General features: G+C 39.3%; 2 protein-coding genes across 5 annotated transcripts in view; one reads left to right on the top strand and one right to left on the bottom strand.

The window, feature by feature from the left end:
- The first annotated feature begins 39,700 nt into the window (after nucleotides 1-39,700).
- LOC104936394 (uncharacterized) lies at nucleotides 39,701-113,213 on the top strand. 3 transcript variants are annotated; one of them, XM_019261998.2, is made up of 7 exons: nucleotides 39,701-39,961; nucleotides 45,405-45,526; nucleotides 46,640-46,708; nucleotides 50,303-50,350; nucleotides 101,187-101,392; nucleotides 107,631-107,872; nucleotides 112,912-113,213. In XM_019261998.2, the coding sequence occupies exons 1-6, from the start codon at nucleotides 39,904-39,906 to the stop codon at nucleotides 107,851-107,853; spliced, it is 726 nt and encodes a 241-aa protein (XP_019117543.1). In that variant the 5' UTR covers nucleotides 39,701-39,903; the 3' UTR covers nucleotides 107,854-107,872; nucleotides 112,912-113,213. The 3 variants fall into 3 exon arrangements, with proteins under 3 accessions (XP_019117543.1, XP_019117542.1, XP_019117544.1); XM_019261997.2 differs by lacking the exon at nucleotides 112,912-113,213 and having other exon boundaries at nucleotides 107,631-111,428; XM_019261999.2 differs by lacking the exons at nucleotides 46,640-46,708; nucleotides 112,912-113,213 and having other exon boundaries at nucleotides 107,631-111,428.
- A 23,068-nt stretch (nucleotides 113,214-136,281) lies between these two features.
- Nucleotides 136,282-144,179, bottom strand: part of lmo4b (LIM domain only 4b) — a 10,493-nt gene continuing 2,595 nt past the window's right edge. For both annotated transcript variants that reach the window (XM_010746464.3, XM_010746465.3), the window contains exons 3-5: nucleotides 139,916-140,012; nucleotides 139,308-139,463; nucleotides 136,282-137,089 (exon numbers count right to left, since the gene is read on the bottom strand). In XM_010746464.3, coding sequence (XP_010744766.1) covers nucleotides 137,081-137,089; nucleotides 139,308-139,463; nucleotides 139,916-140,012 — 262 coding nt within the window. In that variant the 3' untranslated portion in view covers nucleotides 136,282-137,080. The remainder of the gene's footprint in view (nucleotides 137,090-139,307; nucleotides 139,464-139,915; nucleotides 140,013-144,179) is intronic.

Raw genomic sequence — 144,179 nt, 5'->3', positions numbered from 1 at the left:
TGTTGACCAACCAAGTTGGAAATCAAATGTAATCAATCAAATCTATGTCTGATGTCATCTGGACGCAGCCGACCAATCACAGTGTGAATGTTGGACTGTCGGTTTCTAAAAGTTACGGAAAAAGTTGACCACAGCCCCTGATCTGATTGGCAGGTTTCGTCCATTTAGAATATTTGCCCCTTTTAGGTGAAATGCCTCAAAGACAGAAGAAAACACATCCACACCGTTTTCATGGTGCCACACTGGAATGCTTTGCATCAGTACAAAAACACTGTGTTAGGCATACTTGATATGGTTATATGGGAATCTAGTTGACATTATCATTTGCAGTACATATCCAGTGTTGACTCTTCTTTGTTTTTACTTCACCTGTCCTTTTAAAGGAGGTGACTGAAAGTATTGTGTATATTTGCTGTCATGTCTGACATCAGAATTTGGGTTTGACTTTTTTTATCAAGTCAGTTTTGTGGTAAAACTGCAGCCATGCCTGCAAGCCAGCTCATCTTAGCACACAGCCCTTATCATGTAAGCTCCTGAATTGAAATATCCTCTGCTTAAAATATTGACTTTAATATCTCATTTGAAAAATTCATGTAACCTTTTGATGGTAAATCCATACTCAATTTGGCAGAATGTTATAGGAATATGCAGAAAGGGGATAGGACGCATTATTATGTTTTTTCCTGCAGAGAAATTACATTTTATGGTTGTAACACCAACCTCCCCTGTGTTCTTTTTAGTCCACAGGGGAAGAAAGACGTGGCCATTAAGGCAAAATGAAAAGAGCTATTGATTGGGCTCTTATGCCTTTTCTATTTGCCTCATTTCCTAAATGCATGATAATAAGGGCTCAGCCACTGAAACTAACAATACTCCTTAATGAAATGAACTCCAAAGAATTAACCTAAGTTTGCATAATGATTCACAGATGTTTCCATCAATGGATGATATGCATTTAGTTTGTTGTTTTGTGGTTTCATGTTCCATTTACCAAATACCTGCTCGTCTCCTTATAGAATTATGATGCAATCAAGACGTTATTTGATGATTTCTGTTTTGAGAAATAACGTGCTTGTTATCAGAGATGTGTGGAATGACATTTTTAAAAGCTATGATATTAGAATAATGTTCTGCCTGATGTATTGGAGCTAATAATAGTGGAATTAGGAACAGTCAGTTATAATAAGCACAAAAAAACATGCTTTTAGCTAATGGAGTTTGTCTGTAATAGAGATATTGGCATGAGATCATCCCAAAGACTGAGACTGACTGAGAGTGCCTAATATAGACATTTGCTAATTGTTTATCCCAGGTGGTGGGAAAAAAAATGGGTAGGACTCATGTTGTCATGTCATCAGCTCATGTCATGCAGACATTTGAAATGTTACTGCATTGCTTAATTGAAATTAGTGTAATGATCGATGTTATTCCATTCACTTTATTCATTGCTTGATTTCACAGTTGCACACAAAGTCCTGAGGAGAACACATTTTAAATAATACAAAGATATCCCTTTAGCCTTTGACCATAGTTGGTGTACTGTTTTCATTGTTTTCATCACAGTGCACACTATTTAGAATATTTTACTGTAATGTTGTGCATGACCCCATCAAAATTTCACACATTTGATTTGTTTGGTTTTCTTTTTAAGATATTTTTTGGTCTTTTTCAAGCTTTTTATTTTTGACAGAGACAGCTGAAGAGTGACAGGAATGTGGGGAGAGAGTGATGACATGACATGCAGCAAAGGGCTGCAGGTCGGACTTGAACCCTGGGCCGCTGCTGAGCCTTCGTACATGGGGCGGATTTTGCCATCATGTTTTTCTTTCATCTTACTCACAGTGCATAAGATAGGTGGATGGGTGAATCTTCTTCCCTACCTCCAGATGTACATCAATACAGCATGTCAGCACTGAACCAGCATGTTGTTCTGTAAACACTAAAGGATATTTATAAGCGACAGATTCAGTAATAGTTGTGGTTGTTTCTCTTCAAAGTACACATTACAGTACAGTTTTAGCACTAGCTGGATTTCGTTTGGGGTGAAATGTTTGTGACTTGATTTAACAAACCATCATTCATCATGCTGATGTCACACAGACAACCGCAGCTATATATGTTTGCACTTCATGCCTCTCCTCGCTGTCATGTGTCCACATTTCTGCTGACTGTAGAGGGCAGTAGTATGTATTAATAGTAACTATACAGGTTCTAAAACGTTCAGAAAGTGTGCAAATGTTTTGTTAGATATGAAATGCATTTTGCATGTTTGTAAGACCTTGAGGATACATGCAAACTGTTTGGTGAGCAATGCTCAATGCAAAGAAAAACAAATGTTTGTTCTCAATGAAACTCCACAGGCTAACTTTAATTATCTTCCATGAGTTAATCCTGGCCTAATTACTTCTGTTGTTTTCTTTAATGCATTCATCCAGCTACTCTAACCGATATTTGCACCTCTATATTCTTTAATATGATGAAGTGGCCTAGGTTTGTCCTAGTTTATATTGCTGATAAATGTTGATAAACCAAAGCACATCAAATTGCTTTAAGTCTCCTTATCGGTGACTCTGCTCATACACTGATGCTAGGTAAGTTATTTCCTTCTGGGCAGATAATATTATTATGTATCCAGCATATCTAAACATGAAAGCAAAGCGAGGTTATCTCACAGCCCTCACTCCTTTTGATTCCAAATACAGAACATTGTTAAGTAAGATGTTAATTGTAGTGTCTTCACTCCACAGAATTGTATCGTCTAATTTGCTTTGGCTGTTTGGGTGAGCATTACCTCAGGCTACTTATTTGCATAACGAGTGATTGTCGGGCCAAGTGCACTGGGGTGAGGCTGAGATGGTTTATTGAAATTGGTTTGGAAAATGTTTTTCAGGTGTTCTTTCAGTAACTGCATGACATTGATGACAAAATTGAACTCTGCGCAGCACTAAGAAACATGCAACGACTATTAACAGAATGTTACGTCAGAGACAATGTTTCAAAGTTAGAATGCAAATCAGCTAGCTATCATTTAGCTGATGCTTTTATCCAAAGCCACTTACAAAAAAGGAAAACAACAAATTACAGTGTGACAAGGATATGTTAGTGCAGCAATAAGTACTCACAGAGAATCAAGGTCCAGTTCTAGAGGGGGACAGACTTAGAATGTCCGGTTGTTGGTAATGTTGGAGAGGAGGTACTCTCTAAAGAGCTGGAGGTCTTCAGGAGATTTTTAAAGGTATGCCCCTGATCTGGTAGGAACTGATACCACCAACGGGGAGCAACAGACAAGAAAAGTTTTTTGAAGGAGAAATTTTGATTTCCCTGAGTAACGGTGGCACAGCCAGGTGTCGTTCATTGGAGGAGTGCAATGGTCAGGAGGTAACATATGTACAAGGACAAGGACAAGTAGTTCAAGTAGTACCACATAGTGAGCTTCCAGTCTGCCCTCAGTCTTCTGCCTCCAGAGGTGGGTGCTGATTAATCCCCGTTCTCCCTCCTTCTATGCTGTCCTACTCTGAACCCTTCAGCAACACTGGAGTTGTAAATCACCATGGTACTTCTGTTTCGTGTTTTGTTTTGTTTTGTCCTGGTCCAGCCGTGTTAACTGTAAGGCTGCTGAGCCCGGTTCCAATGCCCGTTTACCTAGCTACACATTAGAATTCTTTGCTGTGCTCCCCCTCACTTACTCTGGGCATAAAAACTTCTTTTTCTAGGCAGTCCAGAGCTACACCCAAACTGGGCGAGGTCAGCTTATACCCACTGCACTGCTAACTGAGCTAATCAGCTAACAGCGGCTACAGTTAGCAGTTACTCTGGTAATACTCCAATTGGTCAGTTCTTACATATTGCTCCTTTAAGACTTATTTTTGTATTTTTTCATTAAATTATGCTTCTTTGTGATGTAATCTTCTCAGCATGTCTAAGCCAGTGATACATCCATGGACACAATGTCACTCCTGGTGTGACTCCGGGTCCTATGGCACATGGTCACTTCTAAATGATATTTTATCACGGTAACACTCCAGAAACAACACTAGTGGGCCTATTAAAGGGCTTTGCCTGCTACAGCAGCTTCATAGCAGGACAGTTTACCCTGCTGCTCTCTTTCGCTGTCTCAGCTTAACTCCATCCTCTACCTGGGGACAGTCACCTGCAGAGGGGCAGATGGTCTCATTTCTCCCATTGGGACTGTCTCTCTCACATACAGCAGTGTCGCAGTGCTTTCTCCTGCAACATCTTTCACAGGAATATTCATAGTGGCTAACGCTTGTTATAGATTTGATTTTACAATTTTGATCTTTTTTGTTGTTTAGATCTTTGTGTCATCTATACTATCAAATACAACAGAAATCCAATATGTTTGACCAATAATGTGATGTTGGTCAGGTCAGCTAATGTTGTAGGTGTCCCATCTGTTACTGTACACCAACAGGGTGATGGGTTTCAAGTGGTACTTGTACACATGCGTGCTCAGATTGAACCCACCTACTGATCACAAGTGTTTCCCCAGCTACAAGAAAGTCAAAGATTGCAAAGTATGTTGGTAACCTGCATCATTGAGATAAATTAGTTAGGTACGTTGGATCAGTTAATCTTGCTAATGTTTCACAATAGAAATATTTTCAGCTGGGCACCAAATATCATCGTTTTAATCCAACATCTGCAGTGGAAGTTGTAACTTTAGGCAACTTGACCTCATCATGAATGAGATTGCGTGTTCCTAATTTGAGAAATGTATAGTAGACTAAGGTACTGATGCCTTTGTGTCGACTATTGCCAGTGATAACCAGAAGCTACTCTTCACACTCTACAGGACACATATTTGCAGTATTTCAATTGGTAAGAGTATTTATTTTTCTTTTTTAGAAAGTCAAAGGTTACTTTCTCTGCCTTAGTAAATATTATATATTTGTTACATTGGATAGTTCAGTCCTAATTATTGCTCAGGCCAGTTCTCAGATAAGATAAGTGCACTTCCCAGTCAGTCCCAGTTATTCCAGGTCCAGGTGCAAAATTTAGTCTGATAATATCTAACTCTGGGATCCAAAATAATAGTAAAATAAAAAAAAAAAGAAGCTTATTTTCAGTTGATAAACATCACACCTCTTATGGCCCTTTTCTCTTGTAATTACTTACCGCCCTCTTTCACAAATGCAAGTCCTCATGCTTGTGTAAGGTATTATTTTCCTGCATACACAGTGGCCGATTTGCCTTGCATGTCCCACATCTCAACACCTCATTAATATTGCATGATCTTGTTAGTGTCTTCTACCTCTTCTTTATCCCCCCTCTCCCAACCTCAACGGCTGCAGAAGCTGGAGGGTACATCTGAAAGTCAGCTTGCGTCTCCTGCTTTTACCAGACTTGCAGACATGGGATAGGCTCATATCCATCCAAGGATTATCCTCCACTGTCTCTCTTCCAAAAAATCATTATAGGGAAGTGTCAAAAGAAATGAGATTAGTTCTCTTTTCTATCCTTTCTGTGGTGGAAAATACATTTTATGTGTGATTTTTGAAATAAGCTGGGGGTACAGATGAGTAGGTTCTTGACAGTTACGAATGCGGACTGTACATGAAGGCAATGACAGAAGGAGGAGTTTCAAAAAGCATTTGAATGAATCATTATCAGCTGTGTTGTGGGCCCAAAACCCAGTCACTTGACCTCTCATAACCCCAGGAGCATTCCTATAAAAATGATTAAAACATTTTCAGCAGTTGTAAATCTATACTGAACTGGTGTCCATATGCAGAGCCTCTCCCTCATTACAGGAGGCAGTCAGGCCAGCAGCATCTATATGCTGTGGTAATGAAGACACCACAGAGGCCAGGGGAAAGGCTACAATGAAGTGGAAGGAGAGGAAAAGCAGGTGGAGTTCTTGGAAAAGAAGGTCAGGGCTGGAAGTGGAATAATGAAATGAAGTAATGTCTGGCTCATTATTTAAAAAAAAAAAATCATCTGCAGAACTGTTTCAAGGCACAAAGTCCCCATTACAGAAAGACAAGTTTAAAAAATATAGTTAAACAAAAAAAAGCTGTAATGATGCATGTTAGGTCTGTTGTAAATGCACTAAACGTTAGTATGCACATGAGTGTGTTGTGTGTGTGTATGTGTGTGGTGTCTAGGCCTGCTTCTGCACAGAGAAGTTTTCATGAGGAGAGAAGGCCTTCCTTGCTGTGCTTCTCGGTAAGCTTCATGACCACATCACATGGTCGATGAAGACATCCATTCTGGCCCTGGACTCTGACGGCATTTCAAATCAGCCCGGGTGCTAAACTGATCTGCCTGCAGTCCTGATTTGTCACCTATTGTAAATGTTTGGTGCATTATGAAACACAAAAATATGAACTGAACTGTTGAGCAGCTGAAATCCTTCAAGCAAAAATGGGAAAACATTCCACTTTGAGACACGCGCAGAGTTGTTAAAAAAAAAAATAACTGATGTACAGTTATATATGGGGGGTAACATGTCCATATACTGAACACAAGTATATCATTTCTGAATATATTAACAGATAACAAGGAGAATACATGTCATTGTACTTAGATGCACAGCTGTGTTGGGGATTCCAAATGATTAAAAGGGGAACCAAACTACGAAGGTGCGACCAATTAGCTTTGGCTATCAAGCTTATTAAAAATAAAGAATAAATAATGACTTGAATTAAATAATTGAAGTACCACGGGGCACCACCCGTAAAGAAGGGAAATGATAGCCAAATAATTGATCAGTTTCAGTCTCATAAAATACACTAAACTGATAATATGAAAAATAATTAAATGAACAATAAAATCAAAATGAGCACAACAACAGTTAGTGGGAGGATTGAAATTCAGCATAGAAGAGGTTGGCTTCATTCGCTCTGTATAACATTAAAGAGACCAGCATGTGTGTACACAAACATTTATTGAGATAATAATAAAAACATGGATAAACAATATGGCCTAATCTACATCAAAGAATAAAAGTGTGTGTGCGTGTGTGTGTGTGTCCCTCTTATCTACACATGCAGGTGCATAAAACACACGTCTGACCAGAGCACAGTGACTGTATTTTATCACACAGTAACACAGCAGGTGAACGGTGGTTCATCTACCATGGCACTGGACCTTTGACTGATAAAATACAGCTGTACCGATCTCATCAAATATGATGGTGGCACAGATCACAACATGAGCGGAGGAGAGTGGAAAGAGGGCGAGAACAATGGGCGACCTGGGTTAACGTAAAAGAAAGAGACCTGTGACTTATCATATTTTACAATAAAGGTCCATTCAAGTCACATGATGTACAAAACTCATATGTGAAGTTTTTGAAGCACAAAAAAAATAAATAAAATACAGCTGTGGCTCAGAGGTAAAGCGGGTTGTCCACTAATCAGATGATTGTTTAATCCCCGGCTCTTCCAGTCTGCATGTCGAAATGTCCTTTTGGGCATGATACTGAACCCCAAATTGCTCCTGAAGGCTGTGCCATCAGTGTGTGAATGTGTGTGAATGGGTGAATGAGATATGTAGTGTAAAAGATATGTGTAAAAGAGCTTTGAGTGGTCGGAATACTAGAAAGGTGTTATATAAGTACAGTCCATTTACCATATATCAGTCATTAAAAATATATTTGGGTTTCTCCATATAAATGTTTTTTATTTACATAAATTCCACAGATTCAGTTCCGGAGTTCTGCTCCTTTATATCAGTAAATTCAGTCCTACATGATCACCTACAGGACTCACTCAGACAAGTCAACATCAACCTTCACTGAGTACATTTGTGAGAAGAAGGCACAATGTTGAATGTAGCTGTTGACGTTTTGGCAGAAGAACAGTCGATCCCCATGGATAATAAGGTAAGATAGTGTTTGACAACACGTGGATTTGGACCATGAGCTCTTGAAAGCACAGACTTTTATATATAGTCTCTCTGAATGTATACAGTTTGAGATTTTTTTTTTTTTACAATCTCGTCCCTTAGTGTTTTGTTGATTTGTTTTTGATTGGTTAGGTTTGCCTTCTGTCAGGTTTTAGACGATGAACAGGGAGAGCCAAGGTGCAGTGACTTTGCGGACCCTCTGTTCACGTCAGAGACTTTCAGTGACTTGTTTTTGTTGTATCTGAAACGCCTAACAAGTAAGTCTGAGTCCAATTTTATCAAGCAAACCTGCTGCAGAAATGATATATACAGTATTTAGAATACATCGATTTTTATCTGATTTACTTTTACCCTATGAACCCTCACAGACCCTCAGGTCTTCTGGGAGTGGCCTTATAATAATACCAAAAAATTACCAAAAAAAACGAAAATCCACAGTGAGGCATCATTTTCTCACTGTGGTCCATATTTGTGGGACAACCTCCCTGAAGACCTGAGGGCATCAGGGATGTTTATTTTTTTAAGAGCAAACTTAAGTCTTATCTTTTGAATTTAGCTTTTACTTGAAGGATTTATTTATATACATTTTCTGTGTATTTGGCCAATAGAATCGGGCCATTACACGGTTCAGTGTTTTTTTATACCCATATTCCCAGTCATCGGGTTATAATGAGCCGCCTGGAAAACATTTTCACGACAGTGTCACGAGTCACTCTATATAACCTGTCCCTGCACAATGAAATGTGTGGATATGTTAATGCTGTGTCAGGGCGCACCATGTGACCATCAATTTTCATCACTTGGTCAAAGGCAAAGCGTATTAAAGAGGCAAAGAGTATCATCACGAGACTGTTCAAGTGAAAAATATTCCATGGAGTCAAACACGGGAACCTGCAGACCCTGTTGTGAAGGCACCACCAGCTCCCCCTCCCTGTCTGCAGGGCCAGCCCCCTGCTCGTAACTAAATGAAAACACACATGCACTTCAATTAACAACAAACAAACTTTGTTTTAGAACAATGTACCGGTATATTACAATATATATCAATTCAGTATTCAATATTTGAGAGGCTAAAACAATTGAAAGTATTCTAAATAATAAAAAATAACTAACTTGAGTATAACAAAGTAAAAAGAATGACAAATGAACACCAATAAACTAAAATATTTTGAAAAATAGCAATGATTAATAAGAGTAAAAAATATTCAAAATAATAAAGTCAACATATTTAAACTATAAAAGCAACTAACAAGGTCTATAAATCGTGCCAGAGGAGGATGTAGAAGGTTGTGGTGCCTCAGTTCTGTCCTCTGCAGCCACACTCTCATCAGAGGATGGAGTAGATGCCCCTGAAGTTTCTGATGATGTCCCTTCAGCAGCAGTCATGTCACTTGATGAGGTAGATGGACCTGGTGTAGCAGAGGTCTGTCCAAAGTATTTCAATAATGCCCCTGAAAAGATAATACATTAGATTATTATTATTTTTACATATAGACTGGAAGATATTACATAGGTATGTCATATGTATCTTCCATATGTATTTATTAACCACACAACAAATGCAATTTTCTCAGTGAAATATACAAATTAGCTGATTGTCCAAATATGTCCAAATAAGATGTATGTTTGTATGAGATACAAAAATACAATTTAACATGGAAAGCAAATGAATAGCCTGAAACTATTTGGGCCAATTTGGACATTTAATATGTTCTGTATTAAAATAATATATCAAAACACAGATTTAATGTTGCAATAAAACATTAGTAGCTAGTTATATCAAGTGTAGTGAGTGCTTCTGCATCCTAAAATAAATTGGATGGATTGACTATATAATATCACAAAGGATTTGTGCTTATTTGAAACATACTGTTTTTGAACTGCTGGCAAGTTTGTTCATAGTCCATTCTTCATTCAAAGCTGTTTTCCTGTCTACTTTTCACATTTCTCTGACATCTGACTCATGCTGTTTTTAGAATAACAGCAATGCTGCGCGGCAGATTATTTAATCTGATTGAAATGAAATGAATCAAACAGTCACATTATAACATACCTTTATCTTGTGATCTTCTTTCTGTCTTGATTTTTCTTTTTTTTTCGTCCTTCTGCACCACTCCTAAACTTTCTTTTAGGAGCCATTGTAGCAGTGGTTCTTAACCTGGGTTCGATCGAACCCTAGGGGTTCGGTGAGTCGGTCTCAGGGGTTCGGTGGAGCCTCCGCCCTGGAATTTTTTATACCATTTGTTACAACATATCTTTGTGAGCAATCGTTTTCGAGGATGCTGGACATAAAAACTAAGAAAAGGAACAGACTTTGCTGTGAAAATGACATGAGACTGGCACTTGCCAAGGTGAAGCCACGCATATCTGAACTGGTCTCTCAAAGGCAACAGCAGAAGTCACACTGAGGTAAGTTGTTGTGAGTTCATGCACTGTGTTGGTTTTGTTATTTGAACAAGGTGATGTTAATGCACGGTTCATTTTGTGCAGCAGTAAAAAAATCACATTTTATTTTTTACTAAAGAAGGGTTCGGTGAATGAGCATATGAAACTAGTGGGGTTCGGTACCTCCAACAAGGTTAAGAACCACTGCATTGTAGCGTTGTTAATTTCCCACACCAGTGAAATAACGATACCCACAATGCCGCGGTTGCCAACCGCTGCGGCTGCGTTGTCACGGAGGAGGGAGCAGTCACAAACTAACTTTACTGGTTTCTTTTTCACCCCTGTACTAATACCTCTGTTTAAATTTATATGTTACCGTCATTGTAGTATATGTTGAAATAAAGAGAGGGGCAAAAAAAAAAAAAAAAAACACGCTGTGGCCCCCTCTAGTGGTTGTGGCCATAAACAACCGCATAGAGTGTTTATGCCAGCGGCCGGCCCTGCCGCCGAGTACCCCAGGCAATCAAGTACAGCCCTCCTGATGTCGGCGTACTGGCCCTGAGAGGAGGCAGGAAGGCCTGCTGAGAGCCGCCTGGTCGAGATTCATTGCTGCGACCTCTGCTAGCATTTGGGCTAGCACTGTTAGTGGCTGGTGTGGTTCCATCATCTCATCTACTCTGATTCTGCTAAGTGCGGTTGGGTGCCAATGTGGCGTTGCCTGATGCCACTGTGGGTTCTTCAGCAAGTACACATGGGGATTTTTGCAGGAATCTTTGTTTATTTGTTGTGAAGAAAACCTTCACCTCCAGTGTCTGGGTTTAAAGTGTTTTCTCCAGAAATCCTTGTTTGTTTGTGTGCTTCTTTCTTTCTTTCTTTCTTTCTTTCTTTCTTTCTTTCTTTCTTTCTTTCTTTCTTTCTTGTGAAGAAAACCTTTACGTCCAGTGTCTGATTTTGAAGAGTTTTCTCCAAGAATGGTTGTTGAGTTTTTTCCAAGAATCAGAGGAGAGACCCCTAGGACGGACAGATGTGCAATAAGTGTCACGTGTACAGAACAAATCAACACAACACAGAAACCTCAGGCAGACCCAAGCTCATTGGTAGACGGTCATCCACCATGACCGGTTAAGTTAAGCATTAGCATTGTCACCTCACAGCAAGAAGGTTCCTGGTGGGGCCTTTCTGTGTGGAGTTTGCATGTTCTCCTCGTGTCTGTGTGGGTTTTCTCCGGGAGCTCTGGTTTCCTCCCACATTGTAAATAAACACAATTATAAAATCTAAATTCATTTGACACTTCATAAAATATCTGGGCTGCCCAAATTCAATAAAATGTGTTGCTACTATTACTACTGCCTTTTGTTTTCTTAATTATTAATAAATGAGGATGGTTTATCATCAAAGGTCCAGTGTGAGCATTTTAATATAAAAATATTAATATAGATTTAAATGTGACATGGATTAATGTTAATCAAAATTTCCAGACTTAATTTAGAGCACAGAAACATTGTCTAGTCTCCAATTTACCTAATCAAAGTACGAGGCTCTTTGAAAATTGCTCACCCTAACCCCGAAACCCTATCCGGCACACCTCTGTCATGTCGCGGCTGCAACGCTGTCTTGGTCCGTCCTGCACGTGACTTCAAACCCCACCGCAAGCGTTTCAGAAGCATTTAGCCTGCCAGACTTTGTTTACTTGCTCAGATTTGGTCATTTTCCTGGTTTATGTGCGTCTAAATATGCTTCTACATGTGTAAATATGCTATACAGTTAATTTGTTTTGCTTTTGTCTTTTTTATGACCGGAAGTTTGCACATGGTATTCAGATTCTGTATGCCAGGGGTAAATGGTAAATGGACTGTACTTATATATCGCCTTTCTAGTCTTCCGACCACTCAAAGTTCTTTACAGTACATATCTCATTCACCCATTCACGCATATTTATACACTGATGGCATTGGCTGCCATGCAAGGTGCCAACTGCTCATCAGTTTGAGGAGATAACCATTCACACACATTCACACACTGATGGCACAGCCTTCAGGAGCAATTTGGGGTTCAGTATCTTGCCCACGGACACTTCGACATGCAGACTGGAGGGGATTGAACCATCGATCCTCTGATTAGTGGATGACCGCTCTACCTCTGAGCCACAGCTGGTAGTCAATTATGATTTCAGGAGGTCCAGATAAAGAAAATCACCTCATGTTTAGGTCCGCAGCATCATCATGTTTAAGTTGTATTATAATAACATACATTGTAATTTGTTTTATTTATATGTTGAAGCTGCATTGTCATTGTATCTACATCTGCACTGTGTGAAGTCAATGACTCAAATCAAACAAAGAAAGCTATATATTTAACTAAATAATATAATACATACAATACATATAATACAATATTACAATTTGGGGGTAACTGTATGTGAGAGATCATTTCTGTTTGCACTGGAATTTGCATTTATTCAACGACTCCAAACAGGAAATATTAAGAAGAGAAGTGTGGGTCAGGAGTACCACTTTTCTACCAAATGAACTCTGGCTCTGTTCAGGATTCAACAGTCAACTATAATTAATCTTCTTAATAGGAATAAACCTGCATCCCGTGTAAACTGCCCATATCTGAACAGGCTGCTGGATTTTAGCATTTTACTGAGACAAATATTTTCTGACGTGGTATGTGGTATAAAAAGTTTGAGAAACACTTCCTCATTTCTGCAGTAGTACATGTACAATTAACTATGAACTATGCAGAGTTCATTGGCATCAGAAGGAGAGCTCAAAGTAAGACTAATCTGAAAGCTGTAATTTGAATGTAGTTGTCAGCAGTAGGTGCAGACTGACTACAGTTGGCAGGTGATGGTGTTGGGGCTATCGATTACTGTGTCTCGTATAATTCATTTGTTTTTGGCCTCTATCTTCGACCACTCTTGGGAAAGTATTCTTTTCTATAGTTGATGCGGCTTTTCAAGATAACTATTTGGCATCTAGACATGTTCAAATCTGTTAGCAAATTTGCTAAAGAAACATTTACATATTAAGACACGAAAAGCTACAACAAATTTTAAATTACATCAATTATGATTATTGATTAATCTTCTGATTATTTTATCTGAACAGTCCAATGTGTCAGATTTAGGGGGCTCTGTTTACAGACATCACTGTATTTTTATGTGTATAGCTGAAAATAAGACTCGTTATGTTTTTGTTACCTTAGAATAAGGCTCTGAAATGAAGGGCAGGATCTTATCAAAAAGAAAAACAAATATTTAAAGTTTTTAGGTGTGGTCCAAATGTCCAAAAAAGACAGACAGAATTCTTTCTCTGTTGATAGCAGGAGGATTTGTAAAAAATAATAGGAATAATTCATATCACAATGATGGTCTGATTCTGAAGGGCAATGAATACATAAATGGTAATTTTTATGCAGAAATCACTTAATTGTCATAATTCCATGAAAACACAATGTTCTGTGAATGATAAATGGACTGCCTCTACACTCCATATCTCATTCACCCATTAATTTTTGGGAAATAACCATTCATATACATTCACACACCAATGGCACGGCTTTGGGAGTAATTTGGGGTTCAGTATCTTACTCAAGGAAAACTCGGCATGCAGACTGGAGGAGCCGGAGATCGAACCGCCGATCATCTGATAAGTGAACGACCCACTCTACCAGTTAGTTCAGCTAGCTTTGGACAAAGCAGGAGCCTGGATGTGAAAATGTAAATTAGATTGAGAGGCAATGTATTTCTGTCTTGACATTCTGCATTCCATTCATTCATATTTTGTTCATGGGAGCTAGTCTCTCTTGTGACATTTGTTTGCTCAGCTCTCACCGAGTTTGAAGTGCATCAACAGTCGCACAAGCAGAAACCCATGACTAAATTTGTTGTCTTAAAGACAAACAGATTGTTTGGAAAATAAGTTGGATGAGGTCATGACCCAAAGACTTAGTTAGACTTAGTCAATAAACTAATTGGTTTAAGTTTAAGAAATAAGTGTTGGGTTAGTGGACAAATCTAGGGTTGTCATGTGGACACAGCCAACATACTGATGTGGAAGGAGCCAATCTACAGCTTCTTCTTATCTTTATATACATAAATATTTGTTACTATTTTAGCTATTTCACTTTTTTATGAAAGCACCTAGCTATATTGAAAACTTGGATTAATGCCTTCTCTAACTGGCAGAAAAAAAAGTCACCAGACAGTGTTTAAAAGAAACAAGCCTGCAGTGTACCTTGTTAAACATCTAAAATGATATAAATCTTTATGTTTCACTCAGACTAAGACTGTATGTTACAGACCCATGACTGCACCATTAGCAGCAGACATAATTTACTGTTCTTGTAAGATGAGTGCAGATTGAGACGGTATCTCCGGTGTCTCCGGACAGTGAGAGACCCAGACTGCACACGCAGGCCATCTGCATGCTGAGGTTTCAGTCTGGCATGAAGAGGAAAAAGAACCTTTTGTTTCAGACTGAAAAGAGCTTCAGAAATGCTGTTTTCATTGGAACAAGGTGTATAGTGTGAGACTGCCACATTAACTGCTGCTAATTGCAAATGTAGGTCTGTACAAACATCTCTTAAAAAAAATAGTGACTGATAACTCAGTTTAGCAATCATATCGTTTTTGAAATATGCTTTAAAGAAAGCACAATCATTCACCTTTAAAGCATTCAAATGATTTTGGTAAATTTAATGAGGGATGGCACACCAAGCAGGGTCTTACCTTTTCTACGGGAATGTGTTTAAATGTGGGGGGAGAATTCTGAGAACTCTTTGGAGATTACATTTTGTTAATTGCCATCATCCATCAAGCATAACATTCATAAATGGAATGGCCATTGGACATTTAAGATAATGCTCAACTATTATGATGGATCATGGTTTCAGTGCTCGTGTTCAATCTGGTTAATGTCTGAGATAATAATTTAGCTTTAATCAGACCAATTTTATATATTTGAAATCACCACTACCTCCTCAGGCACTCAAGGGGTCTTGTGGTCCACACCTGACAACACAACAGCTGAAAGATCGCATAATATAACTACTTCAGTACATTCTCTGGACATGACATTGACAGAGACTATTTTATCTACTTCCTTTACTGTAGTTTACTGTCTATACTTTACCCTAAAGACACCTCAGTCCAAGTACGTTTTAAGAAAGATGCTATGATTGGAACAATAAAAATATACAGTGCATCCTCATCCAGCATCTACAGTGAAACTGCTAGACGCATGATGTCTGTTCACTCTCAGGGCGTGGGTTTCCACATCACCTGTGTATTAGATGCATATTCAACCACGATTGGCTCCAAAATCAGGCAGAACCTTTACTTGTAGTAGAGCATTTTCATGGTGTTGTGTATACTGTGCTATTATATAAAGGATTTCAATATTTCTTCCAGTATCTGCTTTTTAGCTAAAACATAATGATAGGTCATTTATTAATAAAAATGAACAATCTGCAATATAAATGGACTGTTGTGGCTGTCATCATAGCTAAAACTCACAAAAAAACAGCCTTTATTCAAATGTTATGATTATTTCTTTGTGGAACTTGACCACATGGTGTATATATCCATGGCCTAAAGGTTACATCACTCATCCACCATCATTCCAGTTTAAATTTCAAGTTAAACTTAAAAGTGTCAGTGTCAATAAATGACAAGCAGGTGGAGCTGTGAGCAAAGTTAATCTCAGAAAAACTCCCAGTAACATTCTTCTTTCTTTCTTTTTTTTTTTTTTATTTCTGAGAGACGTGTTGATGCTTTATTGCAGAGAAGGTTTCTCCTCATAGATTATTATTACTGTGCAGCCTGCTTCCACACAGCTAAGTGTAAGTCAAGACCTTGCCTTTCTGCACTTACTTCATATCTGGCATAACTAGAGGCTAACACTCTCATTTTAATTGATGTTACTTCCACATCTCTGCTTCTTCCTGTGCATTCTGATGCTACTCCTGGTTGCTGATGTAAGTGACAGTGTGGAGAAGCGCTTCTAATCCGGAGGTGGCAAATAATCATAATAATTTGGGCGCTGTGTGTGTGTTTGTGTGGGGCGATGGCCTGTATGTACTGCTTGTCATTTTTTCAATTACTGGAGCTGTGGTTAAATGTTCATTTTCAGCAGTCAGCCTCGAGCAAAAACTACTGAGCCCCATTAGGTTTTACCCACAGCCTCACACTCATTAGTTTTCTCCGGTCAGACGAGAGTGAGGGAGAAGCTGGGCCGTCCACTCTAAAGAGGTCAGGGTGGAGTCTAGAGCTCTGTACAGCCACAGTAGAGATTGTTAAAGACTTCCAGCAAGTACCCTACAATAGTAAGAAGGCCTGGGTGACCTTTTTAAGGCAAATCAGCACACAGCTCTAATTGATCTCTATTCTTTTCTCCCACATGTGTAGGTAACTACTGACCTATGAGAGAAGCTGATAAACATGACAGCACAAAACTAGGGATTATGGTTATGCTTAAATCAAGATTCCAGGAAAACTATCGGAAATGTACGTTCTCTCCACTGCTAATAGGCACGGGGGCTTTTATCTTTCCTCTTGCATCTAGCGTGATGCTTTAAGAGGAGTACAGGCATCATTACCCGACGTCCTCTGTTTCCATTGACCTGAGGGATCCTGCCTTGATTTTGTGCTGCTACGGCTCTGCCACTAAATGGAGGTTACAGGGAGATTGCATCCATTATTGAGGTATTCAATTCAAATGTCACCCATTTCCACTTGGCACTGTTTTCTCTTCCCTAATGTTTGCTCTGGGCATGGAGGAGGGGTGAGGGACACCAGTTTTTGTGTCTTGTTGTCTCAGCACTGGGAGGGACTCTTTTTATTTTGTTTTAGCAGACATTAGCAGGGACAGATTCAAGGTGACATCGTTGTAAGTCTTGCCACTTCACCTTGCTCTCTGACACCTGGATGTCCTCTCGCACTCTCTCTGCATGGTTAGTATCCTCCTGAGCACAGGCCTCTAAAACAAGGCTGATTGTAACTATTCATCATCCAGCCTCCACTTAATTGGAGCAAAAGGAGATTGTAGGGTGGAACAAGTGTCTCAGGTGGGTGTGGACAGAATACAGTTCAGATAAGACACTGAAAATACTTCAGGTGCTCACATGGAATAAACTCACTTTGTCTTTAAGTGCGGGTTACCCATTTGGCCACTACAGACTCAGCTTTCATTACCCGGTTACCCTCCTGTCAGTGTAATTCAGTCCTATCATCCCTCAACCCAGCTGAAATTAACAGGTAATTTGTAAATGTCACTTTGGGTTAGACACCTCATTTTCTTCCTTTTCCAACAATCCAGCAGCCACAAGCTAATTTTTCTTGTCTTCTGAATAAGGTTTTCATTCACAAATAGAGTTATGGTCCACTAAATAAATGAGAGTAATTGATGAGGGGAAAAAAATGGGATTTACCATAACCTATTAGAGTCAATCAATGACATACTACCCAGGATTCCTTTAGTTACCGTAATGCTGCATGTCTGCTGTGATTCTGAAGACATCCATTTGAGAAGTGAAATGAGATGAGATGAGGCAGGAGATGGTGAAAGTACTGTATTTCATTTCTTTTCACAGACACACACAAACACATACTCTCACACATGCACACATTTTCTCACAGATCTTAAAGGCCAGATCGTTTATTAAGTCAGAGACAGTCAGAGTTTAACCTGAATGTAACACCAACCTGACTACATTCACCAAGACCTCTTAAAGTTTATTTGTGGAGCACACAAAGGCAAAGTGTTGTATATTCTATATTATATAGTGTTGTATAGTGTTAAATATTGTTATATATTGAATAGCATTGTATGATATTCCATAGTGTTGTATATTATATATTGTATGTTTCAAACATTAAAAAGGAAAATACTGTGAATTTTTATAGAACTTAAATTATATTAAGGTTTAAAGTTACACATAATTAACAGTATGGCTATATGTCTGCTTTGATTGACAGGTAGTTGTCATTACAGATGGTTCGTCTGAGCAGCCAGGCTTCATTCTCAGGTCTGCCGATGATCCACGTCTTTGCAGATATTCAGATTAGTCAGGAGGTGGAAGAGGCAGGATACCTGTGGGTGACATCACACATACTCTGTCCATTCTTTACACTGTCGTTAGTTCCAATATGGTGACTCATTCACTGCTGTGAAGCAATACGCAGTCGAGCTGGCTGACTTCCTGTCAGCTCCATGCACACATGAATGGCAAAATAATTCAACGATGCAGCTCCTTTAGACTTTTATAAAATTAAACCTTTATTGGGCCAAATGCATCAAATTCTGATCATACAAAGAATAATTTAAGGGTTATTCATTTTGAGATGTTTTTCACTTTTTTACAGACAGATTATGGGAATAAGTCTTTATTGCCATGACATGAAAGTGACCTCACAGCCTAGCGCTGTTCCTGTGTTCTTTAAAGGTCGAGATGGTTCACGAGGCTGAGAGGGTTCAAGACAAGATTTCAAATATTTTTTTCTACATCATTACCCCATTTGAATTATAACTGCAGTGAAATGTATTTTGTGTTTCTACTAAACGTCCTATTCAGTTTTTATAATTTACACTTCCCACGTACTCCCACTACAGCTGCTATTGCACCCCAAGTCGTCTGAGCAGAAGGGATCTCTCTTTCCTCATAAAAGCCCACAGCTTTACTGTTTTAGTTCAGGCATGCTTACATGCACACTCATTCTCGAATTATTCTGAATATTTAGAAGTTTTACATGGGTCATGTAAACAGCATATTCTATTTGGATTTTCTGAATTAGGTTTTCCAAATGTAGCATTTTACCATCACTTCTTGTGACATGTGGAATATACTGATAATATTCAGGTTTGGACATGTATACAGTGCATTTGGAATATGTGTCTAAATTTGGGGTTTTATCGCAGTTTGTGACACGTTACCTGTTTACAGCTTACATTACCATGGTGCCTTGTAAACTAACCAGCTAAGTTGCAAGGCTGAGGTAGAGATGAATGCGCAAAAATAAAAAGAAACATTTCTGAGACATACCTACTTTTATACATTATGAAAGACTAGATTAGATATACACAAATATCTATACATATATTACTTCATTACATTAAGCTGCAGGTAAAAAAGGAATATTAGCATCAGCATGAATGGCTGATAGCTAGAGAGAGAGAGAGAGAGAGATTGGCTGAGTTATCATAGACAGTGAAGGAGAGAGAGAAATAGAAAACTATTCTTTGTTTCATAGTGGTTTCGTTAGCACAAATTAACACACGACGACCCAACGATCATCCTGAGAAAGAAGAAAAGGAAAAGGAAGTTTCTCCTTTCTGTTATTTTTATCCATATTTCTCCATTCATTTTAGTCTTTTATTTTTTACAATTCATGAAGTTGTGTCCATATTTTTGATCAAATTGAAATATTTTCAGCTCCAGAAAATTAGTGTTATTGTCAGCCTATAAAATTTTAATTTAACATTAATATTGCTGATCTTTCTAAAGACTTAAGTTATCTAGTGTATTGACACATGACATATCGTCATTATCATTATTTTCAAGCTCATAAAGAATTGTTCTTTATTTTATATTCGTCAACTCACAAATTATAAATTATTATCTATAACCACAGAAAGGATACTCTAGTCGCTACTGTAGTGTTGTAGTGTTGTTTGTTTGTACTGAACTAACTCCCACAATATTACCACCTGATATCAGTAATGTGTTATTTTAGGGTTGGCTATTGGTGCTTTCATAAGATATGAAAGGTTTTAGAAATGATCATTAGGAGCGTGAATATGATGATGCATGTTTCATTTCTCAGCTAGAGAAGTCTAATAAAGAAAATTTTCCCATTAACTGTAATGCAGGCTTTAGGACCAGGGAAAGAAAACATTTAGGCTACATCACAATATTAGAACAGCTAAAATCCCAGATAATATCTACTCTCGTTTGATGATATTATATTATATTGATACATCGACCAGCTCCAGGTGGCATGGGCTGTCATACATAATATATTAGTTATCAAGGGTTGGAGGGAATTTGCATAAATAAGCATAGAAAGCAAGTTCAGATTCACTGTGAATGACTCGAATAACATTGTGACCTCTACAATTGAAACATATATTTATATAGCACGCACTTTAGGCTTTACGTCGTTTAATGCTTTTGTCCTATAGTGATCTCAGAACTGTTACATGGCCATCATTCAAAATAGCATTCAAGCTAATTCCCCAATCAGTCAGTGCATCGGCTAAGTGGAATTCAAGACTGATTTCACCATGTGATACCCGTTGCCTCCAGCCTAAAAGCCTCTCTGTGATTGATAAATACAAGAATTGAAGAGACATTTAGACTGGGAAAAGGCCTCTCTCATTAAAAATATGGTGTTCGTAATGAAGAGGAAATAGAATTAGCACTGAGAAGGATGAAGGGGAGCAAATTGCTGTAAATATTGTAAAGACTGTTCGGGAACCTCCTCCAGCCACAGCAGAAAGTCATTATGTGGGTTTTGGATATAGGTTCCCCATGACCGCATATTTATTATCTATCTAAATAGAATCACTTACCTCTGATGCTGGCTCTGATAGCCAGTCACCACAAATATCAGTTCCCCCTGGTGCCTCTGCCCCGCAATTTTACATAAGGCCAAGTGATTATGCGCACAACCAGACAGGATTGCATTTTGCTGTTAACTTGATTGGTGTTTTCCTATGAGAAATAAGAATTTGTGAGAGGGATTTTCTTTCTTTTTAAGAGTGTAAATTCAACACTGTTTGACAATCTCCATGGTGGAAAATGAGGTCAGTGGTAGAAAAGTCGGGGTACTATTTAAAAACATTGAAATAAAAGTGCCTCCTTGTGTTTGCATGACTGTGATGTGGCCATGAGCCTCCTCTATGATCCCATATCTTCATACACTGCACCTTATTTGTCAGTATGGTGCAATTTAACTGTATGTTTCCTGTGCAGCCATTGTTCAGGCATTAAGAGTATGGCAATAAATATATGTATTACAACTGGGGATGCAGCACAATGCCTATTCATGAAAGCAACATATGCAGTGCTCAAAAGCATGTATGCACATAGGTATTGGCCCATTTGTCAAGCTAGGGGAGCTAATTATCTCATACTGTGCGATATTGTTTTCAAGCCATGCATTTCATTTTGTAACATTAAAACATACGTGGTAGAGGCAGCAGAAATGGTTTCCATGAGCATGAATGCATTACAAAATTTTGGGAGGGGATGTTGTATTAGAACTCCACTGGGATATCAGCATGCTACACCTCTTTTGGTTTGTCATTCATCTTCCTCCGCGAGGGCGGAGAAAGAACCAGTGGGTAGTGACGCCTTCAGCCAACTTGGCAGGTTAATGAAGGTAATTTGATTTCATACATAATGGCTGCCCATGCCACGCGGGGCTTAATTGCGCTTGGTGTCTGGGCGTCATTTCGTGGTACCAGCCGAGGCCCTGTGTATTTCCTGAAGGTTGTGCAGAGGCAAACAAGTTCCTGATTCAAGTGAGATGGAACCAATAGCTCTGTTTCATCTGCTAATAGTTTATCTTATTTCCCAGGCAGCTGTGAGCTCTGCTGTCACAGTGTGACAGCGGCAGCTCGGCTTTAGTGAATCAAGCAAGTTCATTACTGCATGGCAAACAAACACCATAGTAGGCCTTACGGTCCTGGGTTGACTCTAAAGGAACATGCTGGTGTTAACCCGCTCCTATTTGTTACACCTCCATATGATATTTTCCATATTGAATCAGTTTTTGTGTGATTTCACTGTAGGTTGTTGGAAATTTCAATCAACTTAGGCTGCTTTTCGAAGATGTTTCACTTGTGACAACCGTGTACATTTATCTTTTAGGGTAAAACAGCTGTGTTTATGAATAATATACCATTTAGACTTTCCATCTATGTACCGTATGAGGTTAAAATGGTTTCCGTGGTAGGAGATGTACATGTCTAGACTGAGAGCTGTAAGAGAACGAACTGTAATTGTTATTTCTATAATTCATTCATTTACATTTTACTCTAATTGATATTTGGACGCTGACAACAAGGTAAAAGAACATAATAAGCATGAGGCCAGGCAGCCCTGTATCTGAAATAAATAAACAAGACATTATGAAATAAACAATAGATAACTATTTGAAAGAATGCAGTCAACTTTAAACTCAGCTAATTAATGTAAAATGTTATTTAATCATTCTTATTTCATTCCATCAGTTCCCTTTTTTTAGTCTTTTTCATTGACCTTTCTCTTTTCTTTTTCATCATAATTTCAGACCAGAGCAACAGTCGGTCACATAACTGACTCTACTCTGTTGATCTTGATTGACAGACAAAGGGTTCATGAAGAAAAGTGGTATAATGAAATAAGAAACACTAGAAGAAAGAGATATTGAAAGTAAAACATGTACACACACACACACACACACACACACACACACACACAGCTTTACATATTGTATTTTACCAATTGACTGCCTAGGAATACATTTCAGCAGTGCTGTGGAAAAAGACTTGACTTGATAAAAGTGATGTTTTTTAGTACTGGTATTTATTATTTTTTAGGTTGTGTTAATTGGAGCCTGAAATGCACCATCCTAAAGTTAATTGGGGAGTTTCTTTTTTTTTTTTTCTCACCCTATAATTGGATCCAAATCAGCACTGGGGTTCAAGATATTTTCCTAAGACCTCTTCATTTGATCATTATCTACAAAGCCGTTGTAGATATTATAGGCCATATTCCTTTACTCTGCCATACAATCTAAATTGATCTTGTTTCAAACCCTCAAGGACAGACTGTGATGAGCTCGACTAGATTGCACTTCTCTGCTTATCTTCATCTACAGAGATGTCTGGAAACATCATAATGCACAGATGAAAATAATGTTGTGTTGCAGGTTTACAAATAAAACTGTAGTTCCTTGTACCAAAGAATCTCTAAATATTATACAAGAATATTAATGTTGGTTCTCAAAACCATTGCATGAGACTTCCAATTATAGATATTACAGTTTGAAGTCTCATACCTGTAACTTCTCACATCTTGTTACTTCTTATTCATTATTTGAAGCCTATTTATTGGTATACAGTAGTCAAGAACTGCCTTATTAGTTGGGGGTTTTGACAGTGGCTGTCCATTCAGTGACATTCAATGCTGACAGGACAGTTGTGGGCTGATTGATGAAAAGTGCAGAGCAAACAACCAAAGTGATGGACAGTGGTGGAGCCAGATTGTGTGGAAGAGGGTGAAATGTCACTACTTAGCAGGACAACGAACAAAACTGAAAACTGTTCAGTCATTGAATTCTGCAGAAATATTCAAATGATATAGAATATTCAAATAATGTTAGAAATGTAGATGTATGGCTTTCTCTTTACATGGTAGAATTTTAACTTGCAGTGACACTCTGTTTATTGACAGCAGTTTTCTCAAGTGTTCCTGAGCCTATGTAACATCCTTTATACAGGCCTGTTGGTTTTTAATGCAGTGCAGCCTGAGGGGTGGAAGATAATGGCCACTGTGTTGGTTTTCATCCGTGCCCCTTACATGCAGAGCTTTCTCCAGATTCTCTGAATCTTTTAATGATATGACCGCTTGTAGATGGTTTGAGGATGCCCCTTTCAATTGAACCTCGTTTAACTGTGGAAGGTTCCAAACTGCTGTTTGTGAGCATTTCACATCTTTCAGAGTCTCCTCTGGCACCTGTTCCAAACTTCTTTGGAATGTATTGCAGGCATTAAATTCAAGTGTTTTCTACAAAAACTATAAAGTGTATCAATTTGAATATTAACTATCTTGGCTAAAACTTATGGGACATGAAAACCTTTAATATCAAAACAGTCAATAGTGGCATTTCTCTCCGTGAGAAACCATGTTTACCCAAACATACAGACACTGGCCTGCACACATGCTTGAAGTGATGGGACTTTTCATGTTTTAAAGAGAGCAAAGTCTTAAAAAATGAATCTGAAAAATAATATTCTCTAGATATGGAATGCTTTGTTAATAAATTATCTTAAATAAAAACACAGGCTTGAGCTAGGAATAAGGCTGTGGTTAGCTCTGTAATGAGAATAAAAGACCTGATGAATTTAGAAGTCAAATCAAATCACTGAAGTATTGATATTAAGCAGTACAGTACTGTTACTGTGGAGCTGTTTAATCAAAATGTGCAGTAGCTTTACACAGTAATGTTGAGAGAGATTTTCAAGGGTTGCTGTTGTGGTCTAATAATGTGGCGATGCTTGCTGGATCAGACAGTGTGTTGGCAGGGGCGGAGTTTGTACTGATGAAGATTTATGCCAGCATACAGTAGTTTAGAGCCAAAACAGACCATATGTATGGCTGCATGTTACCTCTGAACCTCATCAGCCAGACCCAATCACCAAAATATTGTTTGCATTGGCTGCTCTCGTTGTCCTCTTACTGTAGAACAATGTTCACTCAGTGCCAGGCATGAAACAGAAAGCCACTGGACTGGAGTGCAGAGTGGATAAGCACTCCTACAGATTCTCATAATATCCAGCTAAAAGCCTGCTTCTTCCTCACCTCACTGCCTACCTTTACTAGTAGCTCAACAATTAGCAGTAACAATCTCTCACGTGTGTGTGTGTGTTTCAACTCCAACATTAAGCCTTTGCCCTCCCTCCATAGTCCCAGTATTTGGATTTTGTCTTTGCTTTGCATTTGAAATGTTTACTTGTTAGACAGTCAGATAGAAAAAGCAAAGTAGTATGAAAAAGGAGTGGTCTGCACTATAGTGCTTTGACATTTCATTGTAGTCATGGTAGGATGACCATGTAAGAGAAAATGGAAAAGAGCTCGAAGAAACAAATGTGTGTGTATAAAGATAGACTATAGCCTTTTCTAATTCATGAGAATCTATTTCACACTACACATTAAAGCTGAGGCACAAGCATTTAGCCCAATTAACCTTTTCAGCATTGGCAGGTCTTAAAATGATGGTGAGTGACAGGCAGAAAATACTAAATGAATATGATCAAAAATAAAAGTGACAGAGGCTTTGTAATGGGCAGGAGCACATCTTTGACAACAGCATTAGCTAACATCGCCATACTGGTATTATTCTGTTTTCTGGAGCCAAGCCAAGCTGAAGATAGTATAACGGCACTGAGAGTGTTGAGTGCTTTGCTGGAATGAACAACATTCTTTGCTTTTAGTTGAATATCAACAACATGAATGCATGGCCTGATGGAAAGAGCTGTGCCCTTGACCGACACTTGGCATAATAATACTCGTCTGTTTGAACATATCCTCTCATTGTTTGTGTAAGAATCTGAAATGTCTCTCCCTGATTTTTCTTGAACTGTCTGAAGTTTGATGATCCACGCGTCAGCTTGGCTTTACCTACGGCCATGACAGCAGGCTGTTGGCCAGTCTTCACCTTCATCATGCAGGTTATCATGGGATATTTGTGTGTGCTCTGTTCAAATAGAGGTAATTGAGCCTGATGTTAGAGATGACGCAAACAGAGAGGAAAAAAAAAAAAAACTATTAAGCTCAGTGTACTGTGCACTGCTTATGAAACTGATGAAAAACCGAATTACACATTGGTTTGGTTATCACTGTGTTTATGTATGGAATATGTGGCCATGGATAGGATGTATGTTGTTTATATATTGCACTCTTTCTTTGTGAACTTGATTTTTTAATCCTTTGTAGTAGTACACAGTGACTGAGTAGTCACGTCAGGCCGACTTTTCTTCAAATCTACAAACTTTGCTTTTATAAGGTCAACATTCATGGTTGTTTGGCTCCATAATCTACCATAAAGCCAAAGCCAAAGTCCACTTCTGAAAATGGCTCATTAAGATTTTGATCAATCTTGTGCTCTCGGTGAGACAGACGTAGGAAATGCCATCAGAAAATTGCATTTCCCAATGACATTAGGCGCCCAGTTGACCATCCAATTCCATGTGTTTCAATTGAGATGTTAAGATCTGATATCATTTGGGTCAGAAAACCTGCTTTTTTCTCTAAGTGAGGCAATTAAATTTCCTTGATGGTCTCTGAGAGCACTTAGCTTAAGAGAATACACTTTTAAATCAAAAAGCTTTCAATCATCTCAAATCATATTTGAGAGAAATCTGCCCCCGAGTGTAGCGTCACATGCAATGCAATTGAGCATGTGACAGACTCGTGCTGAGATGGCCGATGTTGGGAAAGGTTATTGTGCATGTCTCCGTGGGCTGTGCCTTGGCTGTGACATGTTTGTCGATGTTACGATATAACTTCATATAAAAGACAGGACTGGATAAGAGTGGCCTCAGACTATCAAAGAATGTGAAGAAGAAGAAATATTTATTTATTACAATTTCTCTTTCACAGTGGGACACAGAGTGACTGGAACAAACTCATCATTAGCTTAAAAAAATGTTAACGCCACTATACCTGCTATGTTTGGAAGCATTACTGACATATTTATGAGCAACCGAATACATAATTGTGAAATTACTGAACTACAAACTCTGTCCAGTTTGGTCACATTGTGATACTACATTTCAACACTGATCAATTGATCAGATCTGAGGCCTCTTTGAAATGCCAGCTTGCTAGCTGAAGCTAGTTAGTTGTGTAGTAGAATATAATAAGGAAAATGTAAGGGTACAATTTCTATTATAGCAGAGTATTTAGAAGAATAATGAGAACAAACAAAATGCTATTTAGATTTAGCATAACCATATTCGGATACTTATGAAAGAAAAACATACTTTGTTTGTTACATGGCTCAGATCTAGATTGTGTTCAGTCAGTTGGGATAAGCCAACGTGCAAGAGCACACGATTTAAGGGCCACTGAGCAACTTTGAACTTCTTATTATACATCCATAGAGAAAGCAGCATTTGACCAATTAGGAGTCAGACAGAATTGTGAATGAGCTGTGAATGCGAGTACCCATTAAGCAATCACTGACCCACATTTTTTGTCCATGGAATATTAGCCTCCATAGAAATATGATTTAGATGCATATTGATGACATCATAGACACTTGAGGTATATTTATAGCTAACGATAAATATATTAAATATATAAATAATATTATAGTACACTTAAGTGTATGACTTGACTTTTTGACTTTAAAAATTTTTTAAATTTTTTTTACAGTTTAAAAAAAAAATTACTTCCATCAACGCTGATGCAGAACTGTGGAGAATTACAAACGAGTTCACCTTCACCCACACCTATTTCAACTCCATTGTTAAATTTAGGTTCAATTGCTTATCTTTAGTGTCCTGGGTGTTATTGTATTACACTTGGAGCTGTCACTGGGCAAGAGACGGGGTACACCCTGAACAAGTCATCAGTTTATTGCAGGGCACATAGAGACAAACAACCATTCACATTTACACCTACAGACAATTTAGAGTCACCAGTTAACCTGTTAAGGTTCATGTGTTTGGACTGTGGGAGGAAGCCAGAGTACCCGGAGAGAACCTACACAGACAAGGGGAGAACATGCAAACTCCACACAGAAAGGCCCCAGACGAGGTTCAAACCAGGAACCTTCTTGCTGTGAGGCGACAGTGCTAACCACTGCACCGCACTGCCGCCCAATATTAAATATTAATAGTAAATTAAGTCAGTTGCTTAATAGATTAAAAAATGGTTTACTTTCACTGCTGGCAGTATACAAAAAATAGATGATCTTTTTGTGACAGTGTCAAATGTAGGTAACATATGAAGGTAACATATGTAGGTAACATATGAAGAGATTTATGTAGTAAAGTTGGGAAATAAGCAACATGACTGTCTGGACGGTCTGAAATCAAATATTCCATTCCATCTAACTACCTGTTCACTGTGTTACCATCCTGCTCTATTTTACGACAGCTAATTAGGCAGGTTTTATAACCAGGTTTACTTAACTCTGTCATGCAAGGATAAATTACCATTTTTGCACTTCTCACTTAATCATTTTAATTACCACAGGCAATTTATCAGGCTGTCTTCAGGCTATGAATAATTAGAAAGATTATTAGATGAGAGGATATACCAGGGTACACAGTATATATGGACAAATATACAGGGTATTTTGAGGAATATGAGTTTTTTTAATATGCATTTCAACATATCATATTATAGCTGATAACCTCATGTGTGTATGCATGTCATGTGTGTTGGATGAAACCATTTTGCAGTTATTCACAGACTGTCCTCCCGTACAGAGATCATCATCAACAGACAGAAGGCTCACCGTTGTGCAGGTTTACACATTGCAATGCTTGTGTGCATTGGGAGTGTGTTTGGGAGGGGCTGGCCCTTTGCTGACTTTGTCCTGACATTCATTCCCACACTATATCAGCAGCGAGAAAGGGATGTATCACACAACCCCTCCACATAGATCAAAGTGGGGTGTGCCACGCTGCTGTGGGCTTATTTGAGAGACTACCAACATGAAAATATCAAATCCCAGTGCTCAGTGGGGGGCCAGTGTGTAATTGTGTCTTGTCAGACCTCCAAAGTCCCTCTCACAGCTTCGTACCTGACATTTTCCACCAATGAATTTATTTTTCATTCTTTGGTATTTTGGCAGTGGTGCCACTTGTGACCAAATTTAGCTTTTTTCTCCCACCATGTGTACTGTGAGCCAATGATAAAAGTGTGTGAAAATTGCACTTTGTATGAAAAGAGAAAAAGAAAAAGAGTTACCCCATCAAAAAAAGGTCACATCAAGCAACTGATGAATGGGCAAACACACCAATGTTGTATCAGTTTATGGTTTATTGTTTTCGACATGCCTCACTCTAAAACATTTTGTTGGGAATGGAAGACAAACACTTTATCTGTGATCCACCTACAGGATCAAACTTACCATGAAGCTATTTTATGTGATCAACCAAAACCAAGAATGATTTTACACTAAGAGTCATGACTGCGGAGACAGACATTGCTTCAAATATGACAAGGTTAGATAATGAAGGGCCTTTCCCACAGCAAAGAAGCTCAAACCACTATCGTGCATAATCAGTTTTTCAATGTTTCTGAGAGCAGAACATGTAGAAGGCTTGCTGTTTTTGGTTTTACTACATTTCGCCACGAAATATTTGATCAGGATTAGATTAGAGTACACAGATTTTCACCTGGAATTTAGAACCTGTAAGAAGGCGCTGTCATTGAATTGTGATTGTATTTCTTGGTCTAAAAAAGCCTCTGTATTCATATACATATGAACACACCACATGGCTGAATACTGAATGGATGTAATGTACAGAGATATGTGAATCCATATTGCCCAGTATGCCCACATAATCAATACTTTAAACTCAATATTTAATTACTAGTCAATGTCAGTTCACTGCTTTCCATCTCACATTAGTCCAGAGTTAGAACTAAACCTCAAATAATCATAGTCTTGTTTTAAAATAATGTTTTCACTGTAGTAAAGAGAGCTGCAGGATCACAAAAGCATCATGCTGGCCAGGAGGTGTGCAGAAAAACAGGTTGACTTTTATTTACTCATCAAACAAAGGAAGTCTTTTCTACTTAAAAACATTCTCAACATATATATACTCTGATAGTTCTCTCCAGTTCAAATCAGCTTTTAGAGTAGATTTGTGATTTCCTTGATTTGTTTGTCCCAACAAATACATATTAAATTCTGCAATATACACAGAACAATACAGTACATTCAGAATTAATCAATGAAATGCACAACATGAACAATCTAACTTAATTAGCTGAAATATTTCCACTCATTCCATCATCCAGTCAAAACCATACCCACCTCCTTCTAGTCTCCTATAAAAGGGTACCTATAGAGGTGTGCTCCATCTTTACACCCATGCCCAGATGCACAAAGGACTGGAAACAGGTGACAAACCACATTGCCTGTCTTGTACTATTCCTCATTTCACTGTTTTTAGTAATACATTTAACCAAGATGACCATGCTCTATCCCTCCCATCCATCCTAGCAAATCAGTTAAACAATTAAAATTGTAAAGTTGGCCCAGCAAACAGTGAGGGAGTTAGCACTTCCTCACAATCACCATCATGTCCATATAAATGTGTGTTCACACATGGCACGGTATTCTTTTCCAAGCCTGCAGTGCCTTTTATGTTATGTGCCTACTCCTTTGACCTTTGACCTTGTGTAATAACTAAAAGTTGTGCCATATAAGAAAGATATCAGTGTACGCAAATTGCCAAAGGCAGCGTGACTTGACTTATTCAGAGTGGAAAAATTTGTATTTCCAATGTTTTAATACACACATTTTAATGAACATGTAGAAAATAAAGGGTGGAGGGCTGGAGGAAAATAGGATAAAGAACCAGAGTTTCTGGTAACTTTTGCAATCAGTCACAGACTGTGGCTGAGCTGTCGGTGCGTAGGTTGGTTGCTGACTTACAGCTAGCGTCTGTACAGTTGGCACAATGGCTGTTAGAGGAAAATAAACTGAGATCGAGACTGCAAAAACAATGCAGCTGCAGAACTTGTGCTAATAATGAGACACAGAAATTTTCTTTATCACGTTTGCACCCACTTTTATTGATGAAGCCAGGGTGGAGCTGAACAATAGCCTTTAGCCAGTGATGTCAGTATGTGCCAGGACATGGACATGAAGAAATGTGTACATTTTATTTTGTTCTTTTTCTTCTTTATTCATTCATCATTATTAATAAATACGCGTCTTTCCTCCCAAATTAGGATTGTGAATTACAGTCTTTGTAACTTTTATATCTTTTGTCTTTTTGCCCCCGAGAGGGTGTAGACACACTGTGCTACCTCCATAGTACACAGGTCTGCTAGCTGCTTCCTCTCACCTGCCAGTAATGAGCTCCATCAGGACGGCATAACAGACAGGGTTTATGCTTTTCCTCCAGTTCCACTCTCCACTTTGACGCCCTGACCACTCGAGCACAGCTTCTGCAGGCTTCCCACCAACAAATTATGTTTGTTGGAATGCATGCTCAAGTTAGACGTAGGCTGTCTCATTTTATGTTTTGGCATTGTGAAGCGTAAACTGTAGGTGTTGCATGCTGTAGATATCTGCACTACTTACCTGGGAAGGAACTATTTAATGATAATGCTAATGATAATCTGGTGGATCCATAAACGGATCCACCAGAACTCATTCAGCATCACAGATGTTTTTACAACAGCCATCCTCTCCATGTTTGAATTTTGCATGATTTTATTACCATAAAGTACAGTATTGCTTAAAAAAGCAGGACCTAAATGCAGCTTTTTACTGTGGGTGAGGGCTGGGAAAAAGTTCTCAGTGGCAGTAGGTGACAACTTGTGCTTCCCTTTAATAAGCTTGGAATATTAATGCTCTGAAGCCCTACAAATAAATACAGTCAGCCACATCTCTATCCATTTTCACAGCCACAAAAATTACAGTAACTAATAAACATAAACAGAAAATGTGTGTCCCTGATGGCATCAACACAAACCCATAGGTAATCTTATGGTGTTCATAGCTACCCCCTGACTTACTGTAGTGCCACTTGAAATCTCCCCGTGCTAACATGCTGTATGTTACTGAGAGGACTGAAGATTAGCATATGACATGACAGATTACATTAAATCATGTCTGCGCCGTACTTTATGACATTAGCCTCTTAGCCCAGGCATACAGATGCATGCAAATTCTCTTCCAAACCCTCTTATTTAAATCTGCCGCATGACATGGCACCTTTGATATGATTATTAGTCATCTAAGCGACTTGACTTCACCCTCATCAGATAGGAGATGTCAGTGAAGGTGAGAAATGATGGCCACTTTGAACATGAAGGATGTGTGCAAGGGGAGATTTTTCTTAGCATACTCGATTTCCTCGTAGAATGCTTCAAACGTCAGACAAAAAGTCTCACAGACTTCTCCAATATAAAAGAAGAAAGTTGTTGAGAATGTGGTTGTTCTTTTCATGCTGTCCAACTCATTAGTAACAGAAGTCAGTCTGTCTCAGTCATAACTGCTGCCCAGATGGCTCTCCAATCTGCCCCGTGTAAAGAGTGAATCATCATAATCACACATAATCTGCTGTTTAACACATGCCTTTTGCTTCATTTTTTAAAATTATACACTACAGTAATACATAAATCAAGCTCTTCCTTTTTTAGATCTGCAAGTGACACAGTGATTGTGACTTATCTTGCAGTCTGAAAGAATCCAGTGATCTTGATAGTTCAACCTCATTGTGATTGTCAGTCACATCTAGTGTTTGCATATAGTGATACACACAGTCTCCTACTCTTTGGGGAGGTAGGGATTGTAGATACTTCTCTCCAATTATTCCCAGTGTCATTGGAGAAGCCCCCAACACCACTCGAGTGTCTTGTCTGTGCTCTCTGGTCTTTAATCTTAATTATAAAGCTATCATTACAGCATGAACCCTGGGCTGCCAACAGTGGAGCCCTGGGCTCATCTGCTCTGAATCAATCAAACCAAGTTCTGCACTGGAGGACTTTTTCTCTTTTTTCAATCAGGTCATTTTGATTCTCCCTTATCTCATTTTCATAATTATGCTTGTCCCTTCTCTAATGGAGTGAAAATTCTCTACCTCCCGAAGCTTTACATGGTCAAGTCTGAATATTTAAAATGTGTTTCGACCTTGAACATCTGACCTTGCTTTAGAACTTTGTCTCGATAAGTGTTTTTTTTTTTTTTTTTTTTTTGGTAGCGAGCAGACCATCAGTGAATAATCCAAAAGATCAGAATTGGTTCCCTGCAGTGCTTGTTAATAGAGCCTTGTTAATAGTGGATGATGAGACAAGAACAAAATAACTTCAGCAGCTTATTGTTTATGAGAAGGTGTTAGATATGGAGTTATGTGTCTGCGAAACCCCCTCATTCACACTCAAATTGTCAGCTTCTGTTGTAAATCAAGGCAGTAAAATTGGATGACAGAGAGAAAGTTGGCAACAGCCAGTGACAAATTCTCCCTATCTCAAACGCAGCTGACATCTTAAAGCTGTGATCAAGTGGAATGATCAAAGGCATTCAGTACTCCACTGTGAGCACGTGTGTGTGTGTGTGTGTGTGTCAGGAGGTTGTGAAAATTGTGAAAGTGTTTTCAGTATATAACTGTTGCAATAATTTTAACTTATATATATTTTTGCCATCAGGGCCCCTCGACTATGGGACGCCCTGCCTGAGGACTTCAGGCTCGCAGAATCAGTGAATTCTTTTGAATCACTTCTTAAAACACATTTTTATAGACTTGCTTTTATGTGATGTTTGTCTTTTTAACTTGCTTTTTTTAGCTTTTAACTTGAAGTAAATCATTCTGTTTCACTGTGTTTTATTTTATTCTTGTTATGTGGTTGTTTATGTTCTGCATTTCTTAACTTTTACATTTTTTATTTTTGAATTGCTTTTTATTGTCTTCTAAATGTTGTTGGTTCTTCTTATTTTTTGTATTTTGTTCATGCTTGTCTGTCAAAGCACTTTGTAAATGCTGTTTTAAAGGTGCTATATAAATAAAGGTGATTAGATGATTAACTTTAATTTTGTATATATTTGATCAACATAACCAGGAAAAAAAGCATTTAGCAGTGATAGTGACCCAATAATTTTGGTACTGACTAAGAATGAGCGTCAGCGCCGGTTCTGGCTACATTTGCGCCCTGGGCTTGCTAATGTCCACTTTCCTTGTGGATGCTAAGCTAAACTAGCAGTCACTTTATGGGTGCTTTTTGAACTGAAAATGCTAACTAGCTAACTCCACTTTGGTAGTAATACAAACTTAAAGCTTCAATCACATCACATTTAAAATAGCACATTTATATTTCCTTACACCAAAAGTCACATTCATCTTAAATCAATAAAAAATATTTATTATGTTCTAAAAGTAGCTTTTGGTGTGATACTTTGGAGGTCTGTATATCTAGCCATGTTTTTCATATATTAACCTGAAAATAAGATTGGTTATGTTTTTGTTACCTTTGAATTATTTTCATATCTACAGACACAGTGAATCCTCTACACCATGTTCCTGACAGACCCTGTCAGACCCTAAATTCTACAAACTTTAACATTTTAGTTCATAGAGATGATAAGAATGGGACTTATTCTGTTCATTATCAAAATTTAGTATGTGCCTAACATCTTCTATTTTCTAGTTATACCTCATGAACGATACAAAATCCAAATATGGAGCTTTAGTCTAACAGAGAGTCAGTGAACTTCTGAACTTGGTCTATAGTGAAGAAACTCGAATGAAATCCAACACAAAGAGAACCTGTAAGTCACATCATTCATCATTAAAGACGATGGAATGGATCAAAGCATAGATGAATTAAGCTGTTCTGCTTTCAAGAGGCTCTGAAGGTACAGTGTTGCTTCCCACTGTCCATGCCACCTGGTTATATTACAGAGGGAAGGGACCTTGACAAGTAAGCATATGACAGAGAAGATTATGTTGAGTTCACAGGTCACATTTCTTTCATGCGCAAACCCTCCGAAATACCTTTTATTGCTCTCTGCGAGAAAGCCAAAGCCTTACTTTAATGCGATAGAACGGAAGTCCTCATTGGTTTTAAAATATGCAAAGAAGTACATGCTAACATTAGGCACTGCCTACATTATTTATCCTCCTGAAAAGTGTTTTATCAGCACTAGGCCTGCTTTACTTTACTTTTAAATATTCAAATTAGAGTGGAACTAAAATATCTAGCATGCAAGAAAAGAGCTCTTTTACTTTTGTTTTTACAATTATCATATGTTTGGTTAAAAATGCTTTATTTCAGATTCTGTAGGGCTGCATTTTTTAAAGGAATCGCCAGAGGCTAACTATCCAAAGTAATCAACATTTTTTTCTCTGTGTGGCTGAAATCTAGTTCAGAACTGGTAATTGTTTAAAGTCTACTCAAACTCCAATGAGACATTCAGGTGTGAAAATATGATATTAAATATGTTTAGCATCATAGTAATCCGCTCACAATCTCGTTGCAGCAATATTAAACTATGAGGACATCATTAACATTGCGTGTACGGGTCAAAATCCCGCCAATACCCCTGATCAATACCGTTTCCTGACAAGGAAGTTCGCTCCCTTTTTAATCGTGGCAGACATAAAACAGGCCAGGCAGCTGTTTATCAGGCCAACCTCAGCATGCCTTCAACCTCACAGGAGTGCCCCACAACATCCAGTACAGGCTCGGACTGGCAGTCTGTGCTACCGGGCAAATGCCAGATGGGCCGGTCCATCTCGGCCACATTTGGGCCGGTGGCCTCCGGTGTTTTTTTGTATGTATGTATTTGTTATTTTGTAGCCTTTGCAACATTTGCCCAGCAGCCCAAAATTGACTTGCGGCCCATTTGCATCCATTTGGAATAGGCTTTGGGTTGCACTGGCTAATATCGGTTAATATTTGCCTCTTCATGACAGGTTCAGAAGTTACGATTTACCCCCCCCCCCCCCCCAAATGGATGCGTCCATGCAGCCGCTAGGTTTATGTGAAACCGAAACAGGGATAGACTCATATACAGTCTATAGATTAACTTCATACTGTATGTTGCACGAATGTTAATTACAATAAATTATGGACGACAGAGGTTCTAAAAAGAGGAAAGGAGGAGCAGAGAAAATCCGAGTTAAGATGCGGAAAAGGGCCGCACAGATCGGGAGTCGAACCTGCGCCCCCGCAGCGAGCCTTCACATATGGAGCGGTTGCTTAAGCTACCGAGCTAAACACCAAATGGCTCCAATGATGGGCCGGTCCAGAGAAAAAATGCCAGGGCCGGATTTTGTTCCTAGCCCAAACCCTGACCCAGTGTACAATCTCCACCCACACACAAGAAAGGGTCCAAGACACTGTATGGTTAGCTTGATATAGTTTTCAGGTGATTTAATGAAGGTAAAACACAGTGAATGGCTGTGCGTAATAACACTGCTCTCTGACGCGGCACTTCTCCGGGACTGGAGGAGCTGCTGCGTCTACAGGGATTTCATGAACTGAAAGAGAAGCTCTTCATAAATTGTTTAGATACAATAAGCATCACCCACATTCATAGACCAATGCAGGGTAAATATTTAGTTTAGTATTGAACGTATTTTATGATCCGCGACACATTGTCAGCTTTGGGCAAGCTACTCACACAGAGGACTGCGGACAGACAGACAAATGCATAATGAGATTATGGCGAAACTTTATGCCTGTTGTAGGCCTGCCACGGTTAAAAATTGAGCTTTTTGAGGATTTCGGCACGCATTCGCCAGTGTATTCATCATATCCTCATTGCTTAATATCGGTGCAACTAGATTGCGGGCGGCCTGACTCATTGTCTTTCGCTTTTACAGACTGTTACACAAGATGGCTGCAGGCACTGCCGCAAAGTCTGACGTCAGTGAATTTTCTTTATATATATTCAAGGTTTCATTCAATATATTCAAGGTTCACTCCATATATTCAAAGTTTCATTCCATATATTCAGACTTCATTCAATATATTCAAGGTTTCATTCAATATATTCAGACTTCATTCAATATATTCAAAGTTTCATTCCATATATTCAGACTTCATTCAATATATTCAAGGTTTCATTCAATATATTCAGACTTCATTCAATATATTCAAAGTTTCATTCCATATATTCAGACTTCATTCAATATATTCAAAGGTTTAATTTCCTGAACGGCATGCCATAATATATATATATATATATATATATATATATATATATATATATATATATATATATATATATATATATATATATATATATATATATATATATATATATATATATATATATATATATATATATATATATATATATATATATATATATATATATATATATATATATATACAGCAACAACTGATCAGCCACACAGGTAGTATATACAATATATAATACATAGTATTAAAATATGTGGATTCCGGGAGCACTATGTGATGAAGGGCTATATTTCATATATTTAGCTCCACTTAGAGCAATGACTTCAAATCCCCTTCAAAATGTTTGTGAGTTCTGAGAGCAAACTTGTGTACAAATGTACTTGGCATCATGGTGTGTGAGAAAGAACAATATGTTTTTCACAGTAACACCATAAGGTCATAATCTAACAGATTAATCCGTCACACATTACTTTGTGTCCATTTCTTCATCTTTAGTGCGTAATTCTCTGATGTGGACTTTATTTACATGGCAGGAGGTTCTGGAGGGAGAGGGAAAAGCTTTTACTGTGGTTTACATTGGCCATGTATCACTGAGCTTACTAAAAACTAAAGAGCTGTTCCTCGCTTTTTAGCACTCAATCTTTCCCCCCGCTCTTTATTCCCTAACACCCATCACAAATTTGGTCCGGTATGTGACTGTTAATTTATCCTTCCAGTGCATGATATCCTGTCATCTCCTCATTTGTCCCTGAGTGTTTCTAATCTGAGATAATCCCAGTCAAATCCTTTGATTGTGTGTTTGGACCTGATCCATCTCTAAAGAAGCAATTTAATGGGCTTCATGGCACTTGGTGTAAAGTCATTTATCTAGTGGATTGGATGTGAATGCTTGTTTTAATAAGTGCTCTTCACGAATAGTAGGAGACATGCCATTTAATTAGGCAGAGTGTAGACCTATTCTATCCCCACAACTTTTCCATGCTGTTTTTTTTTATCATTATTTGGAAGTGAGTGCTCTGTGAGAAGTTGTGGAAATTCAGATTTTGCATCAGTGTGAAGAGAAAACAGTGTGATCTTGTTGTTTTTGAAATGTTTTGACAGTGTTTGACATAAGCACTGACAGTGAAGAAGTCTTTCCTTTGAATGAAACCAATGATATGTTACATTGCTTAAAGATGTATTAACAAGTCACAGAAGCAAAGCAATCTTTAACCAAATATATGGCAATGCTTTAAGAGCACACAGCCCACCTCCCAAAATAGACACAGCAGGGTTGGTTTAGTCAGCTAAACACACCACATGCTATTGTTTTAGTATCAAAAGCCAGATAGTGTATGCAGTTTACAGTGATAACAATGATAAATCTACCACTTAAGATTCGTAGAAGTTTTTTAAGCAGCAGATATTTGATTTCATTCAGAGGTAAATAAAAACAGACTTCTCATTTCTATCTGAGATGACAACTGCTGCAAGCAGATTTTATCAGCCGTACATACCTTGTGTTAGCTAATGACTTAATGCTAACTCTGCAAGTTACTTTCAACTTTTCAGACTTTTCCAGCTGAATCATTTCAAACGAACCATTTCTATCATTTCTGTACCATATGATGCTAAAAGACCGAGGCTACATGTTCCAGGCAGAAATTCAGCGTTCTCATCAGATGATGATCCACATAGAGGACATGCAAAATAAGAAAGAATGTTCTTGTATTGAGGGGTAGAGCCACTTCTCCTTAATATTATTGTACAGTATTATAAATTAAACATATCACATAGAATAACTTACAGGTTAGATTCATCCAGTATTTTAAGTTTCCAGATCAAAAGGGTCAGGACAGGCAGCATTTTGTCTCCTTCACAAAGATTTAGGAAGATAATGTGACCACAAAAAATGATGTCAATATTTTTTTATTACATTTTATTTTTTTATTTTTTTAATTATTTTATTATTTAATATGCTTTTCTGTTATCTCATGGATATATGTATGATATTTGTAATTATTCAAAATAATATTTTTATTTAGCTTTGGATTATTGACTTTATAAAAGTTTTACTATAAAGCTATAAAGCACTTTGTTTTTGATTTAGTATTATTATTATTGTTGTTATTATTATTTGTCATAAGCAGCCAGCCACTGAAGTTTTTGTTGTTGTTGTTGTTGTTGTTTTGTATTATTATTATGATTATTTATTATTATTATTATTATTATAGATTATTATTATTATATTATTATTAATAAATATAAGATGTGGTATAGAAATGTGAACATTTAACACTGACAAGGTGACTTATTTTTTATTATTAGTTTTATGTCAGTTCAGGTACTGAACTAAAATATAATTTTAAACTACTACTTGATTAAACTACTTAAAAATATGTTCATATATATAAGATAGGAAACTAAGAGACCTGAAAACATTGACAATTAAATGCTACAACTGTCAGTGATTTGACTTGCCTTGATATTTATACTCAAAATTCAGAAGACGGGGAAATTCCAGAACCCAGTCATTACTCAGCAGTGAGAACACACACATGATGGTTTGTTGCAACACAGTGTTGTTGTTAGGAAATAAGGAAATAGATCTCTTCCGTTATGCCAGCCATATACTATTTTTCCCTAAACAAAGCAACACATGTGGCTGAAGTGAAAAACCATCTCCCTCTGTGGCATGTGACAGGTATTAGTTTCACATTTTATTTGAGAGAGTTTGACACTGAAAGTTCACTGGAGATTTTTTTTTTTCCTCTTCCTTTTTGTCTTCCGGTCCTGACGCACTCCAGCGTGCAGCTGTGATTGGCTGCTCACTTCTCACCACTTCCTCAAAAACACAAACACAGAGCGTTCAGCTGACAGTGTGTGCAGTATTGGAAAGTACAGATAGAGAGTGATAAACTCTAAATGTTCATACTGTATACCCCCAGAGAGAGAAAACAGAGGAATGCTAACAGGAAGTGAAGGAATCTGCTGTATCTGGAAGTGCTCAGAACTTAGGGGAAGAATTCGTCTCTCAGCCACAACAAAGAGTGAAACATGGGCAGTGAACACCAACCACTGTCTTCAGCAGAGTCATGCCGAAGTTTGTTCATAGGTATGTATGTCATCCTAAAGTGTTCCATTAACATACTGTATATTACAATTCAGAGTAGATAGATCAGTGGTGGATATCTAATCACTATCATTGTTTTGTATCTAAACATGTCTGCTTTCTTTGTCAGCAACATGTTACACACTGACAGCAGGGCCTGTGTCTATCAAGCTGTGTAGAAAGTTAAAGTAGGAGTGAAACCACTTCTACCTCAGAGCAGACCTTGAGGGTCATTTATGAAGTTTGCTGCAGTCACTTTAAGCAATAAGAAAGGACTACAGTGAGGTGAGACTTTATAACACTCTGTAGAACATATGATCATTTTATAAAGTTTGAAATGCAGAAACCGTTTTTTTCACGTACGCTTCATCATCAACATTTTCCATTATGAAGTTATTCAGGTTATATGATTAAGTATCTGTCTTAAATAGATTAATAAATTATATTTTTCAATAATCTTTTTGCATAATAGTCTATACATAAGTAACTAGTGGCTTAAAAAATGAATGAACAAACTATTTAAATGGTTGCCATCTTAACTCACATTCTTTTACAGCGCCTATAACAGTGTCTATAAATGTGCAGCATGGTACGCGCAGCAATAATGTTGCAAACCCTCTGAGGCCCGTGGAGTGACAACATTGAATCTTCTCTTCCTCTGTGCAATCCCCCTCTCAGCTGTAATCCTTGTTAAAGGGGCACTCCACTGATTTTGCACATCAAGTTTTGTTTACTCGTCACAGAGTGTACTCCTCAGCCTGTAAAAACGATTATATAACATCTTGTGTTGCTCTGGATGGAGCTTTCTGAGGTCTGAAAAATATGAACTGGCCTGGACTCTGGGATGACAAATCTATAACAGAAAGCCTGCATTCCAAACTGCAGGCGTGGAGTTTGAAAGATGTGGGCATTTACCAGGCAGGGAGGGTCTAATTAAACATGCTATTGAGTCGCATTGTGGGAAATGAAAATATCCAGGCCTGGCTTTGATTTTGACCATTCTTTTTTTAAAGGTCCAGTGTGTCAGATTTATGGTGTGTGGCAGAAATGGAATATAATATGCATCACTATGCTTTCAGTAGAAACACCAAAAAATATGAAGTTTGCCTTGTTGAACCACTGTGTGAACGGACAAACTAAACACTGGCTCCTGATTGGGCCTAACATGTTTTTCATGGGTTTCATGGTCACTGTAGTTTCTCCTTCACGCTAGAAAGGAAAGGTGAGGCAAGGTGGTTACGATCAGCAACTAGATGCCACTAAATCCTACACACCTTAAACCTGCGTCTCACAGCCTCCCAACTGTATGGAAGTACAGTAAGGAATTGTCATCGCCTTACAGTTGGTGGAAATGTGAGTTATTTCTGTACTGTCACAAAGTCTTGGGAAATAAACCGTCAATATGACCATATCTCACAATATTATTGGCCCATCATCTGTCATTTAAAATTACATAAAGCCATTGTGTGGAAATAAATGAATGTACACATTATCTGCTGCCCCATGCGAGCTATCAAAGTTCAGTTCCCCTCTGCTGAAAATATGATTGTTGAAGATCTAAATCTACTCTTCTGCAAAGCCGTCTTAAGGTTCTGAGGACATCTCTTTTTGCAAAGATCATGTGCTTTTTTTTTTTTTTTTTGCATCCCACACAAGGTCAGTCACAACAGAAAGAACACACACACACAAAAAAACACAGTATCTTTTAATCTTTGGCCAACAAGGACTGATTTCCTTCTCTAAGATGCTTGATAAATACAGGCCCAGGTGCAACATGAGAAATGTCTTCATATGTGGATTATAAATACAAGTGTGTCATTTAAATAAAAGTGGAATGCACATTGGTCAGTAAGACACTAATCCCTGCTTCCATCTAGAGGTGCTCTAGGCCTGTGCTTGGAAGTCATAATGCCCGCAGTGTTGACTTACCAGTCCCCCAACCCCCACCCTGCCCAACCCCACCCCCCATTGTAGCCAGATGGCTGTCACACAGGCTGTTCCTCGCCTAGTCCATGCTGATTTCCCATCATTCTTTTGTTAATGAGGTCGTTAGCAATGCAACGGACAATTAAATTATCTCAATCTGGCATTTTCCTGATTTGTTTACTGTATTGTGTACTGTACATCGTGTCACTGCTTAGTTTGACTGTTTCTAAGATTGTGCCGTGTGTTCTATCATTCATGTGCAGCAGGGAATTAAAACATCACTGACAGACACCCACCACTAAAGCCATTTTCAGACAGTTAAGCAGTATAAACAAGCTCTTGACAGAGCTGTGCTGCTTCTCCTCTGTGATAGTCGGAGATCAACATCTCTAACTGATGAACTTTGTTTTAGTACATCATCACCCTGTATGGAAACAACACAGCCCGGAGCTGCTGCTGCTGCTGCCACTGCTGCTTCTGCAGCACAGAGGAGGTTTTGTTAGCTGTTAAAACATGTCGAGGGTGACTTCAGCCAGTTAGTCGAGCGCTCACCTTCATGTGAAACGCTGCCGAACACTGACATCGCTGACAGTTAATTATGGGAGTCACAGATCACGCAGACGTGTCAGCTCGGCTACGATTGACGCGCTGCATGTTTACATCTCTGTTGTAATGTTGTTTTCTAGTTATTTTCTCAGCAGCAGTGCATCTGTTATTTAGCTGCAGAAGTGCCTCGGGGCTTGCCATAATGATCGTAAAAGCAGTGCAGATTTCGGGGAATGAAATGTTAAAAAGGACTTGTGGGTATAATTGGTGAACCTGCCATCACGGTAACTTTGGAAATATTTTTGGTCAGGCTGTTGAAACACGCAGACTGCCTGTTAGCTAGACTGTCATGGCCTATATGTATGTCTCTGCATGGCTCCATTATTTTCTGCAAACTCTCCTACACATAAAGTTATTCTGACAATGAGTGAAAACCAACTAAACCTGATATATTGTTAGACAGGCAGGCGGAAAGGGAGCAAACATATGAATTTTGACACAGTAGTATTTAGAAAGTGCCTCACTGCAATGATGATTCATTCATTTTTAGGCCAGGTGGTTGGTGTCAGTAACATGGAGGTAAAGGGAGTGGTTGCCAGACACCACACATTTATCTAAAAACTGCCTGATTTTTGACTGAGCTAAACTGTGTTGAGGGAAAAAATAAAGTTTATCTGGCTTTTCTATTTCACAGCTTGTCTCAGAGATATTAATGCAAGGTGAGATATATGCCTGGTCAGTAATAAAATCTGCTTACACAGAATCTGATGGGTTACATTAAAAATACACCCCATGATTAAAAGATTTTTCATCTGAAGATAGATTTTCACCTGAAGCAATCTGGTTCAACGAGAGCCCCAAAAGAGACAGGATCTTCTGAGGCAGCAGTTTATTCTGCGCTAAGGCAAGCACACAGATGACAGCTAGCTCTCACTGATGTCTCCTAATGTTTTTATGGGATCAAACCAACAAATCTGGCTCCTAGCTACTGTCCAATATTTAGCTTCAAAAATCATTATGGGCAGAGATGTTGGCAAAGCTTGCTGGTTAAATCAGAGAGGCTGGTTGCTGCACAAAGGAGCATAAAACTTGAACCTGAATGGATGTTGTGGCTAACTTCAGCCCTGGGCTAGGGCCGCATGTCTGGCAGCTAACGTGATATATTCCACTGCTCATCCTTTATGTCCAATCCTAACTGAATCGAGACAGATCATTTTATCGCAAGATATTAGGCATCGTATCAGCTGTGAGTTCAAAGCAGCTGTTGTAAGTTGTGAAGGCAGCAAACAAAGTGCTGTGGATAAGAATTAACCAGTCTTCTTTTCACCTGGTTGCCAAACACATTAGGTCAGGCTTTGGCACATTTTGTAAATCCTGTTTAGATTTAATGAGCTTACTTCGAAAAAATATGAAATATCAATTAAAACAATCTGGTACAAACTCTTGAAATTATAGCGACCATGCCAGTCATCAAACAAGTGAGTTCCTCCTCTTGCCCAGTGCATGTAGGAACACACTTAGTTTGATACAGTATTTGCACATTGTCCACAGATCTAAGTTTCATCCTGTGCTTTATTCCCACTGTGGAAATAAGTGCATTCTAAACTTACTTAAAGCTGCACTAATCGATATTTTTGTATGAACTCCGGGTCAAATGGCTGCCTGTATCGTGAAAGGGGCTGCTTGTCGTGACAAACCCACAGAAACCTGTGAAATCACCGTGCAGCTCTCAGTGCTACAGAGCTTTTAGCTGCTTTTAGTTCAGTTCATTGTTTTTGTGCTATAGGGCTCCACAACTGAACTGTTTTGGTTCATTCTCAGCCGGAGATATTTTATGTCAAAAGATTCAATCTTTATGTCTTTGTCACCAGATATTGATGCTGTTGTGGATCATTGGAAATGGTAGTTCAATAACTTATAGTCCAACAGTGTACTAGTAGGGACTGATTTATCCATAGTTGGAGTAATCAACTACAATAACCCTGTTCAACTTTAAAATCAAACACTTTTTAGAAATGGTGATTTAGAAAAAGATAGTAGCCACCATGGCTTGCTCTATCAACAATGTGGGTGGACAGCAGTTACTTTATTGTGTCATCTCTTTCTTGAGTCAGCTGAGATATATTTTCATATATTTTCTACATCACCGCAAGTGCAACAGTCCAGACTTCCAATGTAAGGCATTGGGTTATTTGGCAAAGGCCTGTCAGTTTAATCTTCAAACAATTCCTAAATGCTTGTTCGTGGCAACGCAGTAAAATCTTATGACACACAGTCTGCAGAAAATCTGCAGTTACTGGGTATTTAAAATTCATTCTGATGACTCTGTGACATCTGAGAGAGCCAACGTGTAAAATCTGCTCTCTCTCTGAGGCTTTAATTATTTAAAAAGCAGTTTTTCCAAAATGAGACAATATTTGGGAAGTGAGTATTTGTTTCTCCACAAATTCATGTAATCTGGGCAGAATAAAAGCTTTGGTTTGACACAATAAAAAAACAAATCAAAAGTCTATTTCCGTTTCTTGTTGTGCATGTAAATCAAAGAATGGCACTATTTGCAAAGGAGAAAACAAACCAAATAATGAACAAGCGGTTGAAAATAATTTCATTTCTTATTGTCACTCACCTCTGCACTGTTGTGTTTATTGTCTTGTCAGGAATGTCAACCTGCTACAATTGCTTTTAAAGCCAGATTCACTTTGCCACTCTCCCACTAGGAATAAAATAAAGGTCTAATGCTCGAGGGAGCTGTACAGTGTGTGTTGAATGCAGTAATCGGAAATAAGTTGCAGTATAAGTTGGAATATTTCTCTGAAGAAAATACAATGATTTACAGCTATGATCAGTTCTGAGTTAATTAACAATTTCCCGAGCAACAATTAAATCTAAATATAAATCTGGGATTAGCCTTTGATGCATTGTGAAATCAGTGCTAAACCATTCGTAACCTCTGTCTTCTCCTCTTCTTCTTTAGAGATGCCAGAGTGCTTTATATGCAGGGATGTTGAACTTCAAGCCAGTGACCCACTGAGGAATTTCTGCGACTGCAAAAATTTACTTGCCCATCACGTGTGTCTGTCCGCATGGATCCAGAAGGTGAGAAAGGTTTTCCATGTAGAGGACGGTGATATTTTGAATTTCAGTCTGGATGTTTTTCCTTATCAGCCATTTGTCAGAATGTGAAGGGGGGAAGTGTGTTGGATTTCTAACAGTGAATAAATGTGTTTGTCATGTTGGCATTCCTTATTGAGACAAAACGTTGCTGTTTGCCTCAAGGTAATGAGCTACCTTTCAAATAGCAATACCAATAAGTTTTAATGAGGGTTGCTAACAATGATAACACGTCATCGTTATACAGCTGAAACACAGAGGCTGAAACAGTGAGAAGTGTCCCATAATGGACTGGCAGGAATCCAGGAAGCTATCATGGACCTGACACCTGTCACCTACTGCAAAGTATCTCATTAACATCTGGAGCGCTGCTTGAACCAGTAGCTGTATTGATACAGTGGCCACTGATGTGCTGTTTTTGCACTGCACCTCCAAAAAGATCGCTTTGGACTCCTCTCAGTTAATGAAATGTAAGTTTCTGTAGGTGGCATACATTTCTCTTCTTGTTTGGTCATGGTGCTTATTGCTGCTCATGCTAATTACTCTTCCTCCATTAATTCCCAGCCAACTGCTGCTGCTGCTGCCAGAATTGTAAAAATGTATAATTGCCTCTGTATAAGTATTTTCCCAGAAGTAAAAAGTAAGTGTAGAGGTGTGTTGATGTGAAAATGTAAATTTAACTGCAGATTTTTCTGCAAATGAGTTTTTATGTCACAAACATGAAAATACACATTAGCAGCTTGCTAGTTTGCATGGACACTTTAGATACAGATTCGCTGTTCTCTTATGAATGACATAATTGCTGTTCAACTAAAAGGCCATCATCATAATAACCACAGTATGATGCTACATCATCATAATATACAATATTTTGTAAGTTAAAGCTGCACTGATGCATTTTTTTATATGAACCATGAATCAAATGACTATGTCTAATATAAAAAGAACCACTCATATTCATGAACTCACAAAGACTTATCACCCAACTTTGCAGTCCCCCTCAGGTCTACTTTTACTTTTTTAGCACATTGTTTTGGTTTTACTTCAGCAACTTTCCTGTTTGGTTCACCACTCTTATTAACTCTGTTTCACTGGCAGGCAACTGTCGTCAGCAAAGAAGCTCGGCTTAACCCAGCAGCACCTATTAACACCAAACAGCAGCCTGAGGTTAGCAAACAAGAGTACATAATGTGTTCATATTTGTCAAGTCACCAGAAAACATTTGTATAACACTTTAGCAATGTCAACTTTACAAAGGCGTTATAGTTGAAAAATCTGTGGTTTTTAGCCTATTGTGGAGTTCAACTGTCCCCAAGTTGCGCAAAAAAAAAAAAAAAAAAAAAAAACTGCTAATAGTGCAGCTTTAAGGATGTGGTTTAGCTGCCAATGTTAAGATAAAGAGCTGGTTAAAGGGGAAGGTCACCAATTTCACAAGATTAGTTCACTAATCAGGAGGAGGACCACTCAGTGAAAGTTGTTTATAGTCTCACGTCGCTCTGGGGGACTGTTTTCATGTCTGAGAAAATAACCCTGATGAGGTCATCATAAACTCAGAGACTCCAAAGTTTGTGTTAAACTGGGGGCATGGATTTCTACAGGCATTTCCTAGGTAGGTAGGAAGAAGAAAGAAAGACGCTATTGGGTTGCCTCATGGGAAGTGTAGTAACCAGTATTTATGGAGCTTCATCCATACTAGAACTAGAAGTCCAGATATCTGGGAATCATCATGTTTTGAATCTGTATCAAATCAAATCAATTTTATTTGTATAGCCCAAAGTCACAAAGTACATTTGCCTCAGAGGGCTTTACAATCTGTACAGGGAGTGCCACCCTCTGTCCTTAGACCCTTGGTTCGAGTGACACAAAAAACCTTTAACAGGGAAAAAATGTGGAAGAAACCTCAGGAAGAGCCACAGAGGAGGGATCCCTCTCCCAGGACGGACAGATGTTGATCTGTATCTCACAAGTCACGCAGCTTCAAGTGCATGAACTAAATAGTTTGAGTACTCCTTTGACTAGAGAGCCACGGAGCAGATAAATTAAAGAAAAAATATTCAATCTTTGTCACTTATGGACACAGACTGCACAGTCTGTACTAATCTATATGGCTTTTCAGACTGTCTGCTCCCATATGACGTACACACCACAACTTGATTACATCAAGATCTAACTAATATACTGTCTGTAAGCAGAATATACTGTCTGTAAGACATCGTGCTGCACATAATATATGAATTACTCATCACATACATTCATTGTATATTAATTAAGGATAAAATGTGCGTCTGCGGTTGTATCGCTTGATGTCGAGGCGCCCACTCCTGTGAGCTCTGGGTCTCTTTGGATACTCCACAAGTGGTAGACAACATGCTACAGCCGACCTTTCATCTGCACCACCCAGCTGTCAGTGTGAAGAGCCACTTCCATTAAGCGTGTGTCTTCCCACTATACAATTATATACAGACACACAAGCTCAGGCTCATGAAGCAAGCGTGCGCACACACACACACACACACACACACACACACACACACACTCCCACAGAGAATCCCGCTTTCTGCTGAGAGTGTGTGTTGATGCTACAAGACTACTTTAGTTTGTGTGTGTGTGTGTGTGAGAGAGAGAAGCAGACAGAGAGTAAGGGAGAGAGAGTGTGCGACCTTTTAGAGTGCTCAGGGTAGGGAGGCCCTTTCCCTTTTACGGAACAGAAATCAGCAATTGACCTGTCACTTTTGCTCTGATAGCCATCTCTAGAAAGCAGGTCATGCACATATGTCTAAAGTGCCTCTTAACCGCATTTTATGAAGCCAGAAAATGTAATCCAATAATGATTTGACTTGCGAGAGAGAGAGAGAAAGCTAGCCAGCTGGGAGTGATAGCATGCACTGTTACCACCGCTAAAAGCAGCTTGAACAAAAAAGGGCAAATTCCACATCCTTATTTAATTTCACCCACAATAGTATCACACAGATGTTGTAACTAAACAGCGGGCGGACTGAATTCAAACACAACAAAACAGTGCTGGCATTCATTTCCACAACTGTTGATACTTGTGTTTGTAGATGAAGACTATCTGAATGATTATCATCTGCGCTGAGGCAAACCATACGCTATCTTTTTTTAGACTGCCTCATTTGTGCTACCCCCCCTCTCCTTCCCAGGTTCCCAAAGACAAATAGCATGGCACAAAACTAATTAGTAACTAGGAACTAGTTAGGAGATGCCCTTTGAAAAACATGTCCTGAGGCAGGATTTAAATATAGGGACAGAGTCAGTGACTGAGTGTGCCGAGGAGATCCCGGCCTCCAGGCGCGGCAGCACTTTGACCCCTGACCCTCATTATAGGGAGTGCATTCCTAGAGGGGTGAAACCCCTCACAGCGCAAAGTACAAGGGCATGGGAGGACTGCATGGCTCGTACCGCACCAGCTGAGCGTGGCCTGGTGTGCCTCACCACCCAAACCAAAGACGGCTTGAGAATATACAGAGCAAGGACGCAGGCTTTTGGAAAGTAACGGTATACACTTGCTTTCACGACAGATGAATATGTTTTTCATTTTTATACATCTGGTTTCCCTCCATTGAAGTTAATGGGAACAGTATTCTGCACAGAAATGCTCTACAGGATTTGTAATCCCATCCGTCTGAAATCAAATACATGGTTGGGAGGAAAAAAGGAGTAAGAAGAGATTTTGTGCTAACAGCCTGCTAGCTAAATATAGCATTGATTCAGTGGAGACATTGACCAAAGTGTGAACAGATGAAAATGAGAAGATGAGTTTACATGCTGACATGTTTTTCATATGTGATGTAAGTGTTTTTCTGTGTGTGTTTATGCCTATATTTCACTTTAATTGCGAGTGGTGTGAATAGTGAGTTAAGCCCACCCACCCCCCTCCTCACCCTCTCTCACTCTGTGTGTCTCTCTCATGGGTTGATCATTCTCATCACTTGGTTTACATTCATTAGCCCAACACTCACAGCAATCAGGCCACAGTGCCAGGGGCAATGGTCCTCTTTATAAAATCACGTTGCCTAATAGCAGTGTTCTATAATTATATGCCATTAACATCTATCAAAATGTGCTCCTGCATGCCATGCATATTAGCAATGGATTTGGCAGTTTGTGTTTGTACAAATGCTTTTCTTGTTATTAGTATCTTCAGACACTTAGCACCAGTTTCAAGATTGTTGCCAACATGTTATTTTTGTTTCATGTGCAGTTCGGTCATGTGATGTGGTACATGGAGGGTTAAAATAGTTATGGATGTAATTATTACTGTCTTTAATGGACATTTGATAAACTGTCAACATTTTCACCTTACATGGTTTGTGCATAAAAAGTACAGCCCTTTTCATTTTAATAACATATTGTGCATATATTTATATCTTCCCTATATATATTTGACATGTTTGTTATACACAGAGAGACAGATTTGATTCTGATTACTATGTATAACTATGGTGCAAAACACAACAGTATTTAAAAAAACACAACAATATGAATGCTGTGTTCTTGTGTTTTCTGTTTTATAAATTATGTTTTGCACCTCAGGGTCACTAGAATATATAGTTTTGGCACTGTAATTAAATTAGCATTGTTATGCACAATACACCTTTGACTTGAGGATGCAATCACAGACAAACATAATTAGTTTATTGATCAAAACACAAACATGATTTGTCACTCATGCATGCCATTGTACAATAACTCCACTTTGGAGCTGTCACTAAATGACTTTTAAATCTTGTTTTCTTACAGGGATGTGAGAGTGAAGACAGGCTGAGATGCATTGTCTGCAAAGCCAAGGTAAGAGTATGTATGTGTGTGTGTGTGTGTGCGTGTGTGTGTGTTTGTTTTCCGAGGGGTGTGATTCTAATAATTCAGCAAGACATCTGATGATGTCTCATTCTTTTAATCCTACTGTGTGAAATGTAGGTAGCGAGCATTTAAACGAACACCATGTAAGTCATTAAACAGTGGCTGCATCTCACAAAACAGATTTAAACAGAGCTGATCCATAATACTAATGAGCAATCAGGTCTTTGTTTTGCTCTGTGATTTAGCTGGTTTGCCAGCAGTTGTGTTGCTTATGAGCTGTAAGCTGTCTTTTATTCCTTATTATTGCAGCAGAACACTCGCTGCAGAAAAGGAGGGAGAAACATTACAATATTTGGCAAAGGATACAAGCCATGTAATGACAAAATCTGTATTCATTTCATGGGCAGAAATTAATCACGCTTTCCTGTGGTACATTCTTAATGCAAATTTCCCGTCAACACATTGTGTCTTGTGTTTGTGAGTTTATTCGTATGAAATGGTGGAGCTGATGTGTCATCACAGATGGGGTTGCATGCTGGATAAGGTGGCCACATTACTAACCATCTCGGATTAGGAAGTATGCTGTTGATGTGTTGTATGTATTCATGCTTGTGCTGTGGGTTAAAGCATCAAAAGCTGGCCACTCAGTGTTTTATTCATTGTTTGCTCTGCAGCGGCGGCTTGAAAATGTGATCTTTGCTGCCTGTACCTTGTGCGTATGTATCCACTCTGCAGAAGAAAATGTCACAGTAACTCTGACAACGACCTTTCAGGATTTTAAGATATTTTAAACATGGAATCATGCACACACACACACACACACACACACACACACAAACACACACAGACGAAAGTTAAATGGAACATTTAGTCTGTGGGGAAGTTTCCACTGATTGTTGTTATTCATCTGGGCTTGTCTCCCTTTGGGGCCAAAGAGCAATTTGTCCCGAGTGTGAAGTTGTTTTCTTTTATAGCAGACAGCATGTCTCTATTCCAGCATGATGCCTATGTTTTTAGGACACAGTCTTTAAGTCAAACTGAACTTTTGTGTAAAGAAATATAAACTATAATATCTACATTTTTCCAGTTTTCTACATTATGGTAAAACTGTTTATAGACACATTTGAGCATTTCTCTTGGCAGTGGTTAACTGACCTTTGAGAGCCAGGGTTGCTAGGAGATGTGCTATTAACTCTTGCAACGCTGCTGACTGGAGAACATCATAATCATAAATCCTATGAAGAACCCCCATTAGTGATTTAAGATGCAGATCCATTTACAGCATGCAGTATGTGGGAGGACCCAAAGTTTGTATTCCCCTCAGAAAGTGGAAGCTAGTTAGCTAATCTTATAAGCTAACCTAACTAGGGTCGTAATTTAATTAATCATTTCCAACATTTTATATCGTTATCTGTGGAATTTGGCTACAACAGTAGTCAATGACTGCACAGCACCCACTAGTTACGTGGGGACAGCCCACATGCCACTTCCCCCAGTGACCAATTTTGGGAATATCTCTGTCCGTGTTTTAAACCACTACTCACTGGTGGAAGTGGCCCAGTTTGTCCTGAGAGTGATCAGTGGCAAACCCTGGCAAGGAGCCAAAAAGTGCATAATTCATAGTTATACTGCAGCGCACTGGTCAGACTGCGTATTTTTGCTCGCTTCCAGAGATCCAGAAGAGGCTTTTTTTGTTGAGATAAGGAAGTGTTAGCTGAGATGTGCGTTTTGTATTGAGCACTGATTGTCTAATGCACTCTGCATTTTGGTGTTTTGTGCTTCTTGTTGTCTGCTGGAGCCTTTTGAAATACCTAGTTGTTGGTGATTGTTGAAGGGCCTTGTACTGAAAGATATGGGTCCTTTGTAGGGTAGATTGGTACATAATCTGTAAAGGACTGTATAATCTGGTACATATTATCACTGTCAGGTTTATACTCTGACTGGCTCCTAGTCAAATACTTCTGTACAGAAATTCTCCTTTTTATATCAGATTCCATGAAGAATCTGCAGACCACTAAGATAAATACAACCTACATTTGTTGTTTTTTTGGTAATTGCAAATTTGACCAAACAAGAACAAGTCAAAACAAATAAAACATTCTTAACTATTACATTGTAATTTTATATGGTGTCAGATATTATGCATTGGACCAAACCTGATAACCATAAATTATTCTGTGCTGCAATTTACGGACTTGCTGTACAAAATGAGGTCCCCATCATATATGAAGAGAGGTTGTGGAAATTCTACCATGAGCTGTCATGCTAACCTGCACCTGGCTGTAATAATATAACTCAGTGTTGTTTAAATGGAAGTCATTTTCATTTTTTTCTGTGTCTGACAGTATTTGGCTGCAGGCAAACACATTTTTTTAGGTGTTGCAACCACCTCTGCTCTTATTTTACCTAAGAGGGGACATTTCTTGCACTTTTGCAGCATCTCCAACTGACCGTTGCACTTGTCTCTGTCCATTGTACTGATGGCACCATCATCAATTATTAATGCAGAGCAGTAAATGTCTCAGAGACATCCCACTGAGATACCAAACTGCCATGAACAGAGGGTTAGTGGCAGGACTGTTGAATGCTGCAAGTGGCAGCTGTGCCATTTAGAGAATGATTGTTGGGAAGCTTCTACTGTATATTGATACGAACTTTGCTGCAGTAAGTTAATGCATCAGTATAATAACATTTTAATGTCTGCAGTGGCACGGCCATTTAATATTTGTCCAGAGAGGGATGTATATGTAGATCAGCAATGACTATAATGATGACAGTGATAATCATTTGGTCCTGCGCTGCTATCACTCTGTAATGCATTACTGCAATCACCCTTGGTTAACATTAAGAGGCTTTAGCTATTAAGACTTTGAACAGCAGTGCTCATCATATAGTTCACTTTTCCGATTCAATGTGCCAACAATTTAATTTCCTTTTTTTTTTTCTTCATGTTGATGCAGCTTTTTCCTCAGTGTTGTTTTTTCTCTTTGCGATGGCGTCTCAAATGTGGGACATTGGTATGAGTTATGCTAATTTGTTGGGGCAATGAATGCATTAATTTCATTAGCACATGGCCTCAAAGCAATAATTACCAGAGTAGGTGTGTCACAAGCAATCATGTTAAAATTTGCCAGTTAATTATTAAGATTTTGTTCTGAGGGACCTGGATTTGACATGAGTCGCCGAGGGAAAAAAAAAGAGAGGAGAAAGTTAATGCATTCCAGTGGCCGAGGCTAGGTGCTTGTTGTTGAGCAGAGTGGGGGTGGATGTGGCATTGTGGGCCTACTGGCACGATTTTTGCATGTTGACAGCTCACATTCTGGACTAATTACTGCAAATAGCACAGGGCTAGCTGGTGCTCGGTCAATCCAGGAGGGTGTAATTATAAAGAAAAGGAGGTCCAGAGCCGCCTAATGGCCTCTGCTCCCGTTGATTGGAGTCCAATGGAGAAGACATTGGTGGAGAGTGCTGAAGGAGGAAGATATTCACAGCTCCCTTCCTTTGCCATGATTAACCCTTGTTCGACAGAGAGCTGGGGTGAGGAGGATAGACTGTGTGTCTAATGATGCACTGACTGAAAAACAATCATCTTTTGGTTTATCCACCTGATAACTGTCACAGCCATATTGGTATAACAGAGAACTGTTTTCAGAAGTTTATGTCATGGAATTAAATTTGCTCAGTGTGGTGCTGCTTCACTTGTATGATAGTTGTCAAGTTGTCTGATACCAAATTTAATTTATAACAGTGAATAACAATGTTGATTAGTTAGCATGCAAACAATAGATGGTAGCACAAAGAAATGACAAGTCTACTAGTGTAATAACGTCTGAAATAATTACACACAGCAAACTTGTCAGTGATTTTAATACACTGTACTCTAATCTTACTTGTTCATAAAAGTCTGGTTTTGTTGGCAAATTTGAAGTTGTTTAAAGATATGATATTGGCTACACACAGTTAACCATTAATAGATTTTGGACTCAAAAAACTGGAAACAAAGATGCAGCTTTATATCTGTATGACCTCTGCTAGTTTGTATCATTTTGACAACCACGGCAAAATACATGTTGGCAGGGGATGTACAGTAAATCAGTCCAGTTTCTCCCTGTCTTATTACAAGCCTGTCTATATTTTTTATGAGCAGATTATAAAGAACTTCTCAAAAAGCATCAAATAAATCCATAAAAATGTAAAAGTAGGTTTATTAAAAGTGGAACATTTTGGAGACGTTCTTCGCAGACAATGAAATAGCATTTATTGGACAAGATTTTATATAGTGTAGCGTTGTACTACTATAATGACCATCCTGTGTTATATTTCGTCTTAAGAATAAAAAAGAAATCATCTCAGACAGAGCAGCACTCTAACGAGAGTGCTTGGTTTATAACTTCAAATCTTCTGACAATTCTGCGCCGTTTTGGAACCCTTCCCGCCTCGTATCTCTCAAGTGTCTCCTTAAAGGTGCTAGCATTTACAGCCCCCCCCCCCCCCCCCCCTCTTTGAAAAAAAAAAAGTTAATCATCCCTTGATTTTATATGGAAAGCAGATTATCCTTTGATTTTGATGAATGCAGCAGCTGCCAGACTCCTCATTTGACTAAAAGCAGGACATTCTGCTGAGGCCTCTCGTATGTCACTAAGCCTCTGTCAGGACAGTACCGTGACAGGAGATGACACATGAAAGGAATTCCCCCCCCTCTTTGAAAAAAAAAAAGTTAATCATCCCTTGATTTTATATGGAAAGCAGATTATCCTTTGATTTTGATGAATGCAGCAGCTGCCAGACTCCTCATTTGACTAAAAGCAGGACATTCTGCTGAGGCCTCTCGTATGTCACTAAGCCTCTGTCAGGACAGTACCGTGACAGGAGATGACACATGAAAGGAATTCCTCCTCATGGCTTTCCCAGGACAATGGAATATGGCCTTGAGGTAGTGTGTGTGTGTGTGTGTGTATGTGTGTGTCTTGCTTAGTAGCTGTAGCCTACAACATTGGATACATAATGGCAGAAAAGTGTTTTTTTTCTTTCTTTTTAATGATATTTTCTGAGAGAATAAAACTTTTTTTGCCATCTCTGACTGACATTTGAAGTTATGGCTACCTGACATGCCCTCTGCATCTGTGCTGTCCTACTTCTACTGAAGAATGGAAATGACAATTAAATCAAAAAATCTTTGGGTATCTTACCAAATTCTAGTTGTTTTTTCCCCCTTTACAAGATTCATGTAGCCCAGTGTTAGTTATCAACCATTGGTAAACGTTACTCTATGCTTAACAAAGCAGTTTATCCCTTAACAGACACAACAGAGGACTCAAATGTGCTGTTAAGTTTATGCTTCAATTTGAAAGTGGAAGCTAGTTAGCCTAGCTTGGTAATGTTAGTCCTCGATTCACATTAAAACATCATTGCAACAGGTACTCCTGTATGTAAGTATGTTACATTGTCATTTTATAATGACTCAGGATAACAGTGAATGCTGAAATCATATATAGGGAAGATGTTAGCATTTACACTGTCCCCAACAATTTGGGTGTGTGCCTGTATGGCAGGCCACCGTCATGTTGGCTGCACTGCCTCTCCCAGGTCTCGGCTAATCTAAATATCAGCAAACACGTGGATCATGAGCGAACCTCAGGTGGGCCGAATGAAGCCTGGCTGCTCAAACAAGCCATCTGTAACAGCACCTACCTGTCAATCAAAACAGCCCCACTGTTAATTCTGCATAACTTTAAGCCCTCATATCATTTGAACAGGTGAGTTGTATATAAAGTCACCCTCAGTACAGTTGTCATGAATGGGGAAATTAGCTACAGAGACCAAAAGTGTTTTTTGTACCAGGCTGTAAACATGTTTATTTCTGCTGTGAAGTTGGACATTTGGACATGGGGACCACTTCTGCATTAGCTTTACTTCCCAGCAGTGGAGGGTGCTGCTTGGTCTGAACCAAAAATCCATTAGATAGGGTGATAGGACTTAAAACAAAATCATAAATAAAGATATTTTATTGAATTCTTTATTACATTTTGTCCAATAGAATTTTCCAGGCACAATTGATTTTTAGTTTCAGTTCAACTTTAAAAGTTGTTTTTCCTTACTGCACATAGTGCTGTTTTCAACAAATAGAAATGTAGCATCTGCACTTAGTGCAAATTACATTGTTTTCAGAAACTTGGGTCAAGTCTAGACTGACCAGACAAAAAAAAGAAAAACTACAGCATCTGTTTTGGTTGGATAAGGTGGCAAACAAGATTCAATTTGCATTATAGCAGGGTCAGTCTGTAGCCATTATTCTAAGCAAAGACTTGGACTCTTGGTAATTTCACCCTTTTTATTTAACCTCTATGGCCTCCTTCTCTTTCCTGCCATCCGTCCCTGAGCACATTTCATTTGGGTTCCTGTTCGGGAGGGTCCTGAGGCTGATTCAATTAAGTTTCCTTTAATTGGCTTTCAGGCATCCAAACTGAAACTGATGGAGAATTAATAACAGCTCCAGTAGGTCTCTGCACTGTTTGAAACCTTGGAAGCATAATAAAACAGAGGCTCAATCAGTCCCATTTTCCATGTTTCTGTTTTTGGTACTTCGATGATACAGCTGTGAGGAAAACCTGGTCACAATTAGGCTACTGTGTGGTCCCAGATCTTGGTATGCAGTTCATCACTTTGTTCATCACGTTTGGTGCATACTTTGTGCACACAAAAACACAACAGAGGCCAAAGAAAAAGTACACAGTACAGTACATCTCACAATTCCTCTTCTTGCTAAAAGATGCATGGTTTTAAAATGTATAATGTTCTTTAAACCCATCAAACCCATCAATTAGTGATGACGGAGTAAAGCACTCTGTGCCTTCCTGTTGAGCATTTACAGTATGTTCCCTCTTATTTGAAGAATGCTGCACAAAGCAAACACACATCTAAAAGTAATTTTCTGTCTGACAAGTAGTTATCTGCAGTTATGCCTCACTCCGGAGAAAGAGAAATCATTTGCAGATGCATTACTATTTAGGTAGCTAACAAAAGAAGAGTTGTGAAAAGGCAGGAAATGATGGCTGCTAAAATGAAGGTTTGAAGTTCACATATCATTAACAGCCATGAAATCAACTTTTCCTCTGACTATGCTTTCCCCCCAGAGTCTGCCTTTGTCTTCAAACAGCGCCAAAGCTCATTATGCTCAGACATAATGCACCATAATGACAGTAATTTCAGTATCAAATTTTCAAATGTTAGGCCTTAATTCATTGTGGTTAAGTAGCTTAGTTGTAATTCACATTTTCTACCCTTCTTAGCAGAGTGTTCAAGGAATGAGACGTGTAAAGCAGGACAGGAGAGCAACATTTGAAAGGCTCTAGTCATTTACATACTGCATGAGGCCTGTGTAGCCTTCAGAGCAGCTATTCATAGTGGTATCAAATTTATTTTTTTACATTCATATCCAACTTTTTAATATACAGGTCAAAACATGTCAAAAAGCAGTACCATAAATGATACATAAAAACATAAACTATACTATCAACAAAAAAATACATAGTCTAAATCACCAAAGAATGATTGTTCGTTATTCACTGACATCTTATAAACCAAACAAATAATTGCTTCATCAAATACAAAACAAAAAAACCCCCAAAAAGACGAGGGAAACGTTAAATTCCAACATCATTATCACTGCACCATCCCATCAAATGAAAATCTTCTAGGTGTCCTGTGCATCATTTTATACCAACTTCACAAATGTATGTTTGCTTTCTTTGAAGACTTTGTGACCTCTAGAGCTGGAATTGAAATAAACCTCATTATCATTATCATTATCAGACCAAAATCAATATTGTATGAGTTGCTCTCTTAAATATTTGGTGAGTTTCCTTTCCTGTCTGTGGCCTCAAAGCCATTGGTCCCTTAAAACCAGCTGGCCACTATAGTTTTAATGAAAACATCTCAAACAGAAATAAATTAGGCTCTGTGAATTTTGCCACTTATTATTGTAATAATAATGATTTATACAAAACTATTATGGTGTTGATTTTTGTCAATTGTTCAACCCTATTTCCCTCAGTCACACAGCTTTTGTTTTGCTTTCTCCTCATAGTAAGAGATAAGACATAAGATATGAGACAGTATGGTGGCGGCCTCATTATAATGATTTGTTGGCATTAAAAAAGTGCACATAAAACATCTTGATAACGACTCGGGCTAGACACTTTAGCAGCAGGCCCAAAGCCTACAGTATGTGATTTTGGACATGACTACACAGACCAGTTGTCTTAGTTGTCAAGTGATTGAAATAATGTAAGAAAAAAAAAAGTTTTTGTTGCTTTTTTTTAACCAGTTGTTTAATCACACATTCATAACAGACCATGCTAGTGTGGATCAGTATTTTCATTATAAGGCCCCTCACAGCCATTACGCTCAGATTCTTTTGGTTCCAAACTGAGCTGTAAATTTTGAGAGAATCTGACACCCCAGCCCGAGGGTTACAGCAGAATGCTAACGAGGCCACAGCGACATTTCCATCACCATACAGTCAGTCGCACCATACATCAGCTCTGCGCTGAGCATCTCCCAGCGACGTATGAAGTCAGTGACAATTTCAGACGTAACACTTTATTAGCATCCCTCCCATATCTGCGGTGTAATGAATGAGGCCATTTAAACAGGATTTACGATATCTTTAAAACTTGATTGCTTAGAATTTGAGAATTATTCATAAGACTAAAGCATCATTTGTCATACAGCGAGTGCTGTTTTTGTGGGAACAAATGGTTTTGTTGTAGTTTTTCAAATGAACTCCTTTTTATCCACTCTTCAAATAAGCCATTTGTATGCATATATGTCCACACAACGGATGTAATTAAAGGGAATGAGGCTCAGGTGACAACTCACAATCAAGTTTTCTTCATAATGCATTGTGCCACTACAGAGCTAAAGTAACAGATATGGATGCAAATGATTAAGAATACATTCACGTATTGTATTACACTGCGACTTTTACTGAAGCAGAGACCTTAGTGTTCATACACAGGCATGGTTGTGATTGTGAGGTATTAAGGGGTGCATAAGACATGTCAGATTTTAGTTTGCTTAAAGGTAACCCCTGAATGTTTCCTCTTATTGAAAAATACACTTAAGAAATAATATTATCTCCTCTTGAATTAGATTTCCTTATTTCCACAATGAGAGAGGAAGAGGCCTCCTCGCCTTGTTACAATGATTATTGTGCTCACTTCCTGAGGCAGTGTGACCATGCTTTGTGTGCGATGCCCTGATCATCTCTCAATTACACAAGGATCCTGCGGCAGAGGGTGGGGACCCAAGTGAAGGACCAGTTATGTACACACACACACACACACACACACACACACACACACACACACGCTGCTATAGCTGGGAGGCATGGCTTACTAAAGCCACAGCCAAGAATGAGGTCTCTCAGGATAGATTTACACACAAATAAAACCAGTCTTATCTTGGCCCACATGTGAACGAGAACTGATTACACGGTCTACATTTCAATGCTCAGATTAAATGGAGTCAATTTCCTATGGCCTATTTAAACCAATTCCAACCTGCAAACACCATGAAACCAGATCTGATCTCACTACATTAAGACCGCAAACAAGTTCAACTGTCCACTTAGAAACTGTTGAGAAACAATTTGGGAGGTTCAAGATATGTGTTTTCTAACCCCACAGCAGTAAAAAGTAATATTACACTGTAACAGCAATCCATCTGATTCACTAAAATTGTATTTTCAAAGGAAATATAATGTATCCAGACAAGATACACGGTCTTCCTTAAACATTGTCTGAAAGCCAATACTGTCACATCATTTAACTGAGTTCTTTGTTCACCCAAATTAAAAGCCAGTACCGGAGTGAATGCAAATAAAAATACATTTTTGATTAATCTGCTGATTATTTTCACAATTAATTACAATTACCCAGAACCCCAGGGTCCCAGCCTTCTAGGTTAAGGTGCCAATTATAAACACCCTCAGTTCAAATGGGATTGGTCATCATATCAGTAATAAAAACATAAACTTCCATCCAAAAATGTAGAAAACTAACAAACAAACCGGCAACAATAAAGCAAAAATATATTGAATAAATGGTTTTCACATTGCTCATTTGGTCCAAACAACAAACAAAAAACAGAGATATTCGCTTCATTAGACAATATTTATAGATCCAGGTCAATTAATACATTTCAATTGTTTCATTCTTCAGTAAACAGCTTATGGCTTCAATGAAAAGCTGAAACCTTTAAAGTAAAACTGTGAAGCTTTGAACACTGCACTGCAGCCAAGTGACAGTTGTGAGATAAGGGTCAGTTTCACACATCTTAGATCTAAAGTTTGCTAACTTAGCCACCATGAAATAACTGGTCATAGCAGACCGTAATATAATCTGAACTTGTTCCAATGAGTTCAGATTATTTCTTCTTTGAAAAGCCAGTTAAGGGACTGAAAGTGTTACTACCACCAGATCTCCTCAAAGACTATGCTATACTATATTATTGTTGTTAATATCAAGCACTGGCAGTTTAGCGTTGCGTTGCATGCTGCTTTGTTTGGAATGAAGATGTAGAATTATGGCAAGACATGATCAAAGTACAGGACGTGGCAGACATCTTTAAAGCACAAGGATAAAGCTTGACATGACAGCGATGTGAATAAATGATGTATCATTTTTATGATAATGCTCCAGGCTGGAAACATACCACTGACATAACTATAGCTACAGATAATGTGTGATCTTTGGTTAAGCCAGTGCACATTTGCTGCCTATTCAAGGCCAGAGTCACTGGTTCAGCTATGAACAACTCACCCTCTATCCACCTATGGTCATTCTGATAGATAATAAAAGAATGAAGGAACATTCAGAGATGGAGAGTATGTACATTTCTTATTAGTGATCGTAATAATTGGGAATAATTAATTTTGATGAGAATCAAAGATTGACTCAACTCAAATTTAATTTTATGCGATTAAATCAATTTTATGTTTAAAATAAAAGCCTTGTAAGATTTAATTAACTGAATTGTGAGGAGTTATTCCAAAACGAAAAGTCTTTATTGTCCATTAAGTCTTTTCAAACTAACTGTGTGTATGTGTGTGTACGGGACACATGAACGCTTGCACATGCGTGGGTGTGTTTTTTAAAATCCCACACAGTCTTATTGCAATGGCTCAGCAAAGCTCTTGATTAGTTGTGGTTTTATGTTTGGACGGTCCATTTAATTAGGTTATGTACGAGATAAAGGCCAGCAAAAGTAATCACAAGGATTATTTACTCTTGTTAATTGAGGTTCCATCTTAACACCACAACTAAAGGTTAATGTTCTCTTGGTTTATTATTTACTGTCCACGCTCTAGAGGGTGGCTCGCACCACACACAGTGGAGGAGGGAAAAGAGACTCCGCAGGTATGGAGGGAAATGGAAAATGATTTGTAGCGTGATATTGACAGTGAACTCTGGACATTTAACAGTCCCTGGTCTAAGCCTTCTGAAATACTGTACAGTCTTCATTTTAATAATCTTACTTTACCTCCGGTGTTATGCTCAAGTTTCCTGGAGCTTTAGGTGGGTGCAGCCCATCACCACTCCTAATCTCTCCTTTAACTAACCACAGATAATTCTCTATGCACATGTAAATCATTGAGCAAGCTTTAAAGTGAATTGAAAGGTAGATTTGAAGTGACATTGTGTGATTAATTCTGCCGCTCTCTAAATGACCCTTCGTTCTGTCTTCATAGGAAAGCTGTTCTAATAGTCTTTCCAATAGTGATTAAAATTACAAAAATGTGAACCTGTAGGTTAATAAAAATGGTAATTTAACTAGTATCTGATTTAATTGACTCTGAAGAAGTACTTAAATGTGTTTGCACTCTGGAAAATCTACATGGCTCAGCGGCAAAGAAATTGGAATATCCAGCTGTCAAGATAATAAATTTGCCTATTTCATCACTGTAATCTTCATACAATCTCCCTTTGTGCTGGTCCCTACCGCTCACCGCTAATGTAATAAATCACCTCCATGTTTGGAATTGTTTCATGTGTTTTAGAGTAATTGTAATATACTCCAAAGACCCAGAGTGTGGTGATCAGCCGGTGTTCTTAACCTTTGTAGATTCAAGATTTGGAAAGTTTAATTTAACTTTCCCCCTACATCAAACTTCTCCCGTGTTACCATAAGAGTGGCACTTCCTTCACTGCAGTGCGGGCTGAACAGAAGAGTTTTACAGTTTGACATGGTGGTTCATTTTAACAAGCACTGTTCAGCACTTAGAAGCATGTATGTAAACAATAAATTCATGGGTTATGAGCAGATATGAGGACATTTTTAAATGTTTATTAGGGGCGTAATTCAAAGCCACCATCTGTATCTGATTATGACACAACAATATCTTTATTCAGATTTACAGGATGCCTGAAGTGGCTTATGCAGGAAATTGTTAACAAATAGTTTAGACTGCTTAATTTTATGAATTTTCATTAAAATGTGATTTATTAAAACATAAATAATAACTTTGCTTTGAAGAGTTGAACATAATGAGAGAGTTATTGATAAAAAACAACAACAATCTTTACTTTTGAGACGGTCCCTAACTTCAGCTCATCACTTTTTGTTTACTGTCGAGATTAAAACAGACCATATTATCTGTTCATATCCAAATAATCTAAAAGTTTCTAATAGTTTACATTCCTACTTCTTCTGATTAAATGTCTACACATTTAATCAGAAGAAGAAGCCTTCATGGTTTTCTGTTTGTTTCTTCTACTTTTCTTAGTTTGCTTTTATGGCAGCGATACTCAATATTCATTTCTATACAGTAGATATTATGTGTCAGTGACGTGCCCTGTGCTTATATTGATCAATTTTACACAGTGCTCTTCACTTCTGTTGTAGGAATATCTGGTAAGATATTGACATTCTGTGAGCATTATGAACGTCTCACAGTTTCACATTTTTAGGCAGATAAATAAATAAAACAAATATGTTTATACTATATTGAAAATATAATTCTCAATATTTTGATCAAATCAAACCCTGTTTTTGATTACATTTATCGTCTGCATTTTTATCCATTTCTTCTAAAGGTGTTACCCACATGGTTTGGAATGTAAAAGTGTGTCACAGGCCTGTGATTGTGGATCCTTACAAGGCTTGCAAACCAGATGACTCTTTCAGGGGTATAATTTCTTTTTTCTTTTTTTTTCATTTCTTATTTATATGATGCCAAAAATATGCTCCCAGGGCTATCATTTTTCTGTGGCTGTTTGCAAAACCAGAGAGCTAAGAGGATTTATCTTCTTGACCCATCACACAAAGACAATGAGCTGCAGAATAGCGGTGTCCAACTGGGAGGACTGGGGTGGGCACACCCACCCATCCTCAGGCCTCCTTCTAAAGACAGAATCATGTTACAGGTGAGAGACCCATTACTCTTGTCTGTATCAACTCTCACTGCCTTGCTAAAATGCCAGTGCATGCGTGCTGGTTGCAGGAATTACTGTATGTCAGTGTTATATCTCTGGCTTGTTTTGACCAGCTTGGGCTTCAGGTTTCTGACAGTACACAGCATTAGATATCTGCAATGGCAGGAAGAGGACAAAGCAGCTTGTCCCAGCCTCCAGTAAATACCAACACTGTATCAGCCTTTGCATGGAGACTTAGTAATAAAATGGTGGTGCAGAACTCTACACTTTTTAGGAGCCGTTTGCCCCGGGGCTAGGGCTAATGGTTTACTCACTCCCCGACAGACCCTCGGGCTCCAGGTAGTCTCACATTGTCAAGCTGCTCTCATTAACTCCTATAAGTCCTGGAGAGATAAGTGTTAGACAGTCACATACTGGAGGCCTTACAAGTGGAAGTGCAATAGACTGACAAACACATTTTCAGGCAAAAGCACACGGCCAAATTATTGTTGTTTTTTTTTAGGTTGGAAAGAACTTTTTACACACACATTGCTATTCAAACTGACATGTTGTGTGTGTGTGTGTTGTCCCTGTAAAAAATCGTTGTTTATTGCTTTATTCATTGTCTATATGTCTATTTACACTGTAAATATATTATTGTACCTTTACCCTAAATTACTGACTAATAATTGCAGTGAATTCACAGCATATATAAATTAATAGTAATAGTAAAAATCACTGCAATGTACTGTAATTCTACAGTAAGCAGACATGTCATTACATCAGTTTATTGGGGGAATTTACTGTGAAAACCTGGTGATTGTTAACAGTGTATGTTCCATATTATTTATGGGCCAGGACTCAGATCATTTACTTAACAAATAAAAATACATAATGACCTCTTTTAAAGTGCTATCTTGTTATAAATATTATATTATTAAGTTATTATTGATGCATTATAGTTGGTAGATTAAATATGTATATACTTGTAAGTGCTTTATAATGTTGGGTATTTTAAACTATAATAATGTATCATATTTTATGAACTGATCATGTTTTATATGTATAATCTTAATCTGAAGAATAACTATGGATTCAGATAAATGAAAAAACCTGAAAATGATACTTACCTGACTCCAGTACTTAGTTGCATTCTATCACTGCACACTAGTCCAGTTTTTGTGGCATTACTGTATTATGCAGGTTCTTCTGCATAAGTCTGCAGACTTCCTGTTCACTGGTATGGGGGTTCTGGTGCATCTGGAGGCCTGACAGTGAGAGAGGCAGCCTGTCCTGAATGTTGTGTCTGCAGCAGTGCAGCAGAAGCAGGAGCACGTACTATGACAAGTCGTATTCTAAAAAATCTGTTTTTGTCACATTCTGACTTTCCAATTTTTTTTTTACATTTTCAACTCAGCCAAGCATAAAAACTTTTTGTTTGCAGTAGTGTTTTGATTTTCAGATTTGACATTTAGAATCAATACATACATGAAATATGTGCGTAAAAAAAGGCATGAATAATACCATCTATCTATTAACTTTGACATTTGGAACATTTCTATATATATAGATAGATAAATAATATAGATATATATATATCATATTATCCATGTTACATTGTGCAAGAATACAAACCCATATTTTGGGAATGTATGACAGCTTTGATGGAGTTGAACTCACCACGTACAGCTCTATCTGATGCACACAGAGAAGCTTGCTCACCATTTTGGACATATGGACTTTTAGTTTGAACATTTGCACTCTGAAACACTCATGTTGCAGAGATATCATGAGCTGTACATGGGATATGTAAACATCCTGGATGCCCTCACAGTCACCTGTTCCACTTTTATCTCCTTTAATCTTGATTAAATATGGAAATCTTTTTGTTTGACAGCGTCTGAGCTGCTGGACTGTTGCTCAATAAAATATGCAGCCAGGCCTATGGAAGTGTAGAGTAAATTATAGACTGCTAATCCAACGTGTTTTCATAAGATATGGTCTCAGATAGAAGCAGTGACTTTTGTTAATCTAGTCATCCATTTAACAGCCTCACAGCTGACTCACATCATATACAAGTACACAAGTATATTGTATATTGTTACTGCTTTCTTTTGTATGAATGTTGATCTGGCCGACATATTGTGTTCTGACAAACAGTTATGCATTTATCACAGGTATGATATTTATATTTATATTTATATCATTTACATTTGTTTGGTTGGTTTGATGTGTGAACTGTTCAAACACTTTTCACTTTGCATTATTAAGGACTGATTATTGCTCTTAAAGGTCCTGAAAGTTTTTTGTTTTTTTTAAACTCATCCCACTTTGACGGACTTCCTATGAGCACACCATTTCCTGCAAAGGTTGGAACATTTCTGATTATCCATCCATACATTGTCTGTAAACGCTTACATGTGAGGAAGCCAGAGACATTTCTGATTATTTAAAATTAAAATCAAATTTTAATTTTAAATAAGTTTGTTTGTTTTTTTCTCTCTCTGCGCTCACTGGTTTGAAGTGGGCGGGCCTTAACTGGAGAAGGTGATGCACCAGGCAGGATTTTATTTTGAGTTGTTTGCTCACAGCATGTTGCCAGAACTGTCAACCAAATCAGATCAAACTACAGCCACACAGTGCTAAAAAAGCAGATGTTTAGTGAATAATCAATGATTTTTTTTGTTTGTTCTTCTTCAAGTTCAATTGTTCATTATATAGTCAGGGATATTCCATGTTTTAGAGGATTTAAGGAAGTGAGGTTGTTGAGATATACAAAGGAGGGGCAGGATAGCTTTTAATGAACCTTTATCTGGTGTTTAGTAAAGCACAACTGTAAGTCCAACCTGTTCACTGTCAGTCACAATTTCTGGACTGAACATTTCAACATAAAAAATAAATTAAATAAATAAAGAATAAATAAATAAATAAATAAATAATAAATAAATAAATAAATAAATTAAAGGTCTCAAATTGAATGTTTCTAATGATCCCTGGATGTTAATTAAGTGGTCCAAGAACCTCCGACACCTTCTGTGCTCCACACACATGAACATACCTAATCATTTGTGGAAGGGAGTCAAATAATTAGATTTGCTTCACAGTAGAATGCAGTCCCCACACTGCATTTCTCTGTTTCTTAATGATTCATTTTATGTTTTATTCAAAACAATTCTTTTGCATTAAACACTAGATAGTGGAAAGAATTAAAGCCCTGGCAAGATCAACTTTTTCATTACATTGTACATAATTATAGTTATTTTTTTTAAGATAGAAAATGAAAATGAATCCCTGAATTAGGTTTTATCACATCGTTGTTGAAAGAATGAAACAATTTTTGTTGCTATAATGCAACTGTTTAAATAAAGCACTAAACATCCATCCCTCCATGAGGCGTCTGGGGCTGCACTGGAACCCTCGCACCACCGTCACCCAGCCTCTAAGATTTTTTCTGGAAATTGCAGTGTGTTAAAAAAGCATTTTTAAAAATAACTTCCAAATGTTGTACCTATACAAGACATTTTTTTTCTGTTCTCTTCTTCCTTTTAGCCTGTACTTGTGCTTGTTGAGGTTGAAAAAGATTAGAGGAAAATAGTGCATCATAAACTGGCTGTAGGCCTCGGGGCAACAGTGTCTGCTCTAAAGCTGGATAATCTCATATCAGTGTGGCGTGTTCATTTGGCTTAAAAGATAGGACAGTTTTAGAAGCACCTCCTTAGGTTATTATGAAGCTTTTCATACTCAAGATGATAACTCAGTCTGGCACCTGTGTAATTTACTAATGACACATGATTCTAGCCTGCACTGACTATGAGCCGGGGAGGATTTACATTGCACTGCACTGCCTCTGCAGATATGCCAGCCACTGACGCTGAGGCAGAACCTGGTTGGGTTGTGTTTTAACTTCTTTAATTAGGTGTGTTTACTCTGTATTTTATTTGCAGAGATCACGGAGGAGCCTGGGGAAAGGTAGATTTAATTAAGGGACACTGATGAAAGCACACAGCTCACACAATCTCCAAAGTGTTTCCTCTGATATTGCTGCAAAATATCCTGATGACAGGTGGTGCTGGGGAGGAGTTGACACGGCTGCGAAATGGAACGATTTGGATTCATTCTCACCATGTGTAGGTGGGAAAGTGTTATAGGTCTTCTGTTATATATCACTGAACCCAATTTAAGCACTAAATAAAAATCCACTTAAACACACAGCCTGATTTATGCAGCAGAGTAGGATTTTAGGAGTGGAAACATAAGAAGAAAAAAAAAAGATGTTATTGCACATAAAGGAATTCTGATGGTCGGTGAGAAATGTACGAGCAGCTTTGCAATTTGCAAGTGCAGGCCTGCCACATTGTCAAATGCCCTCACGCTCTGTCTCTGCGATAATTGTCACAGCCCCTCTCTTTTATTACAATCTGTCATAGAGTCAACCATATTCATTATGAATTCTTATCTGCCTGTGCTTTAACATTTGCCAGATGGCACGTTGGTATCAAACGCTAATAATGATGTCGTAAGGAAATTAAGACTTTATCAAAAGCTACTTAATGCCGGAAAAAAGGAAAATCAAATACACTGATGCATCAGTTGATCCTTGATGATCCCATCTGTGGAAGTGCAAAAGGTGAATCATTCATCTCATAGCTACAGAATATGCAAATTGGAGAGTAAAGCTGAAAATAGATTGGGTTTAGTTTAACTAATCTCTGTGGCTCACAATTTAAGTTTGATGTAGAAAGAAATCCAATTTTATACACACAGATCTAATCTGGTTTTCTAACTTACAGTACAGTATTCATTGGTAGGAAATGTGAAGTCTATAAAATGTGTAAGTAAGATGTTGAGACACCTGCATCTGCGCAAAATATAATGATTTATCAGACATTGTCTAAATAGAGAGATTCATTGCCACAAGCTGCAAATGCATCAGTCTAATTAATATACAGTCGTCCCTCGCTATAACGCGGTTCACTTTTTGCAGTCTTGCTATTTCGCAGATTTTTTAGTTTAATTTTGCATGCTTTTTTTTACAGCGTACTGTACATTGTGTTCTGCGTCCTAAATTGGCTAAGGGAGAACCGCACATGTGTTCTGCGTCCTGATTAACTAAGGGAGTACTGTACAAAATGCGTGTAAAAAGGTGTATAAAAGTGTGTGGTTAGGGGTTTTACGGCCTTAAAACATGTATAATAATTGTAAAACTTACTTCGTGGATTTAGTTTATTGCGGGTTATTTTTAGAACGTATACCCCGCGATAAACGAGGGACCACTGTACAGCTGTAACACATGGAACAATGTGAATTTAAAGGCAGCTGAAGAAAACTGATTCATTTGGATTAATTTGATCATTTGAATGTGTATTTAAATAACAAAACTAATCCTACAGTATGTGCGATTTTTCAATGTTAATCTCAGGACTGGATACATTATTAATTCAATAAAGACATCCTGAAAGGCCTCTCTCACTGATTGACAGATGTTTGGTCTTGATAAGCAGTTTATGGACGCGATATTTGTATCATCGATCATCTCAACACATCTAAAAATCATGTTTCACTGTTTTAAATGCTCACTTATGTATCTAAGATTAGACCTAAATGCTCACATCAGCATGCTAAGATGCTCACTGTGACAATGCCATCATGTTGATATTTAGCAGGATTTATGTTCACCATTAAAGTTGAGGCTGATACGAATATTTCTGGAGGCATTTGGTCATAAACAAAGTATTGGAGAAACTTCATGTTGGTGTGAGGGGAGGAATCAAAAAAGATGTGGAAAAGTTGTTACAGTTTATCCCCTGGGAGCCATGACTGTCTGTCCTAAATTTCACAGCAATAGTTGTTTTAGGAAATTCAAAGAAAAACCTCAAGTCAACTTCACGATGGCACTAGAGGAAAAGCCAGTGGATCCTCTTGGGACCATGAATGTCTGTGCAACATCCATCTAATAGTTATTTCAGTCTAGACCATTGTCCCGCATTCTTTCAAACAGTCAGCAGGCTGCAAAAAAAAGTGAACGGTTTCCTCAGTTTATAATGTCAGTCACTACTTTCAAGTCCATTTCCATACAGTGTGGTGTTCATTTCATAAATTATGGTCACAATTAGTAAAATAGACGATCAAGCAGGATATGCTTTAGGACATTCATCCAGTGTAGCTCAAGCACATCAGATCAAACTGTCAAACCAGGCAGTACTGTATATCTGTATACTGTATATCAAATATTTTCAGAAACATGTTTAATAGACTGTTTAACTCTAATAGGTGAATATTTATGACCGGACAGGCCGCCATTTTTTCCTGCTTGAAAATGGAGTCAAAAGCAAGCAGCAACCCTTGTGGCTGTGAAGTGAAGCCAACTCAAAAGACCTAAAAACTACAGTTCCTCTGGCTCCAAAGAAACAAACTTGAACACTAAACCTAAAGAAACGGTTGTCCACAAACCAAACAGTTTATTTACACCTCATCTGGACTTAAGTGGTGGACCCACTGACCCACATACCAACAAGCGTAACATGATTCTGTTGTTGTACTGATGGAATTAGTGCTGTGGAAATCTACATCATACTGAATTTTATCAAGACAACAGCAGATCAGGAAACACAGAGGTTTCTTAATATATGACATCATAAAACAAGAAAAAAAAAGAAATAATAGCCTCTATAAAGAATAATAATCCTGTTTCAAGGTTTTCATTCTTCCTTGATTCTATCATTACTATGGTCCAAAATACAAGTAAATCCTGTTGTTAATGTGTCTTCCCTCTTGAGAAGTTGGCCTAGAACACATGTAGAAATTCAGAAATGCACAGTCAATAGCTGAGAAAACGAGGCTCAAGGGAACAAGAGGTACGGTCCTAGATTTTCCTCCCTCACTGACATCTTGAATAGTTCAGGAGTTATGTGCAAAACTTGTGGAAGATAATGTCTGGTGACATAGACTTGTTGTCACATTTTTCATCCACTACTATCCAGTCCCATTGCATTCTGATCACACCAGCTCAGGCAGATAACTATTTCCTCAGGATTAATGTACCAATTTCTGCATCCTCCAACACATCACAGTTAATGACCTTGATTTAAATCACAAGAAGGTATGTAGGAACTCATATTGCTTCCAAACAAGAAAATAGATCAGCCTTTAGATTTTGTTTTTGCCTGGCCCTGTGCTATGCAACTTTTGCCCTGCAGCTATCTGTGAGATAGGCAATCATCTCTCCTCTTGGTTTGATTGATTCAGTGCAAGTTTACCAAGCTGGGACACCCTGACCATGCATATGGCATTTTTCAGTGTTTTCATTTAGTTTTAAAGTCAGACACTTTGTGCATTTCCTGTCTAATTGCTAAAGCTTAAAGAGTTTGACGTGCTGAATAATCGTGTAGGTGATGTGGCTTTACAAAAGTGAAAGGTATGGTAAGCTCACAGGATGAATTAGGGCTACTTTAAAGCTTGTCACCTGTTTTTTGTTTTTTTAACATTCCAATAATTCCCAGCATCAAGGCTAAGCTGATGAAAACATCACAGAAATGACACAAGTCAAGTGGAAGCAAAGGAAATTGCTTATAGGCCTCTAAATGTGTGACATTCACATTGCACACACACCTCCCCCTCATAATGCAACACACACACACACACACACACACACACACACACACTCTCTCTCTCTCTCTCTCTCTGTCTTTCTCTTTGTCTTGATTTCACACATGAAACACACATCCACAAATTGTCCATTGGAATGACTCTCTGCAGTTATTTGAAGACTAGCTGACACCATGCATTTCTTAAAAGTATTATAATTTACACATTACTTAAAAAAATCCATGACAGGCACAAATAGTAGGAGTGAAAACAGAATTTAAAAGTGACAATGTAATGATGATGCTTCCATTTATCCTGTAGAGTAAGGCAATAAATGGATTGTTTCTTATTGCATCTAAATCTCTCACTGAGGCTGTTTTTTTTTTCTATTGGAAGACAGCTTTCTATTGTGCACATAGCATTGCAGGTCTATCAGTTCAGTTTCTCATAATTTTAATTAATAAATGGCAAGCAAAAAGTCCAAAAGTGAAATCAAATTAAAAAGGTTCAAACGATCATTTGACCGAAACAGTTCAAACGATCATTTGACCGTTTTGTGTCTTCAAGGCCTGGTTTGCACTCACATAAAAAAAAAAAAAAAGTCAAAGATTTTTGTTGTGCTATTTTATTTTATCAGCCATCTCTATTTAAAATATTCAATGTTGCTGAAGGGGTTTTAAAACATATCTGAGGAGGCCTGAGGGGACCATTTGTCCCCACAGAGAAAAAATTGTCACCCTGTTCTCCATTAATCATGTTTTCAGCAACACAACAAACTCAAGTGGTGATGGTGAGGGGGTAACACCTTCTCATTTCAGTCACATCTGTTGAAAATGACATTTCTCTTGGTTCATCTGCAGACATATGCTGTGTGTGAACTTGTTACACTACTCTTGCTAAGGTATACCAGCCATCATACTGTATGTGAAATTAGTTTCCATGGAGTTTTGATGGCACTCACTTGATGAAAATAAAAGCATCTGCCTTCAGTGGTTGAGCCGTGGAGGAGGAGATGAGCTACTGATGCTGTTAGGTTTCTCTTTTTAACAATTATGTTGAATAATAATTAGAAATAATAAATCCAAACTTGTATTAAAACCAGGTAGAAATGATGCAGTAGGTATAAGTTGAGGTGTTCCAAGGTGCAGCAGGTTGCAGTGACGCATGTGATGTGACAACGCTGAACACACACCTGCACAGAGTCAACAGACAACAGCTTTAATTGAAACAATTCATGACATTTATGTCCATGAGAAAAAAATGACTAACAATCATCACTCACGTCTGGTGTTTGGAGGCTTTAGCCTCTAAACGTAATGTTGATACAGTATAAAAATCATAGCCTATAGGATGTCTGATAATATACCTATAAGATAAGTTACCACTATGTAAGTCCAATTTGTTGTGTAAAATATTTTTTTATAATGGGATCTTAGAGTTTGATACATAGACAAATGTTTTCCCTCATAGTTGTGAACAAACATCAACATCTGGATTTGATCTCATAAGGCCTGAGGAGGCTGACTAATCACCAGAGTAACCCAAGTAAACTATTGCAGATGTGAGATAATTACAGACTGGCTCTCCAAATAACTTCATTTAAATTTGCAAAAGTTACTCTGTGGATATGAGGCCTGATAGGCGATCGACCCATCTCATTCCCCTGCCTCTCTCCTCAGTGCAACATGACCTGCCACAGTCTGAAAAGTGATATGCTATTAGAGACTTTTCAAATAGCATGAATGTATGTTCAAAGTTCCACGTCCATGTTCTAATTTAATTTAACACACTTTCAAACTGGGTCTGTGCTGTTAGGTAGAGAACGTGTGCTGACACACATGCAAGAGATTTTGAAAGACAAACTCATGCAGACAACAATAGAGCACAGACTTTGAAACGCAAGCTGCAAAGTATCCTCATTAATTGTGTAAAATAGGTTTCTCGCCAAAGAAGTGACAGAAATGGTGTAATGCTGGGCTTCATGGGTAGATATGCAGGCTAATTGGCTCTTTAAAAGAAGGTTAAGGCATTTTAAAGGCCTCAAATTGGTCTTTTCTCCTTCAGAGCAAGTTTTGACTGCCAAAAATAATTAGGGCGGTGCTGATTGTTATGGACCCCATATCACACTAAGGCAAAACAGACAGCAGGGAGGATGCCAAGGGAAGCTTTATGAGTCTCATTTGGGGTAAGCTGAACTGACGCTCATTAAAAACTGTATGAGTTGTTTGAGAGATAGTCAACAATACAATCTACATAACTATCTGGAGCTTTAAAACAACCATTTGCAGTTTGTATAATAATTATTAGAGGAATTTAATTTCTTTATGGGAACACGTTTATGATGCATGATGATGTCTCAAGCCACGAGAAGGCCTGAATCTATAATGAACAAACTGCCTTTACTCAACAAATGACATCACTGTTCATTTGTTTAAATGCTTAAAGCAGCAATAATTGATTACCTCTGGTAGTGAAAAAAAGTTATAAACACAACACTGACATATCACCCTATAAAGTTGTTGTGGCTGATGTGTTGGCAAATGGTTGACCTGTTTACACTTCAGCACACACGGATAAACATTAAGGCTCATTTTAAGTCTTGTTGCAGGCCACCTGACAAATTTGAGTCCAATACTCCAATACATTCTCCTTTTCACTCTTTTTCTCTCATCCATTTTCAGAAACGAGTTGCTAACTTTGTGGTTTGGTGCTTGGCAGGTGGTGTGCAGTGGGTCTGTCACATAGACAGTATAAAACATGGATGTAGTATCTGTGACGTCACCCACAGGGTTCTGAAGAGCCATTACATCTAGAAATCTAAAAATGGACGAAAATATAACTATTAAATTATATAATTATATTATAACTTATCCAAAACAGTAACATCTCTCACATTGCACAACAGTATTTGATCTACTGTTGATCAATAAATATAGAATATATTATATAAACAACGTTTTGGCATATTTGCTAAAACTATAGAGATAGATAATTTGTTAAAAAATCAGGTTTGTCTGGGTCCTTCGAATATGCATTTGCAAGAATCCATCACACCTCAATGAAAACAACCAATCAGAGCCAGACAGAGTCTCTAAAGGAGTGTCAATCATTGCTCGTGGACCTGCTATTCATTCCCCTTTCCTCGCACATGCCAAAGTCCAGTTCAATATCTTAAGCACGCAGCTTCAACATGTTTCGTCTCCACATCGAACACGTTTCATCTCCACACAGAGCTACGGGCTTTTGTTCAACACCATGGCGCTCACAGCGATGAATGGCCATGGCATGATGACAAACAGCGGGGAGTAACTTTTGCGGGGGGCGGGGGTGTAGCACTGTTAGACGGGTCACAGCTGTCTCTGAAGCCTGGGGTGCTCTGCCCTGGGGCCATGAAGCACTGGAGGACCATCTTTGAGAATGTGAGTTGCGGTGAAAGAGGACCAGGGTCTTGGATCATGCCATGGACAGTGTACCCTACAAGGTTTCAGAGGGCAATGTACTCCTTCTGCTTTGACACAAAAATGGTTCCAAATTACCTACAATTTTACCAGCATGGCAGATTTAGTCATTTTAAACTTTTACAGTTGCACGAGTCATCTCTATTTTGTGGCAGTGATAAAGATCAGACATTAATCGTCAAACACCCCTCCAAGCACTCTTTCCTTTATTGCAGCTGTTTGGGTACTTCCACATTGTGTGGTTCCATAACGCTGACATGGAAACATGGGGAGCAGTCGGATGTCCTAGTAGCCCCATTCTCCCTGCTAGCAGAGCATGTCCCAACTGTTGTCAATTTATCAATGTACCGTGCACTAGTGGGCACAGTTTGAGCCACCATTAGGACAGGTGCCTCCATCCATCATGGCCAAGTCACTTATTCCACCTTGTCAGGGGAAACTAAATGCAGCTTTTGAAGAAATGTAAACAACTCTCAGTGGACAATCAGCAGACCCATCTCAACACTCCAACTACAGAGAGAGTTCAGTCTGCCATTAACATCCAGGGCCTCCTGTGCTCACACTAATGTTTCCCCATATGTCCTTTAATTGTACAGACACACTGATATGCAGCATACGAGCTGTCTAATGTCAGTACTTCATTTAAAATACGCCATGTTTTCTTCCAGATCTAATTATCCTCTTTTCTTGATTACCCAGAAAATCATTCTACTGTGTACTACAAGGACATTCCATCTTTGAATTAATATATTTTTCAGAAGCAACATATCTAAGCTGATTTTCAATTTGACATGAAAACATTTATTTTGTCTTGGTTTGAATTTTTCCATCTGCACACTTGTAAATTATGAAAAAAAAGGAGGGAAAATGTGTGAAAAATGTCTCATTCTCCATGATACTGATACAAGATAGAGTGGATACAGTTTCATTTATTATTTAAAAGTGAGTATTAATAATATAACAATAACAAAATATTGAATGCGTGCTTTCACTGTACAAGGGAATGTACTAATCTAATTCAAGTTTGAAAATGTGAAGCTTGTTTTGGAGTTTCGTCTTGACAATTATAATCTTATGAGGAGTGCTCTTACCCCTAGGCTGCACTTCATTCATTTTTGTTATACTGCTGCACAATACAGCCAGAGGTGAAGTGAACTGGGTTTTAATTAAAAGACACAAAAGAAATTAGAATTTGGGGGATACACAAAGCTGTTAATCAATCCCCACCAATCAGCCAGGATGATGATGGCACAACAAACATCAACAGAACAAAGTGAATAGAGAGCAGACAGATTGATAACTGTTTTTTTTTTCCCCTCAGTGATCTAAATCAACATTAGCGTTCATTATCAAAGCCTTATGCCTGCTAAATAATCAGTATTTTATCATTTTATTACATTAACATAGACCCATGCACCACATGCTACATATCTGTATCCCTCAATCCATTTCTCTGCTTTAACTTCTAGTAAACAGAGAAGACAAATGACAACATTAGAAACATGACATAGTACTAATAGTACTATAGTATTAACATTTTACCATTTTTCATTGCACGTCTATACTATGGATACTGTTATTTAGCAGTTTCATCACATTCCATATTTTGGAGGTTACAGTTGCTTACATAGGTTACACATATGTAATTTAGCGTCAGTTAAATGACTAAATGTAAATGAAATGTAAACGTGTTAACCATGGAAGAGACTTTGACATGTCATGAAACAAACAGGTGTAAATAATAAAATGCAATGTTCTTTTTAACAAATGAAAAACACTGATTGCTACAGAGTAGGGGAACTGGAAAGTATTGATTGGTGGACTATATTTTTGGTTTTGGTGTGTTTAGGTGATGTAAATGAATAATTGAAACTATGTTTTGGGTGTTGTACATCATTTACAGTGAAAATGCTTTGTAAAGAGAGATGAGAGAGGCACTGAGAGAAAGGGCTGAGGAAGGAAGTGCTTCTTTGCAAAGTTGGTCTAAATCAGTAGCTAGCCAATACCTGAATCATTACAATTAAAGAAAACACTTAAGAAAGGTGCACGAAAGTTTGAACAGTTGGATGAGTAATGGACAAATCAGGAACTAAATGCTAAAGAATTGCAAATAAATAGTTCCTGGATAACTTTGAACTACAGTACATAATATACCTTATCTACTTTTACTATCAAGGAAGAAATGAATTAAGAGGAACTTTGCTGAACACTTATCACTTAGCTTTCTAGCATCTGATCTGGCTTTGTAGGCAATAATATCAAATAACAATGATTATGGATATATATCTGGACTGGATACGCTTTAATCATATTTTTTTTTGTTTTCTCATTTTGCTTTTTTTGAAATTGTTGAATTGGATGGAGCCAGGGTAGCTGGTTTCATGTGTTTCCAGTTTTATGCTAAGCTAGGCTAACTGTCTCCTGGTTCTAGCCTCATATTGAAGCTATGAAAATGGTATTGCTTATTTAACAGTGGGCAAGGAAGTGAATATAAATACTCTCCAAAACATCAAACTATTGTTTTAACCCAGTATACAGCAATTTGTTCTCAAGTAACTTTGCATCTTTAGTTCTTGATTCAGATTTATTCTTAAAGTGTTTATTCATTAATTAGCAGCTCATCCTGATTTATTTTGTATACGTTGATAGGGCCTCAGGATTTTTTGACCTGTTTAAGTGTTACCTATGATATGTAGCAAAAATTCTCACACATTTTGTCTAACATGTATTGTTTTCCCCTCAATATAGTTTGTTAAAGGTAAAGGTAAGGATGTCATGTAGTGTTCCTATCCCAATTGGTCCTTGACCAACCCAAATCAGGCAGGAAATATGCCAAATTATTTATCTCATTTCTAAACAGAGAGCATATCTGATGTCTCATGATCTGAATGTTACTATTCAATTTAATGGTGCCATATGTATGAGAGTAATTGAGTATAATGAGAAGTATGAGGGAGCCGGAAATTTGTCAAACCTCATAAAGAGCACTGGTTTTGATTAGCTCCGAAGCTCTCGTGAGCTCAGTGAAAGCTGTTGGATACATCATTATACATGCTAAATCATTTCCCTCCAACAGTTTGTATATATGTGTATGTTGATCCCCAAAAAAATTGTTATGCTTTTTAATAGACTTTTCTGTGGTTATAAAAACAACAACAGACAGCAGTATGATCTAAGTTCATTATGAGTAAAGACATGGAAGCAGAAAATATCACCCTTTTAATTGAGACATATTTCACTTCATTCTGATATATTGTTACAAAGTGAATTCAATTCAACATGAAAGTAATTATATCTATTATATTAAAACAAAATGTTGTAAACCTTTGGCCATGCTAATCACATCTTCTTTTATTCCGTGTGAAGACTCTAGTTGGCGGTTTCTTTCCTTTCACATTTTATATGCTTATTATCTAATTTTCTTTTGAAGGCCTTGATTATTCCCAGTCTGAAAATGAACAATAATTGCTGCCCTACTGCTTACAAAGTCTCTGGAACAGAAGAATAAAAGAGTGGTCCTTTCAATGGTCAATCAACAAAGAAGTACATTAATCATTATCTTACATTACAGTTTCTTATTTTGTGCATTGAACATGGTTCTGGAAGAATTAAAATGTTTTTTACCCTCCCAATTATGCATGAGATGTGTATAGTTACTCTGAAACATAATATGAACAACAAGGATAAAATAGAATTTACAAAGAAGGGAGTGCTTTGATCACATACTGTATGCCTTAAGGAGTCCTGCCTGAGACTCTTTGATGTGAATCAGTGCATGAAAGACAGGTCCAATTGGCTTGGGGTGACCCTCAAATTTGCACTCTTTAATCATGTGTTCCATGTCAGGTATATTAAAAAATGGTTTATGTTTTTTTTTTTTTACACTTATAGTATGAGGCAACTTTACTGACAGGAGAGTGTGAAACTATTTGTTGCCCTTATATGATTTTCATTATCACACAAAACTATACCGCTTGCTGTGAAAGACAAGATGAGGACAGAGACAGGATGGGAGGAAAAGCCCAACAGTTGTTGTGTTAATACCTTCATAAACATGGGATTCATGGGATTGCAGCACCTAATTACCATCAGATGGTTGGAACTGAAAGGTCAGTCTTAGCCTTTTTTTAGCCTTGCTATCAACATGGCTCTGGGGATTTCAATGTTGGTCTGTCCATCCCTCGGTTCAGAGTTTTGGGCCAAATATCTGAACAACATGAACGGATTGGATGGATTTCTATCTCCCATCTTGCACTACTAGCAAGTTAAAACTTCTTCTTGCCCAACAGCGTATTTCATGACAAGACATAGCAGAAACTAACACCATCATCATATGTATTTTGAGTTTAATGCAAACATAGCTTAGTGACCATGGATGCATCAAAGAAGCTAGACACTGCACCAGTCAACCTTGCTGCCACTTTAACCCACTGGCAACAGAAAATTAAAAAATAAAATGCCCAAAAATTACATTTACTATAGATCACTGTTATTTGAGACTTATATGAGGATGCCTCAAACTGTCAAGAAGGTCAATTATTGCTCTTTGTATAATGACTTTGCCGGACTAGAAAACTGATTGTTATTTTTATGATTACAGCCAAATGGAAAGTCTGTATGAGCTAAGCAGGAGCGCACAGGTGAGGGCAGTGTAGTAGACCACGCAATGCAGGAGGAAACCCAGAAACTTAAGAACCATTACCTTTTATGCAGTTGGCAAGCAATTTTCATTCAAGTGAGTGGGCACCATCTTCAGTTCTTATAATACATCTATGTTAGTGACTCTGTAAGCAGTGTACTGAAATGCTAACATGTTAAATATTAGCATTTTAACATACTTTTAACTTGACCATTTCATGCTTATTGTAAACATAGTAAACGTTATATGCTATACTTCAAGGCAAAGCACAAGCTTGCACATAAGCATCAAGAAAGGAGACTAAAGCTGCACACTAATACAGTAAGATGTGACATTTTATGCTACATTTTATGTTACATCAGCAGAATGGTAGTTTGTTCCACAGAAGAGGAGCCTAATAGCTGAAAGCTCTGGCTCCCAATCTACGTTTGGAAACTATAGGAACCACAAGGAACCCAGCATCCTGAGAGAGCAGTGTTCTAGAGGGGTAGTAAGTGGGATGTATTCCGTCTCTCCTAATCAGACCAGGTTTTCCCCAGAAAGATGTCCAATTATCTACAGTATGAATCCCACATCGTTTGCTGGACACCACCTCAACAGCCAGTGGTGGAATGACGACATGCGGCTAAACATGTCATCACTGGTCACATTGGGGAGGGGACCAGAGAAAACTACGGAGTCCAACATTGTTTTGGCGTATTCACACACCGATGAAACATTAATTTTAGTGACCTCCGATTGGCGTAACCGGGTGTCATTACCGCCGACGTGAATAACAATCTTACTGTGTTTACATTTATCTTTAGCCAGCAGTTTTAAATTAGACTCGATGTCACCCCCAGGATGCATTTAACTATGGCCCCCGATGTCGCTAACTTCATGTTTCTTAAAATGGAGGTGCCAATGACCAGAGTTGGCCTCTCAGCGGGTGTGTTGCTGAGTGGGAAAAATCTGTTAGAAACGTGGAGCAGTTGGTGGTGTACCGTGGGCTTCAGTTTGGGGCTAAGCCTCTTTCAGACAGTCACCCAGCCTCCCGGCTGCTCGGGAACTGCCAGGGGACAGCTAGCTGAAGCGACCCTCGGTGGTACTGCACCGGGTACAGGGGACTTGCTGACTATAGCAGCTACTGTTCGGTGGTGCGGTACCGTGCCACTGAGCCTCGCCTCCAAAGCTACAAATAAACTACATTTATTACAAGTACCGTTATCGCTGAAGGAGGACGAGGAGTAACTGAACATGTGGCACACAGGGCAGGAGAGAGCAGGAGAGCAGAGAGAAACCATTGCTATGGTTAGGCTGGTTAGTGTGACTAACAGAAACTGGTAAAACTATCGGATTGTGGTTACTAAAGTTAAGACACCTGTTCGTGCACAAGCAGAACAAGTCTAAGGATAGTGTAGAGATATGTAGATAATGATGATGTGAAAAATATACGAAAATCAGTTTAGGTGAGCAGAGCAGAGAGCACTGTGGCAGTAACACCGATAACCAGAAGTAAAGAATACGCTTACCATAAAGCACCAGCCCTACAAAGCCTTTCTGTCCTCCAGGTACTTCTTTGCTCAAATAGTGTCCAGTGTCCAGCTAGACACAGAAAGCCTCCTGTCACAGCATCCCATCCATCTCAGCACCAAACACTATTTCACTTTTGACCACCCATATTAAAGAAACTGGTTTTACTATTGTATAGCATATATTGTTCTAGACTGAGTCCTTCAGCAGCCATTTGTAATGAAACAACTACACAGTCAACCTTTACTGGTACCAAGTACACTTAAGAACTCTTTCTACTGAAATGGTTATTGTTGAACAATCCATGGTTAGCGCTGCAGTCCAAATAACGCTGGCAAAGTTCATACTATGGTTCAACAACATCTAAGACAACTTCGCTCAAAACAGGAACTAAGAATGAAAAAAAATTCCTTTTTCACAGCGGCCATTTTGACATGAAGGTTACAATGATACTAACTAAGGTTCTGTTTCATTCAGAACAGAACCTTAATTAGTATCACCTGACACCTGCGTTGACCTTACTATTTCCTGTCAAAATGGCTGCTGTGAAACACGTCTATATTACAATAAGTAATTTCAAAGAAACTTGTGGTATTTCTTATTCTGGGTCTCTTACTCATGATTGTGGTCGTTCTGTCTGAGAAACATAGTAATTTTGCACTTGCCACTTCTGTTGTAAAGATTTGGGATATGTGAATTAGCTAATTGAGCAAGGATCTACTTCTGGGGCATCTATATATATAAACTATATAAACTACTATATATAAATGCTACCATGTATAAATTCTAAATAAATAACCACTAGCAAATTGGAGATGAATAGGCAGCTAGCAGGCTTAGCATCCCTTATCAAACTACTAACACTGTATCAAGGATTACTGAGAGACGTATACTCTAATACACCAATATACTTTTTCATTCTCAATTGTCTTTCTTTCCCCTGTTTCCTACATACTTATCATATTTATTTGACCTTTCTTCGAAAGTGGCAATTCATGATTTTTTTTTCTGACGGTCCAACTTTTCTAAGAACCAGGAGACGCTCCAGCTGATACAGGACAGCAACAGTATGAATAGAGAATAAATATATCAGAAGTTCATTCTTGCCCTTATCTTTAGACCATTTTCAAATACTTTTAGCTAGTTTATAATGAAAAACTTGCATATGGCACCTTAATCTTTGCATGACAATGCAAATTATTATCTGTGCATGAACTAAATTCCATTGCTCACGTTGTATAGACATTCCTGTGTGATTTAATAGGGTCGTCTTATTTCTATATGGAGATAGAATTGGAAGACAAATAGGATTTAAGGAAACATATTACCTCTTGTCCCTCTCTGAATACAAAGGGCAGACCTTAGTGCTATCACAAAGAAAACAGCTTAGCAGCAGTGCATTTGTTTTCCATTCACAGAGAGAAGCACTTTGTCTTTCCAATCGTTACCTGTCTGTGAATCAGTTGCTCCATTAAGGACAGCCTAAAGAGGGAGGTGCTGTCTAGGGCTAAATTGCAATTAGTCGGCCTGCAAGTGAGGCTGGCACCAGTTGACTTGGGATATTGGAGTGCAAGGGCCCCATAATCAGGCTTTGGTCATGTAGAACAATGCATAAAATTAAATTGACATTAATGAATAATTGTGTAATGAAAATGGAGGAGTAGAGTTAATTGCATGTTACAGTGAGTGTAATGCCCAGATAACCTTGTGTCTAATGCTATTCTTAGTCTGCCTGCCAAAGCTCTCACCGTGGCTCCTCTCGGCGGGAAGTCATTAAAGCTAGGGAGTAGATAATGCCAGTGTACCGAAACCTAAAGTAGCTACAATCTTGCAAAGACTTTCTTTCACTGGCTTTTTTTCCTAAGTGGACTATGCTGAAGTCATTTGTACACAGTCTGAATGAAATTAAAGGTCACCAGTGCTACGCATCTATGTCTGGATGGGCTTTTGGAGTGGGGCCCACTCACCTACGGGGGCTGTCACACGGTAGAATGAACACCTTAAAATGACTGTGCACTAGGATATTTGCCACAGATGAAAAGGACTTGAGTGACAGCTCGTCTTACTAATTCATAAACATAACCGTTGTTGAGCTACGCCTTCCATTTTAAAATTATCCCAACAATTAGATGCTTTGTTCAGAATTTCAGTTTGAGTTGGACTTACATTATCAAACTTATGGGCTATTTCAAAATGTCACTGAGGGCTCAGTAATAGATATATAATATGCAATAGCCCATATCAGAGTTTTCAGTTTGAGGGTTTGGAGCCTCTCAGGGGGTTGCAGATACATTTAAAGGTTGGTGATGTGATCAAGCAGAACAAAAAACACACTATGCTACAACAATTATGTTTACTTTTTTTATATGTTAGTCTAACATAATTTTTTCTCTTGTGAATCTCAAGAAAAAAAGAGATCACTTTATTTTACAGGTCTATAAATCCAAATACTTCTCTAATAACTTACAAGGAAGTTTTAAGGAAGTAACTATGTAACTGTGTATGTGAATAATAAGTGCATATTTACCTACATTTAAGCCGAGCAGTTGTTTCAAAGAAATGTCTCTAGAAATTCAAAACTGCTTTTAAACGTGATGCAATAAAACTATAGGTGAAATAACAAAAAATTTAAATTTAGCTCCAAATTTGTTCCAAATGACTCAATTCTTCCTGGAAATTAGTAGGAAACAGCTGACACATCAAATAACAAAATCCCTCTTTGGTTGACCTGGTCATAATCTGGTAGACATTGTTTCATTTTAAGGTTGTACATGTGTAAAACCCACTGCCTAATACATATAAAATATTTATTTTATTTTTATATATTTACATGCATTTTTAACCCAGAACACACACACATGCAGTACAAGGGCTCATAGACATGCAACGTGGAGAGAGATGGTGGAGTGATGGTCATCCCGCCAGAGCGGCGTCCTGCGAGAAGTTGGGGGGGGGGTTCAGTGCCTTGCTCAAGGGCACCTCAGCAGTGCCCAGGAGGTGAGCTGGCACCTCTCCAGCTACCAGTCCACCTTCCATATTTTGGTCCATGCTGGACTTGAACCGACCCTCCAGTTCCCAAGCCAAATCCCTATGGACTGAGCTACTGTCGCCCCTCTTTTATTTATTTCAGCAATAAATCCAGATTGAAGAAAAAAAAAAAAAGCGTGACACAAGGGGTAAGAAAAAAAGATGTTGTGAACTCTCAGTATGCGTCCACCAGCAGCAGCCTCCCATGGGGAAAATCCGTGAAAAGAACAGCAACATATCAATTTACTAGCTGCTAATTTGCCATTGTCTCAGCTCATTATTGAAATTAAAATGCAGCACTAACATCACATTGTCACAGTAACATGTAATAAATAAAGCTAAGGAAGCAACAACAATAATTCACCTGATCATTTCTGATTATTTCCTATTTGCTGCTAATGTTGGGAATGCATGCATCCAATGATGAAATAAGTTTACCCTAAGAGGGAAAGACAATAAGAAAACATTTTGTTGTACGCTTTAATGTTTTTCCACTCCACACTGATCCAGTGTTATGTTTAGAATCATTTTGCCAGAGCTGTGTATCATGACACATAAAACATATTGTGTAATGGTAAAAGAGTTAAACTAATATTTGTAGTGTTATATATGTGCATGCTTCCTGCTATTTCAAATCAAAATAGATATGGTAAAAGATAACTGAGAGTAGACTTGTTGGCCTCATTAGCCGAGAGGAAAGGCAATGTTGGTTTCTTTTGTCCAGAAAGAAATATCTGAACAAACACTGAACAGACTGCCATCAAACTGTGTACAGACGTTCATCGTTGCCCTCAGAAGGAGCATAATGACTTTGGTGATGGTACTTTGTGTTTAGTGCTAATTAGCAGATGTTGGCATGCTAACATGCTAAACTAAGATGGTAAACATGGTAAACATTAAATGTTTCAGTTGTTTTTTGTAAACTTCTTTGTAGTGTAGGGGTACCCCTACAGTATCCCTGTAGGGGTACAGTTGGATAATGTCATCTCAGTACCTGCTTGTACTAATCACACACTCTCTCTGCCTCCTGGGGCTGAGCTGTGGAATGTAAAACACCACAGCTGTGGTGAATTGAGATAATTACCTATTAGCGTACAGACTGCGTTTTCTGCGCAAAAAATTGCGTTTTTTTTTTTTGTCAGGAGCTCCAGAGCCAACAAGGTAGAGGCTACATGACTTTCTCCTGTGTGGTGTTGTAATCCTGGGCAAAAATCCAATCAGATCAAGGGACACTGTTATATCCCTTGTGATTTTGTGATTCGAGGGATATTGCGTAACAGAAACACATGTCTTTTACAGGTGTTCTGGCCATGATGAGGCCATGAAGGTTGTCATCTGCTCAGTGCCACAGTGTATTTTATGATACTTTCTCTTAGTAGTCACCAAAACCTTAACTCAGAGGCAGTTTAACGCTGTGGGCCAAGCCCGGAGCGCAGGCCCCTGAGTGTGAGGTGAGGGATGGGAGGGCATGGACAGAGTTTGGGTGCTGGACTGGGTGGGTGGGCAGGTAGGCTGGCCCTGTCTGTCTGTGAGTGAGTGAGTGAGTGAGTGAGTGAGTGAGTGAGTGACTGACTGACTGACTGACTGACTGACTGATTTCAAGAGGTTAACTTAGTTGGGCTTGGTCCCCGCAGGCAGATATATAGATAACCCTCTGACTGGAGGTTTCTGGAAAATGAATACAGAAATCAGGGAAGCAGGACGCTGTTGCTCTTTCTCCATTCATCAGGATTATGATTTATTATCAACTTAATTTAAACTTTTTCACTGCAATAATGAATTATTTCTGTTATTGTTTCTGCATCACAGCACTGGGAGTTACCATTTTTACATTCACATTCACATTAAATGTCATTTTTTCATAGAAAGAAATAAACATCAAAACTTGCATTAACCCAAAGATAAACATCTTCCCTTTTAATCATGTCATCTCTAACATTGATCATGTATGCACTTTACCCATACATCTTTCTTCTCTCCTTTAAAGAGTATTATCTTTTTACACTTGTACATAAAGTACGTTAAATACATTAAGTGCTCACTTAATTAATATAACAGAAAACCTCCCTTGCAGTTAAACTGTTTCACATTTACACTATTTGAAAATGACTAAAATAATAAACATAGCTGGCCCATAGCTTGCCGCTTTAACCCGTGAACTCGAACTCTTTCATTGTTTGCCCGCCAATAAGACTGCAGGCGTAGCTGAACTTAAACTGCGCATTAACATTAGCTTAAAGATTTTGATCAATGAACTACACACATGTAACTTTTTTTTTACACATAGCTACATACAGGTAATAACACACAAATGCCCAGGAGCCGAAAGAAACAAATAAAAGTAGACATTTGGCTACGGTGTCGGACGCCATTATATCCACCCCAAACATGACGTACCTTCTACAATGTACACTTTATTTACACACTTAATAAGCTTTCCGCTTATGGACTACACATCCCCAGAGATTCATTTTAGGTCCTAAATAGGGATGCACCGAAAATTTTCGGCCGAAAATGGCCCTAAAGTGCATTTCGGTGAAGTGGCCGAATAGTAAGGCCGAATAGTGGCCTGACACAATTGATGCAATGAAACAACGTGCGCGGTGATCTGGCCAGGGTTACTGATTCTTTTCTCATTCACACACAATAAACCCAAGATGCAGGATATAGGAAAAACACAGGCAAGAAATACATCACACACTGCTCTTTAGCAAAGCTATATACTTCTCTCTGCATTACAGCGTCTCACACATACGAGGTGTGTTCAATGACCGTCGGAATGACTATGATGCGTTCATGAACGTGGGAAAAATGGAAATTCACAGGAAATATAATAAAACTAAATAGTATTTCTTTCAAGAACAAATTAACAGTGATTAAAACAACATGGGCTTTCTAACAGTATAAATGAAATAATAATTATACTAACTGGAAATTCTACTGGAATAGTTGAAGGATATTAAATAAACATTTACTTTCTTTGAAAAAACATGTCTACAAATTTATTCTAGGCTATTTATGCAATAGTAAAAAAATAGTGAAAAATTTAACAACCACATTTTATATTCGGTTTCGGTATTCGGCCAACCATTTATTTTTTATTCGGTTTCGGTTTCGGCCGAAAATTTTCATTTCGGTGCATCCCTAGTCCTAAACCTTCTAAAGTCACAGGAAAGGTGAGTAACTAACCTGGAAAATGAATACAGAAATCAGGGAAGGAGGACGCTGTTCTCCATTCATCAGGATTATGAGCCCCGCTTTCGCGCTGCATTGCTAAGACGGTGACGCTGCTGGTAAGTGCTGCCACCCAGTGTCCATTTCATGCAACAGCATGTCATTGTGTGCTTCTTCTAAATTAGACAGACTATAATAAAATAAATAATACAATAGCAATAAACTAAAAAGTGACTCTTAGTGGAAATAAAACAATAATATCTCAACAAAAACACTTATTTTGTGGGTACCACAATAAGATAATAATGCAATAAATCTTACCAAGTATTTAAAAAAAAAAAGTTGCAGTCGACTGGTTCCGGACGGGGTCGAATGGTAAAGTTTAAAAAAGGGAAGAAAACGGTGCTTTGTGCCTCTGGCCTTTCTACCAGGGGCACGAAAAACGAAAAATAATGCATGCAAAATGTTAAAAGTATTTTTAAAAAATTTCTGCAGCTGACTGCTTCTGCTTCCCTACTCCCTGCAACCCGCCATCAGAGGGCCCCTGCCGGTCGGCCCAGCGCCGGTGTTTGGACAGGAGGATCCTCTGGCCCCGCGTGTCCCAACACATCCAGGGCCCAAGCCAGCAAAGAGGTGTGGGCTACCTGGTTGATCCTGCCAGTAGCATATGCTTGTCTCAAAGATTAAGCCATGCAAGTCTAAGTACACACGGCCGGTACAGTGAAACTGCGAATGGCTCATTAAATCAGTTATGGTTCCTTTGATCGCTCCAACGTTACTTGGATAACTGTGGCAATTCTAGAGCTAATACATGCCAACGAGCGCTGACCTCCGGGGATGCGTGCATTTATCAGATCCAAAACCCATGCGGGGTGCCCCTCAGGGTGCCCCGGCTGCTTTGGTGACTCTAGATAACCTCGAGCCAATCACTGGCCCTCGTGGTGGCGACGTCTCATTCGAATGTCTGCCCTATCAACTTTCGATGGTACTGTACTTTCTGTGCCTGCCATTGTGACCACAGGTTACGGGGAATCAGGGTTCGATTCCAGAGAGGGAGCCTGAGAAACGGCTACCACAGTAGTGGTATGCAGCAGGCGTGCAAATTACCCACTCCCGACTCGGGGAGGTAGTGACGAAAAATAACAATACAGGACTCTTTCGAGGCCCTGTAATTGGAATGAGTACACTTTAAATCCTTTAACGAGGATCAATTGGAGGGCAAGTCTGGTGCCAGCAGCCGCGGTAATTCCAGCTCCAATAGCGTATCTTAAAGTTGCTGCAGTTAAAAAGCTCGTAGTTGGTCCGCCAGTCCGCCGTGAGGCGTGCTACCGTCTGTCCCAGCCCCTGCCTCTCGGCAATCCCTCGATGCTCTTAGCTGAGTGTCCCGCCAGGGTCCGAAGCATTTACTTTGAAAAAATGAGTGTTTAAAGCAGGGGAGGGTTCTTAAGAGTGGGTACGCAGGTTAGGCTGGTTCGGCTGGTGGTGCATTGCTGTTCTTAGTTGGTAGAGCAATTTGTCTGGTTAATTCTGATGACGAACAAGACTTCGGCATGCTAACTAGCTCTAGTGATTGGCCCCGGATAACCGGCCTCGGTTGGTGAGTAGAGCCGTTCGTGACAGGGCTGGGGCTGGGGGATGATGGTTGCCCCTCGCCTATCTCGCACCGCATGTTTGTCGAGAACCTGGTGCTAAATCACTTACAGACAACCTGATTCTGGGTCGGGGTTTCGTATGTAGCAGAGCAGCTTCCTCGCTGCGATCTATTGAAAGTCAGCCCTTGATCCAAGCTTTTGTCGGCCGCGGGAGCGGGCCCCACCAAAACCGCAAAGTCCACAGCTAGTCTACCAGGGGCACGAAACCCCCTAAGCTGTACCAGGGGGACATAACTCCTGCCAGTGGGGCTATTGGTATATAACCCAGGAGAGGGTTCTTAAGGAAGAAAATCTCCAAATCCAGGAACTCTGCGGAAAAATCTGGAATCTGTACAGAGCCAGTGCAGACGACAGCTGTTTTAAAAATGTCCCCCTCTAAGAGATAGATGACTTAAACATGTGGATGAAATAAGCCTTCAGGTTTTAACCCTCTTGTCCAGATCAGAACTCCACTACTGATATCAATAAACATGATGTCACTGTATTCAGTTTCCCATCTCCATGCTCTTTTGGACTTCCATCTACTGTAAATTATGCCCTAGATAGACTTACCCCAGATAAGTCAATCTCAGCCTTTTTTTTTTATAAAGCATAGTTTTACATTTCACTGGAATGGCTTTCACCCCATGCTGGGAGAGATCAGAATTACACAGATTAACCTGCATGTTGATGGTGCTCACAGATGTACAGTTGCATGATGTAATGCTTTCTATCTTATCATAGGCACTCGGGATACAGCATGCAGCCCCTCGTGTCCCTCACTATGTGTTTGGTTTCATTGTAGATGGCGGTGATGAGGCAGTCTTTCTTTGAACAAGTCATATCCTACACTTTTACAGATGCCTTGTTTCTATGGTGGAGGAAGTAGGCCAATTAATCTACAGCCCCCGCATACACATACACATACACATTCTTCATTATTATCCACTAACCAGGTGTTTCCTAATGTGGAGTCCCTGGAGAGTCTCCAGTGAGTTTCTAAACTGTTTCCTTGGAGGAGGATCTTGATGTGGTGATTTGGGGCATGCTGGAGTTTGAATGTTGTCACCTGTCCAATCCAACTGAACCAAACACCAGCTGAGCATTTAAATAAATTGCTCCAAATGTGCTCCATGTCTACACACATCATGTGGCACATTTGGTCTTGTTTTACAGGATAATCAACATTGCAATACCAGCCTCAAACAAAAATCACATAAAGAAATAATTTTACTAATTGCATTTTCCTGAGGCAGTTCATTTGATTTATTTGAAATAATTACTCCCTACTCTCGACACAGTGTTGTGTCCATTATGTGTTACCTGAAATAAGTACTACACTGTACACTGAACCCCTTTCCGCAACTCACTTGAGCTACGACTTTACCAAAATACAACTTAACACAATTTAGCTAAGCGTGAATATAAAAAATCTGTGTTTAACATACATGACATATGTATAAGAGACATTTTTTGGCATACCAGTTTCTGTCTGACCTCACACGAGCAACACATAAACATGTTAACATCTGTAATCTACACGTGTAGCAAGCTTTAGTGAAATACCTAAATATGTTTTTTGGTTTGTTTCATGTTTTGATGTCCTGACAGTCAGCAGTGGAGCCCTGACGTCTGGTTACAAACATTACACACTTTTTGGTAGATTTTGTGTTCATCACCCTGATAGTCTCACGAGCTAAGCTAATGTTTAATGCCACAATAAAACTGCTACTCTCCTATAGATATTAACAATCAAATGACACTGTTACCTTTCCTGTTATGAAACGTGTGGGCTTGATGTCTTCAGAGGCTGGAGTTTGTTCATCCTACACAAACAAAATAGTTCTTCACACCAAAAAAAAGGCCAGGAATAATTCTGCTAAGTGCTTCTCTTTATGTAGAGTATTTGGCATTTGAGAGTAGGAGATTAATGCCAAATAATGTATGACACAAAGTAATAAAAAAAAGTTTTTGATATGCATTCCTTAAACTTGGTTATTAAAGCCTTGCTACCAAGATGTGTTTACAGCTCTGTCACATCCTCTGTGTAACAGAATATACTGTATATTTGAAGCATAAATCTTTATATCAGACTGTAAATAAATGAACCTGTATTCTGAGAGTTTTCTCAATAGTCAATGCACCGTGTCCATATACATGAAGCTGAATGTCATGGTCAAACTGTGTGAGTTGTCATCACAGAGCTACTGTACATCAAAGTGGCCCAATAGTGGTCTACAGATTGACTGTCGGTTGGTGTCCACAATGTTTTAATAGGATCCTCACAGCAGGCATGGATTCATCCATTTATGCTGCTGCAGCCCTTCTTCTGGGTTCCCAAATGCTCTCTGGTTTCCCTTTCTCTACTAGAAGTAAAAGAATAATAGGGGTTTCGTTCAAGCTTGAGGGATCAGGAGTGCCATACATGTTGGCAGCAAAGAAAAACAAACTTTGTGATAGTCGATTTGAAGGAAGATTGATTTATTCTGTCATCATTATTTCACAATAGTCTGATCTTAATGATGGAAATGAAGAATAAGGGCAATGTTGTAATTTTTAGGAGATTCCATGAGGCTGACAGAGTTAAAATGTATGTGAAAAGTATGAAATATTAGGGCTAATAGAATAAAGCAGCTGTCCTCAGTCACCTCACTTTTGTGTAATAGCTGCAGGCTTCTCTCTCAGTATGAACAGCAGCAGTTCTGAACATGCACTCTTATCCAGTCCACTGCATACTTCCCTCGGCCTGGAATTTTCTAAATGTCTTAACTTATGCTGATCTACATAAATAGATAAATCCAAACTGATCGATGGCTAAATTGTTGATGTCAACTTATTTTTTTTTATACTTTATGTGTATCAAATGGATTAAAAAGTCAGAGCTTCAAGTCTTCATAAGGCTTTAAAAAAAAAAAAAACTTTGCTGCACGTTGACACTCGGGGCTGTGCGGACTTACCTGTCTGAAAGGGAGCAATGAATAATTTGATCACATTTTTCATTTCACTCGAGTGCTGAACAAACAGGAATCTGTGATTAACAGTTTTAATTAGGATTCTAACTTGACAAATTCTTACAGCCTCGCAACGTGTCTGAGATGAATAAATCACTGGCCTGGGATCATCAAGCTGCCTCCTAAGTGAATGTGCCTCGAGATTACTTTGTGATTCCACAAAGTGTGAGTCAGCCATGGCTGAGTGTGTTTAACTAATCCTCTTCCCACCACATGTCTGGTGGAGAAAGTTTATGTCCACTCAGTGAGCTAACCACCCTGCTCAGGTATTGGACCCCCCCTCCTGTGCTTTTTAGTGTTTTTTCTTTTACTCTTGAAAGCTCTATGTCCAAACGGAGTGCTGAGTGGAGCCAGTGTTTCACAGCATGCATGACATCCGTGCACCTGTGTTATGAGAGCTCTGGAAAAATAATGGCAACATTTAGGGAGTTTTATTCTGAAGTCCAGCTTTGGGGCATGTCAGGCCGATCACAGGAGTGAAAAAGTAAAATATCAAAATGTGTGTATCTGTTATTGTTGGTTTATTTTGTTTTGTTTTTTACATGTTTTATTAGTAGCTGAATAGTAGCTGTCTAAATAGTTTTTGGTTATCTAATTTTAAATCCAGTTAAATGTATTCCTCAATATTTTATTTAATTTTTTATTGCATTTCATTAGTTGATGATGTATCATAAATAAAAGTAGAGAAAACCAGGAAACTTCCCTGTGAGCCAACACTATCATTCAGGATTAAGAAAATCTATCCATCCATTTCCTATAACTGCTTATCCTCAGTCGGCTAGAGCCTATCCCAGCTGACTGAGGGTGAGAGGCGGGGTACACCTTGGACAAGTCAACCATTCACACCTCACATTCACACCTAAAGACAATTTAGAGTCACCAGTTAACCTGTTAGGGTTCATGTCTTTGGACTGTGGGAGGAAGCCAGAGTACCCGGAAAGAACCCATCCCTCTTGCTGTGACAGTGCTAACCACTAAGAGAATATACGATTAAAAAACGCTTTCAGTTACCAAAACACATATTAAAATAATAGACAACAGAGACTTGTGTCTTGTGGACAGCTAAATGCAGCACTAAAATCCAGCAAGACAGTGTCAGCCATTTTATTACTGTCTGTATCACTCTACCAGGTACTCAATTAAAACTGTGCTAATAAAATGAATCTCTTTATATCTATGCTGACAATCTGATTTTATTTTCTTCAGTAATTAATGTGTGAGTTGATCAAACACAACTCCAGTTTACAGCAGTCAACTAGTGTAATCCCTAAACATAATACGCTGTTCCATACAGCACCTTATTTCCTTGAATCACTGCTCAGGCCTGTGCTTACTGTGCATCATATGTAAATTCACAGCTACAAAAAGTGTTGCACTGTAATTTGTGTAATAGCAGTTTGGTTAGAGTTGTAGATGGAGATATACACCATCTCTCAGCCCCTCTGACACGCCCTAATGCCAAATTTAAACATCAGTAATGTGCACTGGTGTCTGAAATTCCATTGTGAAATGTTAAATTTAAATCTTGATGATATGCATCATAACTATTGTAATCAGACATCCCAAGCTTCACCTCCATTATTAATTGTCCAAAGCATAATGATTTATTGTAGTCCTGCAGAATGATTATTCATTTTCTGGTTGATTATACCTGTGGGCGGCAACAACACAGTTCTGCATAGAAGCATCTGCTAAATAAAAAAGTATTCTTCACATGAAAAGATGTCCTTGGAGAAACAACAGCTCATTTTTACTTTAATCAAACATATGTTAAAGTCCTGTTGATTAAGAGTACTGTGGCATGCATTCAGAGGGAAAATGTGTAATGAACATTATCTGATTATTTTCTTTGTTCACAACTGTAAAGGAAAGAAAAACTTCACTGTGCATGTAGTCCAAGTATGTCCAAGTAACTGTTGTTCTCATGAATCACTTGCATGCTCTAACTTGGCAAAGTACTTCACTGCTGAACCCCAAACTGCACCTGCACTGCAACAAAAAGGTGTAGCTTCAGTATATCACAATGGTGTGACACTGGTGGTTTACATTCCAAAGGAACAGTGGAGAGTGACAGGAGTGTGTGTACAATACAAGGTGCTCTCAGCCAGACAAGTCTGGGTACGCCTGAGCCGCAAACAGCAGGCCAAGTTCAAACTTCACTTAAAGAATTGCTGGGATCTCAACACTTAGAGGAATGCACAGGTGCAGACACTCAGCAGCAGACAATCCGAGCTAACACTTGATCAATCTGACACTTTGCAGGGCCAATGCCAATGACAAGTTCCTGTGGGGTTGTGATTGGGTCTCAGACAACAAAAGAAAGAAGTCCACTGAGCTGTTTTTTTTCCCTGTCTCTGGTCTTACAGTATCCTGGCCAAGTAAATCCCTGAACACTCTCCTGCTCATTTATAGCATCCCAGCTGATGGTTGTGTAATAACACTTTTACTCTGATGAGCTTGGCATGGGTATCCAGTGGAATATTAATCTATCCATGTCCAATTAATCAGTGCTGGATCACATGCTGCTGCACTTAACCACAGACTTCCACTTACATTTACTAAAATCAGCTGATACGTTTTATCAGGCATCACCTTCATATGGAATAGAGCATGTTGCACATATTTCTGTATTCACAAATATTAATATTCTGCACTAAGATGTTTCACTGTCAGAGACGGACATGATCAATCAGGGAAGGATCTCTGGAGAGCTCTATTTGCAGCTCCATTGATCACAAGAGATATCACTGTCCCAGACAAAATTTCCCAGGACCTTCATTAACTAAATTGAAATTTATATCCAATTAAATAGCTTCACTCATGAAATTAAAAAGGAAGGACATGATGTAGTATTTTAATGATACTGATTAGAGATGTTGCTTAACATCATAGTATTCTGATCCTGGTAGATGTGTATTTGTTTGCAATAGTACATCTGACACACAGCAAGGGAAGACAGCGCTATGTTTACCCTCTGTTCTCTGGTTACTAAGAAGGAGAGGCAGATTAATTAACAGACCTTTGCAGCCAATGAAGACAGGTGGCAATAATCCTGACAAGAGACAGATCTGAAGCCTCTCATACAAAACCAATTTCAACTGCACTCCATTTTTCAAAAGCTCATCAGGGTGAAGAACGAGAGAGTTGAACCCGTGTGGCTGCAGAATTTGTTTCTCTCTGATTGCCTTGTCAGGATATCTTATCCGATGGCAGATGACCAAAACCCCACCCTTCACAGACAAACTCTCTCTCTTTCTCTGACACACAAACTGTTTCACACAATGCATTCTCTGTCTTCTCTGTCTCTCACACACTCATGCACATCCTCTTACACTGTCTTACACTTCCCCACAAGGACACACGCAGCCACAATTGAGCTTTCGCCAAGTTTCAGTTGTTGCGCCTTTTATGCCTTCCATTCTTATACGGCACAAATGCAGTTTACAGTGATGACGGGCAGATTTGCCACTCGAAAAATCTTACATTTGAGACACACAGAGGTACACAAAAGAAGCCATCTCATTCACTCTACTCAGCCTTCAATTTTGCAGGCTGGGATGACAACGGTCGATGGAAGCTAGCTGTAACTAATTAGCTGATCAACTAACAATAGCTCCACGGGCTACTTAAAAACACAGTCTCCTCCAGACTTACAACAAGAAACTTGTAAAAGGGTGTTAAAAATGCATTTGATGGTTACATACATAAGACCTGAGACTGAGACTAAACCTAAATGACAAAGGGCAGAAACATGGACATGCATGTAGAAGACAGATAGAAACAGCATCATTGTTGTTTTGCAAGCTAGAGCTAACTCATAGCTAACTAGCCCTTGTACTGTATAAGAGTATGATAAGGAATAATGCCACACAAAAGTTATATTTATACATTTTTGTTCATAGTCTTGAACAGCGTGTTGGAGTTTTAACATTTAGCGAAAAGCTTGCCAGTGTGTTTTGCAGACATAACACACAAGTAAGAGTAAGATTCAACAAACCGAATAAGCAATAAGACAGAGCAGCATTATCTACACACTGATATGTGTAGTATGATCCAGGACTGGCTCCCACAGTCGTACTAGTTATGAATGGCTAAGGCTTTCATTAAGTAAACCATAAGCCCACAAAAATGATCAAAACAGTCAATGACATGCTAACACTTGGCCTTAAAAGTAACAGTGCGTATGGTTACTGCTGTGGGTAGTAAGTCAGATAAATACACTCTTTGCTTTTGTTTGTGTTTTTTGCTTTTGCAAAAAATGAAATAAAGACACTCTTCTAACAGCCCCACATGAAATGGTGAATCCCAATGCCTCGACCACTTAAAGACATTCTGCCTTTTTCTTATTTCACTGTGATTGTTTCTTATTTATACTCCATTGTTGGTGTAATTTATCAAAAGTTGACTCAAAAACTGTGTAAAATTAAAGTGAACACAGTAAGCTGCAGCAAACTAAATAGTTTCCATAGAGGGCATTGACTCTGACTATTTATCTTGGTTATTGTCAAGGATACAATGAGGGTATTTATCTGGACAGAACGGACCCCACTTGGTTTGCAGCAATACAATCAGCTGAACATCATAGTAATGCTGCCATAATTAGTACATCATAATGTGCTGCACTTGCATTAATATGATCGAGCATAGGCTATCTGCTTTAGGGTATACACATACAACATTCTTTCCTGTTTTTCTGCCAGTCCAGGTAAGCTCAGGAGAGCCTCAGTGATCGGTGATAGGATCCACCCTGAACGTCCAAGCACCACTCCTACGGGGACATTAATTTCCAAGCAGTCCCATGAGCGAATCAAAAGAGAGAAAGCTCACTGAGCATAAATTGTAGGGAGTGGAAACCACACTTCTCTGTGAAACTTTATTTTTTTCTCAGGGTGAAATATAATGGCAAATTAATTTCTCAGAGATTAATGTACAAGGTAAATATTTTAGTGAGTACTTATCTTCTAAAAAGTCAGAGGACCGCCACCTCCTCACTCCCTTCCCCCTGCCCTGTTCTCCCGGTGTGTGTTGAAACAGCATAGATGCATAAGGAGTCTAATGAGAGAAGAGATTCCAAGCTGCCTGATGGCTCTCATCAATCACCTTTCTCCTTTGGAGGTGTGATGCCATCCGGGAGAAGGAGGCCAGAGAGGGTCGAGTGGGAGGGAAAGTGTCAGGCTTTTAATCTCAATAAGTTAATAGACTTTCTAGTCTGGTCCTGCTAAGTAGAACTTCATCCCCGTTGTTAGCAAACAAGCAGCATGTACACAGGAGACTGTCTCAGGAGCTGCTTGGCATTTCCACATTACACAGTTAATTTGTGTTGCAATTGAAATTAGGAGATCTAACTAAAGTTTGTCGATACACCGATAACGGCCAGTTAAAGGTTACTAAGGACTGAGTTCAGGAAAACAAATCCAGATCTCTACTGCAGCAGGCCCACAAACATTAGCATATTACGGATATAAAATATCTTTGCAGCAGCATATTTATAATTTAGCAGCAGCAAGTTTCAAGTTTCATATGTAAAAATGAAACATTCTTGTGGACCTGGGACCTTTTAGTTTTTTGCCACAGGACAACACTGTTAGATTGATATCATGCTCTCTATGTAACCATCAAAATCATATTTCTCATCTTCAAACAAGTCACCTGAGCTGAAAACATTAAAAAAGCATTTCAGCTCACAGAGTTAATGTTAATTAGCTAGTTACTTACGGCTGATATAATCTGCTAACAGAGTAGCCTAGATTTGGCTGGCTAAGTGACAGCTACTTCCATGAATGAGAAGGCTGATTTTGTCTTCCTCTGTCTGAAATCAAGACAGATAATCACTGATTATTATTTTTTTCACCACCATCACTGTAAAGTGCATGTGTGCTATCCTGGAATTCAAAGCTTGACAGGCGTAGCAGAAGTAAATTGAAAATGATACAGTCGTTAATCTAACTATGCTACTTTGTATTATTAGTTGTTGTTTTTTTCTGCAGCAGTTTGTTCCACTATGAGTGTTCTATCTGTACACATTAAAACATATTATTATTGTTGGCGTTTGATAATCTATCAGACAAAATGTCACAGTCATGTTAATGGCAGGTCAAACATGTCTGACCATGACTTTATAAAGATAATATTGTATTTGTGCCTTTGTCCCCTTTGCTGTACAGGTGTGACAGCTCTGCTAAATTAATTATCTCCATGCTGGACAATGTGTTGTGGTTGTACCTCTGGAGAGAGAGGGGGTAATGTGGAAAATATGCAGAAAATGTATTTGGGTTGTCTGTCCGGCTATTAATAATGATTGTGTTTGGATAAATAGTGCCCTACTTTCAGAATCTGTGGATCTAAATATTCCCAATAGGCTGCTTCCCTCTTGTATTGATTGATTGGTATAGTGTTTAAAGGTCATAGTCATAAAACATAAGGATGTAATTAACACACTGTGATTTTTAACCAGTGGTTAATGTATTGTGAGTTGACTTTTTAAGTTATAGCTTGCTTCTCAGTCTGGTGTTTGGATTACCACATGTTATTTGGATGTAAGATTAGGTGCAGAGGGAATGTAATTTCTGATGAGACCGTGTTCCTTACCAAAAAGGGGCAGGTAGGCCTGTGATACATATTCTAGTTGTCTCTTCTCTCTTTGGATCGTCCTCTCCATAGAGTCTTTATTCACGGTTTCCTTGAAGAAATAGATAGACTGCTCTGTATCCTTTCCTCTGAAACAGTAACCTCCAAAATACTAAAGACCTGCTTACATTCCATGCAGAGTCATGCAGAGACAAGACAGATGTGATGGTCTTTCTCCTTATGGTTAGTTTATTCAGCTTCCTCACAGTAAATTTGGCTGTGGGAATACAATAAACATACTGAGCTGCTTTTAACCTGATTCAAACTGGCTTGGCCTTGATATGACTAAAAGCTGCGGCCCCACTGATGGATGGGACGCTAACAGCTTCATTTAAATGTGCCTTTTCATGATTGTCACCAAAATGTGCTCAATTGCTTTCAGTCGCCCAAACCTTGAGGACTGACCACCACATTTAGTACCATTTTAATAGCTTATGTTATCAGCTTCCATTCCTGAATGACAAAAAAAGCCTTCACTGTGTCGCAACATATTCTTCCTGTTGTTACCTTGGCAGTCTCTTCATATATCCTCTAAGATTGAAAACACGTGTTTTGGTCTGTGAAGACATTTATCTGAATGTCTGCGCTTTCTTTGGCAAAAATGATGGAATGAGCCTCCAGTTTCTGTCTAATAGCCTTTGCTGTTAGACACAGAACCATTCAGATCATTCATGTCTGAATTATTACTTGTTAGTAACAGATTAATTTAAAGTTTGTTTGTTTTTTCTATTTAATGTAATGACCTGACTGTGAACCCGTCAAGAGTCATGTTAAGAATGTTTAATGTTTCCTTTGATGAAATCCATAAAAAAAGGACTATTTTACCAGCTTGCGTGTCTACAGTGGCTAAATCCATTTGATCCAGTGTGGAATGTGACATTAACATAGTGTCTGTAATGTTTATCAGACAATCCTCAGAGAGTTGGTAATCCAAAAAACAGAAAGGTGTTTGGGTTTCATTTGGCTGCACCACTGTTCTGCTCTGTTCCTGAGAGGGAAAAATGACCACAAAAGAACCCAATATCAGTGAAAACCACAAGCCAGTAATTTAATCAGACTGACTAAAATCAAAGGAGGCAAAAGTTCAGGATCTGAATGCAATGAAATGTATCAGTTCCTTAGAACCTACTGACATAGCTCACTTGTGGAGGAGCAAGCCTCGACAGAAAGGGCTGAGTAATGAAGATGGATGCATTCTGTTATCAGGCAGCCACTTACTGGGGCCTGATGTAACCTTAAACATTGAGGATAGCTCAGTTGCACAAAGAGTCTAATTAATGAATAGCAGCCATGAAAGAGGACAAGGCAAGTGTGCATTTGCAGATGAATTCCAGACACTAATCAAACGCTGTTCAAGTGGTTTGGTTTGTCTCCAGAGCAAGGCGATATTTGGCAGGGTTTAAGGCTGTGTTTGCATGCTGACTTGATGACTACATGCGTGCTTCACTGTTTTTATGTATGTGCCTGTGTGAGTATTTATCACGTTGTTTTTTAGTCCTGTTTAAGCGTGTTATGCAGTTTTTGAAGTGCTAGGCCAGAGGTAAAGAAGGACGGCGTGTACAGAACAGGTGTGAGTTGAATTATTGAATTTATTTCAACAACAGGGGTCTGTTTAATGAGCATTAAATGCCACGCTACAATTAGTAGGATTTCTATATTGGGCAAACGTGTCCCGTTTGTAGCTCTGTTTTGGTCGTTTTAAGATAGAAAGCACCACACATTTTTAAAAACCCAGTGGCTGCTACATTAGTTTGTGTCAAACAGAGCAGGTCACCATAGACAGTTGCACATTATCTTGTAATGTTCCAGTCTTTACTTGTTTAGAGCACAAATCTCAGTGTGCTACGCCTCTACTTCACCAAAGTTAGACATTAATTAGGCCAAATCTTCTCACACTTGTTAAAGATTTTAACAAGACCTTTAAATTTCCTGTTTGTTCAGCAGAACAAAGTCCGTGTGGAAAAGTCATCTTCCTATGTAAGCTAACAACAAGCCTAGGTGAGATCAGTACGGCCATGCAGGTTGTTTTAAGTGAATTTACAGAAATAATAACCCATAAATCTGATTATTTCTTCAATTGTTATGAAATAAACTGCCGACTTTGAAAAGGATTACAACACGACCTCATCAGAATTTAGCTAACATGAACATGACTACACACTAAATGTAGCTAAATGGTCATCTGTCTTATTATCAGGCTAAGAATCACGTTATCAGCATTGATGTGAACTACAACCAGCATGCTAACAATGACATGTTAAAATGCAGATGTTGGATTAGGGTTACCATGGCCACCATCTTAGTTTAACATGTTACCATGGCCAACATTTAGTAATCAGCTCTGAACAGAGAGTAAAGCTGGGACTGATGGGAATGTTTTCGGAAGTGTTAAAGCAGTCAGACAGCAGAGGATCAGACAAAGTCAAATTTTTAGGTGATGATGACATTAAATAAAAAGTAAGGTGATCACCGAACTGCTTAAAAATTATCCTAAAATGGGGGAACATGTCATTTAGATTATTTATCCAGTAGTCATTGATATTTCAGTCTGGTGTTGGACTAACTGGCCAACATTGCCCATGGCTTGGTTCTGTGGAGGGCCCTGTTTGGTGTTTGTAACTTTAAATTGTGAATTATTTGTCATGCTGAACGTTAATATTTTCCAGTGATGGCACCACAGTGTGTTTGTGTGCTGAAGTCATGAGACTCTTCTTTCTTTCTTTCTTTCTTTCTTTCCCCCACCCAGTACCAGCTTCAGAGGAGTTCTCCATGGAGGTCTGTGAGCTTCCGCTGGCAGACTTGGCTCGTGCTGATCACTGCACTTGCTTTGCTGGGTCTGGTGCCTTATGTTGTTCACTGCATGATGACCACCTTCACCAACCCTCCTCCTCCCAGCTCCTTTAAGTTGGCAGCAGCCTCTTTTGGTCTGCTGACAGAGATCCTGCTGATCAAGTGAGTATTTCATTTTTTTTTTTTTTACTGTGTAGGATTTATTAACCTTCATATCTGTGCTTAATGATGAAAATGAAGTTGTGTATTCTGGTCCCAGATGTGATTTCATCTGCCAAACACAAACAATATTTTCAAGTAAGATTTCATTTTTATGTGAGTTTCAAAACAAGATGCAGTGAGTGTCTGTGTCGACCAAATAATGATCTCTGAAAACATGCTGTTGTCCGACCCCGACCCCCCCACCGCCCCCCCCACCTCTCTTGTTTTCACTTAGTCTTCTTTCCCATTTTGATATTGCTAATTGGAATGATGCCTGCGGTACTGTAAACCATTAGTAAATGAACAGTCTGTTTTTATCAACATCTAGCTTGTAAATAATGCATTAGATTCCTGGCATAAACACTACTCTGTGATTAGAAAGCAACATATAGCCGATACTGTAATCAGATTACAAATACGGATTATGTAATCTGTAACTGCCTAAAGCAGTACTTCAATCATCTTAAAAAAAAACCCCAAAACTTGATTATAAATAATAGTATGTTTGAAAATCCAACTGCATTTTTAAAGTGTGGCTGTACAGACTGACCTTAATGAAGTGAATGCTGGGATTTACCGTAGACAAACTTTATAAAATTCATTGTAAAAATAGTAGTAGAAGTAATGTAAACCTCCAACCGGCCTACACTGCTTTTCGTGCCAGAAGAAGTCAAACTTTGTGTTCTACGTGTGTCCTCCCTCCGCTATTTGTCTTAACTAAAATAAAAGAGGCTGTTTGTAATTAACTCAACAAGGCTCGTAACTTTTTTTCTTGTCCCCATTAACCGCATTTGCAAGGAATGTGGCTAGTGAACTGGTAATTAATAAATGTGGTTGCACTGGTAATGTGCTTCTGCATCATTATGTTGTTGAAGCCCTTATCCACACTAGTAATGAGCTGTAATTTTATGACAGGAAATTGGTTTGTTTACAACATGTTCAGCAGCTTCAGACAAGCTGCATTCTTGGCAGATCTCGGCTGCAGGTATTTGTTCACTGTTTGAGTTGAAAGAGGTTCAAATATGTTGTCATGCTAACAGTAACACTTTCTTCATGTCCATGAATCATTCACACAGCTTCTAATTACATATTTATGTTGTTTTAAATCCAGTCAAACCTTTCCTCAGATTACTGTACTGTATGTTCGATGGAACACAAACAGATCTTCACATTTATCTGTCAGCTTAGCACACAACCTATTACACTGCACTAAACAGGTTTCCTGCCAGTTGATGCTTACATTACATTACTGCTACAATAGGAAGGTTGGTGGGTGCCCTTATTAGGTTTGGTGGGCCTCACAGACCCGTGCCCCATGGTGCTTGTGCTGCCTGGGATGTGCCAGCCTCCTGCTGCCCCCTGTCAGGGTGCATCTCAGTCACCCTGAGGGAAGAAGTCCTCGTAAGGAGCATCCCCCTTGTTTCCCACCCACCACACAGCCTACTATTCTTTGCAGCAGGGCTGAGACAAAGATAACCAAGTAAACAACAGTTCACCATGACCTTTTTTGTGTTTTGCCTCATTTACACTGACTCTTGATGAAACGGTAGCATTATTGGTGGGGGGGCTAAAGCGCTTTGCTACCCTCCCAGCAACTGAGCCTCTGTGTCTTTGTTACCTGTTACTGTAGTTGCCATGGCTACAACACTTCAGATTCCAAGTTTAGTTTGCAAAGCAATTAAGGCGGTAATTTAGTGATTACAGAGCAGTTTTGAATAAATCTGATTAAATATGTGAAGTTAGAAGTTGTGTTCTTTTTGTTATCATTATTAGTGAAATACTTTAAAGAAACAAACTAATAATCCAGTGAAAAGACATACACCGTCCTGCTGCCCCGCAAACTCACTAAAGCACCAACGTGTATTAATCCATGACTGAAAATGGCCTCCACAGACATACTATTTCTTCTTGTTTGAGTAATGTTTGCTAAAAGGGACAGTGGACAGCTATTTTAGGAAATTAACTGTGCCCTTTTATTTATTTTTTTAAAACTATTAACTCGTGACCCATTTTTAACAATTGACTTTGTGTGTACAGTATGAATCAATGGGCTTCATGAAACCAGTATGAAAAATATTGAATAATGTCAGACTGATCACTAATGGTAATGTCTTTGTTTCTATTCAGTTTTATGTCTTTCTTTAGTTAAAGGAAATTACACTGTGCTGCTGTTATAAAGACATTGGATCATTAGACTGTAGAAGCAGGAGCAGAGCAGCTCTGGGGTCAGCTGTTAAAAGCTATAAAGTATCGTTTTTTGTTCATCGCAGTCTAACAAACGTCTCTCAGATGAGACCATCCAGGTCTCCTGCACTCTGGCTCGCTTTCGACACTTTCAGGTTCTGTACTAGGACCACTTCTATTCAGTTTATATATGCTTCCTTTAGGGAACATTTTTAGGAATCACTCTATCAATTTTCATTGTTATGCTGACGACACCCAATTATATTTATCGATCAAGCCTGATGCAACCAATCAGTTAACTAAACTCCAAGCATGCCTTAAGGATATAAAAAGTTGGATGACCTACAATTTTTTGATGTTAAATTCAGACAAAACTGAAGTTCTTGTAATTGGACCCAAACACCTCAGAAACTCTCTTTCTAGAGACTTAGTTACTTTAGATGGGATCACCCTGGCCTCCAGCTCCACTGTAAAGAATCTTGGAGTTATTTTTGATCAGGATTTGTCCTTTAACGTCCACATAAAACAAATTACGAGGACTGCATTCTTCCACTTACGTAACATCGCTAAAATCAGACGCATTGTCTCTCAGGCGGATGCAGAAAAACTAGTCCACGCATTTGTTACTTCAAGGCTGGACTACTGTAACTCTTTGTTATCAGGCTGCTCTAATAAGTCTCTTAGGACTTTGCAGTTAATTCAGAATGCTGCTGCACGTGTTCTGACAGGAACCAAGATCAGAGATCACATCTCTCCCATTTTGGCTTCCTTGCATTGGCTACCTATTAAATCTAGAATAGAATTTAAAATTCTTCTCCTTACTTACAAAGCTCTTCATGGTCAGGCACCATCTTATCTAAAAGAGCTCATAATACCTTACTACCCCTCTAGAACACTGCACTCTCAGGACGCTGGGTTCCTTGTGGTTCCTATAGTCTCCAAAAGTAGATTGGGAGCCTGAGCTTTCAGCTATCAGGCCCCTCATCTGTGGAACAAACTACCTTTCTGGGTTCGGGAGGCAGACACGGTCAACACCTTTAAGAATAGACTTAAGACTTTCCTTTTTGATAATGCCTATAGTTAGGGCTGGCTCAGGTCATCCCTTAGTTATGTTGCCATAGGATTAGACTGCCGGGGGACCCCACCGAGGGTTATGCCTAGCCAGGCACGGTATTGGTTGAAGATGCACACATCTCCCTTACCGAAAACTCTCCTACCATACTCTCAACTCTCAACTACCATATCTATTACTGTAATCATTTTTATCATTCATTATAATTCATTGTCATTTTATCAGTCATTGTACAATATGTTTGTGTTGATTTGTCTTGTACACGTGACATCCATTGCACGTCTGTCCGTCCTGGGAGAGGGATCCCTCCTCTGTGGCTCTTCCTGAGGTTTCTTCCACATTTTTTCCCTGTTAAAAGGGTTTTTGTGGGCAAGTTTTTCCTCACTCGAACTGAGGGTCTAAGGACAGAGGGTGTCACTCCCTGTACAGATTGTAAAGCCCTCTGAGGCAAATGTACTTTGTGACTTTGGGCTATACAAATAAAATTGATTTGATTTGATTTGATTTCGACATTTTCAGCCTCCAAAATCAAGTTTTTTTTCGCCGTCGTTGTCATGCTGCAGGTCCGTCGTCGGACACATTCACAAAGTCACATGACATTTGTCAGGCTTGAACTGCCTTTCAGAGGGCTGTCACACAATATGCACCCTCTCCTTCCTTTACTGTCATGATGAGAGTTGGGGGGCTGAGACAGTGCCCTGACCATGCAGCTCTGCACTGTGAATTTTTATATGCCATTGCCTGGAGGTTAGAAACTCTCATTATGCCGTGTTAGATTTATTAAAATAGATTATGGAAATGTTAATTAAGTCATTAATTACATTATTTAAGCAGCATTGACAGATAAGGGAGTGTGTGTGTGTGTGTATGTGTGTGTGTTGGGGGGGGGGGGGGTCTCGAGCTCCCTGGGTGGTTTAAAAGGATGTGATTGGTGACAAGGGACACCGTGGCGATGGCGTCTAACCGCTAGCGCTGACATGATACAAAGTGGCCTACACTGCTCTCTCACCTCACGCTACTGTCTACAGCGGTTTGCAGATCTGCCCGAGGACAAGAAGCTCATCGCCCTTCTGCAGATCTGAGTGTACACGAGGGTACAAATGTGCTTTTTTAATGTAGCCGCCACACATAGAATACATTTAAGCCCACAGAGAGCACAGTGCTTAAACTATTTGCATTCTGCTTTACATGTTTCCTTTGTGTGAGCATTTGGTTGAAGCATTTGGTGTGTCATTTGAGCAAAGGCCTCAAACCATATTTCAAAGCTGTTCCAAAGGAAAACACAACAGCACAATTGTGAGATGAATTACCCGGGAGTTGATACTATGGACTCTCTTATCTGCTGACAGTTTAGTTACCACGAAGCACAAGAAATGTGTTTTCCAATTCTCTGAGAATTGAGCTTTTCTTTGTCCCATCAAACCTATATTAAGGGAGGGAAAATTGCTCTGATCACACTTGATAAGAACAAATGATAGATGTTGTAAACAAGCAGAATGCTTCAATTCTGATCTGAGGCATTGATTTGCCTCAGCAGCCAATTGCTATGTGGACTGAGGTTATGCGTTCAGTCAATCTGCTGGGAAGAGGGATTTTTTGTTTGCTGTCCAGTGTGTTACTTTGTGCCAAACAGTTTCTAAAAGAGTTGAGTTAAGTTCAAATCTATTAATAACTTTTAAAGTAAAGCACAGGTGGAAATAATTAGCATCAGTCTTGATTCCTCGGGTCCTCCATCACGTTGCCAGGCAGTACTAGAAGGTGTGCGTCTGATATTAAGTGGCCACTGATTGTAGGAAATGATACGGTACAAGGCTGTCCAACCACCTTGGAGTCAAGCTATCATGATTAGCTCTCACATCAGTCACATGAACCTCATCATAACTCATTGCTGTGATAGTTAGTATGCGCCAACATGACAGAATACACGGTAGCTCTAAAACATGCAACAGTTTCATCTTCATATTTGTTCGTGGTCGGAGTGTGTACGGTGTTTCTGAACAAAATTCATTCACATTGCCCACAGCGTGACCAGGTGGAGGTACTTGTAACCTCTTGGCCAATCAGCAGACAGTAATTTACTGTAACAACCTTGCCCTAAGAATACATTCATATACGACTAATTTACATAAGCATGACGTTAGAAGACAGTAAAACACTCTGTAGGGAGCTGCTGTGGTGATATTTCCCCGTGGGTCCTTCGCTACAAGCAACACCTTTACATTTAACTTTGTTCTTTCATCAAACTCTATACATAAAAATATAGCTCAGAACAGCCTTAGTTCATCATGTCAGATTTGTGGGGCAGATTTTGTGTATAATAGATGCAGGTCCGCTTTCATGGAGACAGCCATGTTGAACCACCATGTTTCTACAGTAGCCCAGAACGGACAAACTAAACACTGGCTCTGGATAGATCTTGCATCTTTCACTGGTGCATAGCTATTAGATATCTGCAGAGGTAGCCATGTTCACACAGCTGTCAGCACATACAGCTATACATATAAACAGTCCTCACAGGTGACTACATTTCTGTCATTTAGACTCTTGCTGTTATGTCAGAGTTCTACAGCAGGTTGGTCAGGTAGAATAAAACTAATGTCACTGCATTGTTGTAGGTTCTCTTTACATACAGAAGTGAGACATTGCTTCATGGTTTAGTCACTGAAGTTGCAACATTTTATATTTGGAGAGATGGGCTGACTGGAGGCCAAGCAGCACCCTGGATTCAGCCACTTTCTTACATACCCTAAAGACTCTGTTAATAGCAGGAGAGGGACTTAACAGTGAGACTAGGATTATGTTATATTACTAACAAACTTATTTGGCATGAGTCAAAGTGTGAATACAGCCAATTGGACTTGGTTGACAGAACAATGTGGAATAAAGCAGTCAGACGCTGAGTCCCTGAGTCTGTCCTCTCCTAATCCTTGTACGTTTTTTCAGGTGTGTGTCCAGCTTCTTCAGCAGTCGTTACCGGCAGGCTGAGCAGAGCTCCTTCACAATCCAGGCCAGAGACCCCGAAGAGGACGGAGCAAGCCCGGGCCTCTGGGACCGCCCTGAAGCTGCTTCAGCAGCGGCAGGTCATGCTCCGTCAGCGGCCTCACCCAGTCAAGTGGACGAAAGCAAAGTGGATGTGTTGAAGAGTGGATTTTTCACCCTTTTCTGAACTGCTAACAGAATACAGGGTGAGAGTAAATCCTTTAGGTATTAGATGTTTCTAACAGCCATTCAAGATATCACAGCAGTCTATCAGCGTGGCAACCTATTTTCAACATGTCAAATATTCTCCTTTTCCTCTATGTCAAAGCCCGTACACACTCGCTGTATTCAGACGATATATTCTCACATATTGCAAATTGATTGTAAGAAAGAGAATGCACGCAGCTTGCATGAGTGTGTTCAGGCTCAGAGAGAGAGAAAAAAAGGCCTGAAATCACTCTCTTCCCTTAATGATGTCCACACAGAGACAATGGGGCGCCGCTCTGATTAGTGTCACCTGTCCTTGTGCATCTCATCAGCTCCATTATGGCTCCATCTCCCATGCTTCTTCTGCTAATTGAATAGCCTGTGAAGTGGTGACGATGACGGGGGCGAGAGCAGCGTCTGCCCTGCTGCTGCTTCACAAAGGAGAGTAAAGCTACCCTGTGAGACACTGTTGTTGTTCTTTAAACATAAAGCATTATCATACAGATGGAGGAAGTGCCCTTGTGTTACCATCACATTAAACACACATCTATAAATTATGTTCATATATATATATATATATATATAAAAGAGCTTTAGATCTTCTGTACTGTGGTGTGGTGGACACAGTGTACACACTGGACATAGCCAGAAGACATTGACTGATGGTTTTCAGGTATATGCTCCTGCAGTAGCTATGCGTGACAGTGAAGTACAGTTGAAGGGTTAAGCAGAAGTTCAGCATTTTGGGAAATGTATTCATCTGCAGGTCGGATGATAAAACTGAAAACTGATGCACATCTATCAGCTGGTTAGCTTAGCTTAGCACAAAGACTGGCACAAGGAAAAACTACCCTGGCTCAGCCAAATGGTAACAAAGTCTGTCTGCTACCTTTTCTGTGTTCTATGTATGGATAATTGCAAATAGTCAAAATATTCCTTAAAGTTTAGGAAACTAGAATATTGGTGTAAGGATAAGGCTGGCATTATTCTATATGTTCATATTCTTGGCTAATCCCCTAACAAGATGATGATGTTATATTAATTCCGGGGGCACAGCTCTGCTGCTGACCCTGTGTTCACTTGTTTATTGTCTGAGTTTGTGCTCCTAACACAGAATCACAATGAATTTAGCGCAACAGTGAATTATTTTTGCCCTATGGCATTCCTGCTGCCTGAAAACTGTTATTGGACAAGTCAGCATGACTGAAAGGTGGATTTTATTTCCATTTGACCAACACCCGTTGTTTCTTTAAAAGTTTTCTCCAAGGACGGCCAAAGAGAGGAAGGAAACTGGAGAGACTAGTTCTGAAGAGGCGGCTGCTATTTCTCTCCCTGTCATCATCACATCTAATGTGCGCTCTGTAAGCAACAAGCTGGTTGAACTCATGGCCAGAGTTGAATATGACAGGGAATTTAGGAAGAGTAGTCTTACCTGTCTTACAGAGACGTGACTGAAAGATAAACTCAGAATCTTTCAGGCAGACAGAGATGAACATAGATCGGCTACATTGGTAGGAGGCAGGTTGTGTATGTTTGTGGACAATAACTGAGAATAACAGTTCTGCATACGCAAGCGAGCGTGCACCCCCGGGCCTAAATTTTAACCGTCTCTTTTAGACCTTTCTGTTTTGCCACAGAGCTTGGATGAATCACTCTTATTCTGACTTACGTGCCTGGTCCAAATAATAACACTGCAGCAGAGAGGCTAGTGGAAATTTACGCTTTCACTCTGCAGATCAACCTGTTTTATTCCTGGATGCTTTAATACATGTGATTTATTAGAGTATTTATCAACACTCCACTCACTTTACTCTTGATCTTTGCTTTGGGAACATCTCAGATGCCTATAAGGCTGTTTACCCTCAGGAGATCAGACCACATTGTTGTTTACCTTTTTCCTTTTGTATAATGCACTCATGAACCAAGTGAAAGCTGTCACCAGAGCAGTACAAGTGTGGTGGTGACACGAAGTTTTGACATTAAGTACCGTGAGGATAATGCGTGCAGGATAAAAACTGTGATAATTAAATTTCCAACGGATAGCATAAGACAAGCACGAGAAGGCTTAAATGTGCTAATGGGGAGGGCTAGATAGAAGGAAGAATGCTCTGTCAGTAACAGTCAGTCCTCTGCTAATGAGCTAAATGTTTATTACAGTAGATTTAACGGTGTGTGGATGACAGCAGAGAACGTGACAGACTGCAGCAGCAAACCCTTAACATTACATGCAGTGTTGAAAGAGGTAGAGCTGCTAGTTTTTCCAAACTGGAGCCAAAAAAAGGCCACTAGCCCGGACATGTCCTTGCAGACTGTGCCCCCCCCCCAATTAAAAAGAGTCTTTACAAGGTTATTGCAGTACTTGTTCAACACACGCACAGTGACTAAATCAAAACTCTCAATCATTAAACCTGTAAAAAACAACAAAAGCAAGTATAACGCTGAATGACTTTGGACCAGTAGCCACCTTCTATCCAAACACACACTCCTCAGGCATGGTGCAAAAGAACCAGTTTGGAGATCAACACTGATAAGATAAAGGAAATGATCATTTGTGCCAAGCAGGATTTCACAGCAGAGCCTGTGTTTGTGACAGCCAGCTTGTTGTAAAACATGTTGTACTTGAATATATACGGTGAAAATACAAGCTTTGTCGAAATGCACACAATGCACACAATGCTTCATCTTATTTAACAGATTTAAGGTCAGTCAGTGTTAGACATTGTTTACAAAGCCTGACATTACACATTTCACTTGACTGCATGGTTTGGTCATCTGAGCTGCAGGTTTAGGAATAATTTGACAGACAGCAAATCAAAAAAGGACCAGGCCACACATAAGTATTTAGTGTTATGCTTTAAGATTTAAGTATTTGGTCATTTCTCACATATATATCATGTTGCCACATTTGCTGAAGACAGTGATATTTAAGAACAGATCACAAATATACAGGTTTGTTTTCAATCGGAGTAAATCATTTTCAGTTCTCAGTCTTAATAGTGTTTAATATGACATAATTTCCTTTCACCATTTTCAAATGTAATTCTCTTAAGTTGTGACATCATGTTTTATGGAATATGGGACATAGATGGAAACATGTATACTGTATTGGATGTTTATTTTTGTGAATATGTTGTGGTGTTTAATGTAGCTGTATTTATGTGTTCACGTGAGGCTTTGTACACACTGTGGCAACAAATGTCCTCGCAACGACCATGAAGTATCCAACATCATCATTATGACACTTACTATATTGTTTTAAGTTCATTGTATGTGGGGGCCAGCATGTCTAACAACCCTATCCTAATCCTTATTCTGACCAAGATGTTGCTCTGTAAATGTTATATCCTGAGTTTATGCTGCAGGCTATCTGTTATTAATTTGTAGTCTACAAACCCAAGCCAAGACAATACAGATGACATCACCGAAATAACCCTGATGACATAATCTGTTATTTTCCCAAACGGGACATTGTTCCTACAGAACCACAGAGGATATTATATAACTGTTTACAGGAGTTCTAAATGTACTGTAAATAAATGCTCCTCTATAAATGTACTTATTATCATATGGAATCATTGATTGTCATGTTACTGTAAATTTGTTATAATATAATATTTTTCAAAAAATGTTCACATCACATCACATAAAAGCTGAGGCCGGCCTCGATCTGATGTTTACATTGTAGCACTTCCAGGACTATCTCCATTCAGTCAAAGGAAAATACAAAAGATATTTTTCTTGAAATAAAAGAAGTCTTTTATGGTTTGATTGGATAAACACTGCCAGCTGTGATGCAGGGCTGTAATGTTGCTGCCTCCCCTGCCAGGCAGGAGCTTTGCCGTTATCTGCATGTGCCTGAGGCACAGCTAATGTAAAAAGATCCTCCTCACTCTGCTCTGCTAGCAGTGAGCTGTCTGGGCTTATCCTGCTCAGTCCCTCTCCATTTCACCTCTCGGTCACAGCCAAGTGACTCTCGGATGTGCACCACCTCAGCTCGGGCCTTTCTATGGACAGAATAGAAGGCGTGCAGCAGTATCTCAGACTGCTGTATCTGGTAAATGCCACAACAACAGGACTGCAGAAGCTTCCCAGTGTCCCCATGCCTGTATGGTTCCGGGGGCTTAATGCGTGCGTGTGGGGCCAGATGGACACTTTCATGAGTGTATGAGTGTGGATTATTCTGCCGGCTACATCTGGGGCTCCACATGGTACAGCAGACTGCGGTAAGAGAGGCAGGTGGGCATGTGGGGAGGGCACCCCTCCAATGGGCTCTCTTACATCTATACCCACCGACAGGGCATCGCCGCAAATGGCAGACCGAAAGGTTACTCAACAATCCTGAAAGACAAATGCTTCTCTGAATCCTGGCAAACATCGTGTCCTCTTCTGTCCTCAACTTCCTGCAGCAACTAAACTGTTTCCAGGTGTCAGATGTGACTATACAGTTCTTCACAAATCTTTTATCCTTTTCCCTTTTTTTGTTTTCCCATGCTCACACCTCGGGAACAGCTCAAGGACACAAATGTGGACAAGGAGAGCCGGGGATTGGGCAGGCCTATGATTAATGGCCAATCACCTGAGCTACAGCTGCCCATGATATGAACATGTCACCACCATCAACATATTATCACATTATGTTCTCATTCAGTATTGGCACTGTTCATCACTGTTCAAAACACGCAGATCATATGACAATGCAGCAGGCAGACAATAGAAGCCAATGCTGTACAGCACAGCATGAGAACACACTAGTACTGAAACAAGTAGTCAATTAATCGCTTAGTCAATCAATACACAGCAATTAAATCATTCATTAATTATGTAAATATGTATATATGTGTCTGTCTGATAAAGTCCTATACTTATTTTAGTTCTGTTCTCTCAGCTCCTGAGAGAAATCTGTCTCTTTAGCAGCTTAACGTTCCTCTGTGTTCCCCAGCTATTTGCTAATATTAACCTTGTGCTGTTTGTTGCTGAGCCAGTATCACACTCACTTCATCAGACCCTTTTCACTGAAAACAGCTGCCTGCTGTTGCAGGAAATGAAGATGAGACGAGAACGGCAAACTGAAACAGTACATTAGTGTGGCCTTAAACCAAACCGATGGCGCCTTTCACACCACGAGTGATCTGCCTCATTGTTAATGTAAGTAAGGCCGTCTGAAGAGGTCACCTTCCATTCTGACGTATCTGAGACTAAACAACAAATAAACTGAACAAGTAGCCAACAGAGTCACTGACAAAAATAAGAAGTTATTATGTTACCCTTCACTTTCTGACTGCATAACAAAGCCACACTATGTTTTTGTCCCACAGTAATGTGCACTAGCTGTAGAAAATGTTGTTAACCTTAACTTAAAGGACCACTGTGGAGAATCTAGTGTAACCGTGTAGTTAGACTGCAACCCCCTCATGCCATCCACTCCTTATTAGCATGAAGGAGAAACTGTGGTGTCTGCAAAACCCATAGAAAGTTGAAAAGGCTCTGTCAGTATTTAGTTTGTCCTTGTTCTGCGTAACTGTAGAAACATGGCGGTTCAAGATGGTGGAGTCTGGAAGAGCACCCACCACATCTTTAGATATAAAAGGCTCAATCTGAGGTAAGAGAAGCAAAAATGGTTGTGAAAACATAGTTATATTTCATTTCTGACATGATATAAAACGGTGTGGAGAGTAGAGAACATTAAACACTGACCCCGGGCGGGCGGGCCGCGTTGCGTGTGCCTCGCAGTCACCGCAGTGATACACGGCCATTCTAGTCAATGTTTTAAACTGGGTCTGGTTCAGAAGTGTCCCAGAAGCAGGCCTCCGCTCAGCTCCGCATTCTGTTTTTGATGGACGCTGTGAGCAGCCCACGTCAATTTACACAGAGCACTTCGAGCTGGCAGGAAGCCAGACACAGAAACAGCATAGAGAATCTGGTGGATTTTCAAAATAAAATACCACGTGCAAACTGCTGGTTATAAAAAACAGACAAACACTAAACTAATTAACTGCATAGCATATTTACACATGTAGAAGTATGTTTAGAAGCACATACACCAGGACAGTGACCAAATCTGAGCAAGTAAACAAAGTCTGGCGGGCTAAATGCTTCTGAAACGCTCGCTGTGGGGTTTGTCGCGTGCAGGACGGACCAAAAAGCCCGGTGTGTTTTCAGGGTAAGGCCAACATCAGTGAGAGAAACTTACAAACAGTAACACTTTACACACACAAGGGAATGGCAGACTCCATTACAAACAGTAATAGATTACTATATAGAGAAGTAATTAGTAATGAAGAAACAATGCATGAATATTGTCAAAACAGGGTTTGATATTATAACCTGAAGTGACCACCAGCTGCTCATTGCTTTACTCCGACCAGTGTTACATTTGAAGGTATAAAATTCAGAATGGCATCACCTTTCAGGCAGTAATAAGCACCTGTTATTAACATTTGCATATAATTGAAATCTGATTCAGTAATAATGAGCAGATCATCATTACACCTACATTGTGACAGTGATAGTGTGTTGCAATCAAACATATATACATTAAGTTTATATATAAAGCGTCTATTGTCGAATGGAAAAACCTAAATCATTCCATTTTTGAAATTAAATTCTGCATTGAGCCCGCTCGCACAACTCCACTTATTAATCCCCTCACAATCATATTAGATTGAACTCAAGCCAAGGCCTTTGTGAAATCAGAGCTCATTAGACGAGTTCACCTCATAATGAGTGGCCAGATCCATCAGGAGAGATAAATCTCCTGCTCTGCGCTGACTGAGATCCAGTTGAACACACCCGCGGCGCCTCAGACCACATGTGAACAAGATATTTGCTTTGAAGCACCAACACACAGATTTGAATCAGCGTGTCAGAGTGCCAAATGTCCTAGGTTGTGAGTGACAGGGGATCCGCTTTAGAGTTGGCTACCTGTTGAGGAGGATTAAAGAAAATACAGATGGTGTTTACATATTAAGCAAACAAAGGCAATCTCTGATCCTGACAGACCATAGTTAAAAATGGCTGATTTATTAATTCCATACCTTTTCATAGATCAATACAGTTTTGATGACAACTCTTCTCTCTCCCAAATGTTCCCACATTTTGTCCTCATGAAATCAGAGTCTCTGGCTGCAGATAACAAGTCATAAATGATGTTTTTCTAGCCTGTGATAGAATCACATATGACCCTGAGATCACCTCTGAAGGACGAAGGCTGCTGAGTGTCTGGCCATGTATTCTGGCCGTCAACACAACACGAGCTCGCTCTCATCCACTGCAGGTCGAGTTGAATAAATTAAATGAATTACCAGCTGCATCGTGCGAGTTCATAGGATGCAGGGTGGCATGAGTACGCCATTACAACAATGATAAGGATATCTGCATGGCCTTGCGTTAAAGGAATTACGCATAGCATCCAGAGCCTTTAAGAGAGTCTGACAGTTTTGCGCACCCTGGCAAGTTAGTATGACATGAAAATGTGTGTGGCTGCAGAGCGAGTCAGGGGCAGTGAGCGGCTGGCCTGCTGAGAAGTCAAAAAAAAGGAAAAGAAGAGTGTGGAGTCTTATTGTGATGCAAATGGACACAGTATTGTGCTTAAACAATGCATTAATGTGTCCCTTTAGAGAGATAACATCACAAGATGCACAATAACCAAAATGATGTCCTCTGAGGTTATTTAAAGCGATATGACATCAAATCCTGACATTGCAAGAAGTGCCTGTCCAACTGGTTTTGTCTCCACCTTCGATAAAAACAGATGAAGGATAGAAGGCTGCTTTGAATCCTGGCCACTACGTCCAAAAGTCCATTTACATAATATTATGTATATTGTATTCCGCTCTATTCTAATGTTCGAATGTAAACTGAATTTAAGTCGTTCATGCGCGAACACAGGAGGAAGTGTTGTCGCTTAAACGCAAGACACGTGGCAAGGTGTCCGATAACTTTGTCTTCTACCTGTAATCTGATGCTGCGCAGAGAGGAGAGATCGGCCTCACTTCCCCCGAGGTGATTTATGATTGAGGACATGTTAATAAAAATATCAAAACAATCTGAGCTCTGGTAGGGAAGATACCGGTCCACTACGTACATCATGCTCGACAGGCCTATGCAGGGAATGGCCTGCTCTGTGATATTATGCTCGTATGGATGCCCCGTTGCCCTGCTCTCGAATAGAATATGCAGCTGTTGTTTGTTTTTGGGAGGGTCGGTGGGGGTAGCACTACTCACACAAGGTGACATTTGCGTGAACATGTGCTTCTCTTAGTCTGATAGGTGAGCCATCTTGAAGTCGTGGTCCCAGAGGAGCCAGGGATGGTTTTTCGTCTTTAAAATCCCACACTGAAGTTTTTTTAATTTGGACATGTATTATCATATTATACCCAGAGGTGCAGGATTGAGGAACATGCTGCTGCTACTGAATAAACACCCCTTTGAATTCAGCTCTTACTAAAGGATGCATATCTGAACTTAGTGGAGAGACACATTCCAAACAGTTCATTAAACGCCTAGAATGACTGGATAAAGATACAGTGCTGTCTTCTTTTTTTGTCCTCCCTGTTGCTTTTGATGGATTTATATGGAGTTTGGGCGTGGACGCAGAGTAATTTAGTATGTGGACAGGGATGTAGCCTGTAATACTCACTCAATTCCACTTTCAATATCACTGTTGCTGTGAATCTCAGTGATTTTCTGTCTCCATGTCCAAATCATCACAAAATATGCTGTTAAAAAAGAAAATGCATTAAAACCTGGAATCCACTCCAAACATACCTTGACGCTGTTGCAGTGTTCAGTCTGGAGTTGCTCCGTGAAAGAGTCCTCTACAGTATGTGATGTCGTCTATGAGGGAATCAGTTGAAGTGCTGTGATAATTTGCTTGTTGTCAGGAGCTTTTAATCCAGCAGATTGTTCATTTCAGCGACCTCGCCATACAATTTCTCTATGTACGGTTATAAAACACGTTTTTTCACACAAACAGGTGTGGCATATAAAGATAGCCATTTGTAATTCTTTTCTTAAAGGTCCATGTAGTGTTAAGTGTTGCCTTGTAATCATGATTTTTTTTCAGTACGTCAAGACTGTCGGATGTCAGACATACATGCGCTCACAGCAAAGCAGCTGAAGCCATTTTCTACAACAGCAGTGTTTAGTTAAGTGAACAGTGTTATTTGGAGGAGGGGGTGGTCTTAACAGCCTTTCAGTGTGACATCAATCCCTCTTCACACAGCTACAGAACACTATATGTGTTTGTGTGAAGGAGAAGTGCCATTTTCACTTGTAAAAGTACAGCCTTTTCAAATTGCCTGTGTCCTTTTAAGTTGAAGTCAGTTGATAGAAGCTTTAGAGATCATTCTGGTTTATCACAATTTATCACAATTTTCACATTTTATTGAAATTGGTGATGATAATGTTGTGCTCACAGATTTCACCAAACCAAATTGTTATAGGCTGATTAGTCAAGAAACACAGGTTCTAAACAGTTTAGTCACCTTTCAGAAAATCAAGTGAGACTATCAACTATTAACTAATATAATTCATCGACTTCAAGCCACTTAAAAGTGACAGTGCCCCCTGCTGGAGCACAGCATTTGTGCCAATAGACTGGGAATTTTTACAATGAATTCATTTACATTCAAATCTTTCCTACAATAAGTCTCTTAGAACTTTGCAGTTAATTCAGAATGCTGCTGCACGTGTTCTGACAGGAACCAAGATCAGAGATCACATCTCTCCCATTTTGGCTTCCTTGCATTGGCTACCTATTAAATCTAGAATAGAATTTAAAATTCTTCTCCTTACTTACAAAGCTCTTCATGGTCAGGCACCATCTTATCTAAAAGAGCTCATAATACCTTATTACCCCTCTAGAACACTGCGCTCTCAGGACGCTGGGTTCCTTGTGGTTCCTATAGTTTCCAAAAGTAGATTGGGAGCCAGAGCTTTCAGCTATCAGGCTCCTCTTCTGTGGAACAAACTACCTTTCTGGGTTCGGGAGGCAGACACGGTCAACACCTTTAAGAATAGACTTAAGACTTTCCTTTTTGATAAAGCCTATAGTTAGGGCTGGCTCAGGTCATCCCTTAGTTATGCTGCCATAGGATTACACTGCCGGGGGACCCCACCGAGGGTTATGCCTAGCCAGGCACGGTATTGGTTGAAGATGCACACATCTCCCTTACCGAAAACTCTCTCTCTCTCTCTCTCTCTCTCTCTCTCTCTATCTCTCCATCTCTCTATATCTTTCTCTCTCTCTCTCTCTCTCTCTCTCTCTCTCTCTCTCTCTATATCCATCTCTCTCTATATATATCTCTCTATATTTCTCTATATCTCACTCTCTCTCTATATATATATCTATATCTCTATATCTCTCCATATCTCTCCATATCTCTCCATCTGTGGACATGTCTCATTAATGCATGTTACTAACCAAACTTCCCCGGAGTTTCTGTGCTCTGTCGTCCAGCAGGTTCTCGTGGATCGTGGCTGCTGCTGTGATCCTGCACGACGCCCACTACATATATTATTACTGTCATTATTACTACCATATCTATTACTGTAATCATTTTTATCATTCATTATAATTCATTGTCATTTTATCAGTCATTGTACAATATGTTTGTGTTGATTTGTCCTGTACACGTGACATCCATTGCACGTCTGTCCGTCCTGGGAGAGGGATCCCTCCTCTGTGGCTCTTCCTGAGGTTTCTTCCACATTTTTTTCCCTGTTAAAAGGGTTTTTGTGGGCAAGTTTTTCCTCACTCGAACCGAGGGTCTAAGGACAGAGGGTGTCACTCCCTGTACAGATTGTAAAGCCCTCTGAGGCAAATGTACTTTGTGACTTTGGGCTATACAAATAAAATTGATTTGAAATTGATTTGATACATTCCAGCTGAAGTATTTATTTATTTGGCTTATCAGACCATGTTTTTGAAAGTACAACTCAATGAGAGCTTATCTAAAAGGTTGCTAATCATCATCCAAATGTAATGCACATACATATGTCAGGCCAAAGAGGAACCAGCACGTCAGTCTGTAAAACTGATCATGGATCAATTATAAATTAAAGGTCCACTGTGTCAGATTCAGGCAAGAGTACCCATCTGCAGGCAAGATGGCCGACAAGGGCGGCGCCATATATCCAATCCATACCGGATTCCGAATTCCGAAGCGGAAGTAGTTTGAAAATAAAACAAAACAAAAAAACAAAATAAAAGCTTAAAAACACGCACGTTTAGACCACAGACTGTATAGTTTACACATAACACAATTCTGTGCATTTTATGCAGTTACATGTTTATCGTAACATATAATTGACTATATCGCCTATATCCAATCCATACCGGAAGTCTCAAGCGGAAGTCAGGTAATCGCCCAGCTAAAACCAAAATAAAAGCTTTGAAAACACGTACGTTTACACCATGGACTGTATGCGTTACACAACATAATTCTGTGAAGTTACATGTTTATCACAACAGTATAATTGACTTACAACGTTAGCCTAATAACTGTAATAATAATATTTACAGTCAACATTAATTGTAAGTCGATTAAACATTTACATAAATGAATATTTACCATATCTTGCCCAAAGTCAGCTGAGATAGGCTCAGCTCACCCTAACCCCCTTGCAGGATAAGGGGTAGAAAATGAATAAATAAATGAATTAATTTTTACATTAAACTAATGGTAGTAAGTATGACATTTGTTGTGACTGTTTCATTAATTCTCTATTTAATTTGAATTTTAATTCAGTTTATTTAATCTTAGTTATTCTTCAGTCCTATTAATATTCACATTTGTATTCATAACGTTGGTATTGAATCAATGTTTGTAAATCGATTAAACATGAACATAAATTAATATTTACCATATAGGCTACTAATGTGATAGTATCTATTTAAGTTGAGAATACCATCACCACACAAACATAATTCACATTTGTATTCATAACATTGATATTGAAGGTAAATTCATGAAACGTTAATGCTGTAAGTCAATTATACTGTTATGATAAACATGTAACTTCACAGAATTATGTTGTGTAACGCATACAGTCCATGGTGTAAATGTACGTGTTTTCAAAGCTTTTATTTTGGTTTTAGCTCGGCGATTACCTGACTTCCGCTTGAGACTTCCGGTATGGATTGGATATAGGCGGCAGGCGGGACAATTAACCAGTCAATTATATGTGACGATAAACATGTAACTGCATAAAATGCACGGAATTGTGTTATGTGTAAACTATACAGTCTGTGGTCTAAACGTGCGTGTTTTTAAGCTTTTATTTTGTTTTTGTTTTTGTTTTATTTTCAAACTACTTCCACTTTGGACTTCCGGTATGGATTGGATATATGGTGCCGCCTTTGTCGGCCATCTTGCCTGCAGATGGGTACCTCTCGATTCAGGAGGCTTTGTGTGAAAATAAAACGAGTTATTGTTTTAGTTAGCTTAGAATGAGACTTTTCTATTTACAGACACTAAGAGTCCGCCATGTTGAACAGCCATGATGTTTCTACAGTAGACTAAATCAAACAAACTAAGCACTGACTCTAAATGCGGCTTTTCACGTTTAATGTGGTGACTACAGTTTTTCCTTCACATTAGGGAGAAGAGGGTGAGTGTATTGTGTTGTAATCAGTAACTATACCACTAGATGCCACTAAATCCTACACATGGGTCCTTACCAACAGGAAGGGCGACCAAAAACTATGAAAAAAACAATTGTCCTTTAAATAGGTTTTGAAAAAGTTGGTAGGATTAGTGATTTCTTAAGCTTTTTCACAACAGTAGGCAGCTGACGCATGCAGTTTTAAAATGACAACACCCCAGTAACATGTTTCACCTTCAGCGATCATGAAAACAGTTAGTTCCCAGTTAGTTTTAGCAGCACTGCCTTTATTGATTTCACACACAGTCGCGGTTTTTGAATCATTGTCTCCTAACACTGCAGGAAAACATTCCTTGGAGATAAATTTCACCCAACATGAGCCGTCACACCCTGACACTGGCAAAGTTAGACTTGTATAAATGTCAAGAGAGATGTGTCCTCCTTTTGTTCGCTGCAAAATTTGCCAGCAGCTCATTTCCTCCAGGAACGCATCAACAAAGCAGTTAATTCTATCATTAATTAAAAGGAATCACAATTCAGTGAACACTTCAAATTAATCTATTGAGATTTGCTCTCACACAATGCTCACATTCTATTTTCTTTGTCTCATCAAGAAATTGCAGCTTGAGAGGCATGTTGTTGTCGTTCTGTTTTGTTTTTTTCGTGTCATTTCCGTCAGTATGGTCCCGTGTAGCTCCGTTAGCAAAGCATGTCAATGGCACTGCCAGGTTTAGTGTTTTGATTTCAAAGGAATCCATCCATGCATTAGATGAGTGTACTGTCTTAGCATTGGCAAGGCGCTAACATGGGAAAAAAAAAAAAAACATATTATGAAGGTGTGTGTACTCATAAACTGATTTTAACTGTAATTAAGGCTATTTACCTACCGGTGTTTATACATTAGCCTTTGCAGTAGTGAGTTCATGTGACATTGCTCTCATTGTTTTCTCTATGAATTCCACATTTTGTGTAGAATAATGCAGCAAAATAGTTTCATAACACCAGCAAAATGTTTGATCTGGCCATTGGCCCACACTGAGCTGTTTATCTCCTCAGTCAGTGGAGCTGGGTTATAAATACTCCGTGCTTGGCATCTCCGCAGTATAGAGCTACTTGGAGGGTGATAAGGTGCTAATTAGCAACTGTTAGCAGAAATAAAAAACTACATCCACAGAATGAGGCACATCTCGTTGTTGCCACTGAATGTTCTGCCGATGATCCTTTCTCTTCTGCTCGCAGACACCGAGACTTGAGAGATGTCCCTTATTAACACTGTGTACAAGAAACTCTCTTTTTTTTTCTCCTTCTTTCCAGGCAAGCCAGGTCTGACAAATTAAGGCTGTGGAGTCATTAGATTAAGATAAGAACTTATCTTTTACTCTGAGACAGACTTTTATCTATTGTATTTTTCCTCTCTCCCATCTCTTTCATTCCCTCTCACCCCCCAGTTCACTGCGAGATTGTTAAAGTAATTGGGATGTTATGTGACCAGAAAGGCCAGATAAGTTTTTAACCCTGTCATGGATTAACCTCTCATGTCTGAGGTAGGTCACGAAAGGTGCAGTCGGAGACATGTTAAGACTCATTTAAGGGAATCTTGATGTATTATTGTCGGAAGACGTCTTGTTTTTTCTGCAGGTACATGTGCCAGGAGGTCTGAAAATGACTTCTGTATGCTGTCAGGGGTTATTAAAGCATAAAGTGTATTTTAGGGGGTCGCTGGGCAAGACTGGTGTAGTGTCTTCATCCCAAGTACATCATTTAGAAACGTTCAACCAGGTTTCTTCACGTTGGTTCCTGAAAGCTATTTTAGATGACCTTTTAAAGTTAATCACAGTCATGCTCTGTTCGACTAGTTTAAAGAGAGCCTGCGTCAAAAACAGGAAAAAAAGAGCAAGAATCTCTCTCATAATATAATCCACAGCAGGATAATTAGGAAAGTAGCTCTCTGAACATCACATTAACAATCACCATCAGATGCTTCATCTTTTCTCAAAGCTGTGTGTGTGTTTGACCCAATCTCTGATGCGTCTTTGTATTTTTCTGTGTTATTAATATCTGAGGGCGCGCACAGCGTGATTAGAGCACTGAGATATATTATTCCTCAAAGCAGAACATATGAAAAACACCTGAAATAAATGAGTTGGACCCTCATGGCAGCAGCCAGTGCATTTCTATGATCCCAGTGTTTATAATCCTTTGTTTTAAAGGTCATAGCAGGAACTCGTTGATATCGAGACATTTCTTTGAAGTACTAATTGTGTCTACATTCTTGACCATTTTGTCAGACAACTGCACACTAGAGCTGAGAATTCAGAGGAGTATATGCTGCTTGTTTACTGCGATCAAGATAACAAGCACGAATCTGTGAAATAACGAAGGCCGGGCTGATGCAGAAAATACTATATTTTCCATTTTAATGGTGTTTAAGTGTGGAAGCTGGAGGAGAGATAGCTTGAAAAATGTAACTAAAGGATCAGATTCAGTTGGATCCAAATGGCAAGGGTAGCTGTTGGGCATGATGACATTCCTTTGATGTGAGCTATAACTAGCTTTAAGCTCAGCTCGGGCGCATCATGGCTGCATCCTGACTGATGTGGGTATTTCACTTAGATGAGGGCCACTTTGTCATGTGAGCCAACTGTACCTTTAATTTCAAATTCTCTAATGTCTCAGATGGGAGGACATTAAAGGCCTGGGTCATTAGTGTATTGTAATGTTTGCCCACAACTGTGCGAGCTGGACTGTCATCTCATGGAATTTTGTCATATTCATCAATGCTCTGCATAATGAAATGAGATACTATTTACATATCAGATCAAAATTGCCAGAGGAGAGCATTAATTATTGAAAAACTGACAGAATCAAAAGAGCAGCTTTTTCCTCTTCGTAGTTTGTTGTCTGCACAGACTGAAAGCCGCTCTGCGCCCAGTAAACACAATTATCTCAATTTTAAAGACATCGCGAGCTGTTTTGAGAGAACACGCACGACACAAAGGCCGCAGCATCTTCTGTCACCAGAGTAAAATGGAGGTTTGCCCTTCATGCAGCACTTCCCCGATGGGCTGTAACAAGCGTCAGAGACAGAGGGAGAGAGAGAGAGAGAGAGAGAGAGAGAGAGAGAGAGAGAGAGGACGTGGTACAGCCTCTGGAGAGAGCCACCTACTGTTCGCTCTGCATCTTTTTGTTTGTGTCAGCCTGCTGATGTGCTTAGCAGGCTCTGAATAATACAAAGTGCATCATATTGATCAGTGACATTGAGCGTGAGACTGACTTCATTATTGAAAATAAAGCAGCGTGCTAACAACAAAGTGTGTACAGCTGATGATTGTCGTGCACATTCACTCCAACTTGTTTGGCTGTATATTAGCAGAAGCACAGGCATCTGACTGACATCATCTCGCCTGTGTGACAAACAGAAGACATCTACCTGAGTTTGCAACGTGCATCATGGGAAATATTTATAAATTATGTATGTACATTTACATTATGCCTATATCCTCATTCTAAATGATTTCACTGCATTAGTTGTGTCCCTTTGTGAACTTTTGATACCTGCCTCGTTGTGGTGGCACTGCACAGTATAACTTTTGGCTTTAGCTGTAATTATTTAATTTTTATGCACGTTCCCTATGGGGATCATTAAAATTTCATCTTGATCTTATCTTCTTAATCATAATCTTAAAATCTGTTTGAATATGTTGTAACCTGCTTCTTCCTCTGATGCAGTAAACTGTGTCTATGTCTTAAGGTGTCCTTAAATATACAAGTATAAGATAAAGTCATGCCTTTGCTCCTCACACTCCAGACATGTGTTTAAACAGAGCCATAATGGTCCATAATGAAGTTTGTTTTACAACACTGCCCCAGTATATACAGTGAATTATATGCATAGGCAATGGGGACAGTAAGGACTATAAAATGCAGGCGGATACATTTTACTGCATCTTCCCCGTCCACAGTGTCATCCCCTTAAGCTGCCAAGTGAGTGTAGGGGGGTGAATTCATGAGGGTCTTCTGTAATAGGCTGGCACACACACAGGCACAGCCTGTGGAACCTTACAGGCTGCTGAAGCTGGTCTTGGCATTGCTTTTGGCAGCTATGCGGTTATGTGCTCGCTCGCGCTACACATTCTTTCTGAAAAAAGAAAGTTTTAACTAGCTGGTCTTACCGCTCCTTTATAAATGAGGAAGCCCTTGGCATAAATAGATCTACATGTTCATTTGGTATATTAAGAGAGACACACAGTTAAAGAGTGTTCATTACAATTGTAAATTTCTGCCCTCGGGCCCTTAGCCCGGTGCTAGATTACATGAGGTCTATGCTCACGGACAGCGCCTGGCATCTGATTGAGGGTCCAGTGCAGCTAATTAATTTCATTAGAAAGTGAAGTCATCTTCTAGCAGGAATTAATATTTGGAGCGTCATGTTGCTAATTTATTTCCAGATTTAATTAGCTCAGAGAAGAAATGTTGCTTGGGCAAGAGGACTTTTTAATTATCAGCTTGGATAAATTTGAAAATGTTGATGCCTAAGGGTTGAGTTAATTAAAACCTGCATTATTTTAACTTTAATTAGCTCCCATCTTTGTTTTTCTTCACCATATGGCCATGTCCTGTAGTCAAATTTAGTTAATTAAGCTAATTAAGCTAATCATTTTAATTACTCAAGACAATGTGATTGGATAGAGGATGACTACAAGTTTATAGCCAAGTACTTGTTTTTCATTAAGTTGAAGGGACAGAGTTATTTCTGATTGCAGTTGGCAAGCATAGCAGAGTAGTTTGAGAATGAGACAGCCTCTGAGATATTAAGGCTGAAGTCTAATTGCATTCCTTGATAATAATAAAAAAAAATCTTGTCACCAGCACAACTCTTTTAGTAGAGGAATGGTTTACTACAACGCCTTTAAGCTTTCTGCCCGTACGCTGATGTTGGCCCCTTGTACTCCATCAGATTAAATATTGTCTGTGCTTACTCACATTTAAAGAGGTTGGACGTCAGAGGAGATGCTCTGCTCACTACCAGGAACATGTGGGAGACACAATAACACACATCATGATGTGCAGATAAATGCATTGTTGGTTGGACAAACATCTCTCCTGATATACAGGATGGAAAACATGTGAAACCTCCACGTCTGACTCGTTTCGTTGGACTGCAGCAGGCTATGAAATTGAAATTGTAATTGGGTAACGGTCCTGCGTCTGTGGATGCTGGTGGGATGGGATGCTGCCCTTCCCCTTCATGACCCCGGAGTGTGGGATGGCTGGGGCGTGGGTCTATCTGAGCTGCTAGCAGCTGTGCGTCAGTCTGGACACAAGCTGGGCCCATCCAGAAGCCAGGCCTAGCTGACAGATGCAGAGGCTAAACCCAATAATGAAATAATACTGGGAGACATCATGTCCGTGGTTTCCATCATTGTTAAAAGATTTTGGTAGCGTGTACCCCCACTTAGGTAATTTGTTTTCATGTATAATCCTATTGCTCACTATTAAATTAAACCAACTGGTCATTTCAGTTTGGAGCCTATAAATAAACTGGTTGCTGTGTGCATGGGCAGTATGTGGGACGTCTCATCTGATTAGAAGGGAAGCACTTAATAATTTGTACTGAAAAAGGTGACCTTCAGTGTCAAGTGACCTCAGTGGTCTGCCACACATATGGCCCTGCAATATTCCTAATGTCTGTTCCTAATGTATTTTTACAATCCTGATCCAGGGCCACTCTCCACAAATTGTTTCGGACAAATGTTGATGTGTGGCGAGATGGCAAAGTGTACCGTGCTCGAGCTGTTTACATGGGCGGGAGCAGTAATGTCGCGGACAACGGAAGCAGCGGTCAAGAGAGATGATAGGCCCTGCTCTGCTTTCATCAGAGCAAGGCTGGTTAGTCATCAGTGTGTGTGTGTGTGTGTGTGTGTGTGTGTGTGTGTGTGTGTGTGTGCTCAGGTTTTAGCCAGTGTCAGAGCAGAGGAGCCCCCGGCACTGTAACTTAGAATGCAATATGAGAGCGGAATTAGTCACCACGTCCCCAACAGGCGTTCGCCCACTTCAGTGATGTTTCTGTCACCACCTGCATACTGTAAACTCCTGTCTCTCATGTCAGCTCTCTGCCCACCTGATCTGCTCCTAGCAAAGACACTCATCTCACTTCCAGATCTTTAGTTGAAGACAAACAATCAGTATTTCATATTTAAGAATTCGCCCTACATCATAGACCATAGAAGCATCATTTAGCTCAGGAGCTTTGAATAGACTGACACACCTGATAACTCCCAGTGCTCTGACACTGGTCTGAATGAACTGCCAGTGAGCTGAGCAGTGTATAGTAGTCCAAATGTTTAGTCTCTTTTGTACTTGCCACTAGATATTTATCACCTTAAAAAGAAAAAGTTGCTAACGTTGTCCCTCAGGTGGGATAAAGTGGCTGGCATATTATTATTGTTAGCACGTTTGGCTAGCAGCTTGTTAGCTTGTGGTTAGGATTATAGATGTCCCAGTGTTTAGTCAAGTATATACTTGTCAGTTTAAGAGGGAAAGTTGCTGTTTGTCCCTCAGGTAGGCTGAAATAAAAGGCGGTTTGTGTTGTTAGCATTATTTAACACTGCCAGCCAGGCAGCTAACACTAGCTTTAGGTGAGGATTATAACTGCGTCCCTTTTTGTTTGTCTTCAGGAACCAATATAGATTATTCCCCCTTATGTTTCTGTTTTGCTTTCATTGTAAAGCACACTAACTTTGCTTGTACGTGACACTTCAGCTCGACTACAGTATATCACAAAATAAACAGCTAACAGTGTATCTTTTTGACACGCTCCTTACTTTATAAGATCATACCATATATCATCACATCACATGAATCATCATTGCATCATCACAGGTCATTTTACCACAAACTGTTGATTATAGTATTGATTGCATTGCAGGAAACAGGAGAAAGAAAGTCCGATGCTCTCTGCAGGAAATAGGAAGCTATTTTGTACAATTTTGGCAATTTATACAATTATCGTATTATTATCCAAATTCCACAACTGTTTTCTATATAATGTTGTGGATCAAAAAGGAATTTGAAGGGCAATAAATGTATTTAACAGACAGATTGTGTAATAGCTGCATTGTAGTGTTTTTATTCCAACAAAAATAGAACATCTGTTTCAAAAATAGTGGAAGTTTGCTTCAAACTCTAGCCTAATTTCATTATTCTTATGTAATCATCTTAAAAAAAACAGATTAGTGTTTGGCCCACTGTCCAGTATAAGCTCCTCCACTGGCCAAGGAGAGCTCGGTGAGAAGCAGCTTAATAGATTTAGATGAAAGGAGGGAATCATGGAAGCCTCAACCAGGAGAGAGTGAGAGCATCTGCTCAAAGGCCACCTCCCCACGCCCGGATCACCATCTCCAGAAGAACTCGGGCAGGCATGGAGCTTCTATCTCCAAAGCTCCACACTAATTCAAGTGCCCCCGCCACACGCAGGCTAATTAAGGCCATGCATTTATTTATGACTGAGCTCATTAAACAGCGAAAAAGATGGTCGCCGCTCTGAAAACACATTAGTCCCCGAGGAAACTGCCTGTGAAGTCGCTCCCCTCAGGCTGTTCAGGTCACAGATTCTGAATCTTTGTGACATATGAAGAAACAGCAAACTGTAATGCCTTAAAACAAAACAAAAAAAACATCAGTTCTGAGGCGATTAAGTGATGGTTCAGGACATTCTTCAGGGTATATTTGGAGCAGCTTGAACTGGTCCCATAATTACATGTATAGGTCATTGACCAGGGGAAAAAAAAAAACACACTTTCAGGCTACGTGCTTTGCATTTTTGTCTCGGGGTGTTTGTGAATCTGATTTACTTCTACAATATAAAATGACACTTTGGGCAATAATATCAATGTTTAACAGACATAATTCAACTCAGGTGAACACAAAATGCCCCCACCCTCAAACACATTCCACCACCCCCACCCTCTTTTATTTTATTACTATGGTATTTTATTTAGGACTTAGGCAGTGCAGAGCTGTGAAATCAAAGACAGACGATATGCCTCAGGTGTATTTTCGGTGCCTGGAGTGCTCATGTCTGTCTCACTCTCTTTTGCATGTGTGTGTGTGTAAAGGGCATAGACAGAGAGATCTTACGCAGATCCTACTCCCTTCCTTGTAATTGCAAAGATAATGCCAAATCACACAGTCCTTTGCAGGCAACTGGCAACTTGATTTAGTGCTCTTTAATGGCTCCAACTTTAAAGACTCATAAATTCCTTATTTCTGCTTGTACTGCTGAGCCGCTCATCTGGACTTGAACTGAAGTTATTTTTTCACATCACTCAACCATCAACAAAAAGTTACAGGAGTCACAAAAAAACAAAAAAAAACACTGAACCCTACTGAACTGTTGATGGTAGAGAGGCTAATGCTAATGCCAAACTTCAACAGAAGCTGCTAACATCTGCTCAGTGGCCGCAGGCCGGGGGAGCACCACTGCTGTTACAACAATGTCCAAACATGACGTTCCCTCTTCTTTGGGTGTAAATTCCAGTTTTCTGGTGGAACTGGAATAAAGAAGGAGGACATTAAAGTTGCATGTCAGTATTTGTGTGCACATGAGCAGCAGAAACTACAGTGTGTCCAATCATGTGGTAAAACTACATACTACTGCGTATGTGAAAAAAGTTGCAGGAAGCTTTTTGTCTCCAGTGCGAGCAGTAAGAAGTGACATCACTTGAGTCAGTTGTGGCTAAAGACTACATGTCTGAAAATAGCCTGCTCCTCGTCTCTGCTTGAAGCTCGAGGCTCCTGGCTAAATTAGACACCCCGATCTCCTATCAAACTGTCAGCTGTCAAGTTGCTTTGTGGGTAATGTAGGCGTCAAGGAGGGAATGAGGGAGCACGGTAATTTTAAGTGAAGGCATTATTTAGTTATTCTCTTATTACTTGGAATTTCTATTGATTTAAAGAGCCTATCATATCGGAAACAATGTGCACAGCAAACAGTGTCAAGTACTGATTATTAACATGTCCAATCGTAAATTCACAAAGTCCCTTTAAATGTACCTCCATGCCAATTATTGGCAGCATAGTTGTGTATAAAGGAGTAACGAAAACATGATTATGGCGTGTTTGTGATGCTGCAGGCACAGAAAGGCTCAAATCAATCCACAGGATACTGCTCAGAGCTTCATTTTAGGATGGCTGATAAACAACAGCATTTGGTGACCTTTTGGTGTTCTTATGGGGGATTTAACCCCCTGCTCAGAGCTGCGTCATGCTGGTGGCTCCAACAGACAGGAGCATGATGTGCAGTGCAGCTCAGATGGGACTATTTTCTGCAGGCCTCACAGGAAGACTGTGCAAAAAAAAAAAAAAACACAACAACAACAACAACAACAAAAAAACAATATCACACGATGAGGTCCAATGATTCACCGGACAGCGCGAGGCCCAGAGTCTGACAGTGTTTCAGCTCATCATCCAGAGTCACACGCAGTGTGTAGCAGTCTACTGCGTGTGAGTGAGACAGAAACAGAGAGGTGGGGGGGACAGGGGTGAACTCTTCACTCTCTGTAGGACTCTGTAAGATGCTTTCAACAGCAGACAAACTGGTTCTGCACTTACTGTGAGAGGAAGCTCTGAGTGTTTAGAGTACTCAGTCCACTTAATGCATTATTATTGTTACTACATTCTTGAGGAGAATGGGGGAAAATGGAACAAGGAATGCTTTTCAAGAGTCAAACCAGTAAAAGGGGAAGAAGTGTGTGTGCGTGCATGTGTGTGTGTGTGTGTGTGTGTGTGTGTGTGTGTGTTTGACAGGGTAAACATAACATGAGTGTTGACTATCTCATTCTTTTTGCATTTATGCTGAATATTTCAATAATGTCTCATAAACGCAGTCTGAGCCCAGATGTCACGTTTGTAATATTCTCTAGTGAAATAAACATTTATGTCGATGGAGTTAGAGTGGCTCCCATTGTGTATTTATTTTTTCAGTAAAAATGATGATGCAGTTACTTGATTATAAACCGATTAAATGTCTTTAGCTTGTAATAGTCGTTCCTGATGTCATTATGATATGAGAGTATAAGAAAACAAGGGAACATTAATATTTTGGATGTTGTTTAAGTCCCCTATGTGAAAATGTGAAAAGACTCATTTATTTGGTGTTTCTTCTTCCAAGAAACAGTCCTGCATGTTAACAATTTCCACTGAGTAAATGTGGCTTTAAGAAGATAAGAGTCCTGAGGGCAGGAGGTGCTTTGTTTCTCTTGTTGCATTACGAGTGCATTTCCACTGCGAAGGACATCTGAGTGTAAAGTGAGCCTCTTTTCATCAGGAGGTAAGCCTTTTAACAGTAAAAAGCAAAGCTTTAACGGTGCTCCTTGCACCAGAGTTCATAGCATACATAATGCAGAGGATAGAGTTACGTGCTACTTTAGGCCAAACATGACTGCCAATAATTGCCTTACCAATATTTGCATGTCCCTCTCTGTGTTATTGAACACCCTGCTAAGTAACTGAGCACCTCGTTCCAGGCACTATTTTAAGTTGTTTGCTGATTCCACGGTGGGCTGAAACAACAATTATGAACCACATTTCACACCATTATGGTGTTTTAAAGCACCTCAGGTTTCATTGAAAGCTTGGATTCTGGCCTAATACCACACTCACGTACCAACATCTATAGATGGTCTGGACCGGACTGACGTTAACTTTCCTGGAAATAAGATTCAAATTCAGAGAGAGAAGCGGCCAACCATTAAAATGACTGAACATGGAAACAGGCTGATTCTGGCCAGTTAGTAGAAATGTTTTGACCTGCAATTATTATAATCTGAGAAAACTGGAGTGTGGTGATGACATGCCTCACTTGCCCAAGTTTTGTCAAAACCTGATAAATGGTTTATGAGATACAAATGAACAAAGGAACAGACAAAACCCCTTGGACCTAATCAGTGTAATTACTGAAATGCTGGAACGAAATGGTGAGATGCATAATTTTCACAGGTTTTGGCAAAATGTACTCAAGACTGGCCAAGAAAACAGATGGATGGATGAGCTAATGAAGGAACAAATAAAGAAATGAAAGTTGAATGACGGTATAGAGGAAGTTCTATTTAAGAAATACAGGAAATGGATAATAGCACATGAATTTGCTGTAGATACATTCTAGGAAATATGAAGGAAGATGTGAACAAATGAATAATTAGCCAGCTTGTAGGGCTGCAGCATTATGATCATTCATGTAGATGTCAGTACACAGCTAGGAGAAACTTCTTTTTCAGCTGTTAGCATAGCAGACGCTTTTCAAGTTTTAAAGGCCCCTAAAAAACACATTTTCTCAACAACATTTTCCATGAAAGATGCAAAAATCTTGTTATTTTTTTTATATTTTATGAGACTTTCTGTATTTAGTGTTTCGTCTGAGCTTTTACCACTGGTTTGAAGTGGGCGGGGCTTAATTAGAACAAGGTGAAATTGTGAATTGGGATTTAGCAGCATGATGACAGCTGTGGGGTTGTTTGCTTCATCCTAATGATTTCATGTTATAGGTCCGATGTGTAAGATTTTGAGTAGAATGGGGTAGAAATGGAATATAATATTCATAACTATGTTTTCATTAGTGTAATAAATCAGCTGAGATAGGATTATGTGTTTTTGGTCCTCTTCCACTGGTGGGACACATGTTGAACCACCATGTTTCTACAGTAGCCCTGAATGGACAAACATGGAAACAGTGGCTCTAAATTGGGTCTTTCAGTTTTTCAACTTGCACAGCCACCATGGTTTCTCCTTCAGGCTTGAAAGAGGACGAGGGTGAGGTGAGGAGTATTCAGTTGGTTGCAATCTATATCTTCACCACTAGAAGCCACTAAATCCTACACAATGAACCTTTAAACTTTTAATAAATAACAAGAAGAATATTAAAAACTAAACTGTACTTTAAATTAATTTAGTCATACATATTTTACATTGCAGAAAAATATAATATAATAACACTCTGTTTTTGTTCTTTTAGGGCCTGAACAAGCAATATTCCATTTAGCTAAATTTAGATTATTAATTTAGTTGGGATGGAAACATTTTGAAGTTTTGAGTTTAGTTTTTTTGACTCACAAACTGTGTATTGTCTGTGCTCTATATTCACATCTCAAGTCCAAAATGATTTTGTCCTTTCTTACAAATGTTTGTGTCAAGACATTTGCCATGCTCTTTTCATTCAAAACTGGACATCAAAACAAACATTAAATGTGTTTTCTCCTGAGAAAAAAAAAAAAGAAAAGAAATATTTAGCACAGCTGCAAGGCTTCTTACGTACCAGTGTATGATATGTACACTGCTAGTTTCATTTAAAGATAATTTCCCCCTGTGCTTCACAATGTGTCTAACATTACTGATTTACAACAGTCCTTTGTTAAATCATTTTGAATATTATTGCCTTTTTGTACATGACATAACTCTCTCTCTCTTTGTAGCTTCATGTTTGCATCAAACAGACATGAGGAGCTTGCTCTCTACATATCTGGGGTAGAAGTTATGGTAAAAGTCCAAACAGGGCCGTGGTGCCAAGCTTCTGTTCCACCATGAGCTTTGTTCCTCATAATCATAATGATGTGAGAATATATATTACACAATAGCAATATTCAATAGAGGCTTTTGGTTCAGTTCATGAATTTGGAAGCGCTGATGTCTGTTACACAACCAAAGATTTGTTTTAGAGCTTTATACAAAAACACTGCCTCTTCCCAGTCATAAACCCTTTAGTTTGTCCAATAAATACATCTATAAAATGTGTTGAAGTTGTTATTGTCAAGCATCTGGAAGGTATTATGCATATTGTTTCTGCTACAGTAAACTAAAAAGAGAGAAAACTAGCTCATACATGAAGTTCTGCAGAGTCACGTGCAGTTTAACATCTGCTCTTCTCAATCCCAATCACACCAAGATTAATGATGATCAAGAACTTGCAGCAGAATGAAGACAAACTAATTACAAATAAATACAAGGTGACTAATCATAAGTAATCCAGTTGTGGTGCATCAGCAGACTCCCCTGTGAGAGCAGGAAGGAGCTGGAGTTGAAGCAGAGTGATTTCCCTCAGGCAGACATGCCATTTAAGTGTGCGCCATTGTTGTGGGTGAGATCCATTAGCCCTCACTCTGGTTTGCCACATCAAAGTATAATCTCACATGTGGATTATGTGTAGATAGAGTTTTTATATATATCATTTCAGTTGATTTGTTCAATGCTTTGTTCGATTTGTTGATGTATTGACTTGATAACGTATGAAAAGTATGTGCATCACATGCTCAGCTTACGTATATATTTTTGTGTGTATGCTTGTGTTTATGCGTGTGTGTGTGTGTGTGTGTGTAAGTAAACAGCTTAATGGAACCAAGCGGATTTCATAATGGAAAAGGCCGACGTTAGCGTAGAACAAAATAGTAGTTGTTATGATGTGGATTACTGAGGTCACTTCAAAGCAAAATCAACTTAAAGGATAATTCATTCTGAAAAATCTGATACTCAAAGGCCTTTTTGGCTCGGCATTCATTTAAAAACCAGGTGAAACATCATACATCAAACCACGGACGGCGGCTGCAACATGTTTTATAATTCATACTGAGAATCATCCTAAAAGACCTTAAATCAAAATGCAGCAGTTAAGCTAAATGAGGATGATGTTTTTGAAGCGTTTTGCAGTCATCTAAGTATTAGTGCAGACTACATTCTGACCGTGTTTACATAGCTATTTCCCCAAATTCCAGTTTTAAGTGGTTCTGACAACCTCCAGCCAAAGCTCCATTTACACACGACGCAAATTATCCCTGGAGATTGTTCGATTTTAAATCTGAACATACTGCTTTTGTGCATTTGCAATGAGACTCAGTTCCAAGAGTGAGGTTTAAAGTTCACTTTGACGACACTAATGTCTCCCAACACATGCAACGTGGGTTTGCTTGTCAAAATGATGAGAATATTTATTGTATTTATTTAGCTTTTAAACTTCAAACTCTTATCTAATGTGGTCAATAGAAATGGTTTGTGCTGAGAGCAGCCTTTTTTGCTCACCTTAACCCTTCATCTGTAAAACCTGAGTCAGGCCAGAAATCTGGGTGTTGTCTTGGACTCAGATCTAAATTTCAGCTGTCATATTACATCAGTTACAGCACCAGCCTTTCATCATCTAAAAAATATTGCTCCAGTAAGAAGACTCTTGTCCAAACATGAACTTTTTTAAAGTTAATCCATGCAAGTTAGAAAGCTCTTAGGCAACTACAACTTGTTCAAAATGCGGAGCAAATTATATTTCTGACTTGCTTTCTTGGTATGCATGAACCCTCTGTGGTCTTGTGCTCGGGTCTGCTGTCTGAGCAGCTAAATGGAATTCAGCCATCACTCATTTTATTATTTACACCTGTGCTTTCCCTACCGACATGTCAAAATGTCGTCTGTGAAAAAGGTCTGGCTGGTTTACACAAGTCGGACATAAATAAGGACCTACTGTGTGTGGACCCACATGTGATCGACTCAAACAAAGAAGATGAAATTGCTGATATTTTGGCCAAATATATGTAGATTTCATGAACTGTGGAAGGCTCCACATTCAAAACAAAAATTCCTCCAACACTGATAGTCCTTGAAAATACTTCTTGGACTCATGTTTCAGCTTTGAGGAGTTCTACCCTGGGAGATGCTTTCAGGAACAGATGAGTTTCTCGTTTGCATTTAAATTCCATTTTAAAACAGAAAAGTCTGTTTTCTGTTTCAGCCCATTTCCTCTTCTAGCTGATTTTTGCATTAAAGTCTTATCCTGTACAGCAGCATTGTTTCTGCGGCTGTGGCTGGGCTCATGAGGGGCCCAGACTCCACAGATAAGCGCATCAGCCATTACCGGGTTCCTCCTTCAGACCTATTAGGTCTTGCAAGGACTTCAAACACCAATTTGTTCTGCAAATAGCCCATTCAATTTGTGCCTGCCAAAGAGAGACACCTCTCTCCCTCTCTGCAGTAATTGAATCTTCAAAGGGACATTTTCCTCTATTTCTGTCAGGTATTAGAGTGATGAATACCAAACGGTCATTTGAACAGAAAGAGAGGATACATGTTTATCCATTTCCAGTTAGACGCTCATCATGCGCCTTGATGATTGCTAGGCTGGAAATTTTAATGGCAGCGCTTGCAGGATCTTCAGTCGAGGATTTTCAATGGTAAGACAGACGAGTTGTGCATTAATATCAGCCTTCTGCAGAAAAGTGAGATTCTGAGCCACTTCTTGTAGTAATTATGTAATTCAGACATAAAGGCGCTTGTGAAATGCTTCACAGGTAAAAACAAGGCTCTCAAGACATGAGCACAATGTTAAGTGTGTGAAGTAGAATTCTCAGTGCTAATTAGAGCGGCAACGATCAAGTATTTTGATAACAGATTAAAAATTTGGTTGGTTTGGTTTCTTTAGTCCTCTCTGGCAGTAAAGTGAATATCTTTCAGTTGTGGATGTTTGAGGACATGGGAAACAAACAACATTTGAAATCTTTGTATGAATCAAACAACTGATCGATTAATGAAAATACATCATTGCAGTCCTAGCACTAAGAAGTACAAAATCTATAAACCCAAGTGAAGCACAGACTGAAGCATTACAATAAATTTAAAGAGGCTTTTAAATCTTCAATATTTTTATTAATTAAATACACCATACTGGAGCAAATGTCTCGGAAAATATCACAAATAAATTTCTCTTTCATTCAGCATTTATATGTTGGTGATGATCTCTACATTACTGACTATGAGCAAATTTCTTCAGTTTTCCATGGGTTCAGGTTTGGAGGGGGGAGGGGAGGACTAGAGCTGAGTGCGGAGGGTCAGATGTACTGTAGCCACGCCTGGACAACGACATTTACATGCATACTGTACATACATGGTAGTTTTACAAATACACCAAGAGAGTGTTCATGATTTGTTTTCCACAAAAAGCCACAGTTTTTTTTAATCCCCATTTTTATATTGATATATACCACCAAAGAAAAAAAGAACACATTCCCCTTTGACAACACTTAAAATATAGAAAGTGGAAACACCATGTTGTTGGGAAATGAGGATAAGAAAAGGAAGAGAGGAAAAATGAAAAGGTCCCGGTTTTCCCCCCAAAATGTCTTTAAACAAATATGCAGAGTTGAAAAGTCTGCATCTCTTTAACCTCATTAGTCTGTTTCTCTTTCCCTCACTTCAGTCACAACATCCTCTGTGTCATTTCATTTTCTCTTCCTGAAGAGTCCCCTTGGATTCTGATCGCTTGTTCTTTTTCTTTTCTTTTTTCTTAATTCCAAGGTCATGGAGTCCTCAGTGTCCCGATTCAGGTGCGTTAAGTGCAAGTATCCACCCATATTTGGGGAAAAGCCAAGGTTGAAGGCTGAGCGTTGGGCACGGGTTGCAGAAATTAAAGTCAGGTTACTTGGTAAGATGGGTAGAGGATTCCTTTAGGGCAAAGGGCCTGGGAGCACAGCTAAAGGCTGGGGTGCTGCTGATCCACGCCGTCTCGGGTGACAATGAGTAAGGGCTAAAATGAAGGCACACATCCTGCTTCCTGCGCCGCCTCTTCCTGCCTAACACACCTGAATAGTGAGAGATAAAAATGAAAATCAAACATCCTTTTAGTTTTAATTTGGGGGCGTCATTATCAGTTCACAAAATGCCATCAATGTTTCACCATGAGAAATAAACTTTCCACCAGCATCCAGTGTTACATTCATTTATTGATCAGCCAGCCTTTGAAAACCATCTGGTGCCCCATTTGCTTTGCATTAACTTAAAAGTGCATCCATGAAGCGATTCTCTTTGGTATAATTAGAAGCACGCTCCAACATAACTGCAGGAGGTGCTCAGTCCTGTGAAACAGAAAAATGTTTTTTCCCCTCCTTTTTTCCTTTATGATTCCAAGGGTGATTTACTTTTCCCTTCATCCCTCAAATCACTAGGAGGGCTTCAGTCTATTAGTAATTGCAAACTCCTACTTGGGGGCTAATTAAAGTGACTGACGCTGGGAGGGTCTCACTCCCCTGGGTCAAAGCAGCTCCGTATGAGAGAGGTAATTTGTCTGTTCTGAACAAAGAGATTAGGAAGAAGCTGGGAAGAAAGCTTAATAACAGAGCATCAAATGTCCTGTGCCGTGAACGCGGACAACACCAATTATGTGGCGGCAAAAATCGCACATAATCAAAACAATGGTCAGTAGATAACAGTGTTTCCGTGTGAGCACTGACTGCTTCATTTTCTGGCTGCTAAACCAGCCTGCGTGTCTATATTCAATCCATGTTGTGCTGTTGAGGATACATGAGGTATATTGATTTTGAGGGCTGTTATCCTACTGTACGTCTGTGTTATTTGAGGCCGTTCCAAATTCTGTTTGAGCGAAAGAGACGAGAATGTGTGTGTGTGATGAAAAGTGCTTCAGCAGCAGGATGGTTCTCCTCATTTCACTCACGGAGATAACAAAAAGCATCCTGAGACTGCTCCCACTGAGAGATGTGTCTCTGTTTATTTAATAATTCTCTCTCTGCTATAATTAAAGCACCAGGGCCAATATTCAGATTGCATTTTAGCATCAATAATTCAGCAGTTTTCACTACAATTGATGTTAGCACATAAATAAACAATGAGGCCTCATATTTACTACACCAGCCATGCTGCTAGAGACGTGGAGGGTGGGAGTAAGGACTTAAACAGACATTTAAAATTAAGCTAGATAATGCAACGGCTTTCAATTTAAAATGTGAGGAGCTCTAAGAGCTCTAAGAGCTGATTTGTAGAAGTGACAAGCCCTTAAAAGGCCTGTGACGTGGAAGGAGGGAGGGAGGGAGGGAGGCTTAATGGAGTTCTACCTCACCTCAAGGTGAAATGCATGCTCCCAACAATATAATTCCTCTTTCAGTCAGAGTCTGACACACTCCAAACACCTCCCATATCTCTCTGTGTGTGCTGTGTGTGCAGACAAGGTATCAATAAAGCTCCTTGTTGTGAGGCAAAAATGATTAGATCTCCTGCGGGCAGAATGAAGCTATCCTGAAGAATGAAGTTATCCTCCGTATATGATTAGGCCTTCTGTTTTGCTTTCACTGGAGGCATCAAGATCAAATCAGGGAAAGCCATGATGACAGCTTTCATGATATACTGGCTGCTGCAGCTTGCCGTCTGTGTTCAACCTCGCGGCCCTGGATACATATTTTTGGCCTTGGAGTAATAACTTAGCCCAGGTGATCCTGGTCTTGTTGATACACTAGTCAAATGCTGTTTTAAACACTCAGTATTAATGGCAGAAAGTGTCATTTTTCAGCACAATTGGAAGTCTGGCTCAGGACAGCAAATAAATTCAAGATGAGTCAAATATGTATCTGCTCGTAACAAACCGAGTGCGAGGACAGCGGCACAAAAAAATGATTTTCACATGTTTTGTGCTGACGGTTAATACAGATTTTCTGAGTGCGTGTCCTCCAACAAGAATGATGGAAAAATCCATTGGCTGTCTAAAAATAAAATTCATCTCTGCTCTGTAAGATTTAATATCCACTGCGTGCCTTGCAGTGAAGTTGAATCGACGACATCAATATAAACAGAGTGAGAAATGTTGGCGTGAAAATTACAGATGTTTTTCTTTTCCTGCTAATGACTCCAGCTGACTGATGACAAGCTTTTACGGACTTGTACTTCATTTTGAGGCCAACAGCTTTCTGGCCCTTTTAATACTTGAAAATGAGACCACAGAAGAACTCTGGAGCACTCTCCACCATCGTGTTTCACTGGTGCAGAGAGAGGGAGAGAGGGAGGGGGTCTTACCTTCTGGTCGGGCAGTAGTGGGTTCGTCTGCAGTGAACTCAAATGGCCGTTGATGAGTGCTGTGGGTCTGTCGTGTTCGCAGAACAGGCTGCCGTTGATGTAGTGGAACCGATCCCCGGGGACGAGCCGGTTCCGGCAGGTGGAACATGTGAAACACTGCGTGTAGGTGGGGAAGGAACCAATCACAACCAGGTAACACTCAATCCTATTATGTAATAACACCTTGGAGCAAACACACATTCTTGTGAACGCAGCGCACCTCTACGTGACTGTGTGCAGGTGTCAGCGGCGGGTGGAAAATACAGGTACAACTAATTAACAGCAAATTGGGTCTTCCCTCGACTAACTGATTAATGGTTTGACCAATGAACTGTCAGAAAAGAGTGAAAATGTCCATCAGAAGTGACCTCAGTTGATGTAAACAAATGTCTTGTAGGTAACGCTTTACATGTTTGCTTAATGACAGTACATTTATTGAGCATCTTTAAATTCCATGGAGACAAATCTTCTCAACGTCTCATCATATGCAGCAGCTCACCACATCACAGGCGGTGGTCTCGTAGGTGTAACAGGAGTGTGTAGCTTCGTAAGAGGAAACTTGAGTTTACCTTGAGATGGTATACGTTGCCCTGTGCCCTCATCACCAGTTCACTGGCTGGAATGGACTGACCACAAGCGCTGCAGGCTCCACTGTTTCCGAATAATCTGTGAGAGAGGAAGAGGGGGTTGGAGAGCATGTGTTACTATGGAACCACTGTATGCATCAGCATAGATTTAGCCTTGTGCAATGAACTGTAGCAGCTACACTTTTGTCTGTTGAGTATCTGACTGAATGAAAACTATATTCAGCGGCAAGTTCACATTCCCCCAGCTCCATTTCGAACTTGAAGGGAAAACATGGAGGAGGGAGGAGGGGAAGAGAATGAAGAAATAGAAAATCATCACAATATCGACAGAAAAATGAATCCTCCAGCACTGCGCTCTCCACGAGCATCTAGCACTGAAACTGCATATTACTTCTGGTGCACATTTTTTGCAACCTAATAATAACCTGGAACATAAGCAATCAGGACCTAAGAGGATTTGATTGTACATCCAGGCGGAGACATAGTGCTTTTGCCATTAGGACTCCTGTGAATGCTCTGTCAGTGCCGTGTTTCCATTAGAAACCCGTAGCTACTCGGGTTGATATATAATGTGCATGGGTTAACCTTTTCAATCATGGTGTCAACACTTTAGATTTGCTTCTGCTCATCTCTTTCGTCCCTAACCTTCTCTCTCTCGCTCTCCCCCTCTCTCTTTCCCTCTGCCTCTTGATAATGAAATGCTTGCTCCAGCTTCCCTTCTATCTTCCTTCTGAGTCCACAATTTAGATTACTTCATCTCGGTGAGCAGCAAACTGAATGAAATTTCGATTTGAGCAGAAAGTAATTTACTGGGATCTGGACCCATTTGTCATCATATCTCACCGGGTGTTTGCTCTATCACTGCACTTTTCCTAAGCAATCAAATAAGACCACGGCATCTGACATGCTCCGGAGAGAAGGGGAGAGAGGGATTGAAAAAAGAAAAGGACGGGGGGAGTGGTTAACACTGGTGTGTGTGCATCAGATAAAGTTGTTTGGCTTGAAAAAAAATTAGCGAAGAGAAAAAAGAAGTGTTGTAAGAATGACATTTTTTGGGGACAGTTTCATGAAAAGTATTTAACAAATTCATGCTGAGACGGAGCGAGGCAATAAATGCCTCTACCATCCCAACCATAACCCAAGCAGTTGTTAGATATATTGACGAACAAACAAGCCAGAGCTCTTTGCAAAGGGATACAGAAATGGCTTTCAATAAGACAGCCTAGGCAGAAGCAAATTTTGTCTTGGCATCATTTGGAAAGGCTCCATCAAAACTCAATTTCAGAAACTAATTAACTGGAGACTGTCGTCACAACACTGCCAATTCTCTGCTTTCACTGGGACAAACACGGTGGTGGAAAATGAACATATAGGCCTCGCTTTAAGACTCATGCTCATGCAGTGTGGAGAAGCAAAACTACACTCCTGCCGCAGAGAACCTTTCTGCATTTCTGAGAGCTGCCTCGTTCCAAAATTCCAAAAGTGTGTTTGTCACATTTGTGTCGGATTTATTCCTCGAGGAGTTTGAGAGGTGTTGAAACAAAGACTACGGGACGTTTTCACCATCGCCTTTTATGTTTCACCAGAGTGGAACTCATAGCAGGTTAATTATTTTACTATTGGACAGCTCTTGATAGTGTTTGATTTAAAGAGCCAAAGCCTTTAGGTGCTCAATTAAGTTGCTATATCGGTTTGAACTTGGGCTCTAATGGCCTCCTCTGCCAGTGACCTACAGCGCAGAGGTGAAGTAGACACCTCGGGTCAGTATAATTAAGGCCGAGGGACTCTTTAATTGCAATGACACATCTGGTTTCAGCTTTTTTCTTCCTCCTAAAGAAATCACTGAATCGTACTGTTTCTGGAGGATGGTTTTATCTTGATTTATCTCTCCTCTTCCCCCCGTGGAATCTGACTTTGCTACGACCAACATGACTGATTAAATTAAATAAGAAAGGGAAAAAAAAGGAAACACATTTGGAGCTGTCTGTTTTCTATACAGGCGATGACTATTGGATTTCATTTCAGCACCGACTGCCAGGTGAAATATAGCATTGCTTGCTGCTGGGCTGTCTGGTAAATGCAGACCTCATTCACCAAGGCCTTTGAGTAGGGTAAAATTACCCCACAACAATGATTTCTGCAACACAGTCCATTAAAAATGCCTCTCTACATCAGCAGCCAAAGCACCTTAAAAGCACTAGGCCATATTGATACTGAAGCAGGGCTTTGCATAATGGCAAGAGCTGCATTAGAGAAAAGGGTGGAGGGGACCGGGGACGGGGTGGGGTGGGTAGATTGCGAGGATGAGGGAGGGCGCACGTGGATCTGTGTTGTGTATATGCATGTGTTTTGGAAAGAAGGGGGATGGGATGGGATAGGGTGGGGTGTGTGTGTGTGTGTGTGGGGGGGGGGGGATCAGCCAAATTACACTTGGTTAATTCAGAGTAACAGATCTGGCCCCAAGTGAATTGAAGGCCTTGAATTAATTCTGTTATGACAAATCAAGATAAACGTTTCCCCTAAATTGCATGCGATTTAATTAATTTCTGAGATCCTGGTTTTTCCCGGGCCTAATAGTTCACATTCTCTTGTGCTGTCATAGTGCTTGAGTGGGCAGGCTTCAAAGTGATATTAAATAACCAACTATTAGATTTACCTCACACGTTCTATTGGAAAAGTGCCATTTAATTACCTAGGCTTATTCAATTAAGGGGACAGCATTCTCACTGAATCCGGCAGCCACAAGTAAATTAATTCTCCCTCTACCAGCAGCCCACAGAAATGCAACATGATCCCCACAACAAATGTAACTTTGGCTTAAAGTTTGACATTAAAGCTTTTGGTGATAAAAACAGGGGCTGCTGCTTGTCCTGCGATGTTTGTGAATATTCCTGCTTGATTGATGGGAGATGGCTATGATCCCGGGCCAGGCATACATCCCGTAATAGCTGTGATGTGAAGCGTTTCCACTCCTGATCAGATGAGCGTTTTCATATCAGCTCTATTTATGCGAGTCTGGAGCTACAGCTTGAAAATGTATGTGGTGCGGGAAGTTTAGCAGTGTATTACTAAAAAATCAGCAAATGGCCTTCACAATAATCCCTCTTCTCTATCTGTCTTTCTCTCTTGCTCTCTCTCAAAAGCCAATTTGGTTAATTAAATGTTTTGTTTGCAGTGTGGCTCTCATTCATTTCGGACACGTCATTGGGAGCGGATACAAGCCAGGGACCAGATCTCATTAGATAAAACCCATCAGGACTAAAGGAAATGGAGGGGGACTATAATTAAAGCATTTAATTGTGTAGACTCACTGTCAGATGTTTTTTTTTTCTCCCCCGCTCCTGTCTTTATCTCTACAGAGATCTCACGGTTCCATAATACGCGTTTTAGCCCTTCCACCAAGCATGCTCTCATTACAAGTGGAAAGGTGTATCCACATTTCCCCCCCCCCTTCCAATTTTAATTACGTTATAGTCCCATTATGAATGAAGTACCCCATTGACTTCCTCATCCTTTTTATGAGGTGGGTGTGAGAGCGCACAGGCACACTTTAGATTCTGAATTATCCGTGCAGATTTAACAGCGGCGTTGCGTGTTCGTGTTGTCTGTACCTCACTTCCATTTTTGACATTATTCATACAAAAGACATGATACAGTAATTTTCATGTGTGTTAGCTGAGAGAAACTTGGACTTGAAAAGGTGTATATATTAAAGTGATCCAAAGTTTAGAGACTAACAATCAAATCAGTTCATTCATAGTGTTCAAATCAATGTGTCCGCTGCTCGAGGGTGACTGAGGAAAGTATTTGAACTTTCAGTAAACTGTGTCTTGTGCCGTCACATCAGACTGCTCCACATTACCAGAATGAGAGTGTCATCAATAAGCTCTGGTTGGGTGTCTGGCACACCTACTAGAATATTTAAAAAGGCTCTCTTTGCTAATTAAATGGTGCTTTTCTGTTATCTACAACAACAAAAAAAAGACCAAAAAAAAAAAAAAAAAATCAAACAATAATCAAGAGTCCAGCGCAAGACACTGTGCACATGTCAGAGCAGAGATAAATCTTACAGGACTCATTTTGTGTCCTTCAGCTGACCATGAGCAGACAAACAGGACAGACATGCAGATGGCCTGCAGGACAACTCTTTTGCTTTGTGCTCTGTCAACGTGCCAGCATGTCTGACCTCCTTCAGGGTAGACCAGGGAGACTTCATCCAGGATACTTTAATGAACACTGATCATGT

Source organism: Larimichthys crocea, chromosome XVII (genome assembly GCF_000972845.2).
Source record: "Larimichthys crocea isolate SSNF chromosome XVII, L_crocea_2.0, whole genome shotgun sequence".
Classification (NCBI taxonomy): domain Eukaryota; kingdom Metazoa; phylum Chordata; class Actinopteri; family Sciaenidae; genus Larimichthys; species Larimichthys crocea.
The sequence above is the reverse complement of the archived record's forward strand: the minus strand, read 5'-3'. Positions and strand labels throughout refer to the sequence as shown.

Coding starts and splice junctions, on each gene's coding strand:
- LOC104936394 (XM_019261998.2), top strand. CDS start 39,904: ATGGGCAGTGAACACCAACCACTGTCTTCAGCAGAGTCATGCCGAAGT. Junction 45,527..46,639: donor TGTCCGCATGGATCCAGAAG/GTGAGAAAGGTT, acceptor TTTCACTGGCAG/GCAACTGTCGTCAGCAAAGA. Junction 46,709..50,302: donor ACACCAAACAGCAGCCTGAG/GTTAGCAAACAA, acceptor GTTTTCTTACAG/GGATGTGAGAGTGAAGACAG.